General features: G+C 43.4%; 4 protein-coding genes across 12 annotated transcripts; 1 reads left to right on the top strand and 3 right to left on the bottom strand.

Moving 5' to 3' along the window:
- Positions 1–8,624: 8,624 nt before the first annotated feature.
- LOC129832118 (ATP-binding cassette sub-family C member 5-like) lies at positions 8,625–75,153 on the bottom strand. Of its 6 annotated transcripts, XM_055895893.1 has the most exons (29): positions 75,053–75,153; positions 73,840–74,015; positions 63,617–63,762; positions 60,899–61,054; positions 60,353–60,497; positions 55,235–55,468; positions 52,225–52,398; positions 40,806–40,953; positions 35,968–36,116; positions 35,418–35,525; positions 34,284–34,610; positions 30,736–30,807; positions 29,445–29,569; positions 29,043–29,115; positions 27,393–27,596; positions 27,010–27,153; positions 26,720–26,816; positions 25,767–25,951; positions 24,399–24,545; positions 24,096–24,225; positions 17,099–17,381; positions 12,778–12,964; positions 11,313–11,402; positions 10,859–11,048; positions 10,360–10,519; positions 10,089–10,167; positions 9,772–9,885; positions 9,448–9,612; positions 8,625–9,053 (listed from the first exon to the last, which is right to left on the bottom strand). In XM_055895893.1, the coding sequence occupies exons 2-29, from the start codon at positions 73,957–73,959 to the stop codon at positions 8,952–8,954; spliced, it is 4,254 nt and encodes a 1,417-aa protein (XP_055751868.1). In that variant the 5' UTR covers positions 73,960–74,015; positions 75,053–75,153; the 3' UTR covers positions 8,625–8,951. The 6 variants fall into 6 exon arrangements, with proteins under 6 accessions (XP_055751868.1, XP_055751870.1, XP_055751871.1 ...); XM_055895895.1 differs by lacking the exon at positions 9,772–9,885; XM_055895896.1 differs by lacking the exon at positions 63,617–63,762.
- Positions 75,154–80,251: 5,098 nt separating this feature from the next.
- Positions 80,252–86,603, bottom strand: LOC129832117 (60S ribosomal protein L35a). Of its 2 annotated transcripts, none has more exons than XM_055895891.1 (5): positions 86,436–86,603; positions 86,056–86,095; positions 85,577–85,729; positions 81,440–81,584; positions 80,252–80,319 (listed from the first exon to the last, which is right to left on the bottom strand). In XM_055895891.1, the coding sequence occupies exons 2-5, from the start codon at positions 86,064–86,066 to the stop codon at positions 80,296–80,298; spliced, it is 333 nt and encodes a 110-aa protein (XP_055751866.1). In that variant the 5' UTR covers positions 86,067–86,095; positions 86,436–86,603; the 3' UTR covers positions 80,252–80,295. The 2 variants fall into 2 exon arrangements, with proteins under 2 accessions (XP_055751866.1, XP_055751867.1); XM_055895892.1 differs by lacking the exon at positions 86,436–86,603 and adding an exon at positions 86,203–86,344.
- A 23-nt stretch (positions 86,604–86,626) lies between these two features.
- LOC129832115 (dynein regulatory complex protein 9-like) lies at positions 86,627–105,984 on the top strand. Of its 2 annotated transcripts, XM_055895887.1 has the most exons (10): positions 86,627–86,978; positions 87,140–87,286; positions 87,442–87,644; positions 87,981–88,109; positions 101,320–101,401; positions 101,662–101,823; positions 102,715–102,789; positions 103,858–103,989; positions 105,325–105,426; positions 105,599–105,984. In XM_055895887.1, the coding sequence occupies exons 2-10, from the start codon at positions 87,158–87,160 to the stop codon at positions 105,704–105,706; spliced, it is 1,122 nt and encodes a 373-aa protein (XP_055751862.1). In that variant the 5' UTR covers positions 86,627–86,978; positions 87,140–87,157; the 3' UTR covers positions 105,707–105,984. The 2 variants fall into 2 exon arrangements, with proteins under 2 accessions (XP_055751862.1, XP_055751863.1); XM_055895888.1 differs by having other exon boundaries at positions 86,627–87,286.
- Position 105,985: 1 nt separating this feature from the next.
- Positions 105,986–121,175, bottom strand: LOC129832116 (DISP complex protein LRCH3-like). 2 transcript variants are annotated; one of them, XM_055895889.1, is made up of 5 exons: positions 119,164–121,175; positions 118,068–118,168; positions 117,649–117,786; positions 117,235–117,312; positions 105,986–112,715 (listed from the first exon to the last, which is right to left on the bottom strand). In XM_055895889.1, the coding sequence occupies exons 2-5, from the start codon at positions 118,104–118,106 to the stop codon at positions 112,464–112,466; spliced, it is 507 nt and encodes a 168-aa protein (XP_055751864.1). In that variant the 5' UTR covers positions 118,107–118,168; positions 119,164–121,175; the 3' UTR covers positions 105,986–112,463. The 2 variants fall into 2 exon arrangements, with proteins under 2 accessions (XP_055751864.1, XP_055751865.1); XM_055895890.1 differs by lacking the exon at positions 105,986–112,715 and adding an exon at positions 113,122–116,684.
- Between the last annotated feature and the right edge of the window lie 6,339 nt (positions 121,176–127,514).

The raw sequence follows: 127,514 nt of genomic DNA, 5'->3' as shown, positions 1-127,514 counted from the left end.
GGTGGGACTGTGAGTCAGGTTGGGACTCACTGTGAAAGTCAAAAGGTTACCAGGTGCACAAGGAGGCCTCCAAGTCAGGGGGCACTCCGAGTCCAAGCAGGGGCGGCCAGACTCGGGGGCTGGGGGCAGCACTTAGGCCATGGAGGTTGGAGGTCTATGATCAGAAAAAAGCAGGCAGGTTAACAAGGTGCACAGAGCCTGTTACGGCTAACCAGGTGCATGTGGTTCCTGACAGCGGGACTATAGACATCTTAGTGATTCCAGGGAGTAAGCTATACTCTAAGGTCAATGGAGAGGGGTGTTGACCGGGTAGGGAGAGTAGGTGTGGATTGATTAGAGACAGGTACTCTTCTGATAACATTCACCGTCTTTTTGATATTATTGATAAAGTAAACACACAGAAGACCCCTGTCCTGCTGGATGCTGAGAAGGCGTTCGACAGGATGGAGTGGAGCTTTCTGTTCTCAATCTTAGAAAAGTTCAATATAGGCCCAAACTTTATTAAATGGATTAAGTCCCTATACTCTCATCCAACTGCGATGGTGACTACTAACGGTCTGAACTCTGACAGATTCCCTTTGGGACGGGGCACAAGACAAGGGTGCTCGCTGTCCCCCTTTGTCACGATCGTCATAATAAGCGGACCAAGGCGCAGCGGGATATGAAGACATCTTCTTTTATTAAAGATGGCGAAACACGAAACGAACACTTTTACAAAACAAAACAACAAACGATCGTGAAGCTATAGACGTAAGTGCACACACAAGCTACAAACGTACAACATAGACAATTACCCACATTAACCTAATGCCTATGGCTGCCTTAAATATGCCTCCCAATCAGAGACAATGAATGACAGCTGTCTCTGATTGAGAACCCTTCAGGCAACCATAGACTTACCTAGACAACTACACTAGACACTGCCCCATACACATACAACACCCCTAGACACTACATAAACACATACCTTCCCCATGTCACACCCTGACCTAACTAAAGTAATGACAAAAACAAAGATAACTAAGGCCAGGGCGTGACACCCTTGCTCTAGTTGTTGGGGGCGGAGCCTTTGGCAGAGTTGCTAAGGAGCCATCAAGTATTATGGGTGTTTCTGCAGGCGGCCTGCAGCACAAGATTTCACTCTGCGCGGACAATGTCTTGCTCTACATATCCAACCCTGAGAAATCCCTTCCATTTTAGACACAATTGCTCAATATGGCAAGTTTTCAGGATATAAGACCAATTTTAACAAATCCACTGTTTGCCCTCTCAATCTTACACTCACCAGCTCTATGAAGACACTCTGTCCGTTCCAATGGAAGACACAGGGGTTACAATACCTTGGGATCTTCATAACTCCAGATCTGAATAGCCTTTTCAAGGAAAATGATCTACCACTCCTGGAACAAATCAAGAACAATCTCCAAACCTGGATCTCCCTCCCAATTAGCTAAATCGAAAGAATGAATGTAATCCGTATGAACATCCTCCCTAGATTGAACTATTTATATCAGATGCTCCCATGCTATCTCCCAGTTTCCTTTTTCAAAACAACTAACCAAGCATCACCAAATTTATATGGGGCAATAAAAGACCTAGGATCAAGTTCTCCACTCTATCGAAACCTCCTCCTTTACTCATTTGAAAATAATATGGGAAAAGGACCTTTTGACTATCAGTGATGAGTTATGGGCGTAGGTTTGCGACAGGGTATACTGCTCCTCTACTAATGTAAAAATGAAAGAATCTAATTACAAATTTTTGTACAAATTTAATTACACCCCAATGAGACTCCATAGAATGAAAACAGACATTTATCCTAACTGTAAAAGATGTACCTCTAAAAGTGGAACCTATATGCATGTATTTTGGAGTTGTAGAGAGATTGCTAGATTTTGGCAATCTATACATACTGCTGCACAAAAAATACTAGATGTACAGTTTGATATGACCCCGTGTATCTATCTTCTTATTGCCCAGCAGGACTTTGTTCTTGATCCTGACAGGGAAAATGTGTTTATGACTATTACATACTTTGCTAAGAAATGTATTCTTCTACTGTGGGCCTCTAATACCTCTCCTACATTTATAATGTGGATTGACCAGATTGTTGACTTTCCTTCCTCTTGAAAAGCTCACTTATGACCGCAAGAGACAGCACAAGTTTGATAGACTCTGGTCCCCACTACTCAACTATATTTCAAATTGGACAGAGTGAATGGGGTGATTAGGGAAATGAGCAGATACATGTTGTGTAAGGTGCTGTAAAAACAAATGATTTGCTCGTCGTCTCAGCTAAGGCTGGAAATAGCTAATAAGAACATTGATAGTGCTGCTGCAAGGTTATAAAAAAAATAAGTATTTTTTATTATTATTATTTTTTAATGTACGGATAGCCAGGGAGGACCACGTGATAAGAGCATGAATTTGACAATGTTCCTGTCCTGCTGAGCATTCAAAATGTAATGAGTACTTTCGGTTGTCAGGGAAAATGCACGGAGTAAAAAGTACCATATTTGCTTTAAGTATGTAGGGAAGTAAAAGTAGTCAAAAATATAAATAGTTAAGTACAGATACCCAAAAAACTACTAAGTACTTTACACCACTGACTATATGATTGCGATGTAACCAATTAGATCCCAGGAATCTCCAACTGCATTTAACCGTTCTGATTAGCAAGGAGACAACATAACCAACAAATCAAGTTACAGTTGAAGTCGGAAGTTCACATACACTTAGGTTGGAGTCATTAAAAGTTGTTTTAATGTTGTAAAAAGTCAACCACTCCACAAATTTCTTGATAACAAACTATAGTTTTGGCAAGACGGTTAGGACATCTACTTTGTGCATGACACAAGTAATTTTTCCAACAATTGTTAACAGACAGAATATTTCACTGTATCACAATTCCAGTGGGTCAGAAGATTACATACACTAAGTTGACTGTGCCTTTAAACAGCTTGGAAAATTCCAGAAAATGATGTCATGGCTTTAGAAGCTTCTGATAGGCTAATTGACATAATTTTGAGTCAATTGGAGGTGTACCTGTGGATGTATTTCAAGGCCTACCTTCCAACTCCGTGCCTCTTTGCTTGAAATCATGGGAAAATCCAAATAAATCAGCCAAGACCTCATAAAACTAAATTGTAGACCTCCACAACTCTAGTTCATCCTTGGGAGCAATTATTGGTACAGAAATCTTTGTTTGCAATTACAGAGATCATACGTTTCCTGTAGTTCTTGACCAGGTTTGCGCACACAGCAGCAGGGATTTTGGCCCACTCCTCCATACAGACCTTCTCCAGATCCTTCAGGTTTCGGGGCTGTCGCTGGGCAATACGGAGTTATAAATATACGTATGATCTCTGTAATTGCAAACAAAGATTTCTGTACCAAATATTAAGTTCTGCTTTTCTGATGTATCGAATACTTATGTCATGCAATAAAATGCAAATTAATTACTTAAAAATCATACAATGTGATTTTCTGGATTTTTGTTTTAAGATTCCATCTCTCACAGTTGAAGTGTACCTATGATAAAAATGACAGACCTCTACATGCTTTGTAAGTAGGAAAACCTGCAAAATCGGCAGTGTATCAAATACTTGTTCTCCCCACTGTATATATATATATATATATATATTTATATACACTGCTCAAAAAAAATAAAGGGAACACTTAAACAACACAATGTAACTCCAAGTCAATCACACTTCTGTGAAATCAAACTGTCCACTTAGGAAGCAACACTGATTGACAATAAATTTCACATGCTGTTGTGCAAATGGAATAGACAAAAGGTGGAAATTATAGGCAATTAGCAAGCCACCCCCAAAAAAGGAGTGATTCTGCAGGTGGTGACCACAGACCACTTCTCAGTTCCTATGCTTCCTGGCTGATGTTTTGGTCACTTTTGAATGCTGGCGGTGCTCTCACTCTAGTGGTAGCATGAGACGGAGTCTACAACCCACACAAGTGGCTCAGGCAGTGCAGTTCATCCGGGATGGCACATCAATGCGAGCTGTGGCAAAAAGGTTTGCTGTGTCTGTCAGCGGAGTGTCCAGAGCATGGAGGCGCTACCAGGAGACAGGCCAGTACATCAGGAGACGTGGAGGAGGCCGTAGGAGGGCAACAACCCAGCAGCAGGACCGCTACCTCCGCCTTTGTGCAAGGAGGTGCACTGCCAGAGCCCTGCAAAATGACCTCCAGCAGGCCACAAATGTGCTTGTGTCAGCATATGGTCTCACAAGCGGTCTGAGGATCTCATCTCGGTACCTATTGGCAGTCAGGCTACCTCTGGCGAAAACATGGAGGGCTGTGCGGCCCCACAAAGAAATGCCACCCCACACCAAGACTGACCCATCGCCAAACCGGTCATGCTGGAGGATGATGCAGGCAGCAGAACGTTCTCCACGGCGTCTCCAGACTCTGTCACGTCTGTCACATGTGCTCATGTGCTCAGTGTGAACCTGCTTTCATCTGTGAAGAGCACAGGGCGCCAGTGGCGAATTTGCCAATGTTGGTGTTCTCTGGCAAATGCCAAACGTCCTGCACGGTGTTGGGCTGTAAGCACAACCCCCACCTGTGGACGTCGGGCCCTCATACCACCCTCATGGAGTCTGTTTCTGACCGTTTGAGCAGACACATGCACATTTGTGGCCTGCTAGAGGTCATTTTGCAGGGCTCTGGCAGTGCACCTCCTTGCACAAAGGCGGAGGTAGCGGTCCTGCTGCTGGGTTGTTGCCCTCCTACGGCCTCCTCCACGTCTCCTGATGTACTGGCCTGTCTCCTGGTAGCGCCTCCATGCTCTGGACACTACGCTGACAGACACAGCAAACCTTTTTGCCACAGCTCGCATTGATGTGCCATCCCGGATGAACTGCACTACCTGAGCCACTTGTGTGGGTTGTAGACTCCGTCTCATGCTACCACTAGAGTGAGAGCACCGCCAGCATTCAAAAGTGACCAAAACATCAGCCAGGAAGCATAGGAACTGAGAAGTGGTCTGTGGTCACCACCTGCAGAATCACTCCTTTTTTGGGGGTGGCTTGCTAATTGCCTATAATTTCCACCTTTTGTCTATTCCATTTGCACAACAGCATGTGGAATTTATTGTCAATCAGTGTTGCTTCCTAAGTGGACAGTTTGATTTCACAGAAGTGTGATTGACTTGGAGTTACATTGTGTTGTTTAAGTGTTCCCTTTATTTTTTTGAGCAGTGTATATACACACACACACACACACACACATACATACATGTATATATATAAAAATACATATATATTTTTTTTAATTGACTGCCTGATTGGTTGGGCCATTATTTAAGCTGGCAGGGCCGGTGACCCACCAGACCCAGCTGTGTCTTCGCCTCTGATTGTATAACATGTGTTTCATGTTCTCCTTTGAGAACAATCATAGCCTACCACCCCCTCTCCCACGTCCCCCTTTTTTCAGTTTCATTGCCAAGATCTTCTGTTTCTGTTTAAGTTAGTATTGCCAATTGTAATATTCAAATGTAAGTTGTTCTTCCAATTAAGCATGTTGCTGCCACTTGAAAAAAGAAAGAAATTCTCCCTTTCTCCCTCACCCATCAACAACACTGACAAAGAACACACAGGTAAACCTGAAATAGTTTTATGACAGAATATTTCAAAGCGATCCCTTTCCACCTCATCCTACCCTGCTAACAAGGCAATAGTTAAGTCATGCTAAGGCTATAAAAAGTAATAGAGAAAGACACAGACTTGCCGAAGGTGATTCCTAATTACAGTATTATAGCATCACCTCAATACTGCAAAGACAGGATGCAGAGGTTCCCTACTTGCTACACCTAGTGCAGGAGTGTTATAATCTGTGTGGTTCTGGTCCAAACAGTGTCAAGGAGTGGACCGACGACACACATTTAAGCACACACATAAAGATTCACTGGGTCAGGGCAAAGAGAATGCAATCTTGTTCAAATCACAGAGACCTGGTGCTCCACAAGCATCTTTTATGTCGCCATAATAATAACATATGTAGAACAGTCGCAGGACCTCCCCTCCCCACCAGCAGATGGCACTGGCGACCCCCTGTAGCTTTACCATCAGTGTAAAGGAGCTGTGACAAACACCAACAAATTGAAGTTAACGGCAATCAAAAGAATCATGGTAATAAAGTCTGAAATGTACTAAAGGAAGTAAGTGAGTTAAGAGGGACTACTAGGCTGTAGACATGAGGCCTTTAAGTAGGCGTGTTACCCTCTACCTTTAAGCAGGGTTCTTTCTACCTTTAAGCAGGTGTGATATCCTCTACCTTTAAGCAGGTGTGATACCCTCTACCTTTAAGCAGGTGTGATACCCTCTACCTTTAAGCAGGTGTGATACCCTCTACCTTTAAGTAGGGTTCTTTCTACCTTTAAGCAGGTGTGATACCCTCTACCTTTAAGCAGGGTTCTTTCTACCTTTAAGCAGGTGTGATACCCTCTACCTTTAGGCAGGTGTGATACCCTCTACCTTTAAGCAGGGTTCTTTCTATCTTTAAGCAGGTGTGATACCCTCTACCTTTAAGCAGGGTTCTTTCTACCTTTAAGCAGGTGTGATACCCTCTACCTTTAAGCAGGGTTCTTTCTACCTTTAAGCAGGCGTGATACCCTCTACCTTTAAGCAGGCTTGATACCTTCTACCTTTAAGCAGGCGTGATACCCTCTACCTTTAAGCAGGGTTCTTTCTACCTTTAAGCAGGCGCGATACCCTCTACCTTTAAGCAGGCGCGATACCCTCTACCTTTAAGCAGGCGTGATACCCTCTACCTTTAAGCAGGTGTGATACCCTCTACCTTTAAGCAGGGTTCTTTCTACCTTTAAGCAGGCGTGATACCCTCTACCTTTAAGCAGGTGTGATACCCTCTACCTTTAAGCAGGGTTCTTTCTACCTTTAAGCAGGCGTGATACCCTCTACCTTTAAGCAGGTGTGATAGCCTCTACCTTTAAGCAGGTGTGATACCCTCTACCTTTAAGCAGGGTTCTTTCTACCTTTAAGCAGGCGTGATATCCTCTACCTTTAAGCAGGCGTGATATCCTCTACCTTTAAGCAGGCGTGATATCCTCTACCTTTAAGCAGGCGTGATACCCTCTACCTTTAAGCAGGTGTGATACCCTCTACCTTTAAGCAGGCGTGATACCCTCTACCTTTAAGCAGGGTTCTTTCTACCTTTAAGCAGGTGTGATTACCTTTAAGCAGGGTTCTTTCTACCTTTAAGCAGGCGTTATACCCTCTACCTTTAAGCAGGGTTCTTTCTACCTTTAAGCAGGCGTGATACCCTCTACCTTTAAGCAGGGTTCTTTCTACCTTTAAGCAGGTGTGATACCCTCTACCTTTAAGCAGGGTTCTTTCTACCTTTAAGCAGGCGTTATACCCTCTACCTTTAAGCAGGGTTCTTTCTACCTTTAAGCAGGCGTGATACCCTCTACCTTTAAGCAGGGTTCTTTCTACCTTTAAGCAGGTGTGATTACCTTTAAGCAGGGTTCTTTCTATCTTTAAGCAGGCGTGATACCCTCTACCTTTAAGCAGGCGTGATACCCTCTACCTTTAAGCAGGGTTCTTTCTACCTTTAAGCAGGTGTGATTACCTTTAAGCAGGGTTCTTTCTACCTTTAAGCAGGCGTTATACCCTCTACCTTTAAGCAGGGTTCTTTCTACCTTTAAGCAGGTGTGATTACCTTTAAGCAGGGTTCTTTCTATCTTTAAGCAGGCGTGATACCCTCTACCTTTAAGCAGGCGTGATACCCTCTACCTTTAAGCAGGATTCTTTCTATCTTTAAGCAGGTGTGATAGCCTCTACCTTTAAGCAGGTGTGATACCCTCTACCTTTAAGCAGGGTTCTTTCTATCTTTAAGCAGGTGTGATAGCCTCTACCTTTAAGCAGGTGTGATAGCCTCTACCTTTAAGCAGGTGTGATAGCCTCTACCTTTAAGCAGGTGTGATAGCCTCTACCTTTAAGCAGGTGTGATAGCCTCTACCTTTAAGCAGGTGTGATAGCCTCTACCTTTAAGCAGGTGTGATAGCCTCTACCTTTAAGCAGGCGTGATAGCCTCTACCTTTAAGCAGGCGTGATAGCCTCTACCTTTAAGCAGGCGTGATAGCCTCTACCTTTAAGCAGGCGTGATAGCCTCTACCTTTAAGCAGGCGTGATAGCCTCTACCTTTAAGCAGGCGTGATAGCCTCTACCTTTAAGCAGGCGTGATAGCCTCTACCTTTAAGCAGGCGTGATAGCCTCTACCTTTAAGCAGGCGTGATACCCTCTACCTTTAAGCAGGCGTGATATCCTCTACCTTTAAGCACGCCCTTTTGATTGCCCAGTGAAAACGCTAAGGACAAGCAGCACCAATTCCCCACAGATCCACCACTTGTGCCAGGGTTTAAGGGCTCATGGGTTCAAGTCACAAGACAAAGGATTACAGATGTTTCAAGTCGCAAAGAATCAACAGCAAAGTTAAACCGCAATGATGGTAACAAGTGAGTGAATATACAATGATACATTTTGTACAACTACGTACAGAGTCAGTAGAAAATAAAGTATATTTTACCACTGTAAATATATGTATATATAGATATATCCTATAAAACAGACCAGTTATGCTATGAATATAGCTACATGTAAAGCTTTATTTCTTATATATTACTAAAGACAGTACAGTATCAGTGGTTCCCTGACCATTCCAGCTGAAATGGCTTCTGACCAAGCATCTCCTCAGGGCAGCCCTTGCCTTATACCAAGGACCTGACGCAACCGTAGAATTATAATTCCATGGTCCGATGCTGCACCCCTCCACAGGCTGAGCGGTAAGCTCAGGGTGGGTACGAGGAGGAGGAGGGTGAGACCACGGAGGGAGCTGTCGAATGGCTGGACCCCTTTGGGAGCGTCCTCCCCTCTCCTCATCTCCAGGGCATGTCTGTGCCTCCTGTACCCATTTTAGCCTTTCACAGAGATCTTGTTCTCCACGACAGCAAGCATGGAACAGAATCGAGAGTTCTCATTGGTCAGCAGTTTGGACGGCTCATCAAACTCCACCACCTAAATGAAATGGAGGATGGGGAAAAACAAAACAAAAAAACAAGTCTTTAGGGATTCCTTGGAGCATAGATTTGGGGGAGTATCACTACATAAATGACGAGTTAGTCAGACCTAAAAGCCTTCCAAGCCCATTAGCCAGTTGTAGAGACAGGAAATGTGAAAGTATGTAACCTCACGTTCTGCCTCCGTATGACCAACCCGGGATGCAAACCCTTGTTTAAAACAACTCTCTGTGACCACAAAGCAGCTTCCTGCCCTACCAAAACCGTGGCTTAGGTTGAGCTACAGGGCAACACAGCTTCAGGACTCACTAGCTAGCTAGTTCTGCTACATAGTACTAATCTTTCGTAAAAGGCGAGCAAATGTACAGTAGATGAGCTTGTGTTGTGTGTACCTGTCCCTGGTTGAGCACCATGATGCGGTCACAGTTGAGTACGGTGTGCAGCCGGTGGGCTATGGTCAGGGTGGTGCAGTCCTGAAAGGCATTGCGGATTGTCTCCTGGATCAGAGAATCCGTCTCCGAGTCCATTGCTGCCGTTGCCTCGTCCAAGATCAGGACCTGAGAGGGGAGGGGTCACCGAGAGCTAAGTCAGAAAGGTGCAGTGACCGTAGAAGATTAAAGTTATCCTTCTACCCACAAGGTTGGCTGCCTGGAATACCATTGGACGTCAACACACATGAAAATGACAATTCTCTCAATTCCCATTTTGTAGGGTACCTTGCACTGTCTGAGCAGGACTCTAGCAACACAGAGCAGCTGTCTCTCTCCCACGGAGAAGTTCTCTCCGTTCTCCACCACCTCTGACTCCAGCTTCAGGGGGAGCTGAGACACCTGGAGGGATGGATGGAGAGAGGAAGAGAGAGAGAGCACTGAATCAAAGACAGGAAATTGAACATGGGTCTAATTTCTCAGTCCTGTGTTACCAATGCCGCTGTGAGCCTCTGTGCCTCTAACTCTATCCCACAAGCATCTTTCTAAAAACCAGTCATCTAGTGTAGTCTCTTACGCTGGACGCCCGAGTCCCGGATACTCACACACTCCTTCATGTGTGTCCGCTCCAGAGCGTCCCAGATCAGCTCCTCTGCGTATTGGTTAAAGGGGTCCAGGTTTGACCTGGGGGTGGATAGAGGACAAGGACAACTTCAAGACAATGCATCGGCAGTCACCAGATTACATTGGGACGAAAGGGAAAATCCCATGTGCCAACTCAGCAAGACCACACAACCACATCCGGGACGACCAGGCTCGTGACAGTGTTCGTTTACAGTCACAATAGTACAGTGAGAGTTTGAGTGGCGTGCCCACCTGACTGTGCCGCTGAACAGCACAGGCTCCTGAGGGATAATGGACAGCTTGCTGCGGAGGTCGGCCAGGCCGATGTCACAGATGTTGATGCCGTCTATCTTGATGGAGCCGCCACAGGGCTCCACCAGACGGAACAGAACTACCCCCAGAGAAGACTTCCCTGTGGACAGAGCAGGACAGGGAGGACATACTCTGTAGAATTAGAATGATGTAACAGTCACAAGCCATAAAACACATCCGGAGCTAGCCACCTCAGCTCAGGAATGTCCTTCGAGAGACCAGAATGGCATTGACTTGAATGGCATTGTCTGTTCTAGTCATTCAAGTCATTTGCATACTTTCAGTGATTTTAGATTACATTTAAAAAGATAAATGTTTCAATAGGAATGAAGTGAAATTGACCTTGTTCCTGGATATAAAACAGATGATGATTTTATATGGGTAGGATTTTCAGATAAACGATCAAACAGGGCACTGCTTCGAGAGATGTTTCACTGACCTGAGCCCGTCCGGCCCACTATGCCAATCTTCTCCTTGGGCCGGATGGTGCAGGACAAGTTCTTGAGAACCAGTGGCAAATTGTCTCTGTACCTCATCTCAGTCCCATCAAACACCACCTCACCCTCCTGGGGCCAGTCTGGTGGGGGCGCCTTGTTCTTGATGCGGGCCGGGGCCTCCAGCGCTAGAGACTGGGGGAAAGCAGGGGAGACCGCTCTGGGGTTCATCATAATAATAAAACTGCACTTCAATTGTTTAGCACCTTTCAAACACATACATTGCAGCCCAAAATGCTTAAAATGTGCAGTTAAAGTAACTCTGAAAAACGTCTAGGACATCTGTCTTCTTAGGGTTTCCTAGTTTTAGAATGATGAAAACACGCTGGAGGACACGGTGGTAGCGAGACAACATATGCAGTGAGAGTGTGCAGTGCCATGTATTAGTAGTGCAGTAACCTCAATGTAGTGGTGAATTCTCTCCACAGAAGTGAAGCGAGCCTCAGTTTCAGAGGCTAGTCTGACTGTGAACTGGAACAGCCCTGTGAGCTGAAAGAGAGTGAGGGAGAGGGGAGAGAGAGAGGGATAAGACGTTATTTTAATGGGTTCTAAACTTGAAATATGAAATATCCTTTTCCATGTTACTGAGGGAGAGGAGGGAAATGCAGAACATTTACGTTCCGTCAGAACATGTTATTGTTAGACATTAGGGATCCTATGGAGAGGAGAAGGGCCACAGTCTGGTACGAGTCAACAGGACAGCCAGGAGTTGGGGAGGAGTTGAGGAATGTGGACCGAGGTCAGGTCAGATGAAGTGAGAGAGAACAGGCATCACTAAAGAAGTCTAGCAACAGAGTTGTAGTGGCTGTCCAGATGTGTACGGAGAAGACTCAGCATAGGAGGAAGGTTTAAATACCAGTGCTTGTGTAAATATGGCTGTCTTATGCAGCTGTCTGACCCAGTGGGTGAATAAACTTGGTTTGAGCTTTACTAGTCGTCTGTGAGTTTAGTTACAACCTAACAATTTATACAATTATATGTATTAATGTCATCTATACTACTGTAGCCATGTCCTCTTTTAATCAAGTTTCTAATAAGTATCTATAAGATGTTTTGTCATTCAATAAAATGGATCCAGACAGCTCTGTTTAGATATATAACAACCAACCAAGGGAAAGATGAGTGACCGAAACAGAGAAGAAGATAGAGGAAGTAACAGAGAGTAAAGGGGGGACAGACTAGGGGAGTAATACTGCTAAGTGAAGAGAAAAGAGGGGAACAGGAGAAGATAGAGGAAGTAACAGAGAGTAAAGGGGGAACAGACTAGGGGAGTAATACTGCTAAGTGAAGAGAAACGTGAGAGGAAGAAGGCAGAGGAAAGCTGTGGTGGTAAGAGAAAAGCATGTATTTTATAATATATCTGCCACTTAAGCAGACACTTTTATCGTGAACCGTTTACAGTACAGTGAGTGTACTGCATACTGTAAGTAAATGTGATCCCTGCGGGAATGGAACCTAAAACCTAAGCATTGCTGGCACCAAGCTCTTACCAACTGAGTCACACCATGTGTGTAAAAAACATTGGGGCAAATCCTAACAACAACTTTGAATGTTCACTTAGTTATCCATTGACATCAATGCATAAATAAGTGAAAATTAGTAAGATGTGTCCTCAACCTGAAAGTCGTCTATGGGCCAGGAGAAACTATAATCCATGGTCCGGTTTTCTTAAAAACAGCCACTACAAACTTGTGCTGTTGCACAAGTGTGATAGGGGCATCAGTGCAATGTAAAAAAAGAAAAGGCCATGACATTTACGGATGCCCCCATGATTCCTCATGGATTTTTAGCAAGCTAACCCATTTAAGTAGAAGTTAAGATTCCCCCCCGTAGCGAGGAATTTCTTCAAAGTAGAGGCACTGACCTGCACAGCGTAGGAGATGGCCAGGCCGGCATAGGCCGGGGGGATCTGGCCATGCATGAGGACTATCATGAGCGCTGTGATGCTGATCAGAGACACACTGATGACGTCCAGCCGCACGGCCAGCCAGCGCATGGCACAGCTGAACAGGTAGAAAGGAGCCTGGTTCTGATCCAGGAGCTCCTGATACCTGGAGACCACAACAGACGGGAAGCTTGAGGAAAAAGTACAACTTTTGAATCCTTGGTTTCTTGCTTTAGCCATCAAGGAACAAGGATACTTGAAAGGGGCTATATGGAGCTTTGTCTCTGGGGGTGCTCCCCTAAATGGACAGAATAGACAGACATGACCTCACTGTAAAGAAAGTTAATGCCTCCCCACACTCATGAACAAAGGCATGTTGTTTGCCTATAACTGAGGATTTGTGTGATTTCATGAGATAATACATGGAATAATATGACATCATATATAAGCCATAGAGGCAACATTCAAGCGAACATATGACGTAAACAATTATAGACTAAACTTCCATAGTGCATCTTTAACGAGACTGATCCGAGGGGTTTGGAGGAGCACATTTTCCAGTACAGATCTGGGATTAGCTTCCCCTCACCGCATACTAAACTTAAAGGGATAGTTTGGGATTTTGGCAATGTAGCCCTTTATCTACTTCCAAATAGTCAGATGAACTCGTGGATACCATTTTTATGTCTCTACGTCCAGTATGAAACAGAGATGGGACCAAGTCACAATTTTGCTAGTCCTAAGCAAGTCTCAAGTCTTAACCTTCGAGTCTCGATTCAAGTCCCAAGTAATAATGGGCAAGTCTCAAGTAAAGTCCCAAGTTCCACAGCTCAAGTCAAGTCAAAAGTCCATAATACTGAGTTTCCAGTCCTCAAGTCAATGGTTTAATGCAAATGTAAATGCAATTCTTTACACTACTAGTACACTACATAATAAACTTGAGTCAAAGATCATATTATACATGTATTTTATTACTAAACTCAGCAAAAAAAGAAACGTCCTCTCACTGTCAAATGTGTTTATTTTCAGCAAACTTCACATGTGTAAATATTTGCATGAACATAACAAGATTCAACAACTGAGACATAAACTGAACAAATTCCACAGATATGTGACTAACAGAAATTGAATAACGTGTCTCTGAACAAATGGGGGGGGGGGGGGGGGCAAAATAAAAAGTATCAGTCAGTATCTGGTGTGGCCACCAGCTGCATTAAGTACTGCAGTGCATCTCCTCCTCATGGACTGCACCAGATTTGCCAGTTCTTGCTGTGAGATGTTACCCCACTCTTCCACCAAGGCACCTGCAAGTTCCCGGATATTTCTGGGGGGGAATGGCCCTAGCCCTCACCCTCCGATCCAACAGGTCCCAGACATGCTCAATGGGATTGAGATCCAGGCTCTTCGCTGGCCATGGCAGAACACTGACATTCCTGTCTTGCAGGAAATCACACACAGACCGAGCAGTGCTGGCATTGTCATGCTGGAGGGACATGTTAGGATGAGCCTGCAGGAAGGGTACCACATGAGGGAGGAGGATGTCTTCCCTGTAACGCACAGCTTTGAGATTGCCTGCATTGACAACAAACTCAGTCCGATGATGCTGTGACACACCGCCCCAGACCATGATGGACACTCTGCCTCCAAATCGATCCCGCTCCAGAGTACAGGCCTCGGTGTAACGCTCATTCCTTCCACGATAAACACGAATCCGACCATCACCCCTGGTGAGACAAAACCGCGACTCAACAGTGAAGAGCACTTTTTGCCAGTCCTGTCTGGTCCAGCAACTGTGGGTTTGTGCCCATAGGCGACGTTGTTGCCGGTGATGTCTGGTGAGGACCTGCCTTACAACAGGCCTACAAGCCCTCAGCCCAGCCTCTCTCAGCCTATTGCGGACAGTCTGAGCACTGATGGAGGGATTGTGCTTTCCTGGTGTAACTTGGGCAGTTGTTGTTGCCATCCTGTACCTGTCCCGCAGGTGTGATGTTCGGATGTACCGATCCTGTGCAGGTGTTGTTACACGTGGTCTACCACTGCGAGGACGATCAGCTGTCTGTCCTGTCACACTGTAGCACTGTCTTAGGCATCTCACAGTACGGACACTGCAATTTATTGCCCTGGCCACATCTGCAGTCCTCATGCCTCCTTGCAGCATGCCTAAGGCACGTTCACGCAGATGAGCAGGGACCCCGGGCATCTTTCTTTTGGTGTTTTTCAGAGTCAGTAGAAAGGCCTCTTTAGTGTCCTTAGTTTTCATAACTGTGACCTTAATTGCCTACCGTCTGAAAGCTGTTAGTGTCTTAATGACCGTTCCACAGGTGCATGTTCATTAATTGTTTATGGGTCATTGAACAAGCATGGGAAACCGTGTTTAAACCCTTTACAATGAAGATCTGTGAAGTTATTTGGATTTTTACGAATTATCTTGGATTATCTAAGGACTTTTATGCTACATTATCATCATTCATTCCCTCGCTATTGCAATGTATCGCTTTTGCAAAATATAAAAATTGGCCAAGAGTCTTTCACCCATTTGTGAGGTATGGGGCCACGGTATAATTCCCCCATGGCTGAACACACGCTCCACATTATGCTGGCATTGCAAAAGGCTGGAGAATATTGCCAACTCTTTCAGTAGTTTCCACACTCTCAATGAAAATGTAAATTCCTTATGCCCCCTTTTCCAGCATCTGACAACTTCAGGTAGTCGCAATGAAGCACTGCTCTCACCTGCCTCAGACTGCGTTTTTACCCAAAGTAGTGTTGATGGTCTCCTGTTCTTCAACTTCCAGGTTATTCCATATGTCTGGATCCTCTAGGTGGTAATCATCATGGAAAGCCTCTTCCTCTTCACTTGGGAAGCACACTGAACACCTATTTCATGTTAGCTGCAATGTCCCATAATGTCATCAACTTATGTTTGATCCCCTACTAGTCACAGATGCCTGCAAACTGCGTATTCGCTCCCATGTGTGTGATCCTCTAAAGCGGTTACCACTCAGCAGATTGCACTTTCGGTCCAGTGGGCGGTGACTCCAAGGAATTCTCTCCTCTTTCTGTCAGACCATATGTCTACTATGACAAAGATGCGGTCAGCTTGTGTCATCTGGTCTTTGAGTTGTGCTTCCCTGTCGGGCAACCAGGTTGTCAATATTGGAGGTTATGGCTCTGCAACACACTGGGGAGTATTTGCTATCAACCACTGACAAAAAGTGATGAAAGCTCGTGTTCAACGATAGACAGGGGCATGTTTACAATCCACAATCAGGTCTGACATTATGGAATTGGTGATAGCTTTCTGCTGTGGATGGTTTGTGTTGTACAGATTTGGAAAATGTGAGGCTGCTGATCATCTCGCTCTTCTGGTAATCATCAAAGCTATAAAATACGATTTAAAAAATCTATTTAAACATTTTCCTATATGATGGAGATGACAAAATCTCGATGTCACCATATTTTTTGTTTGAATTCATGAATGCGCATATTTAAGGAACCTGCTATTATACAGTCTGTAATTATCTATTTATTTAGATACATTTCCGTTTAAAAATGTTTTAATAGTAGGCCTACATAGGGATGTTAAAAACTCCGTACCCAAATGGTAGGGGGGAACCATTGCAAGCTAGTAAGTTCGAGAACATTACCTCACTTTAGCTAGAAATGTCCAATTAGAGTCGAGTGTTGTTGTCCCCACCCCACTCCCGCCCACTGGATGCGAGTTGCGGTCTGTGGAGGTTGGCTGGCTAATAACAGAAGGTGTTGCAAGAGGAGAGGAGGTGAGAGGATGAGAGGAAGGCGATGCCCTTTTGGGATGGGGAAATCTAAACAAGTCTCCCTCATCTCTTGACTCATACAGCTCAAGTTACATCCCAAGTCATAGACGCTCAAGTCAAAGTCGAGTGGCAAATGCGTATTCTTTCCGCCAAGTCAATTCGCAAAATTTGCGACTCGAGTAGTACTTGAGTCCAAGTCACGTGACCCGACATCTCTGGTATGAAGGAAGTTAGTTTTGCGAACCAACGTGAACTAGCATTAGCGCTATCAATGCTAGCTGTACCCAAAGACTTCCAGTTTTTTGCACTAAGCTAGTTAGCATTGGCTTGTGAAACTACCTCAAACTTCATACTGGACGCAGAGACATAAAAATGGTATCCACATCATCTCACTCTGGGGAAGTTGATAAAGGGCATCATTGCCAAAATCCCAAAGTATCCCTTTAACCATTAGTGGGGAAAATGTCAAACTGACCCCAGATCAATGTCTAGAGGCAACTTCACCCTACACCTCAACGGCTCACCTTTCCAGGAACTCGTGGCCCCTGTTGTAGGCGTGGATGGTGGAGAGGCCCTGGATGCTGGAGGTGATGTGCGAGACGAAGGGCGACTGGGTGACGTTGTCTAGGCGCTTGAGCTCGCGGATGAACACGCGCGACACCATGTGGAGCATGGTGAAGAGCAGCACCAGGGGCCCCACAGCCACTAAGAACCAGGGGAAGATGCTGCCGATCACGCCCAGACAGAAGAAGACCAGGATGACATTCTGGATGAACATCTCTACCTGGAACGGCAGCCGCGTGTCCACTGGGAGGGAGGAAGAGGGGGGAGAGAGAAGGAAGAGAGAAAAAAACAAAGTTCAGTGACTATTACTTATTCCACTTGTGTAATCACCAAAAATGCTCAACTTTATTGCTATCATTACAGTTACAAAGACATTATGAAATTGCTCTGTACGGAACAACATTGTTGTTACAGTACTTAGTGTAACACACAAGTACAAAAGCAGCTTCATGTTAAAAGGATATTTGAGTATTTTGGCAATGAAGAGCTTTATCTACTTCCCCAGAGTCAGATTAACTCATGGATATCATTTTTATGTCTCTGAGTTCAGTTTGAAGGAGGTTGCCAATTAGCGAAAATTAAATTGCTAACTAGCGTTAGCGCAATGACTGGCAGTTTATGGGACCGTCCTGTAGACCAGGGGACTTCAAACTTTTCTTGCCCAGGGACAAAATAAATAAATAAAATGTCTTATCTTATCATGATAATGGCAAGGAGAAGTAAATGAACAGATGTGGTAGATTTTCATTATTCTGACCCCACATTATAATTGGAAGAGGAAGTGCAAACTCTAACATAGCCTATTAGCTAGAAAGTTAACTCCAAACACATTTTCCCTAAGAGCGACTGTTAGCCATATGTCCAAGTCAAGAAAGCTTAACAGCAGCCAGCGGCACTTGTGCAAAGGTAGCCTATTCGCGGGTGCTTTTTCAAAGCCTATGTCAGATACTTCAGTGAGTGTAATTGGGTCTTTCCACTAATTCGGTGCCTTTTGAGATGTGTACATTTGTATGTATTTTTTCTTTCCCACCTGATTTTAACATTCTCATAAAAAGCACATGTTCAACTTAATAAAAAGCATGTTTTCCCATCAAGAGGTTAAATAAAAAAATGACTATAGTAAGTGCCTATTAAGTACCAAATAAAGTAACATGGTTGACCGTAACAGGGTTGACGATTTCATCTTAAATCAGCAATCGATCCCCGTGTGAATGGGGAAATGGAAGCCTGTGGTGTGCAACAGGGAGGGGCAATTGAATGCTAGCTTCACAAAAAACTAATTCAATTGTTAAAACATTTCTAACCTGTCTATCAAGGAGTAACAGGGTTGACGTGTTAAGCTCGACCCACTCAGTTTTCCACCACCACCACAAAAAAAAGAAAATACACCAGCTCCCTGCTTGATTTGACTATTAGACGTTCAATGTTTCTTTTGAAAAACAATATTTTTAAACCATATTAAAAATGACAGTTCACGTAACAGGGTTGACCTTAAAATGAGGGACCGTGTTTACTTTTTTAGAGCTTTTTTACAGCTTACAGAGGGTAGGCAATTAAGGTTACAGTTATGAAAACTAAGGACACTAAAGAGGCCTTTCTACTGACTCTTAAAATTAATGACTAGTCACATGAAATTCATAATAATCTTCAGAAATTACTTTGTCAAAGTAACTAAATAAATAGGGCTTTACAATGGTGGTGACAACTTGGGAGAAATATTGGGGTTAAGTGGGTTAAAATCTTTCTGGAAGTCAGAGGGTGCACAGACGGATCATGTCAAAATGCTGAATTTTGGCACTTTAGCAGCTTCATTAAATAGTACCCGCAAAACACCAGTCTCAACGTCAACAGTGAAGAGGCGATTCCGGGATCCTGTCCTTCTAGGCAGAGTTCCTCTGTCCAGTGTCTGTTATTTTCCCCATCTTAATATTTTATTTTTATTGGCCAGTCTGAGATATGGCTCTTTCTTTGCAACTCTGCCTAGAAGGCCAGCATCCCGGAGTCGCCTCTTCACTGTTGACGATGAGACTGGTGTTTTGCGGGTACTATTTATTGAAGCTGCCAGGTGAGGACTTGCGAGGAGTCTGTTTCTCAAACTAGACACTCTAATGTACTTGTGCTCTTGCTCAGTTGTGCACCGGGGCCTCCCACTCCTCTTTCTATTCTGGTTAGAGACAGTTTGTGCTTTTCTGTTAAGGGAGTTGTACGAGATCTTCAGTTTCTTGGCAATTTCTGGCATGGAATAGCCTTCATTTCTCAGAACAAGAATAGACTGACGAGTTTCAGAAGAAAGATCTTTGTTTCTGGCCATTTTGAGACTGTAATCGAACCCACAAATGCTGACGCTCCAGATACTCAACTAGTCCAAAGGTGGCCAGTTTTATTGCTTCTTTAATCAGAACGACAGTTTTCAGCTGTGCTAACATAATTGCAAAAGGGTTTTCTAATGATCAATTAGCCTTTTAAAATTATAAACTTGGATTAGCTAACACACAGTGCCGTTGGAACACAGGAGTGATGGTTGCCGATAATGGGCCTCTGTACGCCTCTGTAGATATTCCATTAAAATCTGCCGTTTCCAGCTACAATAGTTATTTACAACATCTACACTGTATTTCTGATCAATTTGATGTTATTTTAAATGGACAAAAAAAATGTGCTTTTCTTTCAAAAACAAAGACATTTCTAAGTGACCCCAAACTTGATAAATGTACCATATTACGTATTGGATCACAAAAAAATACACATTTTACATTGCCATGTAGTTTACCAATTAAATGGTCTGACGGTGATGTGGACATACTCGGTATACAAATCCCAAAAGAAAGAAATGATCTCACTCCAATACATTTTTATAGAAAGTTAGCAAAAATAGATAAGATCTTGCTACCATGGAAAGGAAAATACCTGTCTATTTGTGGGAAAATCACCCTGATTAACTCTTTAATCATATCACAGTTTACCTATTTGCTTATGGTTTTGCCTACACCTAGTGACCTGCTTTTTAAATTATATGAACAAAAAAATATTCTATTTTATTTGGAACGGCAAGCCAGATAAAATTAAAAGGGCCTATTTATATAACGAATATGAATTCGGAGGGCAGAAATTATTAAATATTAAAGCATTAGACCTCTCACTAAAGGCATCAGTCATACAAAAGTTATACTTAAATCCAAACTGGTTCTCTAGTAGATTGGTACGAATGTCTCATCCTATGTTCAAGAAGGGCCTTTTTCCCTTTATTCAGATTACACCTGCTCACTTTCGGTTGCTTGAAAAGGAAATAATTTCCAAAATATCTTTATTTTTTAAACAAGCCTTAGAAAGTTGGTTGCAATTTCAGTTTAATCCACCTGAAAGGACGGAACAAATAGTACAACAAATCTTGTGGTTAAATTCAAATATAGTAATTGATAAAAAAACTGTATTTATCGAAGAAATGTTTAAAAAAGGTATAATTTTTGTGAATGATATCATAAATAGGACTGGTGGAGTAATGTCACACATGCAGCTAACACAGACATATGGAAATGTCTGCTCTACCCAAAATTACAACCAATTAATTGCGGCATTACCACAAAAATGGAAGAGGCAGGTGGAAGGGGATAAAAGTAAGGAACTTGTATGTCGGCCTTATATTAAAGAACATAAATGGTTAAAGAAAAGTGTGATAAATAAAAACATATACCAATTTCATTTAAGGACCAAAAAACTTACAGCTGTGCCATATAAATTGCAAAATAGTTGGGAAGAGATTTTTGATGTACCCATTCCATGGCACATGGTTTATGAATTGATACGCAAAACAACGCCGGATTCAAAACTTCGAATTTTTCAATTTAAATTATTGTACAAAATTCTTGCAACTAATAGAATGTTATATATATGGGGGATACAATCTTCCCAGCTCTGTAGATTCTGCTGTGAGGAGGCAGAGTCATTAGACCATTTATTTTGGTATTGTCCGCATGTAGCTCGTTTTTGGTCACAGGTCCAGGAATGGTTGAAGAATTGCAACATTTGCGTAGAACTAACGCTACAGATAGCAATACTGGGGGATCTGAAAAGCCATAGTCAATCAATCAATAATATAATAATTATTTTAGCAAAATTTTTTAATTTACAATCCGTGGAAGCTATGAAAATAGGAAGATTCAAATCTTTTGTGAAGCATCACAGCACAGTTGAAAAATATATGGCAAATAAAAATCCGAAATGGATGATGTTGGAAGATAGATGGGAAAGGTTGAGTGGAGCTGAAGGGTGGGACTAATAACAAGATAAACAATGTAGGGCATACGGGATCTGTGAAATGTGTATAGGTGCGGAGCTATTGTGAAATAGCACAGTTACAAGTGGAAATCAAACTGGATGGACAACAGAAAGAGGAAGGACTAAGAACAAACAAGAGAGAACTATTATAAAGTAGACTGTGTCTGTAAAATGTGTATAAGATGTATAAATTGAAGGTAAAAACAGAAATGTTTATCAGTTTACTCCAATTGGGGGATCGGTGGTAGGGTTTGCGGGGAATAATAATAAAGGTATACTCTTTAAAAAAAAGTATGTATGTCTATGTAGGTATGTGTATGTAGGTATGTGTATATGTATGCATACGTGAATGGATATATATATTTACCCCAAAAAATATGGGGGATTGGAAATGATGCATACAATTACATTGGAAGCAACATTCTTTCCGCAATATTAAGCTGATCCACCCCCCCCAAAAATAGAAAAAATAAAAAATAAAAGTGACCCCAAACTTTTGAACGGTAGTGCATTTATATACACACACACTACATTTGGAAAGTATTCAGACCCCTCGACTTTTTCCACATTTTGTTACATTACAGACTAATTCTAAAATTGATTAAATCATTTTTTCCCCCTCATCAATCAACACACAACACCCCATAATGACAAAGGAAAAACAGTTGTTTTTTTTGGCAAGTTTATAAAATAAAACTACGGAAATATCACATTTACATAAGTATTCAGACCCTTTACTCAGCACCTTTGGCAGCAATTTCAGCCGTGAGTCTTCTTGGGTATGATGCTACAAGCTTCTCTGCAGATCCTCTCAAGCTCCGTCAGTTTTGACGGGGAGCATCGCTGCGCAGCTATTTTCAGGTCTCTCCAGAGATGTTCAAGTCCAGGCTCTGGCTGAGAAACTCAAGGACATTCAGAGACTTGTTCCGAAGCTACTCCTGTATTGTGCTGGCTGTGTGCTTAGGGTCGTTGTCCTGTTGGAAGTTGAACCTTCACCCCAGTCTGAGGTCCTGAGCGCTCTGCAGCTGATTTTCATCAAGGATCTGACTAGTCTCCCAGTCTTTCCCACTGAAAAACATCCCCACAGCATGATGCTGCCACCACCATGCTTCACCGTAGGGATGGTGCCAGATTTCCTCCAGACGTGACGCTTGGCATTCAGGCTAAAGAGTTCAATCTTGGTTTCATCAGCCCAGAGAATATTGTTAATTTTGGCAAACTCCAAGCAGGCTGTCGTGTGGCGGGCTCCAATCGGGCTGTCGTCTGGTCACTCTACCATAAAGGCCTCACTGGTCGAGTGCTGTAGAGATGGTTGTCCTTCTGTAAGGTTTTCCCATCTCCACAGAGGAATGCTGGAGGTCTGTCAGAGTGACCATAGGGTTCTTAGTAGCCTCCCTGACCAAGGTCTTTCTCCCCCGATTGCTCAGTTCGGCTGGGCGGCCAGCTCTAGGACGAGTCTTGGTGGTTACAAACTTCTTCCATTTAAGAATGATGTGGGCCACTGTGTTTTTTGGGGACCTTTAATGCTGCAGAAATGTTTTGGTACCGTTCCACAGATCTGTTCCTCGACACTATCCTGTCTCGGAGCTCTCTATTCCTTTGACCTCATTGCGAGGTTTTTGCTCTAACATGCACTGTCAACTGTGTATTTAATATTGTCACACTTGAGTTCTAAAGGTCGCCACAGCATGAGTTGTTTTATGCTCATGATTTCAGAAGGCTCTCACTGTTCCAACATGTGATTGTTATGTAACAGGACAGTTAACACACACGCTGCCAGCTAATTATCGATTGGCTGCTTCAACTGGTCAATTTCTAATTATTTTCTAACAAGTTGTATTTTCTAACAACAATTTGTTCCGCCTCATTAATTCACATAGAAGTAGCCCATTTCAGTGTTTTGCGGACAATTTATGTTTGAGGCTTTACTGAACCGGACAAACTTCCCTCTTGGAGAGGGAAAAGTGTGCAAAGCTGTCATCAAGGCAAAGGGTGGCTACTTTGAAGAATCTCAAATATAAAATACATTTTGATTTGTTTAACACTTTTTTTGGTTACGACTTGATTCCATATGTGCTATTTCATAGTTTATATCTTCACTATTATTCTACAATGTAGAAAAGAATAACACAAAGAAAAACCCTTGAATGAGTAGGTGTGTCCAAACTTTTGACTGGTACTGTGTATGTATATATATATATATATATATATATATATATATATATATATATATATATATATATATATATATATATATATATATATTTTTTTTTTAATCGCAGACCCCCTGCAGTAGCCCTGGTTGAATAACCCTGCTGTAGACTTCCAGTCATTGAGCTAACACTAGTTAGTATTGGCTCAAGTAACTACCTCTAACTTCCGTTATATTGGACGCAGAACCATAAAAATGGTAAACCACAAGTTCATCTGACTGCCAAAATCCCAAATTATCCCTTTAAGTGTAATCCTTTTTAATTTGCTGTTTGTAGATTTGTACAGTACAACAGGGTTGTGTTCATTAGGCAATGTGCCAGAAAGCAGTTTGAAACGTTTTGTAACGGAAAACGAAAACGAGTGACCTCCAGGTAGTCCCTTCCTGTTTCAGTGGGTTTTCTTCCATTTGATGCCTAATGAACACAACCCAGGTACATGGGTCAGAGGACTGCTCCAGGTGGTCCATACCTTCGTCCATGTCTTTAGAGAAGCGGTTGAGGATACGTCCAGTGGGCGTGGTGTCAAAGAACTTCATGGGGCTGCGGAGAATCTTCCGGAAGAGCTCCTCGTGAAGCCTGGACGAAGCCTGCAAAGTGCCCTGAGGGTACAATAATAGTAGTCACTTTATTTGGGGATTTTTACTTCATACATGATCTATTTTATTTTAGTAGTTTAGTTTATTAAGATTCGTCCATTGGAGTAATCTCCCTGGGGTCATACGCAAACACATAGTACCAGACATAACACAAATACAACAATCTGATCTTTTACCTTGACAAATATGATGCCGCGCAGCAGTTTTAGCAGCAGCATGACACCCATAGACGAGGCGTAGACTCCAGCGTAGCGCTGCATCAGGGGGTTGTCCCTCATGCTTTCACTCACAACCGAACTGTTCCCCACCAACACCGTGGTATTCTACACACAGGACAGCATATTCAATACTCAGAACACTCAGATATGGCAGTATTCTGTGGGGGTGGTTGCTGGTTCAAATCCCAGGTCGGTCAGTAAAGGTGAGACGACCTGGCGACAAGAAGGCTAATGGTTTTTGACCCCAGGTATCTTCTGATGTCGTGCCTTTGTGCAAGGAGCTTAAAACCCCTTAAAGCACTGGAAAATAACTACATGAAACAAATGAATTGTTGTAACTGAGCTTTTCTCTCCGGAAGGTGAATGCATGGGGAGGGGCTGTGAGAGGCCTTGGGAAGTCCTCGGAAGTGCAGTTTGTCTTCTGACCCTTATGTTGCCCATAAAGTGTGCATGCTGCTATTCGGTTCAAAGGGCAAGGGAAACAGTCAGTCTCCTCAGAAATACACATACGGATATACTAAACCTTATCCCCCCCCCACACGCACACAGACATATTGACATCAAGGTCACATGTACACATTTAATATTTAAGTACACCTCTCCCCTTACACCTGCTCTCACCACTGATTAGTTGATTAGTGTCTGTCCATATCGCAACACACCAACACTAGTGTGGGAAAACTGACCCATTCAGTTAATAGTGTTGGAGAGTTTAGTGACTACTATTCCCAAGTTATTGTTGTTACAGTTTCTAACAAAGGCACATTTACTTCTTCTCCAAAGACAAGTTCAGTTTGTATGTCTGGCAGCTTTCAGGACATCCAGAATGTTGACCTAATCCCTCTAGAAGTTTAGGCCTAAACAAAGCCTAAAAAAACAAATCTCAGTAAGTAAATAAGGCTGTCTCTTGAAGATTTGATTTTGAGAAAGAAAATGACAATTCCAATTCATCTCCTGAATTGACTGACTAGATAAGAGATTGACCCACAACCCTGGGCATTGGGGCAAAGTGTGATCAGGAACAGACTTTCACATCACTACCGTGTCTGCATATTGATTTAAAATCTAAACTAAAAAAAGACAGATCAACGGCAACACTGTTGTAAACAGTAAAGTTTATTTTCCAAATCAACAGCTACGTTAACATTTTCCAACTCCAATGCCCAGGGTATATAAAATGGATGAATTGAAATCCAAAAAGTGCCATTCACTTTCGAGGCAGACTTTTCTACTCTCAAATCCAATTCACTTCCAGAATCGACCAGTACAATGAAATGACATTGACCACCACTTTCCCTGCCATCCGATGCCACCTGTGCCACTCACCCCGCTGCCCTGCTTGATCCAGTAGCTGAGCCACCAGTTGCTGAAGGCCGTGCTGCCCACGTTGAGGACGAAGAGGGCCAGAATTAGGAGGAAGGCCAGCGCTCCACCCGAGGCCTGGATGTAGACGCCGTACACAGACCAGGGGACCGAGCCCCCCCTGCGCTCCTCCACCTGCATCAGCTGGCCTGGGGGACGAGGAGAAAGGGGGGTTGAGGTTTAGTAAGGGACAGAGGCTGTGCTGGGTGTAATCTAATTCCCAGACACTTCCGCCCACCTAGCAGCTGGGGACGAGGTTATTTTCTATTAGCACTGAACTCTGGGAAAAGTAGTTAATACCGGTACTAATTGTGGAAAGAATTATGAACTTCACTCATAATATGTTCATGAGAGGACCGCAATAATTTACATTCTTGTGTATTGTGTATCCTTGTGAGTTGTGTATAAAATGCCGTCACGTGTGTTATAAGTGTGATGGTTATTTTAGTCAACTTTGCTCATGGCTTTTTGAGGACTGTTTTGCAGACATGTTACTTTATCCTCGGTCTCAATTCTCTTTAACAGTCTCCTTTTCTATCAAAGCACTAGAAGATATAAAGGATGGATAACATTCCACCACATGGCTCTCATTCATCAAGTGCTTTGTGGTTATGACTGAGGGAAAGGAGCTGAGGACAATTACATTTACCTTTATTTGACGAGGCAAGTCAGTTAAGAACAAATTCTTATTTACAATGATGGCCTACACCGGCCAAACCCGGACGACGCTGGGCCAATTGTGCGGCGCCATATGGAACTCCCAATCACGGCCGGTTGTGATACAGCCTGGAATCGAACCAGGGTCTGTAGTGACGCCTCAAGCACTGCAATGCTGTGCCACTCGGGAGCCCCAATAGTCCGCATGCACGCACGAGAATGCACACGCACATTCTGTAGCTAGTACAATAGTTCCATACCGCTGTCTTTGCCAACAGGCTTGTCCTTCTTTATAGATCCAGACTTCGTGTTCTCTGGGGGTTTCTTTAAGGAGTTCCCAGACTTCTTAGTTGGCACCTTTTGAGGAACATTGACATGTTATATGCTAACCACAATACAACCACAATATAGACCACACTCAATTTACATGACATATGCAAACTACATTTAAACAAGACATCAATGACGGACATCTGAAATAAATTGTACTCGAAAACATATTTTTTTTAGCTTAACTGTCTATACAAACACACACACCTGTCCCGCTCACCTCTATGAAGGACGTCTCTCCCAGCTGTAGGTTGTTGAACATGGCTGCGTAGTCTCTATTGAGACGCATCAGGTCCTCGTGGCGGCCCTGCTCCGTGATGCTGCCCTCCCTCATGAAGATGACATCATCGCAGTCCACCAGGTACTACACACACAGTGAGATTTAATTCCCCCTCCCTGGAGCCCAACCTAGCAATGAGAAAATGCTGTTGTGCAGGAAATTTGGCATTCACCCAGGTCCTACCAAACAAATGTTATAACAAATAATTGCTTCTTAAGGTTAATAAAATACCTTCTGTAGCTTATCTAGACCTTATGCACATGTATCTTATGTAGCTCTTATGTAGTGCTTTGCAATTCATATAAAATGTATAAAGTATTCACCTGCAGCTGGTGAGTGACAAAGATGATCGTCTTGTGGCGGAGCTGCTTTTTGATGGCGTTGTTGAAGATGTGGTTGCCCACGTGGGCATCCAGTGCGCTGAGCGGGTCGTCCAGGATGTAGATGGCTCGGTCACTGTACAGGGCACGTGCCAAGCTGATCCGCTGGCGCTGCCCGCCACTCAGGTTGGCGCCACGCTCTCCGATCTGAAGAGACATAATGGACTCATTGATTGATTAATATAATAACAATACATATGAAGGTGCAGGGGCAGATTAGGCATTTGGCAATTCTGGCAAATGCCAGATGGGCTGGACCATTTTTTAGTTGACTAGGCTGGATGATTTTTTTATTTTTTTTTTTAAATACAAATAAAAATGAATAAAGAAATTGATATTGCCGGCGGCCCATGATCCTGTTGAGATTTGTCACACCAGATGTGTCACACCAGATACTGACTGGTTTTCTGATCCACACCCCTAGGTATCTGTGACCAACAGATGCATATCTGTATTCCCAGTCATGTGAAATCCATAGATTAGGACCTAATGAATTCATTTTCAATTGACTGATTTCCTTATATGAACTGTAACTCAGTAAAATATTTGAAATTGTTGCGTTTATAATTTTGTTCAGTATGAAATAGTAACACAAAATAACAATAACGAGGCTATGTACAAGAGTACTGGTACCGAGTCAATGTGCAGGGGTACGAGGCAGTTGAGGTAATATGTACATATAGGTAGGGGTAAAAGAATAGAGTGGGAATCCCCGGTGCACAACTGAGCAAGAGAGCAAGTCCTCAACTGGCAGCTTCATTAAATAGTACCCGCAAAACAAAAAAATGAAGAAAAAAAATAAAATAAATGAAAATGTCTAAAAACCTGTTTTCGCTTTGTCATTATGGGGTATTGTGTGTAGATTGATGGGGAAAATGTATTTTATCCATTTCAGAATAAGGCTGTAACATAACAAAATGTGGGGTCTGAATACTTTCCGAATGCACGTTATGTTTTGATTTCTAAGACATTCTAAGGTTTGTATCATTCACAACTAAAGTTGCCAAATAACTCTAAATATAGCGCAAAGGATCTGTTTCAAATTATCGATTTTATTCTTAACATAGCCACTTCATATGCGAACTTGCTCCGGGAATGGGAAAAATATCCTTTCTATTTTATTCAGAGAAGTTCAATTATATTCTTCTTACTCTAAAATCATAAAATATAAAATAATGGCACGGGACTTACATGTAAATCTTGTCTGCTACATGAACTAGCCTTCAAGCCTATGGCATGGCGCATAGCCAGATAACATACAGTACAGTCAGCCCAACTCATATTCTGTTCTTCTGAAATACTTCATATCGTTATGTTTCTTTAGACCTGCCGAAAATAAATCATGGATTTATTGTGATGGTGTATAGTAAATTGGATGTATTAAACTTTTTTAAATGTAGATGTTCCAAAGGCCCACATCAGTGGCTTGTATACTGGAGGCCTAGAGATGCTAAACGTGTTCTTGTTAATTAATGGTGAATTACTGTGATACCGGCAGTCATTTGCATGACACTAACCGGCTGACAAAATGTCATGACACAATAAAGCCCAAAGTCTTATTTTCATGGTGGATAAACAGTTCATAATGCTCACCTCAGTCAGATCGGCGTTGGGCAGGATAGCCAGGTCAGGTCTCAGACAGCATGCACTCAGAGCAGCCTGGAACCTGGAAAATACACAGTGGAATTATACTGCAGAGCTATATTGGGTAATGGAGGAGCACCTTATAAATCGCTATGCACATTAATCCAATCGATTCTCACAGTAGTATCATTCCTGTGGCCTGTGTGCTCCAGTGGTTAGTGCTGCGGACCCCAGCACACATGTACAGGCAGCCTAGGCTACCAGTGTCGGCATGGGTTTGAATACGACCCTCTGCCCTTTTGACTTGCAATCTCACCGAGCTTTCTGGTCTCCTCTTCACTGTCCTACCTCAAAAAAATTAAGATATATAAAAAACATTTTTTTTAAAAATCAGTAGTTTCATTCCGTTACCTCTCCTCCTCGTACTCTTTCCCAAAGAGGATGTTGTCCCTGAGCGTGGCATTGAGAATCCAGGCCTGCTGGGCCACATAGGCAAAGTCCCCGTTCACTGCCACCTTCCCCTCCAGCAGGGTCATCTTAAGGTCATAAAGGTCACAGGTCACTACAGGTCATCCTACAAATCACTCACATGCTCCGCGGTGAAGTGTGTCCCTAGGTACAGATCTGGGATCAGCTTCCACTCCCCTACTTCTAACCTTAACCATTAGTAGGGGAAATGCTAAACTGACGCCAGATCAGCGTCTAGGGGCATCTTCACCATAAAACCATTCACACCATGTATTGAGTGAAGTAAAAACGTTCAGATAGAATTGTAAAGGATAAAGCCAACACGATTCCCCATTCTACCTGACAAGGAAATCATGTTATATCTGAACGTACAGTAAAGGTAGTCAACAGTTGTCTATAGAGTGTGGCAGACCAGGGGGTTGGGTCAAAACATTTACACAGATCAGACACGGACAGAGTTTATTAAAATAATAGTCCAAAAGAAAATAATAGGTCCCCCAAGAGACCCTCTCCGGGATACCGTCTTCTGGGCTCCGGGTCTTGCTGTATCCTGTGGGGATCAAAAACTGAACTCCCTCCTGTTACCTCTGGTACCGTCCCCTACTATACAGGAGTCCTTCTCTCCCCCACGTGTACTGCCCTTCTGACAGCTTGTATGGGACTTGTACAGCTGGTGAGCAATCAGCACTTGATTACTCACCAATCCCCAATCAGCCCTAATTAGCCCTGGCCGGAGAGCCCGAGGCCTGGCACGTCCAGCAGATGGAGCCATCGCTTCGTGATGTATACTCCATCTGTCACCAGGCCTCGACGAGTCTCCCCCGGCTGGCTAACGACCTGCTGTACGCCACAAGAGTAAGGGAGGGCCACAGGAACTGCAGTGCGTGCCTGTTATTGAAGTGGTGTACTCATGGGCCAACAAGTTTCCACCATATTCGTATATTTCTTATTAGACTAATTAGGGAGCTATACGCAGGGCTGTTGGTAAAACAGTACGTTTTTCTACACTGGACATGTATCGTTTGTCGTGTGAGCAGAGTGCAAATCACTTTATCAAGTTCTCTCAGGCGTGAGGCCGCACATCGGATTCTTAAGAATCTTATGCTGAGCAGCGCACGTCTCTCACAGAGCTGTCCTGCTTACGGCCGGGTTTCATTTCAATGAACAGGAGTGCCTCGCACTCTGCAAAAGAAATGACACGTCCAGTGTAGCAGGCCTGTTAGACATATCTTACCTGTCCAAGGATGGCAGAGATCAAAGAGGTCTTCCCACTGCCCACGCTTCCACAGATCCCAGTCAGCTTCCCCTGGAGACACAGGGTAGTATGGTGTGTATTTGAGTGCCATTTATTCATGTTGTACAATGTACACATTGGCAGTGAAAAGATGAATGACAGTGCAAAATAAAACTAACGAAAGATTCTGATGGTTTTCTTATCTCTAGTTTTAGCCCTGCATTTCCCCTGGTCAGTTAACCACGATAACTCCTCAAACTTTACAGCCCATTGCACCTTTCAACCATACATACAGTTGAAGTCGGACTTTACATACACCTTAGCCAAATACATTTAAACTCAGTTTTTCACAATTCCTGACATTTAATCGTAGTAAAAATTCCCTGTCTTAGGTCAGTTAGGATCACCACTTTATTTTAACAATGTGAAATGTCAGAATAATAGTAGAGAGAATGATTTATTTCAGCTTGTATTTCTTTCATCACATTCCCAGTGGTTCAGAAGTTTACATACACTCAATTAGTATTTGGTAGCATTGCCTTTAAATTGTTTAAATTGGGTCAAACGTTTCGGGTAGCCTTCCACAAGCTTCCCACAATAAATTGGGTGCATTTTGGCCCATTCCTATTGACAGAGCTGGTGTAACCGAGTCAGGTTTGTAGGCCTCCTTGCTCGCACACGCTTTTTCAGTTCTGCCCACAAATTTTCTATAGGATTGAGGTCAGGGCTTTGTGACGGCCACTCCAATACCTTGACTTCGATGTCCTTAAGCCATTTTGCCACAACTTTGGAAGTATGCTTGGGGTCATTGTCCATTTGGAAGACCCATTTGCGACCAAGCTTTAACTTCCTGACTGATGTCGTGAGATGTTGCTTCAATATATCCACATCTTTTTCCTGCCTCATGATGCCATCTATTTTGTGAAGAGCACCAGTCCCTCCTGTAGCAAAGCACCCCCACAACATGATGCTGCCACCCCCGTGCTTCACGGTTGGGATGGTGTTCTTCGGCTTGCAAGCCTCCCCCTTTTTCCTCCAAACATGACGATGGTCATTATGGCCAAGCAGTTCTATTTTTGTTTCATCAGACCCGTGGACATTTCTCCAAAAAGTACGAACTTTGTCCCCATGTACAGTTGCAAACCGTAGTCTGGCTTTTAAATGGCGGTTTTGGAGCAGTGGCTTCTTCCTTGCGGAGTGGCCTTTCAGGTTATGTCAATATAGGACTCATTTTACTGTGGATATAGATACTTTTGTACCAGTTTCCTCCAGCATCTTCACAAGGTCCATTGCTGTTGTTCTGGGATTGATTTGCACTTTTCGCACCAAAGTATGTTCATCTCTAGGAGACAGAAAGCGTCTCCTTCCTGAGCGGTATGACGGCTGCGTGGTCCCACGGTGTTTATACCTGTGTACTATTGTTTGTACAGATGAACGTGGTAACTTCAGGCGTTTGGAAATTGCTCCCAAGGATGAACCAGACCAGAACCAGAATTTTTGGCTGATTTCTTTTGATTTACCCATGATGTCAAGCAAAGAGGCACTGAGTTTGAAGGTAGGCCTTGAAATACATCCACAGGTACAGCTCCAATTGACTCAAATTATGTCAATTATGTCAAGAGTTCAGTGTGTCAAATCGGAGGGCATGTTGTCCGGTCCTCTGGCAGTCTCTATGGGTGTACCACAGGGTTCAATTCTCGGGCCGACTCTTTTCTCTGTATACATCAATGATGTTGCTCTTGCTGCGGGCGATTCCCTGATCCACCTCTATGCAGACGACACCATTCTGTATACTTCCGGCCCTTCCTTGGACACTGTGCTATCTAACCTCCAAACGAGCTTCAATGCCATACAACACTCCTTCCGTGGCCTCCAATTGCTCTTAAACGCTAGTAAAACCAAATGCATGCTTTTCAACCGTTCGCTGCCTGCACCCGCACGCCCGACTAGCATCACCACCCTGGACGGTTCCGACCTAGAATATGTGGACATCTATAAGTACCTAGGTGTCTGGCTAGACTGCAAACTCTCCTTCCAGACTCATATCAAACATCTCCAATCCAAAGTCAAATCTAGAGTCGGCTTTCTATTCCGCAACAAAGCCTCCTTCACTCACGCCGCCAAACTTACCCTAGTAAAACTGACTATCCTACCGATCCTCGACTTCGGCGATGTCATCTACAAAATAGCTTCCAATACTCTACTCAGCAAACTGGATGCAGTTTATCACAGTGCCATCCGTTTTGTTACTAAAGCACCTTATACGACCCACCACTGCGACCTGTATGCCCTAGTCGGCTGGCCCTCGCTACATGTTCGTCGTCAGACCCACTGGCTCCAGGTCATCTACAAGGTTATGCTAGGTAAAGTGCCGCCTTATCTCAGTTCACTGGTCACGATGGCTACACCCACCCGTAGCACGCGCTCCAGCAGGTGTATCTCACTGATCATCCCTAAAGCCAAAACCTCATTTGGACGCCTTTCCTTCCAGTTCTCTGCTGCCTGCGACTGGAACGAATTGCAAAAATCTCTGAAGTTGGAGACTTTTATCTCCCTCAACAACTTTACAAATCTGCTATCCGAGCAGCTAACCGATCGCTGCAGCTGTACATAGTCCATCTGTAAACTACCCACCAAATTTACCTACCTCACCCCCCATACTGCTTTTATTTATTTACTTTTCTGCTCTTTTGCACACCAGTATCTCTTCTTGCACATGATCATCTGAGGATTTATCACTCCAGTGTTAATCTGCTAAATTGTAATTACTCGATTTATTGCCTACCTCATGCCTTTTGCACACATTGTATATAGATTCTCTTTTTCCTACCATGTTATTGACTTGTTTATTGTTTACTCCATGTGTAACTCTGTGTTGTTGTCTGTTCACACTGCTATGCTTTATCTTGGCCAGGTCGCAGTTGCAAATGAGAACTTGTTCTCAACTAGCCTACCTGGTTAAATAAAGGTGAAAAAAAAATAATAATAAAAAATATATATATATTCTATCAGAAGCTTCTAAAGCCATGAAATAATTTTCTGGAATTTTCCAAGCTGTTTAAAGGCACAGTCAACTTAGTGGATATAAACTTCTGACCCACCGGAATTGTGATCCAGTGAATTATAAGTGAAATAATCTGTCTGTAAACAATTGTTGAAAAAATTACATGTGCATTGCACAAAGTAGATGTCCTAACCGACTTGTCAAAACTATAGTTTGTTAACAATAAATTTGTGGAGTGGATGAAAAACAAGTTTTAATGACTCCAACCTAAGTGTATGTAAACATCCGACTTCAACTGTACAGTAGATAGGAAGACCGCAGTCTATTTGACTTTTTGCTTAAGATGAGTCCCAAATGGCACACTATCCCCATCTAGTGGTCAAAAGAAGTGCACTATATACGGTACCATTTGGGAAGCAGCAATATTCTTTGACCTCCACTACCTGCTTCAAACCACTGGATGTGTGCACTGTGTACTACTGTATGTGAAATGTTTTCTGTCCTTTCACAACCAAACACTTCCATCCCGTGCCTAGTTAGCTACCTGCTGAACGGTGAGGTCCACACAGTGCAGGGTCCTCTGCAGCCGCTGGCTGACGGAGGGGATGGGAGGGGAGTTGCCCTCGGGGCTGGACAGGATCTCCCCCTCTTTCAGCAGACGCCCTGCCTGCTCCCCTGCCTTGTCCTTCTGGGCGGGCCTCCGCCGCCCGTGCCTCAGCGTGGCGCCAACCAAGGGGGTGCCACGGGGCGTGGGCTGGGTACTGTGACCCGCCGTCTCCCAGGCTAGGCTGGCGCCCGTCATTTCCACAGCAACCTGAGGATTCTGGGGCTTGTCCCGGATCATCTCCACCTCCGCCATCAGGAACAGACTCTAGTAGGCCAGGGAGAGTGGTGTCAGAGATCACACACATACACACGCCACCCCCCTCTGGTATGGTGCGGAAGAGAGGAGAGGCGTATCAGAACACAAACGCACACACAAATCAGGCTCTGATACGGCCGCTACGCGAGGACAGGGCATCAAGAGGTGAACTCGGAGCATGTAGGAGTCATGATGACAATGTCAAGGTTTCAGCAGTTCAAACTTCTCTATTTGGTTTCAAAAGACCCCATTAATGTTCCACTGCATCTAGAGCCGCTTGGCACCGCACCGCCCCCTGCCCATTGTTCCGGGAGGTGCTGAAGTGGTGTGCATGTCTGTTCTGAAGTAACGTGGGTGAGTGTCTCTCAGAGAACAGAGAGGGGGATTAGGAGAAACAGAACCAGGACAAACACTGACGTCCTGCCAACATACCCAGACTCAAACACATCCCACTCACATGCCACAGAGAGCCAGCCAAACCAACGGACAGGCAGAACCAACACATCCCACTCACATGCCACAGAGAGCCAGCCAAACCAACGGACAGGCAGAACCAACACATCCCACTGAGAGCCAGCCAAACCAACGGACAGGCAGAACCAACACATCCCACTGAGAGCCAGCCAAACCAACGGACAGGCAGAACCAACACATCCCACTCACATGCCACAGAGAGCCAGCCAAACCAACGGACAGGCAGAACCAACACATCCCACTCACATACCACACAGCGCCAGAAGAGCAGACAGCGCCAGCCGAACAGACAGCGCCAGCCGAACAGACAGCCAGAAAGAAAGAAAAAGGGAGAGATCTTACCTTGAACCTCTCCATGGCTACTGATGCTTCGGACAGGGACTTGACAGAGAAAGGGGTGACCTTTAGGGCAAAGGTCATGGCGTTGAAAACAGTCACCACTGTAAATGCCTGCGAGGGGAAGGAAGATCCAACACCGTCCATGATTTGTTTCAGAGGGACAGACCTGGGTGACCAGCTTCTGTCAGTCAAATCATCCATCAAATCCTGTCCTGGAGAACCCCATACCAGAATTAGCAACCCAATTAGCAAGGAACATACCCCCGCCCACCTCAGGATTTTCCCCCTTCTGTTGAAAACGCTCGCTGCATCAAGCAATATGCTCATTGCCTCAACATGCCTTTCTTCTGATTGGCAGGGTTGAAAATATTGCTTACACATATTCAAACCTCTCTGATCTACTGGAGTGTCTATGGGCTAGGGTGGATCCAATAACACCTTATTCCTTATTTTAGTGCACCATAGTAGGACCCTGGTCAAGTGTAGTGCACTAAATAGGGAATGGGGTACCATTTGGGAGGCAGACTGGGATTGGAGCAGATAGCTGAGATACCTGAGCAGCTGTGAGGTCGTAGCCCAGAAGCATGTGAGTGGAAAAGGTGGCAACGCTGGCGATCACCACAACGATGGGAGCCACGCCCACTGTGATGCTCTGGAAGTAGCCGGTCCTCTCTAGGATGATGCGCTCCTCCTCTCGAATCCCTGCAAGGGCAAATATATCAGTCAGTCAGTCAAACAATGAATCAGTCAGTCAGTCAAACAATGAATCAGTCAGTCAGTCAAACAATTAATTAATCAGTCAGTCAAACAATGAGTCAGTCAGTCAGTTATCCAACTAGCCAGTCAGGCTGCCAGCCAGCCAGTCAAACAATTAATCAGTCTGTCAGTCAGTAAAACACTGGTCGTATTCAAGTTTAGGCTAATGCTGACGACTACAGATGGAAGTCGACAGGAGAGGTGCATTTCGCGACAACCCTGTACGCGTGTGTGAAACAAAAACACCCTAGGGATTGATTGACAATAGCCTCCCACAATGCAGGCGATGGCTGAAGTTGGTGAAGAGCAACTGCAGAAACTTGCAGTTGAAACTTCATGACCTGCGATCACCATGTTTTTGTAAAAAAAAAACATCAGTCGACATGTAGGCACAAGTTGGAATTGTTTATACCCATAAGCAGTGTCCGGAATTAACTTTGACTCACCTGCCAAGGGTACTGGTAGATGAAAAAAATCCACCAGCCAAGCGTATTTTTTACCAGCCAAAATAATAAATTACCTTTTTGTGTCACATATACATTCATTTCAGTACATTTATTGAGATAAGGTATGATGTTGAATACAAACTTAAAGATGAGGCCAGAGCAATAATTGAAATAAAATTATTTGAATATATTGATCAAATCAAGTGTATTTGTAGAACACATTTAGAAACAACTTTAGTTGACCAAAAGTGCTGTAGAGGGTGCAAAAATGCCAAATAGTGGGCACACAATGAAATAAACAAAACCGATCAGATACAATGAACAGGAGTACATTGAAGTCAAAACAGGGCAACAGCAATGGTAAGATACAATTATGAGAAGTGCAGTGTACATAGAACTGGTGCTCTCTTGATACAAAGTGGAAACATGGGAAGCATGTCTACAAATCCTTTACTTTGAGTAGAAATACCCTGATAAAATACAGTTAAAAGAGAGACTTAATTTTGGCTGTGGCTAGATTTCATTTCCCAGCCTGAATACAACTGAAGTAGTCTTGAACTCAACATTCTACTGAAGTATGTTCTATTAAATGTACTTAACGATCAAACATAAAAGTAAATTTGAAGGTTTTGTAAACCTATCAGATGCTTAATAATTTTAATCAACTTAAACCTCAGACTCCTCACTCTCTACCCCAATCACCCTCTTTGCATGGTCCATAAAGTCTGGCCTCCTGCTCCTGACAGAGTCCTGGTGCCACAGCATCACAGCTTTTATCGGATCATACTCCCTGATCTCTGGAGAGGACAGCTGGACCATAAGGAGATCTGACAGTGTATCAGACTTTAGGTTGGACCGCCAATCGGTTTTCACCTGTTTCATGGTGTTTAAACCTCTTTCACATTCAGCTGTGGAAGCAAGGGAAGGACAGGAGCAGGTCAACCAATGCCAGCAAATCAGGGCAGGAACGCTGATGGCTCCTGTTGACACGGAACCAGGACATCTTCTGCAGGGACTAGGGCTCTTGGTACATCAGCACCTTCAGGACAGTCCACTGGTCAGGGATCCTTTCAACATGGATGCCAGAGGTCTCCAGGACATGAAGTGGTCCACCAGGGTTTCCAGTTCAGTGTCACCAAAATCTAGAATACTTGTATACATTACATTACATTACAACAAGCATCATGCAGTTTTAATTCTCAAACTATAAAAATAGGATCATGAACCTAACCTGACTGCCCTGTAATACTAAACATAAAGTAACCTACTGCTGCATCTCCTGACTCTGGCCAGTTGGTGAAGCTGACCAGCTTGGTGGCACACAGGACCTCTACACTGGGGTCCTGGAACCTGTCATTCATACTCTCGACTAGCTGCTGGAGGTCATTTTGCAGGGCGCTGGCAGTGCAACTCCTTGCACAAAGGCGGAGGTAGCGGTCCTGCTGCTGGGTTGTTGCCCTCTTACGGCCTCCTCCACGTCTCCTGATGTACTGGCCTGTCTCCTGGTAGCGCCTCCATGCTCTGGACACTACGCTGACAGACACAGCAAACCTTTTTGCCACAGTTCGCATTGATGTGCCATCCTGGATGAACTGCACTACCTGAGCCACTTGTGTGGGTTGTAGACTCCGTCTCATGCTACCACTAGAGTGAGAGCACCGCCAGCATTCAAAAGTGACCAAAACATCAGCCAGGAAGCATAGGAACTGAGAAGTGGTCTGTGGTCACCACCTGCAGAATCACTCCTGTTTTGGGGGGGGTGTCTTGCTAATTGCCTATAATTTCCACCTTTTGTCTATTCCATTTGCACAACAGCATGTGAAATTTATTGTCAATCAGTGTTGCTTCCTTCCTAAGTGGACAGTTTGATTTCACAGAAGTGTGATTGACTTGGAGTTACATTGTGTTGTTTAAGTGTTCCCTTTATTTTTTTGAGCAGTGTATATTGATTGAAATTATTCCAGAATGAGTGAGAGTTCATGTCCAAAGAATGATCATGTCAATTAATATAATTATCAACTGTGTAGTGATTCCTTTTTGTCTTTCCCGCATCTTCTCAGTCCACACTAGAGGTCGACCAATTAATCGGAATGACCGATTAATTAGGTCCGATTTCAAGTTTTCATAACAATCGGTAATCGGCATTTTTGGACACCGATTATGGCCACTTACATTGCACTCCACGAGGAGACTGTGTGGCAGGCTGACTACCTGTTATGCAAGTGCAGAAAGGAACCAAGGTAAGGTGCTAGCTAGCATTAAACTTATCTTATAAAGAACAATCAATCTTAACATAATCACTAGTTAAACTAGTAATATCATCAACCATGTGTAGTTATCTAGTTTGTCCTGCGTTGCATATAATCGATGCGGTGCCTGTTAATTTATCATTGAATCACAGCCTACTTCGCCAAACGGTGATGATTCAACAAGCGCATTCGCGAAAAAAGCACTGTCGTTGCACCAATGTGTACCTAACCATAAACATCAATGCCTTTCTTAAAACTGCATATTCAGTTAATATTGCCCCCATAACATGAATTTCCGTAAACTAGGAAATTGTGTCTCTTCTCTTGCGTTCTGTGCAAGCAGAGTCAGGGTATATGCGGCAGTTTGGGCTGCCTGGCTCATTGCGAACTGTGTGAAGACCATTTCTTCCAAACAAGAAACGTAATTAATTTGCCAGAATTGTACATAATTATGTCATAACACTGAAGGTTGTGCAATGTAACAGCATTATTTAGACTTAGGGATGCCACCCGTTAGATAAAACACGGAACGGTTCCGTATTTCACTGAAAGAATAAACGTTTGTTTTCAAAATGATAGTTTCAGGATTTTACCATATTAATGACCTAAGGCTTGTATTTCTGTGTATTATTATATTATAAGTAAGTCTATGATTTGATAGAGCAGTCTGACTGAGCGGTGGTAGGCAGCAACAGGCTCGTAAGCCTTCATTCAAACAGCACTTTCCTGCATTTTCCAGCAGCTCTTCGCTGTGCTTCAAGCATTGCGCTGTTTATGACTTCAAGCCTATCAACTCCCGAGATTAGGCTGGCAATACTAAAGTACCTATTAGAACATCCAATAGTCAAAGGTATATGAAATACAAATGGTATAGAGAGAAATAGTCCTATAATAACTACAACCTAAAACTTCTTAACTGGGAATATTGAAGACTCATGTTAAAAGGAACCACCAGCTTTCATATGTTCTGAGCAAGGAACTTAAACATGAGCTTTTTTACATGGCACATATTGCACTTTTACTTTCTTCTCCAACACTTTGTTTTTGCATTATTTAAACATGTTTCATTATTTATTTGAGACAATTTATTTTATTGATGTATTATATTAAGTTTAAATAAGTGTTCATTCAGTATTGTAATTGTCATCATTACAAATATATATATATATATATATATATAAATAAAAAATAAATCGTCTGATTAATCGGTATCGGCTTTTTTTGGTCCCCCAATAAATCGGTATCGGTGTTGAAAAATCATAATCGGTCGACCTCTAGTCCACACCCACTTCCCTTTGTCCACCAAGCCGTCATATTGGCTTAGCCCACTAGGGAACCTCCCCTATCATTTCCTTGTAACCATATCTACTGTTTGTGTGTTTATGCATGTCCGTGATTATTTAGTTAGTAAATCAATTATTAAGACAATTGGTGTATGGATGATTCATAGTAAAGGCTGGGTTCGTGCAGATAACCAACAAATTACGATGTTTGGACTGAGACTAACGTGAGGTAAAGAATAATTCATTAATAAGAAGACTAATTGATCAGATATTAAAATATCTGAAGAGTTATATTAGGAAAATTATAACTTTGTGAAGATTTTCCTTGGTGCCCGACTTCCTAGTTAATTCAATTTCCATGATTAGTTTAATCACGTAATAATATTTACAGGTAATTGATTTGATAAAATAGTCTTCACTTTAAATAATGCCGAAGACACGACACTTCACAGAACTGATCTGCTCGAACGCGTGCAATGAGTCAGTCAGCCAGCCACTCAGTCCGTCAGTCACTGGTCTTCATCTAAGATTGCCATGATATTGATGTGGTTCCTAAGATTAAAACACCAGACCAAAATCTGTTTACATGGAAAGTCACCAGTCATTCAGTCAGTCAGACATCTAATTGATCAATTAAATCTCACACACAGCACTTACTGCGCACATCCTGGGAGAAGGCCTTGACCCAGGCATACATCTTGATGAACTTGATGTAGTTGAGGATCTCGTTCATCTTCTGCACCCGTCGGTCCGTCACGGCCACGCCCTTCCTCCTGAAGTAGGCCGTCAGCCTTGAGCTGAACATCTGAAGCAGGGAACACACAGTGAAATGTTGTTATATAATGTATTTTCATCGGTCGGTTGCTCTGTATGTATGTATGTGTGTGTGTGTATATATATATATATATATCCTTTTGTCAATAGGGGGCGCAGTTAGCATTTTTTTATTTCTAGGTGTCGCCAACTTAAACTGCCTCGTGCTCAATTCTTGCTCGTACAATATGCATATTATTAATTCTATTGGATAGAAAACACTCTCTAGTTTCATAAACCGTTGGAATTATGTCTGTGGGTGACCCAGAACTCTTTCTACAGCGAAATCCATGACAGGTACTGCGATGGTCTGAGAGCGAAGCACTGGTTTCAGATCAGTTTTAAAAGTCTGTGTGTATCCTATGGAACGACATGAACTGCACCCGCCTTCTCTTGGATGTCAGTAACCAATGAGAAGTGGAATGGGCCTGCTGCGTAGCTCTCAGAGGTTATAAAAGGCCAAGGAGTGAGAGTAGCCTTCCTTTCGACGCTGAGCATTGCGCAGAGAGGGACCTCAGGATGCCATTTTCAAACGCTCAATTATCAACGTTAGATGTATCCGTCTGTAATTTAATTAGACATAGGTGTTAGAAGCATCATAACGAAGCTATTTTAAACCGAGTTATCAGATTATGCGAGTATATTGCTATTTTTCGGAATTTCCTCAGTATTGCGCCTTGAGGATTTGGACACGTTGGGGCAAAATAGCTATTGTTAGCTATTGTTAGCTGCTATATCAGAAGTTGAATGCAACGTTTTACAACCAAGCAACGATTCTTTTGGACAAAGGACCACCATGCCAAGATTCTGATGGAAGCTCGTCGAAAAGTAAGAGCTATTTATGATGTTATTCCGTTTTTATGTGGAAAAATGTAAACTCCATAATGGCGATTAGTGACGCGATTATTGCAGCACTAGTCTGGCTGTAACGCACACTGTATGTCTAGTAACGTTAATTTTAAAAATCTAACTCAGCGGTTGCATTAATAACTAATGCATCTTTCATTTCATGTCCAACCTGTATTTTTTTAGTCAAGTTTATGAATAGTTTTTGATAAAAATATTTGTATTTTCAAAATGGCGCCGGGCAGATTGCTTGAGTAGTTGAACACTATTTCCATTGTGTAAGCACGATTTGTGCCGCTAAATATGCACATTTTCGATCAAACTCTATATGGATTGTGTAATATGATGTTACAGGAGTGTCATCTGAAGAATTCTGAGAAGGTTAGTGAAAAAATTTATATATTTTGGCGATGATTATGTTATCGCTCTCTTTGGCTAGAATCAATGCTCTGGTAACGTTTGCATATGTGGTATGCTAATATAACGATTTATTGTGTTTTCGCTGTAAAATCTGAAATGTTGTCTGAATTCACAAGATCTGTGTCTTTCCATTGCTATGTGCTGTGTATTTTTAAGAAATGTTGAGTAAATTGGTAATACAAGTATACAAGTTGCTTTCTGTACTAATTCTAGGAGCTTTGGTGAGATTTGTGATGGTGGCTGCAATGGCAAACTATGATTTATACCTGAAATATGCACATTTTTCTAACAAAACCTATCCTATACCATAAATATGTTATCAGACTGTCATCTGATGAGGTTTTTTCTTGGTTAGTGGCTATCAATATCTTAGTTTAGCCGAATTGGTGATAGCTACTGGTGTTGAGAAAACATGGTGGACAAAGAAATTGTGTCTTTTGCTAACATGGTTAGCTAATAGATTTACATATTTTGTCTTCCCTGTAAAACATTTTAAAAATCTGAAATGGTGACTTTATTCACAAGATCTGTATCTTTCATTTGGTGTCTTGGACTTGTGATTTAATGATATTTAGATGCTACTATTTAAATGTGACGCTATGCTAGCGATGCTAATCAGTGTGGGGGGGGTGGGGGGTGATCCCGGATCTGGGTTTCTGAGGCAGTAAAAGATATACATTAACGTCTGTATGCATGTACAGTACCAGTCAAAAGTTTGGACACACCTACTCATTCAAGGGTCTTTCTTGATTTTTACTATTTTCTACATTGTAGAACAATAGTGAAGACATCAAAACTATGAAATAACACATATGGAATCATGTAGCAACCAAAAAAAAAAGTGTTCAACAAATCAAAATATATTTGATATTTGAGATTCGTCAAAGTAGTCACCCTTTTCCTTAATGACAGCTTTGCACACAGCTTTGCACATTCTGTCAACCAGCTTCAAGAGGTAGTCACCTGGAATGCCTTGTTAAAAGTACATTTGCGGAATTTCTTTCCTCTTAATGCGTTTGAGCATTTCCATACCAGTTCTGTTGTGACAAGGCTGCCGATTAGGCTGCCGTCTAATCGGCTCTTAATTAACCAACCATGCTATTTTGTTTGTTTTTTCGCGTTGTTCGTAACTTGTTTGGTACATAATGTTTCCACAAACGTGGAACGTCTCTTAAAGAGCTTCTGGAATCAGAACTGGGATTATTCAACTCAAATTGGACGAGGAGTTCTTCTTCAATGAGTCGGACGCGAGGAATATGCTACAGACACCCGACCAGGCCCAGATCCCCGTGACTTGCTGGAAAAGGAAATGTAGGTTTTGTGGAAAGAGATCAGGATGCCTTGTGAGGATCAGGCGACAAGTGGCTAATCTGCCCTTGCCTTCCATTCTGCTAGCTAACGTTCAATCGCTGGAATATAAATGGGACGAACTGAAAGCATGTATATCCTACCAACGGGACATTAAAAACTGTAATATCTTATGTTTCACCGAGTCGTGGCTGAACGATGACATTAAGAACATACAGCTGGTGGGTTATACACTCTATCGGCAGGACAGAACAGCAGCCTCTGGTAAGATACGGGGCGGGGGCCTATGCATATTTGTAAACAATAGCTGGTGCATGATATCTAAGGAAGTCTCGGGATTTTGCTCGCCTGAGGTAGAGTATCTCATGATAAGCTGTAGACCACACAATCCAACTAGACAGTTTTCTTGTGTATTTTTTGTAGCTGTCTACATACCACCACAGACCAGAGGATTGCACTAAAACCACACTCAATTAGCTGTATTCCGCCATAAGCAAACAGGAAAATGCTCATCCAGAGGCGGCGCTCCTAGTGGCCGGTGACTTTAATGCAGTGAAACTTTCATCAGTTTTACCTACAGTCGTGGCCAAAAGTTTTGAGAATGACACAAATATAAATGTACACAAAGTCTGCTGCCTCAGTTTGTATGATGGCAATTTGCATACACTCCAGAATGTTATGAAGAGCGATCAGATGAATTGCAAAGTCCCTCTTTGCCATGCAAATGACCTGAATCCCCCAAAATCATTTCCACTGCATTTCAGCCCTGCCACAAAAGGACCAGCTGACATCATGTCAGTGATTCTCTCGTTAACAGAGGTGCGAGTGTTGACGAGGACAAGGCTTGAGATCACTCTGTCATGCTGATTGAGTTCGAATAACAGACTGGAACCATCAAAAGGAGGGTGGTGCTTGGAATCATTGTTCTTCCTCTGTCAACCATGGTTACCTGCAAGGAAACACGTGCCGTCATCATTGCTTTGCACAAAAAGGGCTTCACAGGCAATGATATTGGTGCCAGTAAGATTGCACCTAAATCAACCATTTATCGGATCATCAAGAACTTCTAGGAGAGCGGTTAAATTTTTGTGAAGAAGGCTTCAGGGCGCCCAAGGCAGTCCAGCAAGCGCCAGGACCGTCTCCTAAAGTTGATTCAGCTGCGGGATCGGGGCACCACAGGTACAGAGCTTGCTCAGGAATGGCAGCAGGCAGGTGTGAGTGCATCTGCACGCACAGTGAGGCGATAACTTTTGGAGGATGGCCTGGTGTCAAGAAGGGCAGCAAAGAATCCACTTCTCTCCAGGAAAAACATCAGGGACAGACTGATATTCTGCAAAAGGTACGGGGATTGGACTGCTGAGGACTGGGGTAAAGCCATTTTTTCTGATGAATCCCCTTTCCGATTGTTTGGGGCATCCAGAAAAAAGCTTGTCCGGAGAAGACAAGGTGAGCGCTACCATCAGTCCTGTGTCATGCCAACAGTAAAGCATCCTGAAACCATTCATGTGTGGGGTTGCTTCTCAGCCAAGGGAGTGCTCACTCACAATTTTGCCTAAGAACACAGCCATGAATAAAGAATGGTACCAACACATCTTCCGAGAGCAACTTCTCCCAACCATCCAGAAACAGTTTGGTGACAAACAATGACTTTTTCCAGCATGATGAAGCACCTTGCCATAAGGCAAAGGTGATAACTAAGTGCCTCGGGGGGCAAAACATCGATATTGTGGGTCCATGGCCAGGAAACTCCCCAGACCTTAATCTCGTTGAGAACTTGTGGTCAATCCTCAAGAGGCGGGTGGACAAACAAAAACCCACAAATTCTCCAAACTCCAAGCATTGGTTATGCAAGAATGGCCTGCCGTCAGTCAGAATGTGGCCCAGAAGTTAATTGACAGCATGCCAGGGTGGATTGCAGAGGTCTTGAAAAAGAAGGGTCAACACTGCAAATATTGACTCTTTGTATCAACTTCATGTAATTGTCAATAAAAGCCTTTGACACTTATGAAATGCTTGTAATTATACTTCAGTATTCCATAGTAACATCTGACAAAGATGTTTGTGAAAATGTATATTTGTGTCATTCTCAAAACTTTTGGCCACGAATGTAATTTCTATCAGCATGTTAAATGTGCAAACCGAGGGGAAAAAATTAGACCACATTTACTCCACACACAGAGATGCATACAAAGCTCTCCCTCACCCTCCATTTGGCAAATCTGACCATAACTCTATACTCCTGATTCCTGCTTACAAGCAAAAATTAAAGCAGGAAGCACCAGTGACTCGGTCTATAAAAAAAGTGGTCAGATGAAGCAGACGCTAAGCTACAGGACTGTTTTGCTAGCACAGATTGGAATATGTTCCGGGATTCTTCCGATGGCATTGAGGAGTACAACACACCAGTCACTGGCTTTATCAATAAGTGCATTGAGGACGTCGTCCCCACAGTGACCGTACCTACATACCCCAACCAGAAGCCATGGATTACAGGCAACATTCGCACTGAGCTGCTGCTTTCAAGGCGCGGGACTCTAACCTGGAAGCTTATAAGAAATCCCGATGTGCCCTCCAATGAACCATCAAACAGGCAAAGTGTCAATACAGGACAAAAATCAGATCGTACTACACCGGCTCTGACCCTCGTCGGATGTGGCAGAGCTTGCAAACTATTACAGACTACAAAAGGGAAGCACAGCCGAGAGCTGCCCAATGACACGAGCCTACCAGACAAGCTAAATAACTTCTATGCTCGCTTCGAGGCAAGTAACACTGAAACATGCATGAGAGCATCAGCTGTTCCGGACAACTGTGTGATCACGCTCTCCGCAGCCGATGTGAGTAAGACCTTTAACCTGTTGGGGATGGGGGCGCTGTTTAGACTACTTATGCTAATTTGGCTAATTTTTTAAACGGCTTCCCACAAAATCCTTGATCGTACAATATGCATATTATTATTATTATTGGATAGAAAACAGTCTATAGTTTCTATAGGAGTTGAAATTTTGTCTCTAAGTGGAACAGAGCCCATTCTACAGCAATTTCCCTGACATGGAGTCAGATTTGAGAAATGTTGGCCTCTCTTCTGAAGTCATTTAAAAGGGCACTGTCGTTGCTATGACTATACGGACACTTCTTACGTCTTCCCCTGGATGCCTTTACGTGATGACGATTCCAACGGGGTCGATTGCTCGTTCACAGGCCCTACAAATGAAAAAACCCTGAAGCTAGTCATTCTTTGGGAGCTGCGTCATGAGCCTAGAGGACACCGGCGCGCACCTGTTCCAAGCGTTAGTTTAGCCTGTTATATTTCTCCGGTCATCTTTTCACTCGTTTTAGGAGTTAAAAACATCATAAGGTAGTTAATTTAAGGCGTTTTATAGCAATTTATATCCGTTTAGTGCGATTTTGGGACATTTATTTTTGCAACGATGTGAAAAGTTGGGCACGCTTTTCAGTTCATCCCGAACGCAGTTGACATTTCCACATGGCAAGAGGACAGCTTTCCACCAAAAGACGATTTCTCCCAAGAAAGGATCCTTTGCCCAAGATACTGATGGAAGAACAGCTCAAGGTAGGACATTTTTATTATGATAAATCGTGTTTCTGTCGAAACATTTTAGTGGCTTAGGACGCCATGTTTTTTGACGTAGCTTCGCTTGGCGCAAACTGTATTGAAAAGTAAGGATAAATTAAAAAATGTAATAACGCAATTGTATTAAGAATTAAATTGTCTATCAATCCCTGTCCACCCTATATTTTTTAGTCACGTTTATGAGTATTTATGTATAAGAGTAGATCACTGTCTAAGTGGCGCAAGGACATTTTCTGACCAGCTGAGCTACATTTCACATTGTCTAACCATGATTTTGGTGGCTAAATATAAACATTTTCGATCAAACTCTATATGGATTGTGTAATATGATGTTACAGGAGTGTCATCTGAAGAATTCTGAGAAGGTTAGTGAAAAAATTAATATATTTTTGGCGATGTTGACGTTATCGCCCACTTTGGCTAGAATCAATGCTGGGCTGCTATGTGCTATGTGCTATGCTAATATAACGATTTATTGTGTTTTCGCTGTAAGACACTTAGAAAATCTGAAATATTGTCTGTATTCACAGGATCTGTGTCTTTCGATTCGTGTATGCTGTGTATTTTTACGAAATGTTTGATGATTAGTAGTTAGGTAAACACGTTGCTCATTGTAATTATTCTAGTCCATTTGTGATGGTGGGTGCAATTGTAAACTATGAAGTCTACCTGAAATATGCACTTTTTTCTAACAAAACCTATCCCATACCATAAATATGTTATCAGACTGTCATCTAATGAGTTTTTTTGTTGGTTAGGGGCTATAAATATCTTAGTTTAGCCGAATTGGTGATGGCTACTGGTGTTGGTGGACAAATAAAAGATGGTGGATTATGCTAATGTGTTTTTAGGTAATAGATGTACATCTTTACATATTGTGTCTTCCCTGTAAAACATTTTAAAAATCGGAAATGTTGACTGGATTCACAAGATCTGTGTCTTTCATTAGCTGTATTGGACTTTAATGTGTGAAAGTTAAATATTTTAAAAAAATATTTTTTTTGAATTTCGCGGCACTGGTTTTTCAGTGGGGGGGGGGGGGTGTGCCGCTAGCGCCACGCTGATCCTAGACAGGTTAAACAGGTCAACATTCACAAGGCCGCTGGGCCAGATGGATTACCAGGGCGTGTACTCTGAGCATGCGCTGACCAACTGGTAAGTGTCTTCACTGACATTTTCAACCTCTCCCTGTCTGAGTCTGTAATACCAACATGTTTCAAGCAGACCGCCATAGTCCCTGTGCCCAAGAACACAAAGGTAACCTGCCTAATGACTACCGACCCGTAGCACTCACATCTGTAGCCATGAAACGCTTTGAAAGGCTGATCATGGCGCACGTCAATACCATTATCCCATAAACCCTAGACCAGTGGTCACCAACCGGTCGATCACAATCGACTTGTCGATCTCCAAGGGTTTTCTAGTCGATTGCCAAAGACTTCTGTAAAAAACCCAACGATAAAGCCTCGGTGGTAGGTGCAGCTAATTCAGCTGCCCTGCTCGCTGGTTAGGAAAACTGTTGCCATTTCATGTGTCTGAAGGTACAAACTCTGCTTTCCCGGTGGGCCTGGAGAGGAAATCAAGAGCACTATACCACCGCTGGCAAATCAGATTGCTCAGATGACCGAGTCTGCAATAACGTAGCAGGCATAAAAAAATGCTACGGCAAAATTGATACTGTGAGATTTCAAAACGTTTAAAACCATGACTCGAGAGAGACTGTCAACGAATACAGCAAAGAGCTGAGTTCATGTTTAAGTTCTTACTCCGCACTGTCAATACTTTGTATTCATACTTTTATAACCCATAAAATGTGCATTCTTCCAATTTTCACTCAGCGCTACAACAAGCAGTGCAGCAGTAATGAATGAGTAGGAAAGTGTATCTACAGGCTTGCATTGTTATTATTAGCGACTTGGGCCTTTTTTAATATCAAGGAATATTTCACAGTCTCTGTTCATAGGAGTAACAACATGAATGTATGCATGAGGCAGAAATAATGCGGTGCGAGTCGAGTTTCGCCATCAGCTGGAAGACGGTGTCCCTTTTTGGTCAGTGTCAATGGGGGACAGGGAGAACGGAGGGATGTTGAGAGACGGACCCCTCAGTCTGCTGCTCTCTCCCTCCGCTGAGACTGACCATCAGATGCAGGCATCATCAGCCCAGTAAAATAAAAAGCAAATTATTTAAATGTATGCTCACGCAGCTGTGCCTCACAAGTAATACAACAATGGATCTATTACCGGTGTGATTATAAAGCCTACCTCAAATTTTGAAAAAAATAAAATAAATGTCCCAAACAATGCATTGGCAGGTAAATTCAAGCAAAGCCAGTATGCTGTGATAATGTATTGGGCATATAGCTTACTGCACTAACCTCATTGCTACAGTACTGTTTTTAATTGGCTATTTAATAGGCTTACATTTTTTAAGTCATGTTAATAAAAAAAAATCAGAGCAGTACATCTCTGCATGCATTTTGACTCAGAAAGTGATCTTGACTCAGAAAAGGTTGGTGACCACTGCCCTAGAACCACTCCAATTTGCATACCGCACCAACAGATCCATAGATGATGCAATCTCTATTGCCCTCCACACTGCCCTTTCCCACCTGGACAAAAGGAACACCTACGTGAGAATGCTATTCATTGACTACAGCTCGGCGTTCAAAACCATAGTACATGCAAAGCTCATCACTAAGCTAAGGACCCTGGGACTAAACACCTCCCTCTGCAACTGGATCCTGGACTTCCTGACGGGCCGCCCCCAGGTGGTAAGTGTAACTAACAACACATCTGCCACACTGATCCTCAACACGGGGGCCCCTCAGGGGTGTGTGCTCAGTCCCCTCCTCTACTCCCTGTTCACTCATGACTGCACGGCCAGGCACGACTCCAACACCATCATTAAGTTAGCTGATGACACATCAGTGGTAGCCTGATCACCGACAACGATGAGATAGTCTATAGGGAGGAGGTCAGAGACCTGATCGTGTGGTGCCAGGACAACAACCTCTCCCTCAACGTGATCAAGACAAATGAGATGATTGTGGACTACAGGAAAAAGAGGGCCGAGCACGCCACATTCTCATCGACGGGGCAGTAGTGGAGCAGGTTGAGAGGTACAAGTTCCTTGGCGTCCACATCACCAACATACTAACATGGTCCAAGCACACCAAGACAGTTGTGAAGAGGGCACAACAAAACCTATTCCCCCTCAGGAGACTGAAAAGATTTGGCATGGGTCTTCAGATCTTCAAAAGGTTTTACAGCTGCACCATCAAGAGTAACATGACGGGTTGCATCACTGCCTGGTATGGCAACTGCTCGGCCTCCGACCGCAAGGCACTACAGAGAGCCATCCAGCACCTCTATACCAGGCGATGTCAGAGGAAGGCCCTAAAAATTGTCAAAGACTCCAGCCACCCTAGTCATAGACTGTTCTCTCTGCTACCGCACGGCAAGCGGTAGCGGAGCGCCAAGTCTAGGTCCAAGAGGCGTCTAAACAGCTTCTACCCCCAAGCCATAAGACTCCTGAACAGCTAATCAAATGGCTACCCAGCCTATTTGCATTGCCCCCCCCAACCCCCCTACGCTGCTGCTACTCTGTTATTATCTATGCATAGTCACTTTAACCAATAATGTAGTTTTAAGAAAATCCCTAAAAAAGTAAGAGATAAGAATAACAAATCATTGAAGAGCAGCAGTAAATAACAATAGCTGGGCTGTATACAGGGGGTACTGGTAAAGAGTCAATGTGTCAATGTGAGGGGGGCACCGGTGTAGAGGTAATGGAGGTAATTATGTACATGTAGGTCGAGTTAAGGGCTTGTAAGTAAGCATTTCACTGCATTTGGCGCATCTGACAAATAACATTTGATTTGATTTACAGAAGATAACCCTTTTAGGTAAAATACCTAAAAGTCCATATTCTGGCAAGAACAGCTCAAATAAGCAAAGAGAAACGACAGCCCATCATTACTTTAAAGACAGTCAATGCGGGAAATGTCAAGAACTTTGAAAGTTTCTTCAAATGCAGTCGCAAAAACCATCAAGGGCTGTGATGAAACTGGCTCTCATGAGGGCCGCCACAGGAATGGAAGACCCAGAGTTACCTCTGCTGCAGAGGATAAGTTCATTAGAGTTACCAGCCTCAGAAATTGCAGCCCAAATAAATGCTTCACAGAGTTCAAGTAACAGACACCTCAGCATCAACTGTTTAGAGGAGACTGAAGGAATCAGGCCATCAAAGAAACCACTACTAATGAACACCAATAAGAATAAGAGACTTATTTGGGCCTAGAAACACGAGCAAGGGACATTAGACAGGCGGAAATCTGTCCTTTGGTCTGATGAGTCCAAATTTGAGATTTGTGGTTCCAACCGCCATGTCTTTGTGAGACGCAGAGTAGGTGAACGAATAATCTCTGCATGTGTGTTTCCCACCGTGAAGCATGGAGGAGGAGGTGTGATGGTGCTTTGCTGGTGACACTGTCTGTGATTTATTTAGAATTCAAAGCACACTTAACCAGCATTGCTACCAGAGCATTCTGCAGCGATACGCCACCCCATCTGGTTTGCGCTTAGTGGGACTATCATTTGTTTTTCAACAGGACAATGACCCAACACACCTCTAGGCTGTGTAAGGGCTATTTGACCAAGAAGGAGAGTGATGGAGTGCTGCATCAGATGACCTGGCCTCCACAATCACCCGACCTCAACCAAATTGAGATGGCTTGGGATGAGTTGGTCGCAGAGTGAAGGAAAAGCAGCCAAGTGCTCAGCATATGTGGAAACTTCAAGACTGTTGGAAAAGCATTCCAGGTGAAGCTGGTTGAGAGAATGCCAAGAGTGTGCAAAGCTGTCATCAAGGCAAAGGGTGGCTACTTTGAAGAATCTCACGTATAAAATGTATTTTGAACTGTTTAACACTTTTTTGGTTACCACATGATTCCATATGTGTTATTTCATAGTTTTGATGTCTTCACTATTATTCAACAATGTAGAAAATAGTCAAAATAAAGAAAAACCCTGGAATGAGTAGGTGTGTCCAAACATTTGACTGGTACTGTATGTATGCATGTGGGCTCCTCACCATAGCAGGGTAGAAGAGGATAAAGACTGCAGAGCCCAGTAAGGAGGTGGGCCCCAGGATAGCCAGGTTGAAGCCCATCCCCAGCACAGCAATAAGAGGCCCGCCTGCCAGCAGACTGCCCACCGCCGCAGCCTCAAACATCCGCTGGCCGTCGTTAGAACACATGTTGATCAACTGCAGAGAGAGAGAGCGCGATAGACACTTACATCAGTACAGAACTACACAATCTCTATCTCTTACACTGTATGCACATTGTATTGCATTGCAAATCATGTGTTTCGGAAACAATAGCAAACTGTTTTGCAATGCTAGTACTGTATTAAAGGTGGGTTTCTCGTTCAGACTAATGATAAGCAACATCTGAAAAGGTTGAGCCTAAATGAGAGCTAGCATTATTGTGAGGCTAACCATTATCTCACCCCAGTCCCCCCACCCCATCTCACCAGCCCAGTTCTCTTAAAACTTCTTATGGCTGGGGGGCAGTATTGAGTAGCTTGGATGAATAAGGTGCCCAGAGTAAACTACCTGCTACTCAGGCCCAGAAACTAAGATATGCATATTATTGGTAGATTTGGATAGAAAACACTCTGAAATTTCTTAAACGGTTTGAATGATGTCTGTGAGTATAACAGAACTCATATGGCAGGCAAAAACACGAGAAAAAAATCGAACCAGGAAGTGTGAAATCTGAGGTTTTTCAACTCATCGCCTATCAAATATACAGTGGGATATTGGTCATATTGCACTTCCTAAGGCTTCCACTAGATCAACAGTCTTTAGAACCTTTTTGATGCTTCTACTGTGAAGGAGGGGGGAATGAGGTGCGTTCACGTGAGAGTTCGCTTGCGTTCACGTGAGAGTTCGCTTGCGTTCCGCTTGCGTTGCAAAATCATCAGATGTTTTGGAAGCAAAACATTACTGAACGTAACACGCCAATGTAAACTCAGATTCTTGGATATAAATATGCACTTTATCGAACAAAACATACATGTATTGTGTAACATGAAGTCCTATGAGTGTCATCTGATGAAGATCATCAAAGGTTAGTGATTCATTTTATCTCTATTTCTGATTTTTGTGACTCCTCTCTTTGGCTGGAAAAATGGCTGTGTTTTTCTGTGAATAGGTGCTGACTTAACATAATGATACAGTGGGGCAAAAAAGTATTTAGTCAGCCACCAATTGTGCAAGTTCTCCCACTTAAAAAGGTGAGAGAAGCCTGTAATTTTCATCATAGGTATACTTCAACTATGACAGAGAAAATGAGAAGAAAAAAAATCCAGAAAATCACATTGTAGGATTTTTAATGAATTTTTTTGCAAATTATGGTGGAAAATAAGTATTTGTTCACCTACAAACAAGCAAGATTTCTGGCTCTCACAGACCTGTAACTTCGTCTTTAAGAGGCTCCTCTGTCCTCCACTCGTTACCTGTATTAATGGCACCTGTTTGAACTTGTTATCAGTATAAAAGACACCTGTCCACAACCTCAAACAGTCACACTCCAAACTCCACTATGGCAAAGACCAAAGAGCTGTCAAAGGACACCAGAAACAAAATTGTAGACCTGCACCAGGCTGGGAAGACTGAATCTGCAATAGGTAAGCAGCTTGGTTTGAAGAAATCAACTGTGGGAGCAATTATTAGGAAATGGAAGACATACAAGACCACTGATAATCTCCCTCGATCTGGGGCTCCACGCAAGATCTCACCCCGTGGGGTCAAAATGATCACAAGAACGGTGAGCAAAAATCCCAGAACCACACAGGGGGACTTAGTGAATGACCTGCAGAGAGCTGGGACCAAAGTAACAAAGCCTACCATCAGTAACACACTACGCCGCCAGGGACTCAAATCCTGCAGTGCCAGATGTGTCCCCCTGCTTAAGCCAGTACATGTCCAGGCCCGTCTGAAGTTTGCTAGAGAGCATTTGGATGATCCAGAAGAAGATTGGGAGAATGTCATATGGTCAGATGAAAGCAAAATATAACTTTTTGGTAAAAACTCAACTCGTCGTGTTTGGAGGACAAAGAATGCTGAGTTGCATCCAAAGAACACCATACCTACTGTGAAGCATGGGGGTGGAAACATCATGCTTTGGGGCTGTCTTTCTGCAAAGGGACCAGGACGACTGATCCGTGTAAAGGAAAGAATGAACGGGGCCATGTATCGTGAGACTTTGAGTGAAAACCTCCTTCCATCAGCAAGGGCATTAAAGATGAAACGTGGCTGGGTCTTTCAGCATGACAATGATCCCAAACACACCGCCCGGGCAACGAAGGAGTGGCTTCGTAAGAATCATCTCAAGGTCCTGGAGTGGCCTAGCCAGTCTCCAGATCTCAACCCCATAGAAAATCTTTGGAGGGAGTTGAAAGTCCGTGTTGCCCAGCAACAGCCCCAAAACATCACTGCTCTAGAGGAGATCTGCATGGAGGAATGGGCCAAAATACCAGCAACAGTGTGTGAAAACCTTGTGAAGACTTACAGAAAACGTTTGACCTCTGTCATTGCCAACAAAGGGTATATAACAAAGTATTGAGATAAACTTTTGTTATTGACCAAATACTTATTTTCCACCATAATTTGCAAATAAATTCATTAAAAATCCTACAATGTGATTTTCTGGATTTTTTTCCCCTCATTTTCTCTGTCATAGTTGAAGTGTACCTATGATGAAAATTACAGGCCTCTCTCATCTTTTTAAGTGGGAGAACTTGCACAATTGGTGGCTGACTAAATACTTTTTTGCCCCACTGTATGTGTGCTTTCGTCGTAAAGCCTTTTTGAAATCGGACACTGTGGTGGGATTAACAACAAGTTAATCTTTCAAATGGTGTAAAATACTTCTATGTTTGAGCAATTTTAATTATGAGATTTGTCATTTTGAATTTGGTGCCCTGCACTTTCACTGGCTGTTGTCATATCGATCCCGTTAATGGGATCTTAGCCGATCTCAGCCACAAGAGGTTAAATAAAAAACATTTGCGTGAAGCCTGTCTGGTGGTCCCACCTGTCCCATGGATTTGTCTCGGATGCTGCGGAGCCGGAGGATCTTGTGGAAGGCCATGGTGAGGATGGCTCCCCGCAGGCGGGTGCCTGTGCGGTAGTTGAGGGCCCAGGTGAGCGCCAGTGACCAGGAGCGGACCAGCTCGGTGCACAGCAGCCCCACGACAAGCAGCAGGCCGTATGGAAGATCGGGCTCTGCCTGCTCTGTGTACTCCAAAAGACGCTTCACCACAAAGGCCTAGCAGGAGTGGAGAGGGCAGGGATGAGGAGGGGGAAAGATGAGAGCGCACAGGACACGTGGCTGACAGCAGCACCATGTCCAAGAGACATCTACACCAGTGCCATCATCATCATGGACATCTACTAATTCAAGACTAGCTGAAGCCGTCATGCCATGACTACCAATAATCATCTGAAGAGGGAAGTTGAACAGGCTCTACTGATTAGAGATAGAATACTTTTTCTTTAGTTTCAGCTCTCACCCTTTGCTAAGATTTTGTTAAGATCCTTTAAAAAGAGAAACAGTGAACTGAGAAACCCATTCCAACATGACATTTCCTGTTGTTTGCATCATCAGGTAAACGGATTCAAACATCCATTGATGATACCTTCAGACATTATACCTACAGTCATATCGAGTGGGGGGGGCCGTGCAGTTACACTACCGTTCAAAATGTTGGGGTCACTTAGAAATGTCCTTGTTTTTCAAAGAAAAGCACATTTTTGTCCATTAAAATAACATCAACTTGATCAGAAATACAGTGTAATGACTATTGTTGCTGGAAACAGCTTATTTTTTATGGAATATCTACATAGGCCCATTATCACCAACCATCACTCCTGTGTTCCAATGGCACGTTGTTAGCTAATCCAAGTTGATCATTTTAAAAGGCTAATTGATCATTAGAAAACCCTTTTGCAATTATGTTAGCACAGCTGAAAACTGTTGTTCTGATTAAAGAAGCAATAAAACTGTCCTTTAGACTAGTTGAGTATCTGGAGCGTCAGCATTTGTGGGTTTGATTACAGGCTCAAAATGGCCAGAAACAAAGAACTTTCTTGAACTTGTCAGTCTATTCTTGTTCTGAGAAATGAAGGCTATTCCATGTGAGAAATTGCCAAGAAACTGAAGATCACATACAACGCTGTGTACTACTCCCTTCACAGAACAGCGCAAACTGTCTCTAAACAGAATAGAAAGAGGAGTGGGAGGCCCCGGTGCACAACTGAGAAATTTCTTGCATAGAATAGCTTTAATTTCTCAGAACAAGAATAGACTGACAAGTTTCAGAAGAAAGTGCTTTGTTTCTGGCCATTTTGAGACTGTAATCGAACCCATAGATGCTGATGCTCCAGATACTCAATTAGTCTAAAGAAGGCCAATTTTATTGCTTCTTTAAATCAGGACGACAGTTTTCAGCTGCGCTAACATAAGTGCAAAAGGGTTTTCTAATGATCAATTAGCCTTTTAAAAGGATCAATTTGGATTAGCTAACACAACGTGCCATTGGAACACAAGAGTGATGGTTGCTGATAATGGGCCTCTGTACGCCTATGTAGATATTCCATTTTTGTGAAAGTCTGCAGTTTCCAGCTACAATAGTCATTAACAATGTCAACACTGTATTTCGGATCAATTTGATGTTATTTTAATGGACAAATTTCTAAGTGACCCCAAACTTTTGAACGGTAGTGTATGTCTAATAGGCCTGGAAGCAGATTATACAATTGAGAAAGACTGAGCAAAGTGAATAGGAAAAAAAAGTCTGGATTCCACAGATACTGACGATATACCAACAATCAATTCAACGTTCAAGTTAATCAGTCCACAACCAGGGAGTGTCAGCAAACCTAAATTGTTGATAAATGCACGTTTTATTGAAATAGGCAAATTGAAACCATGTGTAAACTAATTATTTTTTTTTAAATTGCACAAACAGCACACATGTAATTAAATCATAAGCAGGTCAACAACAAAAAGAACAGCTGATCAGATCCAGCAGGAAAGAGTAACAAATGCATTTCACATCAGAGGCACACGATCAGGTCAACAGAGTTTTGAAAGGTTTAGCCTCAGTCTTTGAGTTTGTTTTTGTTTTTGTTGACGTTTCTAGTCCTCTTGGTTGAGATATGTGACATCTCATATTTAGTTGTGTTAGGTCATTGTCCAAAGATCCAAAGAGGGGGAAGAGGGTGGGCAATAATAAGAATAGAACCGAAAGCCCCTCTGCCCTGCCCCACTGGCACTGATCCTACAGAAATGGTGTTTCACCAGCGGACCAGGTCAACCTGGCTTTTAGTGAGGGGGGGGATTATGAGGCCCCAAAGAGGAAGAGTCTGTAGATACAAGCCTAGTATTTTGTATCTCCCCCCTCTAGCCCGAACAGTCCAACAACACCTCGCATTTAGGGGGAAAACCGGGTCGATTGTCTGAGACACTGATATGAAAGTCTGACTGAACATTTGGGTGGAAGTTTGTTTATAACAGCAGATCGTTATCAGTGTTAAATCAAGAAAAACAAAACAGCATTGAACATTGCATACAAACATAAAAACAAAATTAATGACATCGAACAGCATTTTACAGTGCTTTGTGGTGACCCATCAGTTATTTTTATGAAGAGATGTTTTATATGAGAGAGAAAGAGAGAGCGAGAGAGAGAGAGAAAGAGAGACAGAAACATTTCAGAGAAAGAACTTTGATCCATCCCCGCATGAGAAACATACCCTTACCTCTCCGGCTTTCTTCCCCCGGGGTCTCTGCCCGCTTCATTCTCTATTTCTTGCCGAGGGGTTTAAACGGACACCCTGTGGAATCTGAAGAACAGCCTCTGTCACACGCCACCTTGCATGGGGGGGGGAGCAGTGAGCACAAACACTTGTATGCCATGCCCTCACCCCGTCCCAAACGGCCCATCTATAATAATGGGGGTGATACAATAATCTTCCCAGCTAACACATTTTGGTTAACGTTCTGGGAAAAAAAACATTAGGTTGTGGGAAGGTTCCTGAACCAACATAACGTTCTCAGAACATTGTAAGCAAATTATTTTTCAAATTCCCAAAGGAGAACCACTAGGAAACATTAAAGAACTTTCTGTGCTAGCTGGGTTGCTTTAACCTGGGTGAGAGACACAGGTGTGTTGCTGTGCTGCGATACACTAAGAGCAGATGACACAGTACTTGGGTTGCAAAATTACTAAAACTTTCTCAAAGTTTCTGGGTTTTCCGGAAAATTCACAAAACCTAGGAATTGTGGAAAGGTTTCGGGAATTTTGTAACCCTTCACAGCACAGAGGTAGAGACGGCTTACTGTGGTCCCTGTGGAAGAGAGGAGGATGACAGAGGCTATCCTAGGAAAAATGGGACCGATTAACCCTAACACCTGGGTCGTGTTCATTAGGACACGCAACAGAAAACGCTTTGCATCGCATAACAAAAGTGTCCAGGTAGTTCCTCCCTGTTTCAGTCCGTTTTTTTCCGTTTGGTGCCTAACGAACACAACCCTTCCCTCTAAAGCACCTGTTCTTACCTAGGAGGCCTACAAACACCTGAATAGCATAAAGAACAGCTGTAGGATGGACAATTGCAACAGGTGTCATTTATCTAGTCACAGAGACCATCTAGGGGGCGACAGACAGGAGTATGGTTTCTGACTAGGTGTTGTTAACTAAAGAACGAGGATTCACAATTTCCATAACCCATTACATTGTAGTCTCCTCAAAAAAGCCTGACACAATGGATCCAAGATGACAACATTGAATAGAAAAGAAAAACAGATTTGAGTTGGATTGGTAAAAACCCCAAAACAACCCATTCCATAAGCCTCCGGTAGTATCCAGTTAATTTGTTTAGAATGAGTGGTCAGTAAGGCACATTTCAGACCACAGTGTCGCCCTTTACACTCGTACCCGTAAACCGGTTGAAAATGGCAGATTTGGGCACTGATAAGCACCTAAATTGGAACACAGCGGCTGTACAGTAACATGCTATAAATTAGGTTAGAGCTCAGGCTCTACGCTTCATAGCACTGTACCGGTTTTCACTGACAGCCGTCCTGAACTTGACTAGAAGTTGCGCTCATCCCTCCTGCCTATTGGGCAACTTTGTTGTCTGAGGAGAAATGCTGTAAATTAAGAGGACTCGATGCATTTTGAAAGATGAGACGTTAAGGATTATCATAAATACCACATTGATGTCATACAAGCAAGCCAAACACCTGTGAGTCCAAATGTGCACTTCACATTTCAATATCATAAAACTCATATTTAGTGTCAACGTTTTTGATCGACAGTTAGATGACATGGCGTCATAGGCTCATTCTGTTCAAAAATTCCCTGCAGAATACTCACCTGAATGCACTCATGTATCCAAACCTATTTCTATGCAACCCAAAATGACCATCTGTTTCTCTGAACTGCCTAGTGAAGCCTAGCACTAATATCATATTTTAGAACTTAGCTGGTCATGTTGGCAATAGAACACGCGTCAAATGATTCCCACCTGAACTAGATCGCCATTTATAAAATGGGCCATTTTTGGATTGTGTAAACAACAGTAATTGTGTGATGGCAGAGATGCAGGGTTGGGTTCCAAACAAAACAAATACAATTGTGCTTGCTCTAGTTGCTCAACGGCACAGCTAGGAAAACTAAAAAAGACTAGTTGAGTCATAAACCGTGAAATTTCTTATCATGTTACTGAATGAATCCAGAGTTTTTTCAAATTTCATTATAAACAAATGCAACGAAAAGTACAGTAAATGTAAAATGCACATAAAATCAACAGTGTAATGTTTGGAGTCAGTCTTGTGTCAGGTGAACGGTTGTGTCCTCAATTTAGGTCTCATCATTTTCCCATATTCTCCAAACTGTTCCCTTTCAATTGCTACCATGCTTATGCTTTTCATATTTCTTCTGTAAGAAACATTTCAATTTCGCCCTATCCATATAGGCCAATTCCCACGAGTGTAAAGGGTTAACATTGAGACAGAAGAAACTTAACACATGTAACACTCACCTGTAGGCCTCAGCCTTGATGGAGGGAAGGGGACAGAGGCAGGGGAAGAGAGCGCTACTGAAAGAAAGCCTCCACAGGGGAAGGATGAGATTACATTACTTACTGGGCCACTGAAGCCGGCTAGCTGGGTGACCATGAGGCAGAGGATGGAGAGAAGAAGGCGCGTCCGACAGAACACCCAGACCACACCGCACAGGGAGGCCTCGTCCCCTTTCACCCTGCGCTCCTCCTCCCACAGGCCGGCCAGCCTGCGCACACACAGGTGATCAAACCAAAGTCGACCAACAATCACTCACTCTATTCTCCCTCCACTAAGAGTCAAGACTGGAATTGTCGTGCCAGAGTCAGGCACCACATATGGGTACAAATCCAATCTCAGCCTTTTCTCTGTATTCCTCTGAAACTGCCCCTCTACATTCTGATTATCACAGTCCATAAAACAATAAAACACGTTTTCTTAAGGGGAAAAAACTACAACTGTTGAGAACTCCGACCCAAACATCTTGAGATCCAGACCAAGACCATTTAAAATGTTGACAGATAAGACAGAGGCCGAGACCCAGGCCAAGCGGGTTCTTGGCATCTTTCAATTACCTATCCTTGGAAGGGTGACCTTTGTGACCCCATATGTGCAGCAATCAGTACTGACCTGTGGCGGTTGACCTTGCAGCTTTCAAACTGGGACACGGCCCACACATCCTCCAGCTGCAGCTGGCCTTTGCGGTGGGCGAGAACGGCCAACGGCGTCAGCCAGTTGAAGGTCATGAAGGAGAAGAGGCCCGCATTGTCCACCGGGTGCTCGTGCCTGTGGGGGGAGTGGGGTGGAGTTGTGGGGGACAGATAAAGTTAGAGGAACTTCTAATCGTGTACCGCAAAAGGAGTCTCTCTCTCAAGATTTCCTCCTTAGTTATTCCTTGCCACCATGTTGCCAGAGAGCACCTACAGATAAAGTCGGAAGTTTACATACACCTTAGCCAAATACATTTAAACTCAGTTCTTCACAATCCTTCAAAATTCCCTGTCTTAGGTCAGTTAGGATCACCAATTTATTTTAAGAATGTGAAATGTCAGAATAATAGTAGAGAAAGATTTATTTGAGCTTTTATTTCTTTCATCACATACCCGGTGGGTCAGAAGTTTACATACTCAATTAGTATTTGGTAACATTACCTTTAAATTGTTCAACTTGGGTCAAACGTTTCGGATAGCCTTCCACAAGCTTCCCACAATAAGTTGGGTGAATTTTGGCCCATTCCTCCTGACAGAGCTGATGTAACTTAGTCAGGTTTGTAGGCCTCCTTGCTCGCACACTGTTACGTTCCCCAGTTTCTGTGTTGTGGGTTTGTGTATAGGTATGTGTATTTCAGGAAATGGCTTCCTGGATTCCTCCAAGCAGCTGATTGGTCGGCCCGATGAACGATTGGAGCTGACCCCGCCCTCTCGTCAGCTACAGCTGTCTGCAATTACAAACTCCTTTTCCAGCTGGATAAAAGACAGTGTTCCTTTGTTAGGGGAGAGAGCTTTTTTTTTGGTATGTCCTTTGTTTCGTTGTTGGTCTGTATGAATTTTTATAAAGTATTGTGTAGCCGGTCCTGCTGACGTTTGTGTACGCCATAGGACTGTGTTTTTGAAATTGTTCACTTTACGTTTGTATTATTCTGTTTCGTTTGTTCCCAGGGGGAAGGGAAAGACACCTTGTGAGTGCTTAGGAAAGAGGCCTGCGGGTATACATATACCCGTAGTATGTACTAAGTCTATGCACACTAGGAAAGACCTGGGCGGACAATCCCCTGTATTTTACTATGCCAGGTTGTGCTAGTTAGGTAAGTTGTAGGAGAGGGGACTCAACTTTAACTTTCTTTGCTTTAACTATTACTTTCTTGGTCCAGCCCCTTTTCCCCAAATTACCGTGTGATGGAAATAAATTCCCTGTAAACGGTAATATATTCTGCCTCTGTCATCCTTACCTGCACCTACAGTCACATACCTCTTTCACTCCACCGGGAGTTGCGTGTAGCAGGGTGTTGCGTTCCCTCCAAGAGGCGTGCCTAACACACACGCCTTTTCAGTTCTGCCCCCACATTTTCTATGGGATTGAGGTCAGGGCTTTGATGTCCACTCCAATAGCTTGACTTTGTTGTCCTTAAGCCATTTTTCCACAATTTTGGAAGTATGCTTGGGGTCATTGTCCATTTGAGACCAAGCTTTAACTTCCTGACTGATGTCTTGATGTTGCTTCAAACAAATCCACAATTTTCCTTTCACATGATGCCATCTATTTTGTGAAGAGCACCAGTCCCTCCTGCAGCAAAGCACCCCCACAACATGATGTTGCCACCCCCGTGGTTCACGCTTGGGATGGTGTTCTTCTGCTTGCAAGTCTCCCTTTTTTCCTCAACATAACAATGGTCATTATGGCCAAACGGTTCAATTTTTGTTTCATCAGACCAGAGGACAGTTCTTCAAAAAGTAAGATCTTTGTCCCCATGTGCAGTTGTAAACTGTAGTCTTTATGGCGATTTTGGAGCAGTGGTTTCTTCCTTGCTGAGTGGCCTTTCAGGTTATGATATCTCGTTTTACTGTGGATATAGATACTTTTGTACCTGTTTCCTCCAGCATCTTCACAAGGTCCTTTGCTGTTCTGAAATTGATTTGCACTTTTCGCACCAAGTATGTTCATCTCTAGGAGAAAGAACGCGTCTCCTTCCTGAGCAGTATGACGGCTGCGTGGTCCCATGGTGTTTATACTTGCGTACTATTGTTTGTACAGATGAACGTGGTACATTCAGGCATTTGGAAAATGCCCCCAAGGATGAACCAGACTTGTGGAGGTCTACAATTATTTTTCTGTGTTGATTTCTTTTGATTTTCCCATGATGTCAAGCAAAGAGGCACTGAGTTTGAAGGTAGGACTTGAAATGCATCCACAGGTACACCTCCAATTGACTCAAAATTATGTCAATTAGCCTAACAGAAGCTTCTGAAGCCATGACATAATTTTCTGGAATTTTCAAAGCTGTTTAAAGGCACAGTCAACTTAGTATGTAGACTTGTGACCCACTGGAATTGTGATTACACTAAATGATAAGTGAAATAATCTGTCTGTAAACAATTGTTGGAAAAATGACTTGTGACATGCACAAAGTAGATGTCCTAACAGACTTGCCAAAACTATAGTTAACAAGACATTTGTGGAGTGGTTGAAACACTTAGGTTGGAGTCATTAAAACTAGGTTATGTAAACTTCCGACTTCAACTGTATATCTAGGACCTAGTCTTTCCTGACCACTTGGCCTCACAAGGAAAAACTCGAGGTCCTACCGATATGCACCTGTAACAGTGTTCGGTGGTGGTGCTGCTTGCTTACTTGCTGGTGGAGCGGATAGGTTTGAGGACGCCGACGCTGTGTTGGTATTTGCTCCGCACTGCTTCCTCCTCCAGCTCTTTCATGTAGGGAGCGCCACCGTCCAGGGACAAACCACCCTCTGCCCTTGCCGCCGTTTCCAGTGCATCCTGGGATTGATGGAGATGAATGGATTGTCAATAAGAGCAGATACATTTTAAACAATGACGTATTGGAAGCATTTAGCTTGTGGCGGACGTCACAGTGCGGACGTTAGAGGTAGCCGAGACTAGACCCTGGGACCTTGTCCTAGCAAACACACGTGGCCACCCTCCTAAAATGTACTTAGCCAGTCACGATACCAAAAAGGATTCAAATTGGCATCAAATACATCTCAGGTTCAGGAGTGCGTTTACAAATCCCCATCCGTTACACTTACTAATTTTTAGTAGTATATCTGTCCCTACTAGTTTGATGACAGTACATTTGAGAAGTTCACTCAGACATGACTAAAGAGAAATACTTGTTGCCAGTCATCAAGTATTAGGTAATCATCTGGCCTCCATTTGCCCGAGTGCCAGAGGGCAAAAAAAGCATAACCTTGTAGTATACGTCCCAAATGGCACCCTATTCCCTACGTAGTGCACTACTTTTGACCATTGCTCAAACGGTCAGAAACAGACTCCATGAGGGTGGTATGAGGGCCCGACGTCCACAGGTGGGGGTTGTGCTTACAGCCCAACACCGTGCAGGACGTTTGGCATTTGCCAGAGAACACCAAGATTGGCAAATTCGCCACTGGCGCCCTGTGCTCTTCACAGATGAAAGCAGGTTCACACTGAGCACATGAGCACATGTGACAGATGTGACAGAGTCTGGAGGCGCCGTGGAGAACGTTCTGCTGCCTGCAACATCCTCCAGCATGACCGGTTTGGCGGTGGGTCAGTCATGGTGTGAGGTGGCATTTCTTTGTGGGGCCGCACAGCCCATACATGTGCTCGCCAGAGGTAGCCTGACTGCCAATAGGTACCGAGATGAGATCCTCAGGCCCCTTGTTCCTCAGGCCCCTTGTGAGACCATATGCTGGTGCGGTTGGCCCTGGGTTCCTTCTAATGCAAGACAATGCTAGACCTCATGTGGCTGGAGTGTGTCAGCAGTTCCTGCAAGAGGAAGGCATTGATGCTATGGACTGGCCCCCCCGTTCACCAGACCTGAATCCAATTGAGCACATCTGGGACATCATGTCTCGCTCCATCCACCAACGCCACGTTGCACCACAGACTGTCCAGGAGTTGGCGGATGCTTTAGTCCAGGTCTGGGAGGAGATCCCTCAGGAGACCATCCGCCACCTCATCAGGAGCATGCCCAGGCATTGTAGGGAGGTCATACAGGCACGTGGAGGCCACACACACACTACTGAGCCTCATTTTGACTTGTTTTAAGGACATTACATCAAAGTTGGATCAGCCTGTAGTGTGGTTTTCCACTTTAATTCCAAATTCAGACCTCCATGGGTTGATAAATTTGATTTCCATTGATACTTTGTGTGATTTTGCGTTCAGCACATTCAACTATGTAAAGAAAAAAGTATTTAATAAGAATATTTAATTCATTCATATCTAGGATGTGTTATTTTAGTGTTCCCTTTATTTTTTTGAGCAGTGTATTTCCCCCCCCCCTCCTTTTTCAACGCAAGTTATTCTAAAATTGTTGAATGAGTTTCCTGTAAACAATAGATATTATACTCTTTCTCTATTAGACAGGTAAATACTGACCATCTTTTATCTGCTAAACTATTACAATTATAACCGGCTGCACTTATTTCACCATTTAAAATCTATCATAATATATGTTTGTAAACTGACCATTAAAAAAGGACCACAGTGATTGAGTGTCCATATAGCTAAATCATTATATTTGCATTGCTATTAAGTAAACCTCCAAATGTTCCCCACTATTCCACCTGCTAAAACCCCTCCCGATCCCAAGCTGGGTTGTCATCCCAGCGACTGGCAGACCACCCGTCTCCCAGGGCCCCCGAGAGACTGGAACCCGTCCATTGAAAAGAGCACACAGTGCCACCCACAGAACAGAAGCAGATCAGCCGCCAAAATAATTTCCATAGCCCTCACCTCAATTTGCTTGATATATACACTGATTGAAATTTTTTAACTCGTCAAAAAAAGAAACGTTCCTTTTCAGGACCCTGTCTTTCAAAGATAATTCGTAAAAATCCAAATAACTTCACAGATCTTCATTGTTAAGAGTTTAAAAACTGTTTCCAATGCTTGCTCAATGATCCATAAACAATTAATGAACATGGACCTGTGGAACGGTCGTTAAGACACAACAGCTTACAGACGGTAGGAAATTAAGGTCACAGTTATGAAAACTTAGGACACTAAAGAGGCCTTTCTACTGACTCTGGAAAAACACCAAAAGAAAGTTAATCTGCGTGAACGTCTTAGGCATGCTGCAAGGAGGCATGAGGACTGCTGATGTGGCCAGGGCAATGAATTGCAATGTCCGTACTGTGAGACGCCTAAGACAGCGCTACAGGGAGACAGGACGGACAGCTGATCGTCCTTGCAGTGGCAGACCACGTGTAACACCTGCACAGGATCGGTACATACGAACATCACACCTGCGGGACAGGTACAGGATGGCAACAACAACTGCCCGAGTTACACCAGGAACGTACAATCCCTCCATCAGTGCTCAGACTGCGCGCATTAGGCTGAGAGAGGATGGACTGAGGGCTTGTAGGCAGGTCCTCACCAGACAACAAACCCACCGTCACTGGACCAGACAGGACTAGCAAAAAGTACTCTTCACTGACGAGTTTGTGGTTGTCTCACCAGGGGTGATGGTCGGATTCGCGTTTATCGTCAAAGGAATGAGTGTTACACCGAGGCCTGTACTCTGGAGCGGGATCGATTGAGGCGGAGTGTCCATCATGGTCTGGGGCGGTATGTCACAGCATCATCGGACTGAGCTTGTTGTCAATGCAGGCAATCTCAACGCTGTGCGTTACAGGGAAGACATCCTCCTCCCTCATGTGGTACCCTTCCTGCAGGCTCATCCTAACATGTCCCTCCAGCATGACAATGCCAGCACTGCTCGGTCTGTGTGTGATTTCCTGCAAGACAGGAATGTCAGTGTTCTGCCATGGCCAGCGAAGAGCCTGGATCTCAATCCCATTGAGCATGTCTGGGACCTGTTGGATCGGAGGGTGAGGGCTAGGGCCATTCCCCCCCAGAAATATCCGGGAACTTGCAGGTGCCTTGGTGGAAGAGTGGGGTAACATCTCACGGCAAGAACTGGCAAATCTGGTGCAGTCCATGAGGAGGAGATGCACTGCAGTACTTAATGCAGCTGGTGGCCAGACCAGATACTGACTCATACTTTTGATTTTGCCCCCCCCCCCCTTTGTTCAGGGACACGTTATTCAATTTCTATTAGTCACATGTCTGTGGAACTTGTTCAGTTTATGTCTCAGTTTTTGAATCTTGTTATGTTCATACAAATATTTACACATGTTAAGTTTGCTGAAAATAAACGCAGTTGACAGGAAGAGGACGTTTCTTTTTTTCTGAGTTTATATATTTAAAAGAATCCTGCCTATCTTCATTTCCATAATTAACATTTGTAATAATGTAGGTAGTTCATGCAAAGGATTGTTACCTCTTACCAGGATTGCCATTACAAAAATTACACTTTGGCATGGCAAGCAACTATATTTTAGAAAACAATTGTGATTCATCCTATATTGTCCCTTATATCTTTACTCCCTAGTAACAGTTGTGGGACACACACACACCTTTCCCCCACAAACAACCATACACTCAGATGCTCCATCCCAGAGTCCAACTGAAGAAAGAACTTGATTTACGAATGCATACACAGACATGAAAAATTTAGCAAAAACGGGTCCCCCGTTGTGACCATATTCCCAAGCATCTCTGTGTTGTCAGACCTTTGATGATTATGTGCCACCAGGGCCACAATAATATGGCCCCTCTCTGAATGTCCGAGTGTGACCCCCTCCCCATTGGTTACTGCAGCTAGTGTTGCTAGCACTGCCACTGCCTGGGTGGGGACACCCCACTGGAATCTCCACCAGTTGGGTACAAGGTCTTCAAGGTTCTCATTAGCAGCTTTGAGAATTTCCTTGTATATTATGCTCTCCCATCAGGGGGATTTGGCTTTGTAGGACCAACCCTGCCAGGCAGGCTCAGAATCTTGAGGGTGTGGTGCTGCTTTAGTAGGTCTCAGACCACATTCATCTTTCTGATTTGGCTGCGTATAGGCTACTTACGGTAGGTCCATAAAACAGATAAGGACTTATCCTTAGCGTATGGGTCGCTCAGGTATAGGGTTGGGGATGGGCCAATAAATAAATCAACTACATGTATGATATATTTTAAAATGTATATCCCACATCTGCACAAAATTGAAAGCTCTCATAACCCCTGCTCACAAGCACACATGGGCTCTGGGATTTGCAACCACCATCCTTTTTCACTGACTCAACTCCACACTTTTCCAAACACAAAAACACACACCCCACCTTCCATCACAATACTCCAGCACATACCCACCTACTGTGTCCTCTGTGTTTTATCTCTTCCATGTTGATTCAGTACTTTTGTGTTCCAGTACCTTGTATTTGAAGATGTATAATTTAGTTAATTATCCTACTAATGCTGTCTTATCAATTCATAAAATACTATAAATGGAAAGTCTAATACTAATTATTTTCCAACATTCCCTACCTAGAATGGTATAGTGTAGTTGTAGTTTATTTATTTAAATTGTGTATTTTATTGCTTTTCTATATATTTTTTTTTATTACAATCCCGACCATGGCTAATATTGAGTGTTCCATTAATAGAATCCTCTGTGAACTTTAATATTTAGAATAACCATGGAGTCTCGGAACATTTGGTTATCAATATACAGTTTATCGACTACGAGAGCTACACTTTTCCCTTTTAATGTCTTATCATTGAAGATGGGGTACAGAACTTTGTGCAGTTCTGCAATTTCCTTTGGGAAATGCCTATTATCATGCCAGCAAAACTTTTAACCATTATTTTATCATTAAAGAAATGATACGCTGTACACGTTCGAGTTGGATTTTGTTGAGTTTCGCGTGGGATCTAAAGTGCTGCAAGGAGCAACTAACTATACCGCCGGGAACTTCTTGTCTTGGATACCAGTAAGTACCAGATTTTCTCTCATGGATCTAGATTGTATGTCATTTTTTATTCATGTAACCTTTATTTAACTAAGCAAGTCAGTTAAGAACAAATTCTTATTTACAATGACGCCCTACCGCGGCAAATTGTGCGCCACCCTATGGTACCCCCAAGCCTGAATTCGAACCAGGTAGTGACGCCTCTTGCACTGAGATGCAGTACCTTAGACCGCTGCACCACTTAGGAGCCCCAAGTAAGGCTTCTCTCAGAAAGATGTTCCCCTGTTTAAGTTCATTAACGTCCATTTTCAATCTTATAGCTAGACATCCCTTTTAGCGTGTTTGTTTCTTTCTCCATTGTCGCAGCTTTTTCGTCATTCATCTCGAGGCTTGCCTTCAACTCCTTTATATCCTTACTGACTAGTTCAAGTATGTCCAGTTTGTCATTTATCGATTTTAACAGATCGGTTTCCACCCTTACCATTCCCGGTGGTGAAAAGCTTAAATCGTCTGTGTCCTTAGTCGCGATACACACTACTTTTGAGTCGGGGTAAGAACCGCCTCAGAAAAGCGGCCAAGCAGAGATGCAGAGGTCGTTCAGGCAGGCAGAGAGCAAGAGAACAACGAAGAGCTCGGCCGAGCGTGAGGCACACGCGCTGGAGTCAGCCATACAAGGACAGTACATCATCTCACAAACACACAATCACTAAAACACATGTCATGTACCAAATGTGATGAGGCAGTATGTAACTCTTGCATAACTGTTCTTTTTACCAGACAGACAAACGGGTCATTTCTTGCGTCAGCTGAGGTATGACTCAGCCCTGATTGAGTCATTCTGTCACAGAGGAGGCCTGGGGGAACGACTGAGGCACAGCAAAGACGTCAGCACACACTGCTCCAGAGGAGGGAGCAAGAAAACAGATAGAGGTCATTTTTAAGATTAGGATAAAGTATTGTTGAATATGGATTGTTTGGAAGATTTTACTCGAGTTTCCCTTTACAAACACTGTAGTCTGGAAATTGCTTTAATTAGTCAATTACATTAGTAATAATACATGGCAGTGTTTCCCCTATATGCATTTAGCAGTGATGCACCGCCACTGCAATAAATAAATAAATATATATTAATAATATACACACAAACACACAGTGCCTTTGGAAAGTACAGTTGAAATCGGAAGTTTACATACACTTAGGTTGGAGTCATTAAAACTCGTTGTTCAACCACGCCACAAATTTCTTGTTGACAAACTATGGTTTTGGCAAGTCGGTTAGGACATCTACTTTGTGCATGTCACAAGTCATTTTTCCAACAATTGTTTACTGACAGATTATTTCGCTTATAATTCACTGTATCACAATTCCAGTGGGTCAGAAGTTTACATACACTAAGTTGACTGTGCCTTTAACCTTTCTGAACCACACATCCCGGATCCGGAATAATTGTCATCAGAAACCCTGACTAGCATTGCCTAGCCTAGCGCCACAGGTATATAATATAATATAATTTCATGAAATCACAAGTGCAATATTGCAAAACACAGCTTAGCCTTTTGTTAATCCATCTGTCGTCTCAGATTTTGAAATTATGCTTTACAGCGAAAGCAATACAAGCGTTTGTGTAAGTTTATCGATCACTCAACAAAACAATAAGTACACCTAGCATCAGGTAACGAAAATCAGAAAAGCAATCAAATTAATCGTTTACCTTTGATGATCTTCGGATGTTTTCACTCATGAGACTCCCAGTTAGAGAACAAATGTTCCTTTTGTTCCACAAAGATATTTTTTATATCCAAATAACTCCGTTAGTTTGATGCGTTATGCCCAGGAATCCACCGGAAAGAGCGCTCGCGACAACGCTGACAAAAATCCAAAATTATATCCATGATGTCCACAGAAACATGTCAAATGTTTTTTATAATCCATCTTCAGGGTGTTTTTCAAATATCTATTCGATAATATATCAACCGGGACAGTTGGCTTTTCACTAGGACAGGGAGGAACAATGGCCGCCTCTGTTACGCAGAACTCACTCTGAGAGCCCCCACCTATCCACTTTTGCAATGTGCCCTTTCGTGCTCATTCTTCAAAACAAAAGCTTGTGGAAGGATACCCGAAGCGTTTGACCCAAGTTAAACAATTTAAAGGCAATGCTACCAAATACTAATTCAGTGTATGTAAACTTCTGACCCACTGGGAATGTGATGAAATAAATTAAAGCTGAAATAAATCATTCTCTTTACTATTATTCAGACATTTCACTTGCTTAAAATAAAGTGGTGATCCTGACCTAAGACAGGGAATTTTTACTCTGATTAAATGTTGGGAATTGTGAAAAAATTGAGTTGAAATGTATTTGACTTCAACTGTATTCTGACTCATTTACTTTTCCCACATTTTGTTACGTTACCAGCCTTATTCTAAAATGGATTCAATAAAACAATCCTCATCCATCTCCATAGAATACCCCATAATGACACAGCAAAAAACAAGTTAAGAAATGTTTGCAAATTTATTTAAAACAAAAAACTGAAATATATTTACATACAGTGGGGCAAAAAAGTATTTAGTCAGCCACCAATTGTGCAAGTTCTCCCACTTAAAAAGATGAGAGAGGCCTGTAATTTTTTTGAGTGGCCCAGTGAAAGACCGGACTTGAACCCGATCGAACATCTCTGGAGAGACCTGAAAATAGCTGTGCAGCAACGCTCCCGATCCAACATGAGAGCAGATCTGCAGATAAGAATGGGAGAAACTCCCCAAATACAGGTGCGCCAAGCTTGTTGCGTCATACCCAAGAAGACTCAAGGCTGTAATCGCTGCCAAAGGTGCTTTAACAAAGTACTGAGTAAAGGGTATGAATACTTATGTAAATGTAATATTTCAGCAAAAATGTATCAAAACCAGTTTTTGCTTTTTCATTAGGAGGTATTGTGTGTAGATTGATGAGGGAAAACAAACAATTTAATACATTTTCAAGTAAGGCTGAAACCTAACAAAATGTGTTGAAAGTCAAGGGGTCTGAATACTTTCCAAAGGCACTGTATATGGGGTTTATATAGCACTTTTAATGGACCCAAGACACTTTACAATAGTAATAACAAAAATACAACAAAAAAATAACTAAATGGTATAAAATAGGAACAGGGTTGAAGAATGTTGTTGAAGCAGTGGAGGAACTGTCTAGGGCCCATTAGCCAAGGAAATACCTACCCAGTACCCACTCTTGTAAATCTGATAACATACGCCTAACATGAAGTGCACAAGGAGATCTAGAAAGAGGGGGCATGGCCAGCTTAAATAATCTCAATGTCCACAGGCATACTGAAGTGCAGACAATGGCCGGTCAGGAAAAGAACTGTACCTTGTAAGAGAGGCTGTATATAAATCTGTCTGAATGAAGGTGGCACATTGCCTGTTTCTGATCTTCTCCACAGCGCTTCTCAGCACGTGTGTGCCTGCCCCTCCCCTTCTCAATCACCCCCTGCTCACGTTTCTATTCTCACATTGCACAAACACAGCTATCAAGCCAATACGGTGCCTATTAGTCCCCCGCATCACAGGAAGCAAACGTGCTATAGGCTGTCACTGCCAGTGAGGCTGTAAGTGGGAGGGTCAAAGTTATGTAAACAATTGAAGCCAGGCAGCAGGAGGATGTGGGGTCTGCTAGAGATGGAAAATAACAAATAATATACTGGTAAACATGTTGAGAGGTCTAGTGTAGTTGAGGAAATTAGGTTTAGAAGAAAAAAAAAGGACTGGGAACAAAAAATATATTTTCATGATAAACAAAAAAATAAGAGAAACCCCTCTCCTATCCTGCTGACTAACACTGACAGGGAAAGAGGAGGGAGGGGGTGACAAAAACACACAAACACAAAGGGTTGAGCACGTGGAGCAACAAAACAGCTCTTCCTCTATTTTAACAGGGAACTGCCATAGGTCCTTGTCACAGTGGTCCACTCTGCAGAGAGCGAGAAGAGCCACTGGCCCCACTAAATGTTTCCAACAACTCTCCCTCACTAGCTTTAAGCACCAGCTGTCAGAGCAGCTCATAGATTGCTGCACCTGTACATAGCCCATCTATAATTTAGCCCAAACAACTACCTCTTTACCTACTGTATTTATTTATTTTGCTCCTTTGCACCCCATTATTTACCCTCTACTTTGCACCTTCTTCCACTGCAAACCAACCATTCCAGTGTTATTTTTTTTTACTTGCTATATTGTATTTACTTCGCCACCATGGCCTTTTTATATATTTATTTATTTATTTATATATATATTTTGTTTGCCTTCACCTCCCTTATCTCACCTCACTTGCTCATATTGTATATAGACTTATTTTCACTGTATTATTGACTGTATGTTTGTTTTACTCCATGTGTAACTATGTGTTGTTGTATGTGTCGAACTGCTTTGCTTTATCTTGGCCAGGTCGCAATTGTAAATGAGAACGTGTTCTCAATTTGCCTACCTGGTTAAATAAAGGTGAAATAAATAAATAAAAAAGAAAAATAGGATGACTATGAATAACAGTTCATGACAATAATGAATCATTTTCTCGAGTAGGGTGGAACTTGTGCCACAGATTTGTGACAGAACTAGGCTTGAGAAAGGACTACGTTCTTAATAGGATCAATCCAACCGCCAATACTTGTGATATTTGAAGAATGGGAGGATATGTAGCTGACTCAGCACAATTCTACAGCTCTCCCAGTCCCGCAACTATTTCAACGTCAGGCCCATTACCCTTATGCCATACAAAAGACAGTGGGTGCTTGACAACTTGGATGCTGAAACCAAATTAGCAAAATAGCTGTGAAAAATGGCATGTGCTTATCAAACTAATCAATCATCTTTTATTGCAATTACTCAAACACACCCAGACTGAGTTGTGCAGAGGAAGAAACCTGCACACAGAGAAAGCAAGAATATACAGGCATAGGACCTAATGAGAAAGAAACTGAACATGTCATTCAACCTGGCCATTATGATAATAGATCATCACAAACATTAAAATACCACCACACAGACTCACCTGGACCTTGGCGAGATCGTATGGGGTGACCTCTGTGCCTGGTAAAGTGTCTCTGCTCTGCACGGCCCGGTACACAGGCCCAGGTACCAGGTAGTCCTTTCCCAAATCATGCTCTTTCATCGTCTTTCACCAACATAGGAGCTGGCTGGCGTTTCCTCGCTATGCTTTGTTTTCAACTAATTGATATGGAACAACAGGACAAGGGGTGTCATGAATGAAAACATGGACGACTACAGACAATCAGCATTGTTGTTAACACTAAAAGTTCCGTTTGGTTGCTTGGAGGCACGTGTCCGGTTTTTGTTGAAATTGTCAGCCCCTCATCATCAAATAAGGTATTTTCCAATTAAGGACAGGAACAATGATCCCATCCTATACATTAGCCTTCTAGGCTGCCTGGTATGTGGTGAGGGAGTGGAGAAGGATGACTCAGAAATGCTCAAATGTATTGCATAGCACAGTAATGAAACTGGTGATGCAGAGTGCATTTTGGGCAGTGGCAATACCTGTTACAGATGTTGCAGAGGGGCCAATTGTAAACTAGGAGAGGGGGGAATAATTTTTTCAAAGGGTTATCTATTTCCAAACCTTTTTACAGCGCATGTGCCATATTCCCTGCTGCTTCCTCTTCCAAAATAGTACAAAAACAGTAGGGTACAGGGAGTTGTGGATTATTTAAAAAAATACAATTAAATAGGGTTGGGGGGGATAATGAACATTATCGGAGGATTCAATATAATGCAGATGTGGCCATTTTAATTTAAACATTATTTGAGGACATTATGAAGGCCAATTTCATGGTGACGTCACACGATGTATCAATTAGTCCTACTCTGTATTTATATGGAAACTCGACAACCCTGTTATAAACGGGAAAACAACAATTTCATCACGAGCCCGGTGTCATAGTACACTGCTTCGGGCTGAGAGCTATACAGCCTGAGCATCGTTGCACAACAAGCATCCTCAAATATCTTAATTAAAATCATATAATAGTGTATGGCCGCTGTGGCGAAACATGATTAAGGCAATTAACAAATCAACATTTCAGTACTAGGCTACTATACGCGAAACGTTTAGGTTTTCTAAAACGTCAGTATGCAAAATGTCGATCAATAAAATATTAACATAGTCCCCCGATTATAAAATATTGTATGTATAAACATTTGAAAAAATAAGTGAGAAAAAAAAAGATAATCTCGTTGACAAATACCTGGGTCTCCTTGTCAGCCAGCCGAGCCCGATCAGTGGCCACGACAAAACAATTTATTTATAAAGGTGCTCTTTAAGGCAGCCGCTGTGTTACTGGAACGGGAAATGTAGTTCAAGAAAAATATCTAATCATTTACGGGAAGCGGTGTCTACAACGCATGAGACTACAGCTCCCAAGCGCGCCTAATGGCGATCGCAGATATTTTAGGTGGAGTTTATGCATTCTCATTCTGCCACTGTGGTCTGGATGCTGCATTGGCACAATCAAGAAGCCTATTCATTCAACAAATGTTACTTTTTTTGTCCGGGATTGCCAATTAATTTCCATCGGTTGGTCGCCTTGGCACAAAATGTGGATCCTTGTGCGCTGCATAATTACGCAGTGGTTCGCGCGTATTTGGCCTTGAACACAAAATTTGTGTGCGAGACACACTCACCATGCAGCATATTCCAATTTAATAGTCATGGGAATCCATTGAAACATTTATATTAGCTCGCTATGTAGCCATTGTATATCATTGTTGCGTGTTCCTTTTGACTCACCTTATATCCTACCAACTCAGAGCATTTAATATTATTATGTAGGTAAATCACCCTGCTGCGCTCTCATTCAGCTATTTGCGGATTGTGGTTGTTGTGGATGGCAGTTCACAAATCTAAAATGTGGTTTTAAACCCAATAATGGTTGAATTCAAGAAGTTTAAGCTGCCTATCAATCAATGTTTTTGAAACCAGTGAAAAATACGCTTTTGCAACAGCTGCATAGTGCGGATCCCAGTCTACGGAATAAAATTGGGGCTTTTATCGCTCAATCTAATCTCTAGCCACCAGCAAAGCACCATCACACCTCCATGCTTCACGGTGGGAAATACACACACAGAGATAATCCATTCACCTACACTGCATCTCACAAAGACAAGGCAGTTGAAACCAAAAATCTCAAATTTGGACTAATCAGACCAAAATACAGATTTCCACCGGTCTAATGTCCATTGCTCGTGTTTCTTGGCCCAAGGAAGTCTCTTCTTATTGTCATCCTTTAGTAGTGGTTTCTTTGCAGCAATTCGACCATGAAGGCCTGATTCACACAGTCTCCTCTGAACAGTTGATGTTGAGATGTGTGTGTTACTTGAACTCTGTGAAGCATTTATTTGGGCTGCAATTTCTGGGGCTGGAAAATAACTTATCCTCTGCAGCAGCAGTACATTTGAGTCTTCCATTCCTGTGGCAGTCCTCATGAGAGCCAATTTCAGCATAGCGCGTAATGGTTTTTGGGACTGCACTTGAAGAAACATTCAAAGTTCTTGAAATTTTCCGTATTGACTAACCTTCATGTCTTAAAGTAATGTACTGTCATTTCTCTTTGCATATTTGAGCTGTTCTTGCCATAATATGGACTTGATCTTTTACCAAATAGGGCAATCTCTTGTATACCCCCCCTACCTTGTCACAACACAACTGTTTGGCTCAAACGCATTAAGGAAAGAAATTCCACAAATGAACTTTTAACAAGGCACACCTGTTAATTGAAATGCATTCCAGGTGACTACCTCATGAAGCTGGTTGAGAGAATGCAAAGTGTGAGTAATGGATGTGAAATGGCTAGCTAGTTCGCGGTGGTCCGCGCTAATAGTGTTTCAATCGGTTACGTCACTCGCTTTGAGACCTTGAAGTAGTGGTTCCCCTTGCTCTGCAAGGGCCGCGGCTTTTGTGGAGCGATGGGTAACGACACTTCGTGGGTGACTGTTGTTGATGTGTGCAGAAGGTCCCTGGTTCGCGCCTGGGTCGGGGCGAAGTGACGGCCGTAAAGTTATACTGTTACATGTGCAAAGCAGTCATCAAGACAAAGGGTGGCTACTTTGAAGATTTCAGCAAATTCTAAAAACCTGTTTTTGCTTTGTCATTATGGGGTAGTGTGTAGATTGATGGGAGAAAAAAAAATCATACATTTTAGAATAAGGCTGTAGCGTACCAACATGTGGAAAAAGTCAAGTGGTCTGAATACTTTCCGAATGCACTGTGGCCTAGGCAGGCTGGGCTGAAACTTAAAAATGAGTCAGAGCAAAAACCAAGCCATGAGTTTGGTTACCACATGATTCCACGTGTTTTCATAGTTTTGATGTCTTCACTAAATAGTAAAAATAGTACAAATAAAAAACCCTTGAATGAGGTGTCCAAACTTTTGACTGGTACTGTACATTTTTGTATTCTAATGCCTCTTAAGGGGAAGTAATCTAAAGTAACTGAATGTAATCAGATCACGTTACTGAGTTTGGGTAATCCAAAAGTTATGTTACTGTTCATTTGACAGGTAAATAGTAACTCATGGATTACATTTAGAAAGTAACCTACCCAACCCTGGCTAGGGGTAAGTTTAGCAGTTAGCATGTTAGCTAACCCTAACCTAAGTAGTTACAAAGTATCTAATAAATAGCAAGTAGTTGAAAAATTGCTTATTAGCTAAAATTGCAAGAAGTAGTCTGATGAGATTCAAACTTATCCTTTGGGTTGCTAGTTCTTTGCGTTACACGCCCGCCCATCGACCCCGACCTTACACACGTCCTGACCAACCACCCTCATTTCATTTTTTTGCCAAATGTAACATATGTAACCATACCAAATGTAACATATACTAAAATGAGTTTATTGGATTTACTAACAGAATACAAAATGCTCTGAGACCAGGTTGGCCCTATGGTAGTCACAGTGCCTACCTGCACTAAACAGTTAATGTATTCGGAAAGTATTCAGACCTTGACTTTTCCCACATTTTGTTACATTACAGCCTTATTCTTTAACGGATTAAATCATTTCCCCCCTAATCAATCTACACACACACAAACAATACCCCAAAATGACAAAGTAAAAACAGGTTTAGAAATGTTTGCTAATTTATATACAACTGAAATATCACATTTACATAAGTATTCAGACCCTTTACTCAGTACTTTATTAAAGCACCTTTGGCATCGATTACAGCCTCGAGTCTTCTTGGGTAGGATGCTACAAGCTTGGCAAACCTGTATTTGGGGAGTTTCTCCCATTATTCTCTAAAGATCCTCTCAAGCTCTGTCAGATTGCATAGGGAGCGCTGCTGCACAGCTATTTTCAGGTCACACCAGAGATGTTCGATCGGGTTCAAGTCAGGGCTTTGGTTGGGCCGAAGCAACTCCTGCGTTGTCCTGTTGGAAGGTGAACCTTCACTCCAGTCTGAAGTCCTGAGCGCTTGGCAGCAGGCTTTCATCAATGATCTGAGAACTTTGCTCTGTTCATCTTTCCCTTGATAATGATTGGTCTTCCAGTCCCTTCCACTGAAAAAACATCCCAAGAGTCCTTTAGGTGCCTTTTGGCAAACTCCAAGTGGGCTGTCATGTGACTTTTACGGAGGAGTGGCTTCCGTCTGGCCACTACCATAAAAGCCTGATTGGTAGAGTGCTGCAGAGATGGTTGTCCTTCTGGATGGTTCTCCCATCTCCACAGAGGAACTCTGGAGCTCGGTCAGAGTGACCATCGGGTTCTTTGTCACCTCCCTGACCAAGGCCCTTTCCCCCCGATTGCTCAGTTTGGACTAGCGGCCAGCTCTAGGAAGAGTCTTGGTGGTTCCAAGCTTCTTCCATTTAAGAATGACGGAGGCCAGTGTTCTTGGGGACCTTGAATGCTGCAGAAATGTTTTGGTACCCTTCCCCAGATCTGTGCCTCAACACAATCCTGTGTTGGAGCTATACGGACAATACCTTCAACATCATAGTTTGGATTTTGCTCTCACATGCACTGTCAACTGTTGGACCTTATATAGACAGGTGTGTACTTTCCTAAATCATGTCCAATCATTGAATTTACTACAGTTGTACTCCAATCAAGTTGTAGAAACATCAAGGATGAGCAATGCAAACAGGATTCACCGGAGCTCAATTGAGTCTCATACAGTAGCAATGAGCCTGAAAACTTAAATAAGGTTTGTTTTTCATAAATTTGCTAAGAATTCGAAAAACATGTTTTCGCTTTCTCATTTTTGGTTGTTTAGACGAGGAAAATGTTTAATTTAATCCATTTTAGAATAAGGCTATAACGTAACCGTGTGGAAAAAGGGGTCTGAATACTTTCCGAATGCACTGTATATGCAATCAAAAACAGGTAGACTGCAATTGTTTAACATATAGCCTATTTGACTGAAAGCTTAGACTAATCCATTTAAAAATACATATTTAGCTAGTCTACTTGGCATAAGATCATAATCTCAAATAACTTTGCTACAAACGATTCACGCCATTTATATGCTTATTTTACTGGCATTGCTCCGCATAGACTCAAGAAAAATAGACTTACCTAGTTTGACGCATTAAGCCGTTGATGCTCGCTGCCAGTCTTCTCTTGGTCACTTCCATGCATTCTAATTCCAGTGTTCACATACACATGGAAATACACTTGTAGTTTGATTTTATGCACTGGTTTTCTCCTCATAATTTCATATGTATACCTTTTGAACATGTCGTTTGACTTAGTTGCTGGACTTTTTGCTAAGAACGCCATCATAAAGCTGGTCAGTGCATGTGGATTGCAATAGTGCATTTAAAATTAAAGTGTGTGCCAAGTCAATTGTAGGAGTGAAGATAAGTCAAATACTGAAATGTCTTGCACAGCAATGTAGGCAGTGCAATAAGGCAGTGAAAAAAAAGGTTGCTATTGAATTGGCATATTGAAACAATTAAGCACAGGGGCCAATTGCAAACTAGAGGTTTGAGGTAGGGGGGTTAGGCACCCCCATAAAGAATCTTGGACATCCATGTTTTTGGTCAATATATTTTGTAGGTTTTTGACAATCTTTGAAACGCTGAGGAACATTATTTCAATCTGTGCAATAAAGAGTTCTTGTCAGGCTTAAAAAATTTGAGGGTTTGAACTAATACTGTGAAGCAGCAATCCCAGAGGTTAAGAAATGAGATCCTGTTACCCAACTGTACATATGAATAACTTATTTGCAATATAAAATGATTTCCCTTGCTTAAAAACAAGGAGTTACACCCTCAAATTCCATCACAATTCAGAAAGCACAATAGTACTATAACATTTCACTGGTCAAGAAAGAAGGTTAACAAAACAAATATTGTAAATTCCTGAAAATAACATACTTTGTCATTCTACTTTAGAGACCAGTGATGATTCCCACCCTCCAACTGCCAAGAAAACACAAAACACTAAATTGTGGAACTGAGTTGTTTATTGTATGTACACAAAAACAGTAAATTACACACGAGACGGGTACAGCATCTGAAAGACAAAAGCAGAGAGCAGTGAGGTCATAGGCACCAAATCGATACAAACCACAAACATACATTGAGTGGGGAATTGGCACTTCCAGATGTTTTTTCATATGGGCACTTGCCCAATATGTAGTGGTCATGAGGGGGAAGTTACGTACTAAAATAGGGCCTACATTCTTATCACTAAAAACAATCCATTAAGTAGATTAAAAATATATAACTTATGAAAGGTTTGTGATTTTTTAGCATCAACTTATTAAGAAAAACAAATGTTTGATTTTTCAGCAGTAAGTTTCCTAAAAGCCTTTGTAGCTTCAGTAGTACATTGTTTAACCCCACAACCCAGATGAACAGCAACAATAAGTAGTGTCACACGGCGTAACACTGCCAGATAAATATTTAAGAAAACCGATATGCCTGAAGGCGAAGTGCCTTTCAGGCCTCCAGCACCACCCCAACATCTGAAAATGGTGGGTTTATTTTTCTCTCACATCTGCCCTCATACACAACCAGTCACTTGGAAATGTCTGAATACCACCTCAAAAGGTGGCTCAAAAAATAATGTGTTGAACCAACCAAATTTGGGAAATTAAGCATTTTGCTGTTCTTCAAGTTATCTGTTAAGGATGTTGCGTAAAGTACCGTTTCTTGGATTTTCCATTCAAAGATCAAACCACCGAACAGAATGCCTTTTCCCTCCCACAAAATCAGTTTCAAGAGGTGATCACACAGAATTACATGGATGTTCCCTGAACTAACAAAAGTTCAAGTTACTCCAAATTCAGACAAACTCCTTCCTAAAGTATCTCTGATATTAGACATTGCTGTTCAAGCCCTAAAAATCACCTTTGAATCAACTAAGCAACTCCAAAGACTTTTGATGAGTAAGTTAATCAGGTGCGCTTGTGCAGGGATAAAAAAAAAATCTATACGGTTGGTTTGCAGCAAATTCCTTTGAGCTGTATTTGCTTTGGCTGGAACCTTGCACAGTGCTAAAAAGCAGTGCTTCCACAACCACCCCTGGGGGACCACTACTAGACAGTGAAGGGCTATAACAAACTGGACTGTCTGCAGGTCCAGGAAGAAACTGTGCTAATCAGGGAATAGCAGCTGAAGGTACTACTCACCACTCTGATTCTGTGTCCCATGGCCTTTGCGGGGAGGTTACTGCTGAACTTGGCCCGCACCATTCCACTGTTGCCGTGAGCGCGCATGACTTTGCCCCAGATTACACGCGTCTTGTTGGGCTTGCCACCAGGCGTCACTGTGTTCCTGATGAGATTGAAGAGTGAGCAGAATCAGTCTTCTGTCACGGAACTACATTAAAACAAGGACAACGTTCCGACAAAAAAGCGTCTCTTCTATAAAACATCCATTTGAAATTGGGCCAGACAAGGGAGAAGCATCTTAGAGTAAGGCATAATAACCATTTTATAATACAGTAATAGAGTTATGGGAAGAATACACAGTCCTACAAATCCCTAAAAGCCGGCCACAGCACAAGACTATAGAGAAAACAGTAGCTTTGTGTTTCGACGGGTGACGGCAACCACAAAAAATGTGTCTGTTGGTAAACACCTCACCCGTCTATACGGTAAACTGGCAACACTAGTCTAGGTTAAAAGGATATAACCCACACATTTAACATCCACTATCAAACATGTCAGATGACACTATAGATTACTACCCTAGCAGTGTTAAATCAAAATATACACTGCTCAAAAAAATAAAGGGAACACTTAAACAACACAATGTAACTCCAAGTCAATCACACTTCTGTGAAATCAAACTGTCCACTTAGGAAGCAACACTGATTGACAATAAATTTCACATGCTGTTGTGCAAATGGAATAGACAAAAGGTGGAAATTATAGGCAATTAGCAAGACACCCCACAAAACAGGAGTGATTCTGCAGGTGGTGACCACAGACCACTTCTCAGTTCCTATGCTTCTTGGCTGATGTTTTGGTCACTTTTGAATGCTGGCGGTGCTCTCACTCTAGTGGTAGCATGAGACGGAGTCTACAACCCACACAAGTGGCTCAGGTAGTACAGTTCATCCAGGATGGCACATCAATGCGAGCTGTGGCAAAAAGGTTTGCTGTGTCTGTCAGCGTAGTGTCCAGAGCATGGAGGCGCTACCAGGAGACAGGCGAGTACATCAGGAGACGTGGGAGGAGGCCGTAGGAGGGCAACAACCCAGCAGCAGGACCGCTACCTCCGCCTTTGTGCCAGGAGGTGCACTGCCAGAGCCCTGCAAAATGACCCCCAGCAGGCCACAAATGTGCATGTGTCTGCTCAAACGGTCAGAAACAGACTACATGAGGGTGGTATGAGGGCCCGACGTCCACAGGTGGGGGTTGTGCTTACAGCCCAGCACCGTGCAGGACGTTTGGCATTTGCCAGAGAACACCAAGATTGGCAAATTCGCCACTGGCGCCCTGTGCTCTTCACAGATGAAAGCAGGTTCACACCGAGCACACGTGACAGACGTGACAGAGTCTGGAGACGCAGCGGAGAACGTTCTGCTGCCTGCAACATCCTCCAGCATGACCGGTTTGGCGGTGGGCCAGTCATGGTGGCATTTCTTTGTGGGGCCGCACAGCCCTCCATGTGCTCGCCAGAGGTAGCCTGACTGCCATTAGGTACCGAGATGAGATCCTCAGACCCCTTGTGAGACCATATGCTGACACATGCACATTTGTGGCCTGCTGGAGGTCATTTTGCAGGGCTCTGGCAGTGCACCTCCTTGCACAAAGGCGGAGGTAGCGGTCCTGCTGCTGGGTTGTTGCCCTCCTACGGCCTCCTCCACGTCTCCTGATGTACTGGGCTGTTTCCTGGTAGCGCCTCAATGCTCTGGACACTACGTTGACAGACACAGCAAACCTTTTTTCCACAGCTCGCATTGATGTGCCATCCTGGATGAACTGCACTACCTGAGCCACTTGTGTGGGTTGTAGACTCCGTCTCATGCTACCACTAGAGTGAGAGCACCGCCAGCATTCAAAAGTGACCAAAACATCAGCCAGGAAGCATAGGAACTGAGAAGTGGTCTGTGGTCACCACCTGCAGAATCACTCCTTTTTGGGGGTGTCTTGCTAATTGCCTATAATTTCCACCTTTTGTCTATTCCATTTGCACAACAGCATGTGGAATTTATTGTCAATCAGTGTTGCTTCCTAAGTGGACAGTTTGATTTCATAGAAGTGTGATTGACTTGGAGTTACATTGTGTTGTTTAAGTGTTCCCTTTATTTTTTTGAGCATTGTATTTTATATTTGAGATTCTTTAAAGCCACCCTTTGCCTTGACAGCTTTGCACACTCTTGGCATTCTCTCAACCAGCTTCACAAGGTAGTCACCAGCATTGCATTTCAATTAACCGGTGTGCCTTGTTAAAAGTTCATTTGTGGAATTTATTTTATGCATTTGAGCCAATCACTTGTGTTGTGACAAGGTAGGTGTGGTATACAGAAGATGGTATTTTAACATATGGGCTAAGTGCATATTACAGCAAGAACAGCTCAAATAAGCAAAGAGAAACAGCAGTCCATCATTACTTTAAGACATGAAGGTCAGTCATGGAAAATTAAGAACTGAAAGTTTCTTCAAGTGCAGTCGCAATAACCATCAAGCACTATGATGAAACTGGCTCTCATGAAACTGGCTCCCACGAGGACCGCCACAGCAAAGGAAGACCTAGGGTTACCTCTGCTGCAGAGGATAAGTTCAGAGTTTCCAGCCTCAGAAATTGCAGCCCAATTAACCTCACTAGGGTAGGGGGCACTATTTTCACCTCTGGATGAAAAGCGTGCCCAAAGTAAACTGCCTGCTACTCAGGCACAGAATCTATGATATGCATATAATAGGTGGATTTGGATAGAAAACACTAAAGTTTCCAAAACTGTCTAAGTATAACAGAACAGATATGGCAGGCGAAAACCTGAGAAAAATCCATCCAGGAAGTGTGATTCTTTTTTTGTTTGTAGTTTTCTATTGAATGCCATTACAGTATCCATTGACTTAGAACTCAAATTGCACTTCCTATGGCTTCCACTAGATGTCAACAGTCTTTAGAAATTGTTTCAGGTTTTTATTCTGAAAAACCCCTGAATGAGTATGGGTGTACCGGCGGGGGTACAGGTTAGTCAAGGTAATTTGTACATATAGATGGGGGGGATTGTGATACAGCCTGTAATCGAACCAGTGCCTTAGATCGCTGCGCCAGTCCAGAGCCCAACAGAGTATGCTGTCATTAGAAAGAAAAAAAAGCTCACTTAATTACTCAAAATGCCAGCGCCAAAGCAGACACGACTTTTCACTGTGACAGAGGCAGTATCTCTATGTTGGTTGGAGATAAGGATTCGGACACGTCCTTTAACTTTGAAAATGTCGAGGTGTGAAATAAGTTAACAGCTGATTTGTTTAGTGTTGTCGATGTCTGATGCTGTGAAACAGCTAATATTAGCAGGTCTTGTCATGATAACTTGGTTGGCACAGACGAGCACATCAGCGGTGGAGATCGAATGATTGCTCTCTCTCATGGAAATAATCTTCTGGTCACATTTATATGTAATTATAAACAGGGTGGTTTCAAGCTCTGAATGCTGATGGGCTAACAGCTATGGTGTATCAGACCGTACACCATGCGTATGACAAAACATTTATTTGTATTGCTCTAATTACATTGGTAACCAGTTTACAATAGAATTAAAGCACCACGGGGGTTTATGGCGAAGCGTCGTGCCTATTAGCAGCCCTTAGCCGTGGTATATTTGCCATATACCTGGTCTTACTGCTTAAATAATCATAAGTATAATATATTATACTAGGTACATTGAGTGAGTAATTAAGTCAAATTAACAACTGTCATTAAAGAGGTAATGCACTTTAAAACTAAGATCCCTTGTAATTTCTTAATTGTTCTTAAGCCATGTATGTTTGAAATGTGTAAGAAAATGAGCTTTATCTTACATTTTAAGTAATCTACAGCAGCATTCTAGGATTGTGTTGGGGTCTAAATTAATATAAAATCCGGTGTTATTTTTGGGTAACTGTGCTTCCATAGTAATTTAAATGTTATGTAAATGCAAGCTGAAAAGTACCAGTGGCCACAAGTCAGAGCAGGTCCACTGAGGCCATGGCCCAGTGATGCACTTGAGGTGGGCCATGGGGGCAAAAACCCAAAAGTACACCTTTTTGCTAAAACACTGTTGTAAATCATTAGTGTGAATTAGCCATGAGACAGAAGATGGAGAAACTTACTTCTTAGCCTTGTAGACATAAGCACAACGCTTGCCCAGGTAGAAGTCAACCTCCTCCCTTGTGTAAACTCCCTCCACCTTGAGCAGGGCGGTGTGCTCCCGCTGGTTCCTCAGGCCACGCTTGTACCCGGCAAAGATAGCCTTGCTCCACAGTCTGCGAAAATGAAAAGACTGCATAAACCAGAGCACCCAACCTGTGAATCATCAGTGCCACATGCTGGTGCCAGAGTTATCTAGTCAGTAGTTGATCAACTGCATACCCTAAATACTCAACAGAATCAACCAATGCACAAAAGTACTTCCTACTTTGTACAAACACATTTCAAATTCAGTATTAACTACCTCCAAAAAAGTACCTTACTAAAGAGAGTTAAGTACAGCCTTGCAAATGTGTCTAGTATCGAAAACAAAACGGCATTGTTAAACGTGGCAGATGGCAACAACGCCAACTAAGTTAGCTGGCTAACATTGGCTACTCACCTTCCTGGCATCTTGAGTCTTCTTCCAGGCACGGAAAAACCTGATGAGAAACAATTGAATACATTATGGTCTCGATATGAACGTGCCTGTAGGTTTGACTTGCCATGTGGTTTAGTGTACGAGTTAATAACTTAGACGAAAACTTACAACGCTAACGTATGTGGCTAACGTTAACTCGATACACATACTTCATGAATTCAGTACATTAACGAGATAGCGTCCTCATTGGATCTTTCATGGCGAACTAGCCACTGTGGTAGGGTTCGTCCGTTTAGCCACTAACACACAAATAAGGGAATACTGTTGTATCCTAGTTAGCGTTTATACGCTATTATGCTAAACAGAGATGCATTTTGGTGTATACATCTGAACGGCCTCACCCCTGCAGTCCAGCGCTTGTCAACTTCGTAAAACTATCCAAGTGATATTTTTCTCATCACAGCCTCTTGGACTCAAAAAATAAACTGTATGGAAAGTTTAACTCTATTTCTCTTCGAAAACATATGCATTTATGCCAAATGTAGACTTAATAACATAGAAATTTCGATTTTATAAAAGTGGCCTTCTGTAATTCTCACCTTCACTGTAAGAAAAATGGCGGAAAAGGAAGTTGGAATGGAATGCTGGGAAATTCACGTAGTCGATTACGACAGAAACGCATAATCAAAACATGTATTTATTTGTATCTAACTATTCAACTGTCACTTTATTGCATTCTCGTGCGTTTCACACAACATAATAATCAAAGTAGATAAGAATTTGTCATTTTTTGAAAACAATAATCAAATGTTGTGCGTTACCAGGGTAACCGGGGTAAACTACCAAGTGTGCTGCTAGACAAACTAAACTATGCTCTAGTTGAACTACTGGCCTTTTATTGTCCAAATATAGCTATTAAACTTCAACACTTTCCGTGAAGACACGTAAGAAATATATCTAGCTACGAATCTGTTGATTGTGTTATTGAGCATTTTGGCCAGGATATTTTCTAACACAAAAATGTCACAGTTAGAAAACGGTATTGTTAGTAGCTAGCTAGATAGGTGATGTTGTAAATTGCTTGGCTAATTTCGCTCGAATTCAGTGTTCACAGACCACCAGGATGTCGGTTCCTTTGTCTGGGGTAGAGCTGCTCAGAGTGTGTACAGTGCTCCAGGACTGTGAGGCACAGCTGGCAGTGCTGGGTCACATCATGCCCGACACCTACAGGGGTCGTCCAGAAGCTTATAAGGTATTATCGGATTATCCTCAGCTAACATTATACGCGGAGCTAATGTCAGTTGGCTTTTTCAAGTGTTGATGCGTCTTTAGCAAATTAATGGTATGCTTGCTATCTAAGCTGTAATTTTCTCCTATTCAGCCCGTATTCATATGTTTTTGTGGAAGTTTGTGTCAGCCGACATTGGACAGGTCCTTGAACAGCAGAAACGGGCAGAGCAGAACCTGAAAGCAACCCGTCAGTTTGAGAGAGAGTCTGGGAGACTGTCAGATGCCACCCGTGAGCTGGACAGATCCCAGAAGGAACTGAACCACACAATAGAGGAGAACCCACTGTCCCCTGACAGCCTGGCCAAGGTGCAGAGAGACAGGTGGGTTCCAGATAGCTCTTGTTCGGGGCTTTAGTGCACGTTCTGACTTGGACCAGAGCTAGGTTCCAGACAATTTAATAAAATAGAAGCCCACAACTCTGTGCTTCAAACAGAGATGTATTATGATTTATTATGCACACAAGACAACTTTTCATTGGGATCTTTTTCAGGTCAACCACTGAATTAAACACATTGCCATTGTTTACATTTGTCAAACATTTCCAAGGTGCAGAGCAGACTGTATTAACTGTGAATCCAAAAAGTACCCTGTATGCCATCTACCTCATACATAACGATCATGCTCTCTTTCTCTCTCTCTGTCTTCCTGGCATACAGTCAGTTTGTGGGTCAAGTGATTGCTGATGTGTTGGCAGAGCTGCAAGAGAAAGGGACCTTTCACAGCTTGCTTTTCGCTGTGGAAGAAGAGAAAAGAAGGAAGGCCAACCTCCAGGACATAATAATCAGGTCAGGTTATGGTCAATATGAATATGTAGGCTAATAATTCATTGTCTGTGCAGGCAATAGTCAAATTCTTTCAAAACCCACACAAAGAGGAGGCTGCTGAGGGGAGGGTGGCTTGTAATAATATCTGGAATGTTGTAAATGGAATGGTATCAAACGCATGGATGTGTATGATACCGTTCCAGCCATTTCTATGAGCCTGTTTTATTTTGATTGAAAACAGAGCTATAATTTGTCTTTGCTTATTATAGGACTTGTATACAGTGTCTGCCTTACAATTCAATCTAAAAAGGGATTACATTTGATGTTTTTCCCGATAGATCTACACAACCTACTCCACATTTTCAAAGTGAAAGAAAGTTTTAGAACATTTTCCCCAAAAATAAATATGTAGTGAGGGCCAGCCAGCGAGAGCATAGCAAACATGTCGCAGTGGTGGGTAGTATATGGGGCTTTGGTGACAAAATTGATGGCACTGTGATAGACTACATCCAGTTTGCTGAGTAGAGTGTTGGAGGCTATTTTGTAAATGACATTGCCGAAGTCAAGGATCGGTAGGATAGTTAGTTTTACGAGGGAATGTTTGGCAGCATAAGTGAAGGAGACTTTGTTGCGAAATAGGAAGCCGATTCCACATTTAATTTTGGATTGGAGATGCTTAATGTGAGTCTGGAAGGAGAGTTTACAGTCTAACCAGACACCTGGTATTTGTAATTGTCCACATATTCTAAGTCAGAACCGTCCAGAGTAGTGATGCTAGTCGGGCGGGAGGGTGCGGGCAGAAATCGGTTCAAGAGCATGAACTTAGCTTTGCTAGCATTTAAAAGCAGTTGGAGGCCACGGAAGGAGTGTTGTATGGCTTTGAAGCTCGTTTGGAGGTTTGTTAGCACAATGTCCAAAGAAGGGCCAGATGTATACAAAATGGTGTCGTCTGCGTAGAGGTGGATCAGAGAATCACCAGCAGCAAGAGCGACGTCATTGATATATACAGAGAAAAGAGTAGGCCCGAGAATTGAACCCTGTGGCACCCCCATAGAGACTGCCAGAGGTCTGGACAACAGGCCCTCCAATTTGACACACTGAACTCTATCAGAGAAATAGTTGGTGAACCAAGCGAGGCAGTCATTTGAGAAACCAAGTCTATTGAGTCTGCCGATAGGAATGACAGAGTCGACAGCCTTGGCCAGGTCAATGAAGACGTCTGCACAGTACTGTCTTTTTTCGATGGCGGTTATGATATCTTTTAGGACCTTGAGCGTGGCTGAGGTGCACCCATGACCAGCTCGGAAACCAGGTTGCATAGTGGAGAAGGTACGGTGGGATTCGAAATGGTCAGTGATCTGTTTATTAACTTGGCTTTTGAAGATTTTAGAAAGGCAGGGCAGGATGGATATAGGTCTATAACAGTTTGGGTCTAGAGTGTCTCCCCCTTTGAAGAGTGGGATGACCGTGGCAGCTTTCCAATCTTTGGGGATCTCAGACGATACGACAGACAGGTTGAATAGGCTAGTAATAGGAGTTGCAACAATTTTGGCAGATCATTTTAGAAAGAGAGGGTGCAGATTGTCTAGCCCAGCTGATTTGTAGGGATCCAGATTTTGCAGCTTTTACAGAACATCAGCTGTCTGTATTTGGGTGGGGTAGGCGACGAGGAGGGGGGGGGGGGGGGGCTTGGGCAAGTTGCTGCAGGGGGTGCTGAGATGTTGGCCGGAGTAGGGGTAGCCAGGTGGAAAGCATGGCCAGCAGTAGAAAAATCCTTATTGAAACTATCGAGATTAGGTTATGATCGGTTATGATATCTTTTAGGACCTTGAGCGTGGCTGAGGTGCACCCATGACCAGCTCGGAAACCAGGTTGCATAGTGGAGAAGGTACGGTGGGATTCGAAATGGTCAGTGATCTGTTTATTAACTTGGCTTTTGAAGATTTTAGAAAGGCAGGGCAGGATGGATATAGGTCTATAACAGTTTGGGTCTAGAGTGTCTCCCCCTTTGAAGAGTGGGATGACCGTGGCAGCTTTCCAATCTTTGGGGATCTCAGACGATACGACAGACAGGTTGAATAGGCTAGTAATAGGAGTTGCAACAATTTTGGCAGATCATTTTAGAAAGAGAGGGTGCAGATTGTCTAGCCCAGCTGATTTGTAGGGATCCAGATTTTGCAGCTTTTACAGAACATCAGCTGTCTGTATTTTGGTGGGGTAGGCGACGAGGAGGGGGGGGGGGGGGGGGGGGGGGGGGAGCTTGGGCAAGTTGCTGCAGGGGGTGCTGAGATGTTGGCCGGAGTAGGGGTAGCCAGGTGGAAAGCATGGCCAGCAGTAGAAAAATCCTTATTGAAACTATCGAGATTTAACGGTGGTGACAGTGTTTCCTACCCTCAGTGAAGTGGGCAGCTGGGAGGAGTTGCTCTTATTCTCAATGGACTTAAGTGTCCCAAAACTTTTTGGAATTAGTGCTACAGGATGCACATTTCTGGTCAAGGGCAGTCAAGTCTGGGGTGAACCAAGGGCTATATCTGTTTTTAGTTCTACATTTTTTGAATGGGGCATGCATATTTAAGATGGTGAGTAAAGCACTTTTGAAGAGCAACCAGGCATCCTCTACTGACAGGATGAGGTCAATATCCTTCCAGGATACGCGGGCCAGGTTGATTAGAAAGGCCTGCTCGCTGAAGTGTTTTAGGGAGCGTTTGACAGTGATGAGGGGTGGTCGTTTGACCGTGGACCCATTACGCACGCAGGCAATGAGGCAGTGATCACTGAGATCCTGGTTGAAGACAGCAGAGGTATTTAGAGGGTAAGTTGGTCAGGATGATATCTAAGAGGTTGGTTACGGATTTAGTGTTGTATCTGGTAGGTTCCTTGATAATTTGTGTGAGATTGAGGGCATCTAGCTTAGATTGTAGGACAGCCGGGGTGTTAAGCATGTCCCAGTTTAGGTCACCTAACAGGGCGAACTCTGAAGATAGATGGGGGCGATGAATTCACATATGGTGTCCAGGGCACAGCTGGGGGCTGAAGGGGTCTATAACAAGCGGTAACGGTGAGAGACTTGTTTCTGGAAAGGTGAATTTTCAAAAGTATAAGCTCAAATTGTTTAGGCACAGACCTGGATAGTATGACAGAACTCTGCAGGCTCTCTCTGCAGTAGATTGCAACTCCGCCACCTTTGGCATTTCTACCTTGTCGGAAAATGTTATAGTTAGGGATAGAAATTTCAGGATGTTTGGTGGCCTTCCTAAGCTAGGATTATGACACAGCTAGGGCATCCGGGTTGGCGGAGTGTGCTAAAGCAGTGAATAAAACAAACTTAGGGAGGATGTTTCTAATGTTAACATGCATGAAACCAAGGCTTTTACGGTTACAGAAGTCAACAAATGAGAGCGCATGGGGAATGGGAGTGATGCTGGAGGCTGCAGGGCCTGGGTTAACTTTTACATCACCAGAGGAACAGAGGAGGAGTAGGATAAGTGTACGCCTAAAGGCTAAAAGAACTGGTCGTCTAATGTGTTTGGAACAGAGAGTAAAAGGAGCAGATTTCTGGCCGCGGAAGAATAGATTCAAGGCATAATGTACAGACAAGGGTATGGTAGGATGTGAGTACAGTGGAGGTACGCCTAGGCATTGAGTGACGATCAGAGATGTTTTGTTCTTAGAGGCACCATTTAAGCCAGGTGAGGTCACCGCATGTGTGAGGTGTGGAACAAAAGGGCTAGCTAAGGCATATTGAGCAGAGCTGGAGGCTCTACAGTGAAATAAGACAATAATCACTAACCAACATAATGACATTAGGGAGAGGCATGTGTAGCGGAGTGATCATATGGTCCATTTAGTAACTTGGCGAGCTGAAGACACGGCAATTCAGACAGCTAGCAGGCTGGGGCTAGCAGATGGGCCTCAGGGGGACGTCGCAACGGAAGAGCCTGTAGAAACCCCCTCGGACGGTTACGTCGGCAGACCAGTTGTAATGGATCAGCGTGGATCTGTGTCGGCAGTAAAGGGGTCCAGGCCTATTTGCAAAAGAGGTATTGTAGCCCAGGAATTGACTGATGGATCTCTGCGGCTAGCCAGGAGATGGGCCTAGCTCGAGGCTAGCTCCAGGCTAACTGGTGCTTGCTTCGGGACAGAAACGTTAGCCAGTTGTAGCCACTCGGATAGCAGCTAGCTAGCTGCGATGATCCGGTGTAAAGTTTCAGAGCTTGCGGTAGGAATCCGGAGATGTGGTAGAGAAAAATCAGTCCGATATGCTCTGGATGGATATCGCGCTGTGCAGACTGGCAGGATTTGATCGGGCTGAGGCCAACGTAAATCTTAAATACTTGGTGGAAGCACCTTTGGGAGACATTACAGCTGTGAATTCTACCAACTTTGCACAACTCTTAGGGCAAATATATCCATTGTTTTAGTCAAAATCGCGAAAGTTCATTACATTTGGTTGGGGATCATTGACGGAAAGCGATATTTAAACCTCGTCTCTGATTTTTTTTAAAGCAGATTTAATTCAGGACTGAGACTAGACCACTCAGGAACAGTCAACACCTCTTGGAAAGCCCTTCTGGTGTCTTTTGCATAAAAATGTGTGTAGTTGTTCACAGAAGACTGAGGTGGGTTTCTCTGTAACTTTTTAACTGGGCTTTTCTTCTTTCATATTTATTTTGATCCTAACAAACTCCTCAGTTCCTGCCGGTGACAAGCATACCCATAACATGATCCCAATACTTGGAAATACAAAGAGATCAACAACATTGCATTCACTCATATTCCTGGCCTGTATGACAAAGTGAAAAGAAATAGCCGGTGTTAAAAAAAAATCCACTAGATGGGAACGGAGGTAAGATGTCAGACTCTACAAAGCGGTGCAGATTGCCTCAAGATAAAATCATAATATTCAATATCTGTAAGACTAAATATTAGAACTTTAAATACTCGTGGGTAATAACCTTCAATCTGGATTAGACAAAACAACTCATCAGGCTTAAGAAATGTATCGACAAATATTACAACAACAAGCAACACCAAACATGACAGAGTAAACAAGGAGAACCAATCTCCAAAAGAAAATGAGACTGATGGACACAGACCATTTATGCTTTTCACTACCGGGAATGGTAAGGGTGGAAACCAATCTGTTCAAATCCATCGACGACAAACTGCATACTTGAATTAGTTAGGAAAGATATAAAGGAGTTGAAGGCGAGCCTCGAGACGAGTGACGAAAAAGCTGCGACAATGGAGAAAGAAACAAACAAGCTTGAAGGGACAGTCAATAAGATTGAAATGGACGTTAAATGAACTTAAAGGAGAACATCTTTCTGAGAGAAGCCTTACTTGACATACAGAATAGATCTATGAGAGAAAATATGGTACTTACTGCTATCCAAGAAAAGGGAGAAGTTCCTGAAAATGTGGTGAAGGAATTCCTTATTACAGCGCTTCAGAACCCACGCGAAGCTGTTGACAAAATCCAACTTGAACGTGTACACTGTTTCGGACAGAGAGGATCCGAGATATGAGCGCCCAATCTTTGCCAAATTTGCTTTCTTTAAAGATAAAATAATGGTTGAAAGCCTGGGTAAAAGACTAACTGACATGAAAATAGGCATGAATGATAAGTTCCGAAGGAAATTGCAGAACGGCGCAAAGCTCTGTACCCAATCTTCAAGGAGGAGATATTAAAAAGGAAAAGTGTAGCTCTCGTAGTCGATAAACTGTATATTGATAACCAAATGTTCCGAGACACAGACTACTCCATGGCTATTCTAAATATTACAAAGTTCCCATAGAGGATTCTAATAATGGAACACTCAATATTAGCCATGGTCGGGCTTGTAATTTAAAAAAATATCAACAATTTAAATAAATAAACTACACTATACCATTCTAGGTAGGGAATGTTGGAAAAATAATTAGTATTAGACTTTCCATTTATTGTATTTTATGAATTGATAAGATGGCATTAGAAGAAAGGATAATTAACCAAATTGTACATCTTAAAATAGAAGGAACTGGAACACAAAAGTACTGAATCAACATGGAAGAGATAAAACACAGAGGACACAGTAGGTGGGTATGTGCTGGAGTATTGTGATGGAAGGTGGGGTGTGTGTTTTTGTGTTTGGAAAAGTGTGGAGTTGAGTCAGTGAAAAAGGATGGTGGTTGCAAATCCCAGAGCCCATGTGTGCTTGTGAGCAGGGGTTATGAGAGCTTTCAATTTTGTGCAGATGTGGGATATACATTTTAAAATATATCATACATGTAGTTGATTTATTTATTGGCCCATCCCCAACCCTATACCTGAGCGACCCATACGCTAAGGAGAAGTCCTTATCTGTTTTATGGACCTACCGTAAGTAGCCTATACGCAGCCAAATCAGAAAGATGAATGTGGTCTGAGACCTACTAAAGCAGCACCACACACTCAAGATTCTGAGCCTGCCTGGCAGGGTTGGTCCTACAAAGCCAAATCCCCCTGATGGGAGAGCATAATATACAAGGAAATTCTCAAAGCTGCTAATGAGAACCTTGAAGACCTTGTACCTAACTGGTGGAGATTCCAGTGGGGTGTCCCCACCCAGGCAGTGGCAGTGCTGACAACACTAGCTGCAGTAACCAATGGGGAGGGGGTCACACTCGGACAATCAGAGAGGGGGCATATTATTGTGGCCCTGGTGGCAAAGGTCTGACAACACAGAGATGCTTGGGAATATGGTCACAACGGGGGACCGTTGGGGTGTAGCTGAGTTTCATCAGCTAGGACGTGACAATGGTTAATCAAATCTCCCTATTATTGCTACGTTTTGCATGCCTTCTCAAACAGCTTCAACTGTATATCAAGTTCTTTCTTGAGTTGGGCTCAGTGATGGAACAACTGAATAGTGGGGAACAATTGGAGGTTTACTTAGTAGCAATGCAAATATTATGGTATAGCTATATGGACACTCAATCACTATGGTACTTTTAAATGGTGAGTTTACAAACATATATTATGATAAATAGATTTGAAACTTGTATCTCAATATGGTAAATGGTGAAATAAGTATAGCCAGTTATAATGAATGGCTTAGCAGATAATAAGAAAAGACGATCAGTATTTACCTGGCTAAAAGAGAAGAAGTTTAATATATATTCTTTACAGGAAACTCATTCAACTATTTTAGATGAAGTTGTGTGGAAAAAGGACTAGGGAGGCAAAATATATTTCTCCCATGGGCAAAGAAACTTGAAAGGGGTAATGATATTAATTAACAGCCATTTTGATCCGAATGTGCAAATTGTCCAAACAGATCATCAAGGTAGATGGGTGAATGTAAATATGTTATTGGACCATAAACAGGTAAAGGTTATGGCTCATTAACCTTTACGGACCAAATTATGATGATCCACGCTTCTTTGAAAAGATATATAATAGTTTATCAACCAAAGAAGCTATACAAGACTGTATTATCATGGTGGGAGATTATATTACGGTTTTAAATACCGCTATGGACTGTAAAGGAAATGACACTACAAACTATCCCCTTCATACACTTAAGGAAATCCCGAATATCATGGATATATTGGAACTAGTGGATATATGGAGGCTTAAATATCCTGACCTAGTGAGATATACATGGCAGAGGCTCAATCAATTTAGTCGTCTTGACTACTTTCTCTCTGGCACCAAAAGTTAGTGTTGATAGGGGACAGATTGCAGTCGGAGCATCAAATAATTGGCATATATATTACTCTTACAGAATTTCCACGTGGGCAAGGATATTGAAAATGTAGTTAAAGCCTAATGGATAACAACTTGTTTTTAACTAGGACAGAAGTATTTATAACTGACTATTTCCGACAAAACATAGGTATTAGAGGTCGACCGATTATGATTTTTCAACGCCGATACCGATTATTGGAGGACCAAAAAAAGCTGATACCGATTAAATCGGCCGATTTTTATATATACACTGCTCAAAAAAATTAAGGGAACACTAAAATAACACATCCTAGATCTGAATGAATGAACTATTCTTATTAAATACTTTTTTCTTTACATAGTTGAATGTGCTGACAACAAAATCACACAAAAATTATCAATGGAAATCAAATTTATCAACCCATGGAGGTCTGGATTTGGAGTCACACTCAAAATTAAAGTGGAAAACCACACTACAGGCTGATCCAACTTTGATGTAATGTCCTTAAAACAAGTCAAAATGAGGCTCAGTAGTGTGTGTGGCCTCCACGTGCCTGTATGACCTCACTACAACGCCTGGGCATGCTCCTGATGAGGTGGCGGATGGTCTCCTGAGGGAGACCATACCTGGACTCCTCCCAGACCTGGACTAAAGCATCCGCCAACTCCTGGACAGTCTGTGGTGCAACGTGGCGTTGGTGGATGGAGCGAGACATGATGTCCCAGGTGTGCTCAATTGGATTCAGGTCTGGGGAACGGGCGGGCCAGTCCATAGCATCAATGCCTTCCTCTTGCAGGAACTGCTGACAGGAAGTTCCTGCAAGAGGAACCCAGGGCCAACCGCACCAGCATATAGTCTCACAAGGGGTCTGAGGATCTCATCTCGGTACCTAATGGCAGTCAGGCTACCTCCGGGGAGCCCATGGAGGGCTGTGCGGCCCCCCAAAGAAATTCCACCCCACACCATGACTGACCCACCGCCAAACCGGTCATGCTGTAGGATGTTGCAGAACGTTCTCCACGGCATCTCCAGACTGTCACGTCTGTCACATGTGCTCAGTGTGAACCTGCTTTCATCTGTGAAGAGCACAAAGCGCCAGTGGCGAATTTGCCAATGTTGGTGTTCTCTGGCAAATGCCAAACGTCCTGCACGGTGTTGGGCTGTAAGCACAACCCCCGCCTTTGGACGCCGGGCCCTCATACCACCCTCATGGAGTCTGTTTCTGACCGTTTGAGCAGACACATGCACATTTGTGGCCTGCTGGAGGTCATTTTGCAGGGCTCTGGCAGTGCTCCTCCTTGCACAAAGGCAGAGGTAGCGGTCCTGCTGCTGGCTTGTTGCCCTCCTACGGCCTCCTCCACGTCTCCTGATGTACTGGCCTGTCTCCTGGTAGCGCCTCCATGCTCTGGACACTACGCTGACAGACACAGCAAACCTTCTTGCCACAGCTCGCTTTGATGTGCCATCCTGGATGAGCTGCACTACCTGAGCCATTTGTGTGGGTTGTAGACTCCGTCTCATGCTACCACTAGAGTGAAAGCACCGCCAGCATTCAAAAGTGACCAAAACATCAGCCAGGAAGCATAGGAACTGAGAAGTGGTCTGTGGTCACCAGCTGCAGAACCACTCCTTTATTGGGGGTGTCTTGCTAATTGCCTATAATTCCCACCTTTTGTCTATTCTATTTGCACAACAGCTTGTGAAATTTATTGTCAATCAGTGTTGCTTCCTAAGTGGACAGTTTGATTTCACAGAAGTGTGATTGACTTGGAGTTACATTGTGTTGTTTAAGTGTTGCCTTAATTTTTTTGAGCAGTGTATATATGTGTTTATAATAATGACAATTACAACAATACTAAATTAACACTTTTATTTTAACTTAAAATAATACATAACTAAAATCTATGTAGTCTCAAATATATAATGAAACATGCTCAATTTGGTTTAAATAATGCAAAAACACAGTGTTGGGAACAAAGTAAAAGTGCAATATGTGTCATGTAAAAAAGCTAACGTTTATGTTCCTTGCTCTGAACATATGAAAGCTGGTGGTTCAATATTCCCAGTTAAGAAGTTTTAGGTTGTAGTTATTATAGGAATTATGACGCGTCAACAATTTTCTCTATACCATTTGTATTTAATGTACCTTTGACTATTTGATGCTCTTATAGGCACTTTAGTATTCCCATCCCAATCTCAGGAGTTGATAGGCTTGAAGTCATAAATAGCACTGTCCTTCAAGCATTGCTAAGAGCTGCTGGCAAATGCAGGAAAGTGCTGTTTGAATGAATGCTTACGAGCCTGCTGCTGCCTACCACCGCTCAGTCAGACTGCTCTACCAAATATAAAATCATAGACTTAATTATAATATAATAAACACAGAAATACGAGCCTTTGGTCATTAATATGGTCAAATCCGGAAACTATCATTTTGAAAACAAAATGTTTATTCTTTCAGTGAAATACGGAACCGTTCCGTATTTTATCGAACTGGTGGCAACCCTAAGTCTAAATATTGCTGTTACATTGCACAACCTTCAATTTTATGTCATAATTATGTAAAATCCTAGGAAATTAGTTCGCACCGAGCCAGGCGGCCCAAACTGTTGCATATACCCTGACATTGCTTGTAATAAAACGCAAGAGAAGTGACACTTTCCCTAGTTAATATTGCCTGCTAACATCAATTTATTTTAACGAAATATGCAGGTTTAAAAAAAATATACATTTGTGTATTGATTTTAAGAAAGGCATTGATGTTTATGGTTAGGTACATTCGTGCAACTATTGTGCTTATGTTAAATCTTCACCCGCTTGGCGAAGTAAGCTGTGATTAGATGATAAATTAACAGGCACCTCATTGATTATATGCAACGCAGGACAAGCTAGTTAACCTAGTAATATCATCAACCATGTGTAGTTAACTAGTGATTATGTGAAGATTGATTGTTTTTTATAAGATAAGTTTAATGCTAGCTAGCAACTTACCTTGGCTCCTTGCTGCACTCACATAACAACTGGTCAGCCTGCCACGCAGAATACAATGTAATCGGCGTCCAAAAATGCTGATTACCGATTGTTATGAAAACATGAAATCGGCCCTAATTAATCAGACGACCTCTAATAGGTATAGAAGATCCCCTTATTGTATGGGACAATTTTAAATCCAATTCAGTACTCATCTCTAAAACAAAAGCAATTTAGGTCAAAATAATACATCTTTTTTATTTTTAACCTTTATTTAACCAGGAAAGTCAGTTATGAACAAATTCTTATTTACAATGACAGCCTAGGAACAGTGGGTTAACTGCCTTGTTCAGGAGGAGAACGACAGATTTTTACCTTGTCAGCTCGGTGATTCGATCTTGCAACCTTTCAGTTACTAGTCCAACGCTCTAACCACTAGGCTACCTGGGAACCTGGCAAGGCATTTGGAAAATATTCAGACCCCTTGATTTTCCCACATTATGTTATGTTAGACTTATTCTAAATTTTAAAAATCCTCAATCTACACGCAATACCCCATAATGACGTGAACAATTTTTTTATTTTGTTTATTTAAAAAGAAAACATGCATTATTTACATAAGTATTCAGACCCTTTGACATGAGACTTGAAATTGAGCTCAGGTGCACCCTGTTATCATTGATTATCCTTGAGATGTTTCTACATCTTCATTGGAGTCCACCTGTGGTAAATTCATTTGATTGGATATGATTTGGAAAGTCACACACCTGTCTATATAAAGTCCCGCAGTTGACAGTGCATGTCAGAGCCAAAACAAGCCATGAGGTCAAAGGAATTGTCCGTTGAGCTCCGAGACAGGATTGTGTCAAGGCACAGATCTGGGGATGGGTACCAAAGAAAATTCTGCAGCATTGAAGGTTCCCAAGAACACAGTGGCCTCCATTCTTAAATGGAAGAAGTTTAGATCCACCAACAATCTTCTTAGAGTTGGCCGCCCGGCCAAACTGAGCAATCGGGGGAGAAGGGCCTTGGTCAGGGAGGTGACCAAGAATCCGATGGTCACTCTGACAGAGCTCCAGGGTTCCTCTGTGGAGATGGGAGAACCTTCCAGAAGGACGACCATCTCTGCAGCACTCCACCAATCAGGCCTTTATGGTAGTGGCCAGACGGAAGCCACTCCTCCGTAAAAGGCACATGACAGCCTGTTTGCCAAAAGGCACCTAAAGGACTCTGAGCATGAGATACAAGATTCTCTGCTCTGATGAAACCAAATTGAACTCTTTGGCCTGAATGCCAAGTTCCATGTCTGGAAGAAACCTGGCACCATCCCTACAGTGAAGCATGGTGGTGGCAGCATCATGCTGTGGGAATTGCTGCCAAAGGTACTTCAACAATGTACTGAGTAAAGAGTCTGAATGCTTACAGTACCAGTCAAAAGTTTGGACACACCTACTCATTCAAGGGTTTCTTTATTTTTACTATTTTCTACATTGTAGAATAATAGTGAATACATCAAAACTATGACATTACAACCACTGGGTTGAGATTGGGTGATTGTGGAGGCAGGTCAACTGATGCAGCATTTCATTACTCTCTTTCTTGGTCAAATAGCCCTTACCCAGCCTGGAAGTGTGTTGCGTCATTGTCCTGTTGAAAAACAAATGATAGTGGGACTAAGCGCAAACCAGATGGGATGGTGTTTCATTGCAGAATGCTGTGATAGCCATGCTGGTTAAGTGTGCCTTGAATTCTAAATAAATCACTGACAGTGTCACGAGCAAAGCACCATCACACCTCCTCCTCCATGCTTCACGATGGGAATTACACATGCGGAGGTCATCCGTTCACCTACTCTGCGTCTCACAAAGACACGGCGGTTGTAACCAAAAATCGCAAATTTGGACTCAGGACACATTTCCACCGGTCTAATGTCCGTTGCTTGTGTTTCTTGGCCCATGCAAGTCTCTTCTTATTATTTGTGTCCTTTAGTATTGGTTTCTTTGCAGCAATTCGACCACGAAGGCCTGATTCACACATTCTCCTCTGAACAGTTGATGTTGAGATGTGTCTGTTACTTGAACATTGAAGCATTTATTTGGGCTGCAATTTCTGAAGCTGGTAATTCTAATGAACTTATCCTCCGCAGCAGAGGTAACTCTGGGTCTTCCTTTCCTGTGGCAGACCACATGAGAGAGAGTTATCATAGCGCTTGATGGTTTTTGCAACTGCACTTGAAGAAACTTTCAAAGTTCTTGAAAATGTCCACATTGAGTGACCTTCATGTCTTAATGATGGACTGTCGTTTCTCTTTGCTTATTTTAGCTGTTCTTGCCATAATATGGACTTGGTCTTTTACCAAATAGGGCTATCATCTGTATACCACCCCTGCCTTGAAACAACACAACTGATTGGCTCAAATGCAATAAGAAGGAAATAAATTCAACAATTTAACAAGGGACACCTGTTAATTAAAATACGTTCCAGGTGACTACCTCATGAAGCTGGTTGAGAGAATGCCAAGAGTCTACTCACACTTACACATTGAGCCTGATTGCTGTCTGTGTGTATTGCAGGGAGGAGGGCAGCCAGCAGAGGATCAAAGCTCTTCAGAGACAGCTGCTTGACATCCGCAAGGAAAAAACTCTGGAGCTGCAGGTACCATAACTGAGGAAGACAACGGAGACACATTCCTTCACGTGCCCGATATGATTTTCAATCTAGTAATGGGCAAGATTAGAATTAGGCTACACATTGACTGACTCTTGGTGGTGCTCCAAGTTCCTTGTGGGTGTCAGACGTCGATGTCTTTGAAAATCGGGGTGCCTCCCTGTTTTTCCTTCTCAGGTAAATACATGACAAAGTATTGGCAACTTATGTAATACTTTGCGCAAACTGTCTTAATGTTGTCCCTTTAGCGACTTGAGGAGATGACTGCCCACCTGAAGGACCAGCTACACGGGAGGAAGGCTAAGACTGGGCTGGAGAGGAAGTATGTGAAGAGCAAGGCGGAGCTGCTGGTGTACCAGGGACAGAAGATCAACACACACTCTGAGAAGCAGCTGGAGGAAGAGATCAGGGTGTGTGTCTTTGTGGCACTGTCCAGAATCATCCCCTAGCCCCTAAGGCTGTGTTTACACAGGCAGCCCAAATCTGATCTTTTGCCCAATTAGTGGCAAACATCTGATCTTATTGGTCAAAAGACTAATTAGTGGTAAAATATCAGAATTGGGCTGCCTGTGTAAACGCAGTCTAAGTGCCTCATGCAGTGACGGATTGGCAATTCTGACATATGCCAGATGGGCTGGACCATTTTTGTTGTTGGGTAGGCTATATTATAAAATATATATATATATATATAATATATATATATTTTTTTATATAAAGACATGGCCTGCGGGCCATGGGCCTGTTAAGATTTTTATTGTACAGAGTTTTGCGCAATTTCTATGTTCTACTAATCTATAATGAGCTTTTGGCTGACCAGTGGGCAACAGCCATCTAGTTAATGTGTATTGAGTTTCCACTTCCTCTGATGTTGAACCTCAAGTTAATTAGCCTATGATATTACTTAGTGCACATATGTATTTAAATGTCATGTGTCAACACTGCTCCCAGTTTCTAATTAGGGTGTGTAGGGTCAGGGTGTGTGTGTGGGGTGTGGGGGGGGTGAGTTGGCGGCGCATGTAGTGATGTGGGCTGGTGTGGATGAAATGCCAGGGATGAATTCTTGTTCCAGTCCACCCATGAAGATCTCATAGAATTGGGTAGGCATTGCTTTTTGCTAATACCTACACATTTCTTGTAGCTATCCCATCCTTTCAGATCTACACAAGTGGCTAGGGGGTGTTTCTGGACAGAGCCTTTGGTGTGACTTGGCTACAGACTTTGTAGTAACTGTGAGGTTTGGCTGTACAGAGATGATTACCACTACATGTGTATCTGTGTAATCATTGTTCCTCTGTCCTCAGCTACTGCGGGAGAGGTTGGAGGAGGAGAGGAGAGTTCATATGAAGACGGAGACTTTCCTCAAGAAACATCAGACAGTATGTGGTTGTTGGAAAATGGCATGACATGACTTGTGTATAGGAGTATAATTTATCTTTTATCTTTTGTGTGACATATACAGTACCGGTTAAAAGTTTTAAAATACCTACTCATTCCAGGGTTTTCTTTATTTTTACTAATTTTCTACATTCTAGAATAATAGTGAACACATCAAAACAGTGAAATAACACATGGAATCATGTAGTAACCAAAAAAGTGTTAAAAAACAACAGGAAAATGACCCAACACACCTCCAGGCTGTGTAAGGGCTATTTGACCAAGAAGGAGAGTGATGGAGTGCTGCATCAGATGACCAGGCCTCCACAAAAACCCGACCTTACCCAAATTGAGATGGTTTGGTATGAGTCGGACCGCAGAGTGATAGAAAAGCAGCCAACAAGTGCTCAGCATATGTGGGAACTTCTTCAAGACTGTTGAAAAAGCATTTCAGGTGGTGAAGCTGTTTGAGAGAATGCCAAGAGTGTGCAAAGCAGTCATCAAGGCAAAGGGTGGCTATTTAAGTATAAAATATAATGATTTTTTTTGAACACTTTTTTGGTTACTACATGATTCCATATGTGTTATTTCATAGTTTTGATGTCTTCACTATTATTCTACAATGTAGATAATAGTTAAAAATAAAGGAAAACCCTTGAATTAGTAGGTGTTCTAAAACTTTGGACCGGTATTGTATATTGGGTGTAGTAGGATGACTTGGTACATTCTTTGAGCTGACATCTAAATGCTGTTATTTTATTGCAATAGTAGAATCCCAAATCAATCCCTAGCACCTATTCAGGGTTCGGCAACCTTTACGAAAGCAATAGCAATTAAAACATTTTTAATCACAAAAAATGTGTTGGGGGAGCTGTACAAGAAATTGATGAGCCCTTGTCTCGAGAGCAATAGCGGCCATAGCTGGGATTTAGCACCACGAATAGCTGCAGATCAAATCACTGCAAAATCTGACTTTCAGAACCACAAAACAGTGGACAGCGGCCGTCAGCAGAGCCATATTTGTCTGTCAGGTGAAGCTGCAACAATGTGTGTTTGTGTGCACCTCTCAGAGTCTGGATGAGAAGCTGGAGGTGTGGATGGAGCGCTATGAGAGAGACATGGAGGACAAGCAGCAGGAGCTCAACAGCCTGAGGAACAAAAAAGCTAACAATCTCTCCCAGCTCCAGGAGCTGGCCAAGAAGGTGAGGACAAAGCCTGGGTTGATTTCATTAGGCACCAAACAGGGAAAAACAGACTGAAATAGGGAGGGACCACCTGGACTTTTCTAAAAAGAAACAGTAGTTTTCATTTTCGGTTGAATAATGTTTTGCTTCGGTGTGCCCTAATGAATACAACCCTGGTCTGCATGGCTCACAACCCATTTCTTTCTGTAGTATACGGTTTAGCGCACTGACACTAGGTAATGAATAGGATAGTAGGCCTGATATACACTGAGTATACCAAACATTAGGAACACCGTCCTATTATTGAGTTGCACATCCCACCTGCAAATAAACTGTTATTGCAAGTCCTCAGATCATTAAAGGGGAAATCTGCAGTTGCTACATACGTTTTTTTAAACTTTTAAATGAATTGTACACTACATAGCCAAAAGTATGTGGACACCCCTTCAAAGTAGTGGATTCTATAACTAAACCGAGATAGACCACAGTGTGTCGTTTTCAATATATTGGCGCGTTCTAGCATGCATCTGCATATTTCCGTCGGGGAACGCCTACTCTGTGAAGTGCGCCTGTGCAATAACTCAATTCACCCTTGCACTCCTAAACAACGCAATTTAAAAAAAACTTTGACCCTTTTGCAAAGTCTCCAAAACATAGTCCACTCTGTTCATAACAGATTGTAGTTTTGGGAACAGAAAACTGTATTGAGATCAAATGTTTCATCAAGGTGAAAATGTGCAGAATGTCAGCCAAAATCCACCTTCTCCAACTGCAGGTCAGTGGGCTTCCTCTCACTACCATATTTGGTACTGAGTGGAAACGCCAAGCAGATGCTTCACATCTGGTGAAATATCTGTCTCATTGTTCTGTGACACAATCTTCATAGACAAACATTGGCAGTAGAATGGCCCTTACTGAAGAGTTCAGCGACTTTCAACGTGGAATTGTCATAGGATGCCACCTTTCCAAAAAGTCAGTTTGTCAAATTTCTGCCCTGCTAGAGCTGCACTGGTCAACTGTAGGTGCTCTTATTGTGAAGTGGAAACGTCTAGGAGCAACAACAGCTCAGCCGCGAAGTGGTAGGCCACACAAGCTCACAGAATGGGACCGCCGAGTCCAGAAGCGCGTAAAAATGTCTGTCCTCGGTTGCAACACTCACTACCGAGTTCCAAACTGCCTCTGGAAGCAACATCAGCACAAGAACTGTTCATCAGGAGCTCCATGTAATGAGTTTCCATACATAGCTTTTTACTAAAATAGACTGCAAATTGCCGCTTTTAGAAAGTATACCCGTATGGAACAGAAATTGTACTCTGGATATTGACTCGGTCTTTGTACTTTCTTCTGTTCCAGTACAGAGACATTGAGCAGGTGGTCATCGAGGACAGGATGGAGAAAGAGGCCCTACGCAGGAAGCTGGAGAAGGAACATATGGAGCGAGACGCAGCCACCAAGGTAATCATTGAACAATCTTTAATAAATCACCACCACCTGCCCAGCAAGGAAACCAATCACATCCAGTGGCAGTGCAGTGTTTAATGTCATGCATCTTGTTCACAATTGTACTCCCCTCTTCTTTTGTTCATTCCACTAAATCATTTTCTTATTCCCTGTCTGTCACTTGCAGATCCAGTCGTGGTGGAGGGGAACATTAGTGCGACGCGGCCTGGGCCCCTATAAGAAAGGCAAGAAGCCCAAGTCCAAGGAGGGAAAGAAGGGAAAGAAGAAAAAGTGAGGTGTCCCTTCTTCAAGAGCTCCAGTGAAAGGAAACCAAAAAAAAATCTCAATACAGACATGTTACTTTTCATCAATGTTCAATTCCTGATTACAGACAATCTAAGTCGACACTGGCCTGTAGGCAAATATATCTTCAATGAGAAAAGCTTTTTTTTTCTTTAACAGAGTGAAGTTGGCATGGTCATTTTGAATACTACTACCACCATTGCCAGGTTCTTACTTATATTCAGTCTAACACAAGGGCAAGAATGGTAATAAACAAGCGTACTCATGAGACTGAAATGGGTAACTTTTATTAATGCACTTTAAAGAATTCCAAATATTAATTCCAGAAAATAATAATTCAATTTTGTACATGTTTTCAGGGACAATTTCTCAGCAAACAGTGTAAAAAGTAAAAAAGACCATGTTGCGGTCATGAAAGAAGGTCCTCTCTTTATCTGGTACCTACTTGTAAACATATGGAATGTATCTATTTTACTGGACAAATGTCACAGGGTCCAGACCCAGCAGTAGGGGCACATGATTTCTGCTGGAGAAACCCCCAGTCAGTCGACATAAGTTAAGAGGGGTGAAAATATCTAAACAAAACATTTATAATATATTTAAAATCACCTTTAACTTCCCTTTTCAGAACTCTGAGTCTTATCAAAACAAAGTTAAAATGGCAAAAACATACCTCTAATATATTTTTTCACTTCAGAAGCTACGTAGGCTGATTCCCAGTCTACATCGCTTTTACTGTAGGGTTTGTGCATCTATGTAGGCAGCCTACGTAGCTTTTACTGTAGGGATGTGCATCTATGTAGGCAGACTACGTAGCTTTTACTGTAGGGATGTGCATCTATGTAGGCAGATTCCCAGTCTACATCACTTTTACTGTAGGGATGTGCATCTATGTAGGCAGATTCCCAGTCTACATCACTTTTACTGTAGGGATGTGCATCTATGTAGGCAGATTCCCAGTCTACATCACTTTTACTGTAGGGATGTGCATCTATGTATGCAGATTCCCAGTCTACATCGCTTTTACTGTAGGGATGTGCATTTAAGTAGGCAGCCTACGTAGCTTTTACTGTAGGGATGTGCATCTATGTAGGCAGCCTACGTAGCTTTTACTGTAGGGATGTGCATCTATGTAGGCATCCTACGTAGCTTTTACTGTAGGGATGTGCATCAAACTAGGCAGCCTACGTAGCTTTTACTGTAGGGATGTGCATCTAAGTAGGTAGCCTACGTAGCTTTTACTGTAGGGATGTGCATCTATGTAGGCATCCTACGTAGCTTTTACTGTAGGGATGTGCATTTAAGTAGGCAGCCTACGTAGCTTTTACTGTAGGGATGTGCATCAAACTAGGCAGCCTACGTAGCTTCTGAAAGGAAAAATATATATCAGAGGTATGTTTTTACTATTTTAACTTTCTTTTAGATAAGAGTTCTGGAAAGGGAGGCTGGGAATCTGCCTGCAAGATCCCCGACCCCATCAATCAGTGGTCCTTGGGTCAGTCTTCACCAGAGTATTATTGTCAGCTCTAAGGCTAGCACTCCCTCATCCCCCTCCCTGGGAACAAGAGGTTGTGTCTGCCTCATTAGAACTAAGAGTCAGTCCGTTAACCTGACTTTCTGTGGGTAACACTGCTCTAAGTAGAGCTGGGCCATGTTCATTAGGGCATGCAACTGAACTGCAATGTTTCTTATTGGACAAGTACAGATAATCCCTGTTTCAGTGTGTTTTCTTCTGTTTGGTGCCTAATGAACACGACCTTGTCAATGGGGTTCACTAAGGACAGCGTTAGTGACAAATAAATACTGTTCCGGTCTGGCAGATTACTGTAACCGCTGCCAGACCAAATTAGCAATATGCACACCTGTGTGTGTAGCAAGAGCCACATTTGTGTCTATAAGATGTGGTTGAACAATTCACCAAAAACAACTTGATCATGACAAAAATTGGTGTCTTGAACAATGTCAATAGTTAAATCTGTAGATCCATTTGAATGTCATACAAACTTGGCTACATGTAGTGATAAAAAGATTAGTTCTGTGCATGAGGGAGACACTGTCATATTCACTACTACTTGTCTACGGTCTCAACACACCATGTTGAACTCACATGTGAAGGTGATGAGGTGGTTTGTAAAAAATACAAGAAAAAAATAAACGTTTGTTTGTAGAAAATCAAAAAGGTAGTGTATGTTTATCCCCAGTGCCTTAGCCCCAGAACCTGGCCGGCCCCAACAGCTCATCAGTAGAGTGGACTACAATAAGAAATAACCGTTACTGCAAGATAAAAACACAGATACTAATGCAAAGTTGCAGGCCTTGATGTCATGCTGTCAGTCAACCTGCCCATACAGTCAACCTGCCCATACATACACCCTTGATTAGAGACTTGACTGAGCTGTGCTCAAGGAAGAAGTTAACTGTAAACGCTGGTCTAGGATCAGCTTGAACCAATCCCACTCGTAACACTAACCTTTTAAGAGGCCTGTTTTCTTTTCTTATAGTACTCTTTATTTTACTTCCTTGGCCCAGCGCTTAGGGACATCGTCCAATCCATGTAGCTACACGAGAACGCAACTCCTTGTGGAAAAACACATGAATTACAGCTTTATACATGGGTGATTCTACAGAAGCGGTGCAAATTGCAATCCCACCCCGAAAAAAATAAAAATATATATATAAAAAAAATAAAAAGCTAAGTCTCCAAACTTAGGACATCTATATACATCACAATATGTTCTAAGGCAATACCAAATATATTGTTAAATTAATATAGTACAAAGTAATTGTTTATACACATTTCTTTTGAGAGGTGTTATATTATAAAGATACTGATCTAATAAGCAGTTGTTTATTTTTAAACATTTTTCCAAAAAAAGAATGCTGTCCCACATTTTGACATCACTAACTGAACACACACAATAAAAGACTGTGCCTTAAGCAACTCCTACAAATATCACCAGGTGTTGGGATTGCACCCCTCTCCAGCATGACCACATGGTGAGTAGTCTATCTGCAAACATTTCCGATAACATTTTTGAGCAAGTTGGTAAATCTTCATCTATTTTTAAATAGTGTCAGTACCAAACATCTCATATATCAAGAAATGTGTAAAGTACGCTTTTGGGATGTACATACAGTGCATTCAGAAAGTATTCAGACCCCATGACTTTTTCCCACTCATCAATCTACACACAATACCCTATAATGACGAAGCAAAAACATTTTTTTTAAACAGTTTTGCACATGTATAAAAAAAAAAATGGAAATATCACATTTACCTAAGTCTTCAGGCCCTTTAGTTCGTACTTTGTTGAAGCACCTTTTGCAGCGATTACAGCCTTGACTCTACAAGCCTAGCACACTTATATTTGGGGAGTTTCTTCCCATTCTTCTCTGCAGATCCTCGCAAGCTCTGTCAGGTTGGATGGAGAGCGTCGCTGCACAACTATTTTCAAGTCTCTCCAGAGATTCCAGGCTCTGGCTGGGCCCCTCAAGGACATTCAGAGACGTGTCCTGAAGCCAGTCCTGCGTTGTCTTGGCTGTGCGCTTAGGGTCATTGTCTTGTTGGTAGGTCAACCTTCACCCCAGTCTGAGGTCCTGAGTGTTCTGGAGCAGGTTTCCATCAAGGATCTCTGTACTTTGCTCTGTTCATCTTTCCCTCGATCCTGATTAGTCTCCCAGTCCCTGCCACTGAAAAATGTCCCCACAGCATGATGCTGCCACCACCACCATCTTTCACCTTAGTGATGGTGCCAGGTTTCCTCCAGACATGACACTTAGTATTCAGGCCAAAGAGTTGGTTTCATCAGAGCAGAGAATCTTGTTTCTGATGGTCTGAGAGTCCTTTGGGTGCCTTTGGGCAAACTCAAAGCGGGCTGTCAAGTGCATTTTACTGAGGAGTGGCTTCCGTCTGGCCACTCTACCATAAAGGCCTGATTGGTGGAGTGCTGCAGAGATGGTTGTCCTTCTGGAAGGTCCTCCCATCTCCACAGAGGAACTCGGGAGCTCTGTCAGAATGATCATTGGGTTCTTGGTCACCTCCTAGCTCTAGGAAGAGACTTGGTGGTTCCAAACGTAAGAATAATGGAGGCCACTGTGTTTTCGGGACCTTCAATGCTGCAGACATTTTTTGGTACCCTTCCCCTACGGACAATTTCTTCGACCTCATGGCTTGGTTTTTGCTCTAACATGCACTGTCAACTGTTGGAGCTTATATAGACAGGTGTGTGCCTCTGCAAATCATGCCCAATCAAGTTGTAGTAACAGCTCAAGGATGATCAATGGAAACAGGATGCACCTGAGCTCAATTTCGAGTCTCATAGCAAAAGATCTGAATAGTTACGTAAATAAGATATTTCATTAAAACATTTTTTTTTAGATACATTTTAAAACAAAAAAAAAATGCTTCCGCGTTGTTAATATGGGGGATTGTGTGTAGATTGATGAGGTGAAAAAAATATTGTATGTTTTAGAATAAGGCTGTAACGTAAGAAGATGTGGAAATTAAAGATGGCTAGCAATATGTTAGCCAGTGGAGGCTGCTGAGGGGAGGACGGCTCATAAATGGCTGGAATAGCGCAAATGGAATGGCAACAAACCATGTGTTTGATACCATTCCATACATTCCGCTCCAGCCATTGCAACAAGCCCGTCCTCCCAAATTAAGGTGCCACCAACCTCATTTGATGTTCAAAATAAGTCAAATTGAAAAAGTCACAACCGAAACAATTGACACCATGGAGATATACAGAGGTTTCATCGTTGTATCTTTGCCATTATGGCATCTGTGACAGCACGGGCAGTGCCATTGAGGCCATTTTCATTTTAAAGTTGCATGCGCCATGATCTACCAACTGAGCTACAGAGGACCACCATGTACCCACTTTCAAAATTGCACCTTGTGCATTATACTACTACAGCGTTCAGGAGTAAATTGAAAGCCTGACTGAGTCCCCCCCCCAAGACCACATTCGGTCTTTAACTTGTCATGGCCTCAACTCACTGGGTCTGGATCTTGGGACCAACAAAGTCCTGGTAGAAATCTTGGTCTTGGCTTCTGGATATTACCTTACTCTTTGGTTTACAAACAATAGGCAACCCAATTTGAAGAAGCCGATGCTCTCTGATCATTGGCTGATCACTTCCAAACCCATAGGAATCCCCACACAGTTGACTACTTTTAAATAGTGGAATCCCTCAATGGTAATGTCTATACTGAAACGAGTTAGATCTATCGGAGTCCTCCATTTATGTCTATGATTGACACCCTTGCCACCGAAACGCCTGTTATTTTGTCAATTTGGTTTGCAAATTATTTCTCCAATGAATCTATAATGGAAGGTTAATCAAAATAATCACTATTGTGCATGATTCTTCCTTTATTGCAACTTTTTCACTGTGTTTTGTAATAACACTTTTTTTGGGGGGGGGTAAGGTAAATTCAGATAAATATTTCAAATATGCAATACAAACAAAGTGTGTGAGTAGTATATATGTCTACCTGAAATATGTTGGAAGACGTGTGCTGAAAGTTGGGGAAAAATAGGATACAAATGCGATTTTTCTTTTGTCCCAGTTTGCACCACTTCTGTAAAATGACCCTGAGGGTACAAAACATTAAGAAAACCTCCTTTTCCATGACCGACTGACCAGGTGAAAGCTGATCCTTTATTAAATCCACTTCAAATCAGTGTAGATGAAGGGGGAGGAGACAGGTTAAAGAAGGAGTTTTTAGACTTGAGACAATTGAGACATGGATTGTGTATGTGTGCCATTCAGAGGGTGAATGGGCAAGAAGATATTTAAGTGCCTTTGAACGGGGAATGGTAGTAGATGCCAGGCTCACCGGTTTGTGTCAAGAACTGCAACTCTGCTGTTTTTTTTACACTCTACAGTTTCCAGTGTGTATCAAGAATGGTTCACCACCCAAAGGACATCCAGCCAACTTGACAACTGTGGGAAGCATTGGAGTCATCATGGGCCAGCATCCCTATAGAATGCTTTCGACACCTTGTAGAGTCTAGGCCCTGACGAATTGAGGCTGTTCTGGGGGTGCAACTAAATATTAGGAATGTGTTCGTAATGTTTTGTACACATTGAGAAAGTATAAAGCGTAGATTCCCGGAGCGCCCTCTCTCTCTCTAATCCAGCATCGGTTTTTGATTCAGCCAGCTCGTGATTTGACCACAATAACAAAACAAAAAAAGACGGGTTCATTTAATAACAGCCATTTTAAGTGTTGGCAGCATCAATGTTCCCATGACGACAGACCACCACCGTTATTGTTGCTCTTTGTAGCACATGACCTTAAAAGGTTACTTATGCAACCGACAACTTCCTAGTCTCCTAACCCTTCCCCATACACCCACCCAACCCTTCTGACATGCAAGGATCTAACATGTGAAAGTAAAAGGAATATGAAAAATAAGATGAAATAATAATAGAAAATAAAACAACCCCTACTGAACATAGATAAGAGGAGGATGGAGAGAGAAGTCAAATGACTAACAATGGAAAATAAATAACCACTCTTACTCGCCGTCCAACTGACTGTTTGTCTGCGACAATCTCGGTTGTCCATCTGTTCGTCAGTCTTTAGAGGCTGCAAGTCGTAAGCAGTCTGTGTGAGGACACAGAGGAAGAGACAGTCATCCCTTTCTTTGACGTACTCGTGCTCCCTCTTCTCTCTTCATTGGGGAAGACCTGTCTGGGAAGGCTGGGTGACCCTGTATGGTTGAGGGGGAGGGGGTCTAGGGTTGAGGGGAAATGGTTGGTGGTCGAGTGGGAAAGCCATATAACGTACATTCGGAGAGCGAGAGGGTGGGTCCTGTATCTGTCCATCCATGATTGAGTGTGGAACTCTGCTGCCCTACATGGCTAGTGGTGGTGGCAGGGGAGGTTGTGTATTTGGGCGGGGCCAGCTCCAGGAGTGCACGTACCGTCCCGGCCACCAGGGGGAGCCGTCTCTCCTCCAGGATGTGGAGGGGCAGGCACAGCTGGGTCTGAGGCCAGATGAAGAGCACACGCACACAGCCAACAAAGGGAGGAGGGGAAACGGGAGAACAAAAAAGGGTATGTCAATGGATGGGTAAATAATAACAAACTACCAAAAGATAACAGAAATCAACACAAATGGAAAGACAAACTCAACATAAGATGGAAAAGGAGGTGAATGGGATCCAAACGGCATGACCTTGAGGAGAGCATGGAAGCGGAGCAGGGAGCAGGTGTGCAAACACAGGCACAGGGTTACAATAAGTAGGGACTTGTGAACTGAGACACCCACTGAACAACATATCCCACAGGAGCAAATATGGAGGGAGCAGGAGAGAGAGAGAACAAGCTGAACACAAGCAGAAGTAGCGAGGAGAGAAGACAGGCGGCAAAGAGGAAGGAAGTCACACCAAATATTTGGTTCATTTTATTGTGGAAGGAGGAGCTCTGGGAAAGAGTTGAAAGGTCAACAACAGAAGACACAGGAGAGATAGGCACGTGGTTACACACACTGGAAGCAAACAGACCACTGACAGAGAAAACATACACACCGCTCTTCAGAGCCAGAGGAGACATTACTCCTTGTCATTCAGCATAGACCAACAACAAACTACACACACAGCCTGCGTCCCCCGAATGGCACCCTATTCCCTATTGAGTGCACTACTTCTAACCAGGGGGCACATAGGAATCTGATTAAAAGTAGTGCACTATAAAGAATAGGGTCCTATTTGGAACAAACCACAGATTCACTCTGTCTCACAAAATATGTGCTTTGTCTTCGTAGAGAACGGTATAAGAGCACTCATTGCGATATACAGTGCCTTCAGAAAGTATTCACACCTCTTGACTTTTTCCACATTTTGTTGGAACACACACAATACCCCATAATGTTAAAGTGGAATTATGTTTTTAATTAAAAATTAAACGCTGAAATCAATACGTTTTTGTGACAAAATGTGGAAAAAGTCAAGGGGTGTGAAAACTTTCGGAAGGCACTGTAGTCCTGCCATAGCCTGGGGCTGATTGTTACCACAGCTTGTGCCTACATAGACTGGTCCCAGATCTGTTTGTGCCATCTTACCCGCACAAACACATCTGGAACCAGGCTAGTGTTAAACACATTCATCACACACCAGAGACACAAAATGGGGGTAGAGTGAAGTTGCCCCTACACTGATCTTGGGTCAGTTTAGCATTTTACCCACTAAAGGTTAAAGACAAAGTGAAACATTGTAGTAAGTTAAAAGGGCGTTTGATAACCAAATGTGATAAAGAAGCAAGTTCAAACCCTTAAACCAGTACAAAAAAAACATTAGAAAATCGTCAGTTCTGCCAGTCCTATTCTGTTAAAGGTCCCCAAATTACACACATCCCTGGGCCGCTCGTCTTTTCAGTTCGCTGCAGCTAGCGACTGGAAACGAGCTGCAACAAACACTCAAACTGGACAGTTTTATCTCAATCTCAACATTCAAAGACTCAATCATGGACACTCTTACTGACACTTGTGGTTGCTTAACACGATCTATTATTATCTACCATGTGTGTGCTGCTACCATGTGGCGATGTTGCCATGATGTGTTGCTACTATGTTGTGCTGTCATGTGTTTCTGTCATGTTGTGTAGTTGTCTCTTTCGTCGTGATGTGTGTTTTGTCCTACATTATCATTTGTTTGCCCCCATTCTCACAGGAGGTATTTTGCCTCTTGGTAGGCAGTCATTGTAAATAAGAACTTGTTCTTAACTGACTTACGTAGTTAAATAAAAAATGAACTTGTGCAAGTTGGGCTATTATAGCTAGGTAGTAAGACCAAAACCACTCCAAGCTCAGCTATCATTGATGGATATTTTGTTAGTTAGCTAGCGATGTTATCAGAACAGCTTGCGACAGTGCAGAATTTTACTATGGATATTGGCAGCATCGTGTGGTAAGTCTGACTACTAGCTGCAATTGATTTAATAGGAGGGGACATTTAACAACCTACATGTCTGTAGCTAACGTTAGCTTGCATTAACTGAATACTTGTTTTACTAGTCAGCTGTTTCTAGCCCAGCTAGCCTCGCTTAGGTTTGGCACATCTGAAGTCCCTCGCTGCAAACCATATTGAATACTGTTGTATGCAAAGTGTACACCATGTGCCTACAAAAGTGACTATTATTGTGGGCACTACCATGCGGTTAGCTAAGCTTTTTGCTCTTAGCTAGCTTGATGGCTAACTTCAGCTAACAGTACAATCGATGCCCGTCTAAACTACTGTAATGTTTAACACAGCTAGACATTGCTCGCTGAATGAACACAGAAACATGTGCAATTGGGTTATTGACTGGACTATACAAGTTTATTCAATGCTAGCTAACTGCTTTACTGTTGTGGACGTCATGTATTTAGCTCCTTACTAATGTCGGGAAACAGTAGATCCGATGCCCCTGCCCATGTGAAAATTACAATTATATAGCCTACATCTGACTAAGCTCAAAACTTTTTTGACAGGACAATACAGGCTTGTTAACATGATTGTTATTGTTTTATTGTTGTTCCATCTCAAATTGGTAGTTTTAGCTTTTCCTTTATTCACTTCTTGAACAAAAAGCAATGCGTACAGTTCGGTGCAGACGCTCTACCATTCCCATGACGTTTTTTTCAATATGGCTGTGGCCACATCTTTCCAAGCTTGTGCTAGGTGCTCCAAAACCTATCATATGTTTTAAAAGCATTTTCATAACATCACGTTCAACAACGTTACCTAATGTCGACATGTAAAATGTAGGTTGATTTGAGCATTTCAGTTCCACTAAGGTTAGGATTGGGGAAGGGGAAGCAGATCCCAGATCTGTACCTAGGGGTAACATCACCCCAGAGCCACAAAATGAGCGTTAGGACAGAGGGGGGCTTGATCACAGACAGTCAAGGAGAAAAAGGTGCCTGTAGGATACTTGATTGTGCGTCAGCAAGGACTCAAAGGCTTACAAATTACCCTCGGCTACCTGCTCTCTTCTTGATTAGGCAAAAACGTCCGACTGACTTTGCAGCTAAGGCGAAGCCGTGTTCGAGTCAGGAAAGAAGAGAAGCGATAGGGCGTTGAATGGTCAGATTACTCGTGGGCTTTTCTTCTCAGAGGCAGTCGGTGGAGGAGGAAGCACGTAGGCTACATATGACAAGCACATCTACTTTGATGTTATCTGTGCAATGGAAGCGCTTTCGGGTGGGAAGGTTCCATCTAAAAGACACACGCACACACGTCTGCAGGCGGACAAACTTAAGGCACAGAAGGAGGTTCAGTAGGTAGGTACAGTAGCAGACAGCTCATTGACAACATAGCAACCTCCGGGTCTCGCTGTCTCTCTCAATGGGGGCAGTGCCAGTACATCACAGAAGGGTAACGAGGGAGCATTGAAGGTCCACCTCGCCACTCCTTGAGTGGAAGCAAGTAACCTTCCCCAACAAACAACTGGAACAACAAAAGATAAAACCTACTATATGGCTTTTGGCATATGGAGTTGTTCCCTTTTCAGTGGATGGCAAACCAGGCAGTGGCGAGCGCTCCTCTTTGTTATGGTAGAGTGGGACAGAGAGGTCACCTCTCATTCTTGCGTTTTTCCCTTGTCGAGTTCTGCTGCGTCTGAATGGATACCGCTGTGGTGATGGGAGTCGGCGCAATATGAAATGAGAAGCGCGTAGGAGTGCGAGTGGTGTGTGAGCGCGCATGTGTGTGTACGAGTGGTGGAGAGCCAGTTGGGTAAGGTGAGGAAGGGGTTGTGTGGTCCAGACAGACAGTTCAGAGGTGGGGCACCAGGTTGCAGTACAGGGCACACAGCACAGACATGGTGGACAGATAGAAGAGGGCGAAGCCTGCCAGCTGGACCGGGGGAGAAGGCATTAGGAGGGGGGGAGGAGCCATGGAAAGCAGGACCCCCAGCGTCCAGTAAACACAGCCTCCCCGGCCATCCAGAACCTCCTCCACTGTGCACAGCCTCTCCTGTCCCATGGGAGATGAAGCAGGGGAGAGAATGGGCAGGCAAAGGATACAATTACATAGATAGGGGAGTTGTGTGTTTGGACGGACAGATGGAAGATGAGTTTGAGGGGGAAGTGTTACGGTTAAAAGGAAGAAGAGCGGAGGAGCAGAAAGAGAAAGTTACTGTTAGTAACAGGCAAGCGGCTCTCCAAGTCAAGTTTACAAAAGCTCTGCAGGTTGCCAGTTGAGTTAGCTGGAGTCAACTGATAAAAAGAGCAGGGACAGAGAACGAGGCTAAACTTTAGTGTTGATACAAAAAGCAGAGTAGTAGAGGGAAGAAATCTGATGACAGAAGAGAAAAACCTGCACTGACAGTAGCCCTTAGGTATTTAATTACATTGGTGAGGTCACCGTCTACTGCTAGCAAATTAAAATCTGAAGAACAGTCCGTCAGTACAGGTTCTCTTGTATCACATGCTTTTTCTAACCCATCACAAACACACAGATGTTTTAGCATGAGGACTAGTGAGTTGTATACCAGTCCTTTATTCAACTAGTGTGAAGGTCTTACCTGTGGAACCCCGATCCTGCGACACGCCTCCAGAAAGTTCTCCACGTTCCGCCGACACTTGGCCATCGTCAGTTTGGGCTTGATGGACAGAGACAACGATAAGCACAACAACATCGGCTTATCTCAAATGGCACCCTATTACCTGTATAGTGCACTACTTTTGACCAGGGCCTACAGTCACAGTAGTGCACTATATAGGGAATAGGGTGCCATTTGGGACATAAGCAGTGTCTGATCATAACCCAAATGCAAATGTATGACAGTAATAAGGAGTAAAAAGGAGCATTGTTGTATTGATATGCTTGAAGTGTAGTGTTCCTGACTGACTAAATTCATCCTAAAACTGACATCTCACTAATGCACGTATGGTATGCACGCACAGCACACGCATAAAGTGCACACACAAACACTCACCACAGCAGGGGAGGGCACATGGATGCTGGGTACGGATCGTGGCCGCACATGATTTGCCAGATGGCAGAGGACGACCCCGTCGGTCAGTGCTGCTCCCAGGTCGCTGGGCAAGGACACTTTCAGACGTGACTCTATGTTCTACAAAATAGAGCAGGACACAATTACAGGGGGATTAGCACAAGTAGGGCCAGGAGTTTTTCCTGACCTTGTGATCTGACCTGGGCTCATAAAGCATCTCAGAGTAGGAGTGCTGATCTAGGATCAGGTCCCGTGTCCATCTAATTATGATCTGAAGATTCTAGTTCAGCACTTCTCCTCTGAAATGCTTTATGAATATGGGCCAAGGAACCCAGTAGAAACTCCAGGCCCTAGTGGCTTGGTCAAAAGGGGGGAGAATCTGTTTGTCGGGTGTTGTTCACCTTCCGCAGTTGCTCCACCAGAGCAGCCTCCTCTCCCATGGGGCCTTGAGGCTGGGTAGGGGTCACCTCTTCAGGCTCCGGCCTGGGGGCGGCACCATCACCTGGGGGGGAAGGCAGAACCAGACAGGCTCAAACATACACATACAAGATCAAAAGCTGGTGAAAGCAGAATGGGTGCTAATCATTTATTCGGAAGAGGGTGAAGTCCAGCTCTCTACAGATACAATGACATTATCAGACGCCTGGCAAACAATGCAGAAGACAAACTACAGTAGATAGACGGAACTCTACAGCCGACAGACAGGCGGAACTCTACAGCAGACAGGCGGAACTCTAGAGAACTCTACATCAGACAGGCGGAACTCTAGAGCAACAGACGGAACTCTAGAGCCGACAGACAGGCGGAACTCTCGAGAACTCTACAGCAGACAAACAGGCGGAGCTCCACAGCAGACAGGCGGAACTCTACAGGCGGAGCTCCACAGCTGACAGACAGGCGGAACTCCACAGCAGACAGGCAGAACTCTACAGGCGGAGCTCCACAGCTGACAGACAGGCGGAACTCCACAGCAGACAGGCGGAACTCTACAGGCAGAGCTCCACAGCTGACAGACAGGCGGAACTCTACAGCAACAGACAGGCGGAACTCTACAGCAGCAGACAGGCGGAACTCTACAGCAACAGACAGGCGGAACTCTACAGCAGCAGACAGGCGGAACTCTGACCTATAGTCAGACAGCATTCAAAGTAACAGATGGGATCAGAAAACCAACAGAGCTGAACATCATACATCATACATACAAGTCAAAAAGCTGACAATTTCGCCTCCCCCATTTCAAACAGAAATCTGTCCATGGTGAAAATGATTCCCCACCGCCCCCCTTCTATTTTGATAAACTATCTACAGTGTTGCTCAGTGACTTTGCAGGATCCCAATCAGACATGTCTATCAGCCCAGACACAGTTACCAGAACAATGTCACATACGACACTCAATTGTGCCATGCGCATTGCACATTCAAGAGGTACCAACACTCTCTTCTGAAAGCTCCCAAGGCCATGCAGCAAGATCCAGAGGTTGTGATCCGGTGACATACCTCTCCTCTGCTCTTCCTTCTGGCTGAGGCGAAACAGGAAGCTGTCTGGCCGCTGGGCGGGCCCCAGGCAGGAGGGCAGGGCAACAGGTAAAGGCCTGTAAACATCACTCGACTGTTTGGTGTTTACAGACCTATCTTTTAGCTCTACAACAAAGATGGGCAACTGTTACATAAGAGAGGGTGGACTATGGGCATAGAGCCATGAAGCAGGCTCTCTGGCTGCAGGTAGGTAGAGTGCCCCTTAGAGAGGTCGACCGATTAATTAGGGCCAATTTCAAGTTTTCAGAGCAAATCGGTAATCGGCATTTTTGGACGCCAGTTATGGCCGATTACATCGCACTCCACGAGGAGACTGTGTGGCAGGCTGACCACTTGTTACGCGAGTGCAGAAAGGAGCCTAGGTAAGTTGCTAGCTAGCATTGAACTTATCTTATAAAAAACATCAATCAATCTTAACATAATCACTAGTTAACTACACATGGTTGATGATATTACTAGCTTGTCCTGCGTTGCATATAATCAATGCGGTGTATGTTAATTTATCATCAAATCCCAGCCTACTTCACCAAACGGGTGATGATTTAACAAGCGCATTAGCGAAAGAAAGCACTGTTGTTGCACCAATGTGTACCTAACCATAAACATCAATGCCTTTCTTATATTCATTACACAAGTATATATTTTTTTAAACCTGCATATTTAGTGAATATTGACTGCTAACATGAATGTATTTTAACGAAGGAAATTGTGTCACTTCTCTTGCTTTCTGTGCAAGCAGAGTCAGGGTATATGCAGCAGTTTGGGCCGCCTGGCTCGTTGCGAACTGTGTGAAAGACCATTTCTTCCTAACAAAGACTGTAATTAATTTCCCAGTAATTTACATAGTTATGCAATGTAACAGCATTATTTAGACTTAGGGATGCCACCCGTTAGATAAAATATGGAACGGTTCCGTATTTCACTGAAAGAATAAACATTTTGTTTTCAAAATGATAGTTTCCGGATTTTGCCATATTAATGACCAAAGGCTCGTATTTCTGTGTTTATTATATTAAGTCTATGATTTGATATTTGATAGAGAAGTCTGACTGAGCGGTGGTAGGCAGCAGCAGGTTCGTAAGCATTCATTCAAACAGCACTTTCCTGCGTTTGCCAGCAACTCTTCACTGTGTTTCAAGCATTGTGCTGTTTATGACTTCAAGCCTATCAACTCCCGAGATTAGGCTGGCAATACTAAAGTACCTATTATAACATCCAATAGTCAAAGGTATATGAAATACAAATGGTAGAGAGAAATTGCCCTATAATTACTACAACCTAAAACTTCTTAAGCTTTCATATGTTCTCATGTTCTGAGCAAGGAACTTAAAAGGAAGGAACTTAAACTTTAGCTTTTTTACTTGGCACATATTGCACTTTTACTTTCTTCTCCAACACCTTGTTTTTGCATTATTTAAACCAAATTGAACATGTTTCATTATTTGAGACTAAATAGATTTTATTTATGTATTATATTAAGTTAAAATAAAAGTGTTCATTCAGTATTGTTCTAATTGTCATTATTACAAATATATATATATAAAAATCGTCCGATTAATCGGTATCGGATTTTTTTGGTCCTCCAATAATCGGTCGATCTCTAATGGATTGGATTAAATACACCTATGCTCAAAGTGCTTTACATTGTACAGGGGAAACACCTCAGCTCACACCTGGGTGATGCCACGGCAGCCATTTTGCAAGGGAGAGCGCACCACACATGCGCTAGCCAAACCCTAACAATCACCTAACTGGCCCTGGGCCAGTGTTTAGCAACATGCTTTAACACCCAAAGTATAAGGAAATAAAGAGAAAGAGACGGCGAAGGGAGGTTGAAAAGAAGACGTGCAAGTTCGCAGTACCTGCAGTAGACACGTGGGGACGATATCTATGGACATCCCAGACCCGGAAAGAGACTGGGGTGGGGGGGACAAAAATATAAAAGGAGAGAGACAAGAGAGTAAAGCCAAAAGGTGGATTGAAGGATTTTTTAAAATAAAAATGTAACTCAAGAAAAATAAGATAAAAAGAGACTATTAAATGCTGAGAAAGATAAAGAGAACATTGAGTACTATTCTGCTAATTGAGTAAGCACAGTGGAAACAGCATGCTGCACAGATAAGGGCAACAAAATGTGGGTGTTTGCGTCTGTGTGATGGTACACTACATGACACAAATGATGTGGACACCTGATATAACAGCCTCCACTCTTCTGGCTAGGCTTTCCACTAGATGTTGGAACATTGCTACGGGGACTTCAGCCACAAGAGCATTAGCGAGGTCGGGCACTGACGTTAGGTGATTAGGCCTGGCTCGCAGTCGGCGTTCCACTTCATCCCAAAGGTGTTCGATGGTGTTGAGGTCAGGGCTCTATGCAGGCCAGTCAAGTTCTTCCACACCGATCGACAAACCATTTCAGTATGGACCTCACTTTGTGCATAGGGGCACTGTCATGCTGAAAAAGGAAAGGTCCTTCCCAAACTGTTGCCACAAAGTTGGAAGCACAGAATCTTCTGGAATGTCATTGTATGCTGCAGCGTTAAGATTTCCCTTCACTGGAACTAAGGGGCCTAGACCGAACCATGAAAAACAGCCCCAGACCATTATTCCTCCTCCACCAAACTTTACAGTTGGCACTATGCATTGGGACAGTCCTCCTGGCATCCGCCAAACCCAGATACGCCACTCCAGAGAACGCGTTTCCACTGCTCCAGAGTTCAATGGCAGCGAGCAATACACCACTCCAGCCGACGCTTGGCATTGCGCATGATGATTTTAGGCTTGTTTGCGGCTGCTCGGCCATGGAAACCCATTTCATGAAGATCCCAACTAAGAGTTATTGTGCTGACATTGCTTCCAGAGGCAATTTAGAACTTCGTAGTGAATTTTGGGGCTATGCGCTTCAGCACTCAGCGGTCCCGTTCTGTGAGCTTGTGTGGCATAACACTTCGCGGCTGAGCCATTGTTGCTCCTAGACATTTCCACTTCTCAATAACAGCATTTACAGTTGACCGGGGCAGCTCTAGCAGGGCAGAAATTTGTCAAATGGACTTATTGGAAAGGTGGCATCCTATGACGGTGCCATGTTGAAAGTCACTGAGCTCTTCAGTGAGCTATTCTACTGCCAACGTTTGTCTATGGAGATTGCATGGCTGTTTGCTCAGTTTTATTCACCTGTCAGCAGCAGGTGTGGCTGAAATAGCCAGATCCACTAATTTGAAGGGGTGTACACATACTTTTATATATATATATATATATATACACAGTGCATTTGGAAGTATTCAGACCCCTTGACTTTTCCCACATTGTTACGCTACAGCCTTGTTTAAAATTTATTTAAAAAAAATCCTCATCAATTCACACACAATAACCCACAATGGCAAAGCAAAAACAGGTTTTTAGAATTATTTGCCAAGGTATTTAAAAAAAACTGAAATATCACATTTACATAAGTATTCATACCCTTTACTCAGTACTTTGTTAAAGCACCTTTGGCAGCGATTACAGCCTCAAGTCTTCTTGGGCATGACGCTACAAGCTTGGCACACCTGTATTTGGGGAGTTTCTCCCATTCTTCTCTACAGATCCTCTGAAGCTCTGTCAGGTTGGACGGGGAGTGTCGCTGAACAGCTATTTTCAGGTCTCTCCAGAGATGTTCGATGGGGTTTAAGTCTGTGCTCTGGCTGGGCCCCTCAAGGACATTCAGAGATTTGTCCCGAAGCCAGTCCTGCGTTGTCTTGGCTGTGTGCTTAGGGTCGTTGGAAGGTGAACCTTCGCCCTCCAGTCTGAGGTCCTGAGGATCTCTCAGGTTTCCCTTGTTCCTGACTCCCAGTCCCTGCTGCTGAAAAACATCCCAACAGCATGATGCTGCTACCACCATGCTTCACCGTAGGGATGGTGCCAGGTGTCCTCCAGACGTGAAGCTTGGTATTCAGGCCAGAGTGTTCAATCTTGGTTTCATCAGACCAAACAATATTGTTTCTCATAGTCAGTCCTTTAGGTGCTTTTTGGCAAACTCCAAGCGGGCTGTCATGTGCCTTTCACTGAGGAGTGGCTTCCGTCTTGCCACTCTACCATTAAGGCCTGATTGGTGGAGTGCTGCAGAGATGGTTGTCCTTCTGGAAGATTCTCCCATCTCCACAGAGGAACTCTGGAGCTCTGTCAGAGTGATCATTGGGTACTTGGTCACCTCCCTGACCAAGGCCCTTCTCCCCTGAATGCTCAGTTTGGCCGGGCGGCCAGCTCTAGGAAGAGTCTTGGTGGTTCCAAACTTCTTCCATTTAAGAATGATAGAGGCAACTGTTCTTGGGGACCTTAAATGCGGCAGACATGTTTTGGTACCCTTCCCCAGATCTGTGCCTCAACACAATCCTGTCTGAGCTCTACAGACAATTCCTTCGACCTCATGGCTTGGTTTTTGCTATGACATGCACGGTGGAAACATCAAGGATGATCAATGGAAACAGGATGCACATGAGCTCAATTTCGAGTTTCATAGCAAATGGTCTGAATACTTTTGTAAATATTTTGAATAAACTTGCAAATGTGTGCCTTGTCATTATGGGGTTTTGTGTGTAGATGGATGAAATTAACATTATTTTTAAATCCACTTTAGAATAAGGCTGTAACATAACAAAATGTGGAAAAAGTTTAAGGGTCTGAATACTTTCCGAATGCACTGTAGTGTATGTTTGCAGACAGCGCATGTACACCATTTTACATTTGAGTCATTTAGCAGATGCTCTTATCCAGAGCAATTTACAGAAACAATTAGGATTAAATGCCTATGACTTGGTTTGTTTGTATGTACTGCTGTTCATCATTAATCCAACAATGTGTGACTGCGTGTGTGTATGTATGCTGTGTACACATAGTTGCTCCCTAAATGTGCGTGTGAAACAAGTCAAATGTTTGTGCGTATGTGTAACGGCGTTCCTCCTCCTCTTCATACGAAGAGGAGGAGTAGTGATTCGACCAAAGTGCAGCGGGTTGTGCATACATAATGATTTATTAACACTAAGACGAAACACGAAAACAAACACTTGGAAGGATTACAAAATAACAAACCGACCTAAACAGACTTAAACTTAAGAACTACATGTAACACGAAGAACGCACGGACAGGGAAAACAGACTACACAAAAACCGAACAAACATACCGAAACAGTCCCGTGTGGCGCAACATACACAGACACGGAAGACAACCACCCACAACGAACACTGTGAAACACCCTACCTTAATGTGACTCTCAATTAGAGGAAACGCCAAACACCTGCCTCTAATTGAGAGCCATACCAGGCAACCCTTAAACCAACATAGAAACATAAACATAGACTGTCTTTGTACCCCTCCTTAGCGTCATTTGAGTGGCGACCCTCGCCCCCGACCATGGTCCAGGAACCCTCACTAAGGCCCCTCCACAATAGAGGAGACAACTCAGGACAGAGAGGTAGCTAAGGACAAAGAGGTAGCTAAGGACAAAGAGGTAGCTAAGGACAAAGAGGTAGCTAAGGACAAAGAGGTAGCTAAGGACAAAGAGGTAGCTCAGGACAGAGGGACAACTCTGGACTAGTGGCAGCTCCGGACTGAGTGGCAGCTCCGGACTGAGTGGCAGCTCCGGACTGAGTGGCAGCTCCGGACTGAGTGGCAGCTCCGGACTGAGTGGCAGCTCCGGACTGTAGGGCAGCTCATGACTGTAGGGCAGCTCATGACTGTAGGGCAGCTCATAACTGGAGGGCAGCTCATGACTGGAGGGCAGCTCATGACTGGAGGGCAGCTCATGACTGGAGGGCAGCTCATGACTGGAAGGCAGCTCATGACTGGAAGGCAGGTCATGACTGGAAGGCAGCTCATGACTGGAAGGCAGCTCATGACTGGAAGGCAGCTCATGACTGGAGGGCAGCTCATGACTGGCTGGCGGCTCTGGCAGCTCCTGACTGGCTGGCGGCTCTGGCAGCTCATGACTGGCTGGCGGCTCTGGCAGCTCCTGACTGGCTGGCGGCTCTGGCAGCTCCTGACTGGCTGGCGGCTCTGGCAGCTCCTGACTGGCCGGCGGCTCTGGCGGCTCCTGACTGGCTGGCGGCTCTGGCGGCTCCTGACTGGCTGGCGGCTCTGGCGGCTCCTGACTGGCTGGCGGCTCTGGCGGCTCCTGACTGGCTGGCGGCTCTGGCGGCTCCTGACTGACGGACGGCTCTAGCGGCTCCTGACTGACGGACGGCTCTAATGGCTCGGGACAGACGGGCGGCTCTAATGGCTCGTGGCAGACGGATGGCTCAGAAGGCGCTGGGCAGACGGATGGCTCAGACGGCGCTGGGCAGACGGATGGCTCAGACGGCGCTGGACAGACGGATGGCTCAGATGGCGCTGGACAGACGGATGGCTCAGACGGCGCTGGACAGACGGATGGCTCAGACGGCGCTGGGCAGACGGATGGCTCAGACGGCGATGGGGAGACGGATGGCTCAGACGGTGCTGGGCAGACGAGCAGTGCAGGCGGCGTTGGGCAGACAGCCGACTCTGACCTGCTGAGGCGCACAGTAGGCCTGGTGCGTGGTGCCGGAACTGGTGTTACCGGACTGGAGACACGCACCTCAAGGCTAGTACGGGGAACAACAACAGGGCACACTGGACTCTCAATGCGCACTATAGGCCTGGTGCGTGGTACCGGAACTGGAGGTACCGGGCTGAGGGCACGCACATCAGGACGAGTGCGGGGAGAAGGAACAGTGCGTACAGGGCTCTGGAGACGCACAGGTGGCTTAGTGCGTGGTGCCGAACTGGAGGCACTGGGCTGGAGACACGCACCATAGGGAGAGTGCGTGGAGGAGGAACAGGGCTCTGGAGACGCACTGGAAGCCTGGTCCGTGGTGTAGGCACTGGTGGTACTGAGCTGGGGCGGGAAGGTGGCGCCGGATATACCAAACCGTGTAAGCGTACTGGCTCCCTTGAGCACTGAGCCTGCCCAACCTTACCTGGTTGTATGCTCTCCGTCGCCTGACCAGTGCGGGGAGGTGGAATAACCCGTACCGGGCTATGTAGGCGAACCGGGGACACCATGCGTAAGGCTGGTGCCATGTAAGCCGGCCCAAGGAGACCTACTGGTGGCCAGATATGTAGAGCCGGCTTCATGGCACTTGGCTCAATGCTCAATCTAGCCCTACCAGTGCGGGGAGGTGGAATAACCCGCACCGGGCTATGCACACGTACAGGAGACACCGTGCGCTCTACTGCGTAACACGGTGTCTGCCCGTACTCCCGCTCTCCGCGGTAAGCCCGGGAAGTTGGCGCAGGTCTCCTACCTGACTTCGCCACACTACCCTTTAGCCTCTCCCCCCCAAGACATTTTTGGGTTGTACTTTTTTTTTTTTTTTGGGGCTTCCAGCCTTGCTTCCGTGCTGCCTCCTCATATCGTCGCCTCTCCGCTTTAGATGCCTCCAGCTCCGCCTTGGGACGGCGACACTCCTCTGGCTCTGCCCAGGGTCCTTCTCCGTCCAGAATCTCTTCCCATGTCCAATCCTCCTTGACCCACTGCTGCTGTCGTTGCTGTCCGTTAACCCGCTGCTTGATCTGGGTTTGGTGGGTGGTTCTGTAACGGCGTTCCTCCTCCTCTTCATACGAAGAGGAGGAGTAGTGATTCGACCAACGTGCAGCGGGTTGTGCATACATAATGATTTATTAACACAAAGACGAAACACGAAAACAAACACTTGGAAGGATTACAAAATAACAAACCGACCTAAACAGACTTAAACTTAAGAACTACATGTAGGAGGTAACGTGATGCCGCGGAGCTGAGCAGACGTTGACAAACCGGGCTCTTCAAAGTTATTCTATTATTACCTAAATAACAACGTTGAAACAATATTCTAACATCGGCTGATAAATTGTCAAGTACTTACCTTCCCAAATAGCCATGGACCGCCGAAAGAGAGGCAAGAAGGACGACCAAAACGTCGTTGACTCCCAAGATAACGATAACGCTAGCAAGATTAGCATTAGCCCTCATAACTCAAACGACAGTTCCAGACTGTTGCTCTCGGCCTCTTGCGAGCCTGCCGACATGCTGGCTACTCTCCTCCGGGAAATTCAGGATGGTAACAAAGGTCTTTCTATGAAAATCGATAAGAGAACGGCCGAACTCCATTCTTCCATTGACGACCTGAAATCCTCCATGAATGATCTCCTTTTGAGAACGACTGAGGCAGAGTTGCGCATTAGCACAGTTGAAGACACCATCGCTCGACATGACCAGGTCTTGATACAACTGCAAAAGGACAATGCCTACCTCAAAAACAAGGTAGATCAGATGGAG

Source organism: Salvelinus fontinalis, chromosome 33 (genome assembly GCF_029448725.1).
Source record: "Salvelinus fontinalis isolate EN_2023a chromosome 33, ASM2944872v1, whole genome shotgun sequence".
Taxonomy (NCBI): Eukaryota; Metazoa; Chordata; class Actinopteri; order Salmoniformes; family Salmonidae; genus Salvelinus; species Salvelinus fontinalis.
Note: the sequence above shows the minus strand (reverse complement) of the source record. Positions and strands in the feature narration are given on the sequence as shown.

Bases quoted from the DNA above. Each gene is read 5' to 3' on its own strand.
- LOC129832118 (XM_055895893.1), bottom strand. From the start codon at position 73,959: ATGAAAGAGCATGATTTGGGAAAGGACTACCTGGTACCTGGGCCTGTG. The intron at 34,611-35,417 runs GTAAGATCTCTC...CTGGCCTACTAG, and splicing joins TAGCCATGGAGAGGTTCAAG to AGTCTGTTCCTGATGGCGGA. The intron at 17,382-24,095 runs GTATGGACCACC...CCTCCCTCCCAG, and splicing joins CTCTAAAGACATGGACGAAG to TGGACACGCGGCTGCCGTTC.
- LOC129832116 (XM_055895889.1), bottom strand. From the start codon at position 118,106: ATGGGAGAGGAGGCTGCTCTGGTGGAGCAACTGCGGAAG. The intron at 117,787-118,067 runs GTGAACAACACC...TCTATTTTGTAG, and splicing joins TGGTGGAGCAACTGCGGAAG to AACATAGAGTCACGTCTGAA. The intron at 112,716-117,234 runs GTAAGACCTTCA...ATCTGGCCTCAG, and splicing joins GCAGGATCGGGGTTCCACAG to ACCCAGCTGTGCCTGCCCCT.
- LOC129832117 (XM_055895891.1), bottom strand. The intron at 81,585-85,576 runs GTAAGTTTCTCC...CAATCTCATCAG, and splicing joins TATGTCTACAAGGCTAAGAA to GAACACAGTGACGCCTGGTG. The intron at 80,320-81,439 runs GTGAGTAGTACC...TTTGTCTTTCAG, and splicing joins TGGGACACAGAATCAGAGTG to ATGCTGTACCCGTCTCGTGT.
- LOC129832115 (XM_055895887.1), top strand. From the start codon at position 87,158: ATGTCGGTTCCTTTGTCTGGGGTAGAGCTGCTCAGAGTGTGTACAGTG. The intron at 87,287-87,441 runs GTATTATCGGAT...TTTTTGTGGAAG, and splicing joins GTCGTCCAGAAGCTTATAAG to TTTGTGTCAGCCGACATTGG. The intron at 105,427-105,598 runs GTAATCATTGAA...TGTCACTTGCAG, and splicing joins AGCGAGACGCAGCCACCAAG to ATCCAGTCGTGGTGGAGGGG.